The 114024-nt window shown below is 48.2% G+C and overlaps 19 protein-coding genes across 31 annotated transcripts in view; 10 read left to right on the top strand and 9 right to left on the bottom strand.

Annotated features, from left to right (window-relative positions):
• Positions 1–339: 339 nt before the first annotated feature.
• LOC112883538 (peptidyl-prolyl cis-trans isomerase CYP21-1) lies at positions 340–3175 on the bottom strand. The gene is made up of 7 exons (XM_025948846.1): positions 2927–3175; positions 2186–2261; positions 1987–2034; positions 1564–1587; positions 1299–1481; positions 834–909; positions 340–758 (listed from the first exon to the last, which is right to left on the bottom strand). The coding sequence occupies exons 1-7, from the start codon at positions 3002–3004 to the stop codon at positions 593–595; spliced, it is 651 nt and encodes a 216-aa protein (XP_025804631.1). The 5' UTR covers positions 3005–3175; the 3' UTR covers positions 340–592.
• A 6050-nt stretch (positions 3176–9225) lies between these two features.
• LOC112883176 (protein NUCLEAR FUSION DEFECTIVE 4-like) lies at positions 9226–12692 on the top strand. The gene is made up of 2 exons (XM_025948432.1): positions 9226–10664; positions 11772–12692. Exons 1-2 carry the CDS (start codon positions 9475–9477, stop codon positions 12247–12249), a joined length of 1668 nt encoding a protein of 555 aa, XP_025804217.1. The 5' UTR covers positions 9226–9474; the 3' UTR covers positions 12250–12692.
• Positions 12693–16412: 3720 nt separating this feature from the next.
• On the bottom strand, positions 16413–18888 carry LOC112882465 (thaumatin-like protein 1). Its single transcript, XM_025947531.1, has 3 exons — positions 18439–18888; positions 17640–18327; positions 16413–17012 (listed from the first exon to the last, which is right to left on the bottom strand). The coding sequence occupies exons 1-3, from the start codon at positions 18506–18508 to the stop codon at positions 16838–16840; spliced, it is 933 nt and encodes a 310-aa protein (XP_025803316.1). The 5' UTR covers positions 18509–18888; the 3' UTR covers positions 16413–16837.
• Positions 18889–24523: 5635 nt separating this feature from the next.
• LOC112882464 (thaumatin-like protein 1) lies at positions 24524–26931 on the bottom strand. The gene is made up of 3 exons (XM_025947530.1): positions 26535–26931; positions 25736–26432; positions 24524–25368 (listed from the first exon to the last, which is right to left on the bottom strand). Exons 1-3 carry the CDS (start codon positions 26584–26586, stop codon positions 25134–25136), a joined length of 984 nt encoding a protein of 327 aa, XP_025803315.1. The 5' UTR covers positions 26587–26931; the 3' UTR covers positions 24524–25133.
• A 7261-nt stretch (positions 26932–34192) lies between these two features.
• On the bottom strand, positions 34193–36795 carry LOC112883386. The gene has a single exon (XM_025948680.1). It carries the CDS (start codon positions 36433–36435, stop codon positions 34525–34527), a length of 1911 nt encoding a protein of 636 aa, XP_025804465.1. The 5' UTR covers positions 36436–36795; the 3' UTR covers positions 34193–34524.
• Positions 36796–39645: 2850 nt separating this feature from the next.
• On the top strand, positions 39646–45135 carry LOC112882762 (DNA-(apurinic or apyrimidinic site) lyase 2). 13 transcript variants are annotated; one of them, XM_025947904.1, is made up of 13 exons: positions 39647–39989; positions 40343–40451; positions 40614–40850; positions 40970–41055; positions 41332–41447; positions 41543–41623; positions 41953–42153; positions 42254–42405; positions 43096–43760; positions 43923–44019; positions 44116–44239; positions 44556–44589; positions 44688–45135. In XM_025947904.1, the coding sequence occupies exons 1-10, from the start codon at positions 39879–39881 to the stop codon at positions 43998–44000; spliced, it is 1836 nt and encodes a 611-aa protein (XP_025803689.1). In that variant the 5' UTR covers positions 39647–39878; the 3' UTR covers positions 44001–44019; positions 44116–44239; positions 44556–44589; positions 44688–45135. The 13 variants fall into 13 exon arrangements, with proteins under 13 accessions (XP_025803692.1, XP_025803689.1, XP_025803691.1 ...); XM_025947906.1 differs by lacking the exon at positions 44556–44589 and having other exon boundaries at positions 44123–44239; positions 44741–45135; XM_025947901.1 differs by lacking the exon at positions 44556–44589 and having other exon boundaries at positions 44123–44239.
• A 596-nt stretch (positions 45136–45731) lies between these two features.
• On the top strand, positions 45732–47462 carry LOC112882597. The gene has a single exon (XM_025947685.1). It carries the CDS (start codon positions 46068–46070, stop codon positions 47082–47084), a length of 1017 nt encoding a protein of 338 aa, XP_025803470.1. The 5' UTR covers positions 45732–46067; the 3' UTR covers positions 47085–47462.
• Positions 47463–49357: 1895 nt separating this feature from the next.
• Positions 49358–50380, top strand: LOC112882434 (RING-H2 finger protein ATL74-like). The gene has a single exon (XM_025947503.1). It carries the CDS (start codon positions 49590–49592, stop codon positions 50184–50186), a length of 597 nt encoding a protein of 198 aa, XP_025803288.1. The 5' UTR covers positions 49358–49589; the 3' UTR covers positions 50187–50380.
• A 2821-nt stretch (positions 50381–53201) lies between these two features.
• Positions 53202–55173, bottom strand: LOC112882432 (proline-rich receptor-like protein kinase PERK9). Its single transcript, XM_025947501.1, has one exon. It carries the CDS (start codon positions 54798–54800, stop codon positions 53448–53450), a length of 1353 nt encoding a protein of 450 aa, XP_025803286.1. The 5' UTR covers positions 54801–55173; the 3' UTR covers positions 53202–53447.
• A 312-nt stretch (positions 55174–55485) lies between these two features.
• LOC112882433 (protein XAP5 CIRCADIAN TIMEKEEPER) lies at positions 55486–59320 on the bottom strand. The gene is made up of 12 exons (XM_025947502.1): positions 58984–59320; positions 58408–58473; positions 58256–58320; positions 58036–58148; positions 57268–57343; positions 57089–57165; positions 56917–56978; positions 56684–56815; positions 56532–56585; positions 56081–56146; positions 55924–55998; positions 55486–55798 (listed from the first exon to the last, which is right to left on the bottom strand). The coding sequence occupies exons 1-12, from the start codon at positions 59146–59148 to the stop codon at positions 55748–55750; spliced, it is 1002 nt and encodes a 333-aa protein (XP_025803287.1). The 5' UTR covers positions 59149–59320; the 3' UTR covers positions 55486–55747.
• Positions 59321–64918: 5598 nt separating this feature from the next.
• Positions 64919–68992, bottom strand: LOC112882154 (E3 ubiquitin ligase BIG BROTHER-related-like). The gene is made up of 7 exons (XM_025947141.1): positions 68629–68992; positions 68165–68543; positions 68030–68079; positions 66960–67001; positions 66737–66858; positions 66542–66650; positions 64919–65312 (listed from the first exon to the last, which is right to left on the bottom strand). The coding sequence occupies exons 1-7, from the start codon at positions 68860–68862 to the stop codon at positions 65229–65231; spliced, it is 1020 nt and encodes a 339-aa protein (XP_025802926.1). The 5' UTR covers positions 68863–68992; the 3' UTR covers positions 64919–65228.
• Positions 68993–70294: 1302 nt separating this feature from the next.
• Positions 70295–72776, top strand: LOC112879608 (rRNA-processing protein UTP23 homolog). The gene is made up of 5 exons (XM_025943948.1): positions 70295–70722; positions 71354–71474; positions 71610–71885; positions 72036–72101; positions 72345–72776. The coding sequence occupies exons 1-5, from the start codon at positions 70445–70447 to the stop codon at positions 72435–72437; spliced, it is 834 nt and encodes a 277-aa protein (XP_025799733.1). The 5' UTR covers positions 70295–70444; the 3' UTR covers positions 72438–72776.
• Positions 72777–74029: 1253 nt separating this feature from the next.
• On the top strand, positions 74030–77855 carry LOC112881702 (triosephosphate isomerase, chloroplastic). The gene is made up of 9 exons (XM_025946521.1): positions 74030–74324; positions 74413–74439; positions 75159–75228; positions 75889–76012; positions 76224–76308; positions 76397–76529; positions 76644–76817; positions 77105–77187; positions 77525–77855. The coding sequence occupies exons 1-9, from the start codon at positions 74166–74168 to the stop codon at positions 77579–77581; spliced, it is 912 nt and encodes a 303-aa protein (XP_025802306.1). The 5' UTR covers positions 74030–74165; the 3' UTR covers positions 77582–77855.
• A 796-nt stretch (positions 77856–78651) lies between these two features.
• LOC112883044 (transcription initiation factor IIB) lies at positions 78652–82079 on the bottom strand. The gene is made up of 7 exons (XM_025948262.1): positions 81585–82079; positions 80811–80835; positions 80224–80353; positions 80003–80133; positions 79815–79903; positions 79135–79211; positions 78652–79062 (listed from the first exon to the last, which is right to left on the bottom strand). The coding sequence occupies exons 1-7, from the start codon at positions 81935–81937 to the stop codon at positions 78929–78931; spliced, it is 939 nt and encodes a 312-aa protein (XP_025804047.1). The 5' UTR covers positions 81938–82079; the 3' UTR covers positions 78652–78928.
• A 934-nt stretch (positions 82080–83013) lies between these two features.
• LOC112883236 (putative ER lumen protein-retaining receptor C28H8.4) lies at positions 83014–86588 on the bottom strand. The gene is made up of 6 exons (XM_025948507.1): positions 86252–86588; positions 85018–85217; positions 84144–84284; positions 83987–84067; positions 83469–83593; positions 83014–83390 (listed from the first exon to the last, which is right to left on the bottom strand). The coding sequence occupies exons 1-6, from the start codon at positions 86472–86474 to the stop codon at positions 83342–83344; spliced, it is 819 nt and encodes a 272-aa protein (XP_025804292.1). The 5' UTR covers positions 86475–86588; the 3' UTR covers positions 83014–83341.
• A 3688-nt stretch (positions 86589–90276) lies between these two features.
• On the top strand, positions 90277–93103 carry LOC112883489 (seipin-2-like). Its single transcript, XM_025948795.1, has 2 exons — positions 90277–91343; positions 92580–93103. The coding sequence occupies exons 1-2, from the start codon at positions 90387–90389 to the stop codon at positions 93024–93026; spliced, it is 1404 nt and encodes a 467-aa protein (XP_025804580.1). The 5' UTR covers positions 90277–90386; the 3' UTR covers positions 93027–93103.
• An 8554-nt stretch (positions 93104–101657) lies between these two features.
• On the top strand, positions 101658–105652 carry LOC112881897 (endoglucanase 24). The gene is made up of 6 exons (XM_025946814.1): positions 101658–102082; positions 102677–102960; positions 103735–104172; positions 104310–104457; positions 104634–104800; positions 104960–105652. Exons 1-6 carry the CDS (start codon positions 101863–101865, stop codon positions 105287–105289), a joined length of 1587 nt encoding a protein of 528 aa, XP_025802599.1. The 5' UTR covers positions 101658–101862; the 3' UTR covers positions 105290–105652.
• Positions 105653–106906: 1254 nt separating this feature from the next.
• On the top strand, positions 106907–107710 carry LOC112881180 (HVA22-like protein i). The gene is made up of 4 exons (XM_025945870.1): positions 106907–106938; positions 107028–107126; positions 107243–107363; positions 107480–107710. The coding sequence occupies exons 1-4, from the start codon at positions 106907–106909 to the stop codon at positions 107708–107710; spliced, it is 483 nt and encodes a 160-aa protein (XP_025801655.1).
• Positions 107711–110640: 2930 nt separating this feature from the next.
• LOC112881899 (probable serine/threonine-protein kinase PBL19) overlaps positions 110641–114024 on the top strand; it is a 4774-nt gene continuing 1390 nt past the window's right edge. The window contains exons 1-2 of the mRNA XM_025946819.1: positions 110641–111468; positions 113430–113690. Of these exons, the coding sequence (XP_025802604.1) occupies positions 111046–111468; positions 113430–113690 (684 nt within the window). The 5' untranslated portion in view covers positions 110641–111045. The remainder of the gene's footprint in view (positions 111469–113429; positions 113691–114024) is intronic.

Raw genomic sequence — 114024 nt, 5'->3', positions numbered from 1 at the left:
CATTTGTATCCCATTCCCATCAGGAAAACTTTACTACATAGTGAAGAACAGTTGTTCACAATGTCACTGGTTGTTCTGCACAGCTATTTATGTCACTACAGCAGCACCATAAGAAATGCAATACAACTTGGACCTCCATAACCAGAGAGCCCAGCATTTCCTCAAGACGGTGAACTGATGCGTGCTGACTGATGACGGTGGAGGAGCGCCGGAGCGACCTGCTGGCCGGCGACGGCCGACGTGTACAGTGCTGAGCTAGGATTTGCATCGTTGATGTCCATACATACAAACGCCTTAAACTGGGTGAAAACTCAATTCACCAAAAACGTAACTCCTGTGTAACAGCAGAACAGCCCATCAAGGCAACAGTTACAGCTGGCTAAAACAATTTTTTGGAAGACTTGTGCGTGTTCACGTTGCAACATCACAAACTAAGCCATATAAATATGGTCAGTGTTAATGGGAGTGGCTATAAACTGGCTACAATATACACCATTCTCGACGCCACGACTGGACTGTGGCACAAGACAGATCCAAATTCAAAAGGCAGCTTGTCATGGTTCAGTACATGGAACAGAGCAACAGAGAGAGTCTACGTCTCCTGATCACCCCATTTCTCCTTGGGTATCTCGCCCGAGTCAGTGATCACAGCCTTCTTCCTCGGCTTGCCATTGTAGGTGCCAGCACCCCCTTCAATGGCGTACACCGTATCCATTCCCTGGATCACCCTGCCGAAGACAACATGCTCCCCATCCAACCTACAAATTCACCATTTTATGAGTTATAGCTAATAGGTTATAATCACTGGTGAGATGTGGTGCAACGGAAATTACCAGCTTGTCTTGATTGTAGTTATGTAAAACTGGGACCCGTTGGAGTCAAGTCCAGAATTCGCCATAGCAACAACACCTGCAAGACCCAGAGGAGGGAGGGATACAGTTAGATTTGACCATTCAGAAGAGCTCTCAGACAGATGCTTGTCAGAAGCTCAAACAAATACTCAAGCTTTGGCCAAACTTAGTAATTGGCAGCTGTACAAGTGCCCAAATAGATCAGGTGAAAGAAATATAACAAGTAAAACAACAGGAAAAACACTGGAATATTAGCACTTGGTGATGACAAATAACTCCGTAGATTTTAGCTATATAGTCTTTTTGAGCTACTGTGTACCTACATGATGAACCAAACCACTACAGAAAATAGTGGTGGTTTTCCTTGAAAATAGAAGTGGAACTTAAACAGATAAATAAAAGCTTCGTGCAAACTGGACAATGCAAATATTAGACAAACAATCTGACCTGGATGAGTATGTTTTACAGTGAAGTTCTCATCTGGGAAGATGCCTCCATATATAGACTCACTTCCTTTCCCATCACCTCTAACTATGTCACCACCTTGAATCATGAAACCAGGGATGATACGATGGAATGGGGTTCCTTTATAATGAAGAGGTTTGCCATTGGACCCTACAGCCTTTTCACCTGAAACGATGAACAAATGGATATGAACAATCAGCTCAGGTGGGACTTTGATGGCAACAAGAGAGTCATGGAAAGAGAGTACCTGTGCAAAGCGCCCTAAAGTTTTCTGCAAAATGTAGAACAAAGAAAATTAGTTGCCAATCAAAAACTCATGAAGAATATTTTTCCCCTGATACATTACTAATAAGTTCACTTTGACAAGATAATTACAAGATGAAACGGTGATGTCATCCTTAGCACAAAAGAACCTTACTGGATCTTCCTTAACAACTATGCACAGCAGCTCACTGGTGGGCAGGGATATGCATCCCATAAACTTAAATTTTTGGAATGACGTACCATGATAACAAACATAAAGGACAACGTGAAATATGTGGGTATGCTATTTGTCAAAAGTCCACAACTGAAGCACAAGGACCCTCGATGTGCAACTAAGCATACATATGTTTAAAAATCGAGATCAATAAATGAGCGTGATGGAAAAGGAGAAAGGCCATAAGAATACCAACTGTTTTAGGAACAACCTCCCCATAAAGACCAATAACAATTCTGCCTGCAACGAAGGGCAAATCAAGCATTAGAGAAACAAGGCAATTTAAGTTAAGCTGAGTGACAAATGAAGCAACAACACAAGTAAACAGATTGTTGGTGACCAAAAGTTTCCGTTGACACACCCAAAGAACGGTGAATCAATTGAGACATACCTATGTGTTGGCCGTCGATTTCCACATCTAGGTAGACCCTGTGAGTAACAGCTGGTAACTGAACTTCTGCAATGCCCTGTGCAGTGGGAAAGGGAAGAAAGGATAAATCTTTTGCAATCCCTAAAAATCATCACAGCACTATCATTGTATTACCCACAATACATATACGTTTTGCATCATTCAAAATCTGACAAAACACGAACATTAGCTTCACTGACTAGGTACCAAAATATAAATAAATGATGGATCAATATACATTATTTTTCCAAATTCGAACCTTGGAACCTGCAAATTGTGTATGCAGTCACTAGCAGAGCTGAAGTTTCACAAGATTCAGCGATAGTGCTAATGAAATAAGAAAATAGAGCATGGACACCAGCACTACACATATTCTTTACTAACACTTCACAGCAACATTTGATGGGGAACCGTGCTGCATAACTCTACTCAGTAAGATGGTCCAGCCAGCACAAGATCACTAACAAGGCAACAAGCACACTAATTGCAGAAATGAATCTGCAAAATGCTAGTACTATGAGCTGCTAAAACTCGAATCCCTACAGAACAAATCCACCCTGTCGCAGAGATCCACTACTCAACCCCATTGCCATAATTCCACTAGAACTCAGCACAATAATCAATCCGAACCAACTTCGAAATCCAGGAATGTTCGCACAAGAGTTAGACTAATTAACGGCTCAACCCGACCAGACAGACAAGAATAAGAGCGGAAAGCCACACCTGGCGACGGTAGTAGGCGAAGAAGGAGAAATAGAGTGCGGCGCAGGCGAGGAAGGCGATAGCCACCTTCCGCAGCATCGCAAAGGCCTTAGCTGGCGTAGGCTTCTATCTCATCAAAATCGTCTCGAGCTCCGTGCAAATCCGGAAGAGGCTGCCCGCGATTTGGGGGATCCACGGCGGAGACGAGCAAGATCGGCGACGAAGACGACGCCCCTCCGCTAGAACGGGCCTCGACGATGCCGGGCTTGGGGCAGGGGACCGAATAGGAAACGTTTGGGCCCCCATACTTTATTTAGGACCAAAACGTAGAGACAGATGCATACGGGCCGAGAGCGCAAACCCGATTCGTTTCTCTCGCTCAGCCGCTCGTATCTCAGGCTCTCAGCAAATTATATTAGGCCTTATTATACGCGTCTACTCTCATAGTCCATACATAAGGTAAAGAGGCTAATTCTAATGAGTTATACCATAGTCTTTAATTAGCTATGATATAATTTTTACTTACACCCTCCATCCTGGAATATAAGATATTGAAGGGTTTAAAAATTTATACTCCAATACAAAAAATTCTAGTACTTTTGAACAAGTATTAAAATAAATTATTTAATTTTTCTTGACTCTCAGCTGCATACTTATATTTTTCTACTCCTTCCTCCGCTACTTAATCTTAGGAACAACTTTAATTAGGACGGTAAACAAAGAGTTCTCGGAAATTACATGCATTTTTTTCTCTTCCTTAATAATTTATTCTAGAATTGCTAGAATATCATATATTACAGGATGGGGAGTATATTTTAACAGTATTAGAAATTTTTGCTCAGAGTATTTAATAGGAGAGAGATTAAGGGATCGTTCAACACGGTGAAGCCAAAGCCGGTGAAAGCCAAAAAAAACTGGTTTTACCTGGCTTCTAGTTCATTTTAGCACAGACTTATAAAGCACTTCACGCTACATTATGTCCATTTGCGTGAAACGGGTGAAGCTGAAGTCAAAATAAACCATTCGATGTTCTGACACGAAAACCTAATGTCATGGGTCAACGTCAACTCTCATAGGCACAACATTTAATTGCCTTAGATATTGGAATATGATATTATGCATTGATGATGGTTGATGGTGGTTCTTTATATAACAGTGTCATATTTCCATGCAAACCTCCGGTTCTCGGGCGTACCGGCGCAGCGGCAGCAAGCTCTCATGTCTCAGTGTCCACCACTTGGTCGTCGTTCGACGACCGATGGATATATACATCCACCTGTTGGTCAACGATGCAGTACAAAATGCTCGTAGCAGTATACAATAGCATCCATGGACCACACGAGCTAGAGCTACGAGTGGAAGTTGCAGGCTGACAACTGCGACTACTACGTCCAAACGACCAGACTCAATGGTCTGGTGGAAAATCAAGGAGCGGACAAAGACGGCACGTAAAAATGCATCGTGCGAATGAGCACCACAAGGAACACGTTCGTCCAATCCAAGGAAAATCCATCGCAACGCCCGTCTCATGATGCAGTTATTCCTAAGGTCACGCAAAAACGTTTTTATTTTCTGAAGAACAATGTCCCAATTCCATGGACTACTGAAGATAAACGCCGAGACAACACGGCCACGGCCCACGAAGGGCACTCGCCACTCGGCAATGGCAGCAGCGTGCCTGTCAGCATAAGCTGAACGCCGTTTTCCCATCGGGCCGGCGCGTCGATTGAGGCCACGACGGAGACGCGCCTTAATTCCGAGCTCCAGCCGTGTCGGGATTGCCCTCGCCGCTGACAACACGTAGGAGCAGTACCACAGGAAGAAAACGAGCGGAGAAATGCACGGCGAGGACGAACGCAGGCGGCTTATCAGCAGCAGCAAATCACATGTCGTCAGTGTCTCTACCGATCTGATAAGAAGAGCAACAGGCCAGCTAGCTGCAGCTGAGCAGCCGCCGATGACGCCGATAGCCGATCGCGCACCGGCCGGGACCATGTGCACCGTACCTATCGGCATCTGCTCAGGTGCAGCTCCTGCTGGCCGTCAAACGCGGCGGCGCCCTGCGGCGATCACCGATCACGGATTCAGAAAAACCACTGGCAAGATGCAGACGTACAACGCACTCTGGTTTTTTCTTCCTGATCGAAATGCCTGCCGTAAGCAGCTTCCCTCGTCTGACGGTCGACAGCAAGTACGAAAGAATCTCACGGGTCTGACGAGCTGCGAACCGTTCACTGATTTGTTTACCTTACGACACGGAGAAGACTAGCTAGCGACGCATCGTCAGATGAAACTGCCTCACCGTACCTAACATACACCGCGCCCGGCTGGTTAGGTTTTTTCTTTTTTTTTTTGAGCAAGCCCGGCTGGTTAGTGCATAACAACAGATGCTTAGATGGCGATTAACCAGACGGTCGCGATGGCCGTTCGAACACCGAAAGGCCGGCCGGTCCGGCCCGGCCGGACCGGGAGAAGAGATTGTGAGATAGATATCGGGGGCGCTTTTGCCCCGACGCGAGACGCCGGTCTTTTACCACGAAGCGAGACGCCGGTCGCTGTCGTGTACGGTCGACGCGATCTTTGGAGTATCTATCCGGTCACGTCCGCTTCCGTCCAGACGGCCACCCGCCGGCTTCCTCAGGGCCGTCCCTGTCACTACCACTCTTGTCTGCCGTCAGTCATCGTGGAAACGGGGAACCTGAAACCTGACTGTGGGTGTGGTGTTCAAGATAACGCTCATTGCAGGCTGTGACTTTTGCGCGGATTGCATTATCTAAAAAACAAGACGGGACTGCGGGTCTGACTGGTTGGTTTGTAAAATGTGCCGCACTAAATTATGGTTAAAGGAGCATTCATTTTATAGGGTCTAAAGTTTAAATATGTCGCATCAAAAAGAATCTTATCATTTAGAAGTATTAAATAAAGTCTAATTACAAAACTAATTGCAGAACTCCAGAGCTAATTCCCGAGACGAATCTAATGAGGTATATTAGTCCATGATTAGCGGATTATTACTGTAGCATCACTATAGCAAATTATAGATTAATTAGGCTCATTAAATTTGTCTCGCGAATTAGCACCCATCTGTACAAAAAGTTTTATAAACAGATTTTATTTAATATTTCTAAATAGCAAGATTCTCTTTGATGTGACGGGTCTAAACTTTAGAGGGGAGGAAACGAACACACCCCAAGTCTATAAATTTCGGTTGAAAGGTGAAAATATAGCCAATCTAACCAAATACTATTCTAAACTTGCTAAATTTTGATAAAAAGTAGTATATTCATATTTTGATATATCCATATTTTGACGTGCCAACATTTTCATATACATCTTGATTTGACGCCCCAACAGCGATCTACGAGACGGCACATCGGAGGGTTACCTTTTCTTTGTCCGGACCTAGATGTGAGCTACTGCGGGCAAAAGATTCTTACTACATAACCCTCGGATCGGATCTACCAGCGCCACGCCCGGATCGATGCCACCGTTGACTACATCGTATTTCACCTGAGCTTATTAGCTGTGCGAAGGATCAAAGTGCATGTTCATCCCTCGTCTGAATGTCAGGCAGTGCAATTTCCAGTCGGACAAGCTGTCTGAAAACGACCGACCTGAAATCTGTTCTCTTTTCTTTTGTCACTACCTGGAATCTGTTCTTGAGAACCAGGGAAGGTTTTCTCCAGGCCATTGGCATGGGCGCGAACAGCCCATCGCTTCGGCAACGCAACCGCGGCCGCGGGCGGCCGCTCGGTCGGCCGGCCGGCCGGCGCGCCAAATTCCGACCGCGCTTTGCTTCCTCCGGAAACCGGGGCGGCGGCGGCCCGCGGCAAACGAAGGTCGCGGTCAGCACCAGCGTGTCACGCCACGCCGGCTGGACAGTCGAGAGACATGGACGGGTTTTGAACTTTAATTTGAACGAGCTGGCGAGCTCGACCCACACCGGAGCCGAAGGAGACAAAGCGGCGGTAGCGCTAGCGAAGTTGGCTTCCTCGGCCGGCGGCCGGGCCCTACGTGCATCGCGGCACGGCCAAGCGCAGCGCAGCACATGCGGAGCTGAAAACTTGGGCGGCATGCGTGATGCCTCGTGTCAGTTTCCTCTTACGCCTTCTCGCTGACTCGCCCCGGGTCGGCCGCTAGGGAAAAGAAAACCGGTGGGCACAGGGGACAGCGAGCCGCGCGCATGTGCGAAGGCTTCGAAGTTCCAAGTCCCAACCGGATCGGGTAGATCACGTTGCGTCCCGTGCCTTTTCCACGGTGGAACCATGGAAGCGTAGTGCTCCCCCGCTTTCTCACCGCCGGCACCCACCGAGCCCGCCCGCCCGCCCGTCCGTGGCAGCGACGGTCGCGGTGAAAAGTTCAAGCGGTGGGGCCCGGCCCCTCCTCTTTTCCGAGAGAGAAATTATAAAGACCTATCTTGTATGTTGAAGTTTGATCCGTATGAGAGTAAATATTATAGCATGCTTCAAACAGACTGAATGCTAAGATGGAGGAGAGAGAATAAGAGAAAGAGAACAAGCTGGCTATAAATTTACCGTCCGCTTCAACATAAGAATCAAGAAACTTTGTGAGAGAGACAAGTGGATCGTGTATTAGTGGTGAAAAGCTAACTATTGTACAAGTAGACTGAGAGATAGATTGCAAAGATCTCGCTCTTAGGCTATTTGCTATTCGTTTCCGTTGAAAAAAGATGACGTACACTAATTCAGACTCTTTTTATAAATTTGGGGTGGCTCATATTATCTTTGTCGAAGTCATATTATTTTGAAGTATAATCCTGACATTTTTATGGGGCTCAATAAAAAAAAGACATTGGTGAGAGGGAGCTTGAACATCACACACATGACTTCCACTATTTTTAAAAAACGAAAATAAATGCAAAATAATGAAAGGAGGTTTGAGAACTTAAGATCAAATATTATGGCATGCTGTAAGCAAACTGAATGCTGAGATGGAGGTGAGAGAAGAAGAGAAAAAGAAGAAGCTGGCTATAAGCTTACCGCCCGCTTCGACATAAGAATAAAAAACTTTATGTGAGAGACAAGTGAATCATGTATTAGTGGTGAAAAACTAACTATTGTACGAGTAGGCTGAGAGATAGACTACAAAGATCTCGCTCTTAGGCTATTTGCTACACTAATTCAGTCTCTTTTTATAAATTTGGGGTAGGTGGCTCATATTATCTTTGTCGGAGTCATATTATTTTGAAGTATAATCCTGACATTTTTATGGGACTCGATAAAAAAAAGATATTGGTGAGAGGGAGCTTGAACATCACACACAGGACTTCCACTATTTTTAAAAAATGAAAATAAATGCAAAATAATGAATACACCTAATCCAAACAGCCGAGCAAACTTGAAACGGCTAGCTTGGCCTGCCATGGATCTACATTACTACATTAGTAAAAATAGATAGAATATATCGGGTAGGAGCACATGTGACGTACGCACGGGTGATTTTACAAGTTTACCTTTCGTTTTTGAGCATCGAGGATGCACCCTCGCACGCCGTGCTCCGAAAGAGAACAAGACAAAAGGTGAAATGAAAGAAAAAGTGATAAAATAAAGAAGAATACTTTGGTTTGACACCTTTGGCGCCACGTCCGAAACATACTCGTCTTGCGGATGCTCTCGGGCTCCCGCTGCAGAAGAGAGCAACCATTTTCATGCTGCGATGCGTGGTTTCCATCATAAGATTTTATGCGCTGCCACAACAGCTCTGTGGACAGACAGGCGGCCCGCAGCCGTTTTTGCGTCTTGCTCATTGCGTGGATTGGTTGCGACGACGAACTTCGTTCCGAAGATTCATCCGGTTACGAGGACGCGGAGATGAGAGGAGGCGAGAGCTTCTATCCAGACAGCACGCTTCGCTTCCCGCAAGGGTTGGCAACGGCGTGCAAGCAAGAGGAAAGCCGGCGCAGTTCCTGGCGGTTGAAGCGAGGGTCCGTCCCTGCCGGTGCGGAACCAGGGGAGCACTGCGAGCTAGAGGCAGTGCCGGCGGCTGGAGTAATTTGCAAGAGACGAAACGAGACGAGCTGTGCGCCGTCATCGTTAGCTTGTCCAACGCGTGCTAACCAGCTAAACTAGTTTTCTTTTTGCATGGTCCAACGAGACGAGTTGTGTGCCGACCAGGACAATGTATCATACAGAACGCACGTGCAGTAATCTGAACCTAATCAATGGAAGCAAATTGTTCCCTTTCAAAACACAGTCATCACAAAACCATCTTCTCGCAGAAAATTAGGAAAACACGATCAAACCATCAAGCATCCCGCCGCACCTCTTCAGGCTCTATAAAAAGCGACCATGTCCCTGCTTTCCTAAACCCCGACGGCGCCCAGACGCACGCATCCCGACGCCCCACCCACCCGCGCAGGCACAGTCGCACAGACCCGGGTCTGTCTCACCTCTCACGCACGCAGCAGCAGGCGCGGAAAGCGACGCGTCTTCACCGCCCCTGCTTGCCGCCTCCCTCCCGTATCGCCGTCCTCCTGCCCCGCACGCGGCCAAGTAGCAAGCGCCCAAAGCCCCAAACCCCAAGCGTTTGAAGCGGCGGGAGGAGTGGCGATGGTGGCGGCGGCGCTGGACGCAATGGCGGGGACGCGGTGGGGGCGGTGGCTGGGGCTGGTGACGGCGGTGTGGGTGCAGTGCATCTCCGGCAACAACTACACCTTCTCCAACTACTCGGACGCGCTCAAGACGCTCATGAGCCTCACGCAGCTGCAGCTCAACGGCCTCTCCGTCGCCAAGGACGTCGGCAAGGCGTTCGGGCTCCTCGCCGGGCTCGCCTCCGACCGCGTCCCGACCTGGCTCCTCCTCGCCATCGGATCCCTCGAGGGCCTCCTCGGCTACGGCGCGCAGTGGATGGTCGTGTCCAGGACCGTCGCGCCGCTCCCCTACTGGCAGATGTGCGTCTTCCTCTGCCTCGGCGGCAACAGCACCACATGGATGAACACCGCCGTGCTCGTCACCTGCATCCGCAACTTCCGCCGCAGCAGGGGGCCCGTGTCCGGCCTGCTCAAGGGATACGTCGGCCTCAGCACCGCCATCTTCACCGACATCTGCTCCGCGCTGTTCGCCGACGACCCCGCCTCGTTCCTCGTCATGCTCGCCGTCGTGCCGGCCGCGGTCTGCGCGCTCGCCATGGTGTTCCTCCGCGAGGGCCCCGCCGGCGGCGCCGCGGGCGCGACCGCGGACGAGGCGGAGGACGGGCGCTGCTTCGCCGCGATCAACTCGCTCGCCGTGGCCATCGCGCTGTACCTCCTCGCCGCGGACCTCACGGGCATCGGCGGCGGCGGCGGGGTCGTCTCGGCCGTCTTCGTGGCCGTGCTCCTGGTCCTCCTCGCGTCCCCCGGCGCCGTGCCGGCGCTCCTGGCGTGGAAATCGTGGATGAAGGCTCGCAAGGCCGCGAAGGCCGACCTCGAGGAGGCGGAGTCCCTGGAGGCCGCGGCCGCGCCGCTCCTCGTCGCGGTGAAGGCGGTGGGGAGGAGCGAGGAGGACGAGGCTCGGGCGCCCGGCGAGCGGCCGCGGCTCGGGGAGGAGCACACGATCGCGCAGGCGCTGACCTCGCTGGACTTCTGGCTGATGTTCGCATCGTTCCTGATGGGCGTGGGCACGGGGCTGGCCGTGATGAACAACCTGGGGCAGATGGGCGTGGCCATGGGCTACGACGACGTCTCCCTCTTCGTCTCCATGACCAGCATCTGGGGATTCTTCGGCCGAATCGCATCCGGGACCATCTCAGAGCACTTCATCAAGTACGTTACCCTCCTCCCAGCCTCCCATGCATCTCCATATGCGCCGAAATCGACATGGAATCGGGAACCATTGGACTCGAAATCCTCCATGCCGAAATGAGACTAAGATCACGATCATAGAACTGGAAATGGAAATAGAAATTCCCCACGCCTCTGCTTCGTCATAGGACCGACCGTCCCTCTGTACGGAGTCGGTGGTGGATCGTGGGCCCCGCCAGGAAAAGTCAATGTCGTGTCTCGCCTTAGAAAAATCGACATGGTCAGTTCTTTTTTTTGAAAAATTACTTCATACTACTGCCAATACTGGAGTACATTCTATGACTGAGAGAACAAGGAAGAATTTAGGCACTTTGGTTAAGATTAGGCGGTGCACCATTTGTGGGCAACTATGCGTTTGTTGCTTTGTTTACCTCCAAGGTCGTGTGATTTATTTACATTTAGCCAGTTGCAACGACCATGATGCGGTGCGATTAGTATTATGTGCCGCGTTAAAAGCCAATTGGGAATATAGTAATTGTATACGTTAGGCGCATCACGGTAAAAACAAGGATGAGTAAAGCAGTTGACGGTTGCAGGGGGTGGCAAATGAATAAAGCAACTGACTACTGCATTAGTTTTAAGTGCATGTCCTTTTCCTGTGATAGTGGCGCAGTGCCTCATGTGTCGACTGTGCCCTTTTCTTTTGGCGGGATACTTCTTGGCAAGCCATTCCCTTCAAAGCCAGTTCCAGCTTTCTTTCTTCTTTTTTTTTTTGAAATAGACAGTTCCAGCTTTCTTTAAGCCTGGTAGCTCAGACGACTTGTTAGATTCAGTATTAGGTGATGTTTCACATAGATAATGCGCCATCACCTCTGTTTTGTTTCATGACGCGCCATTGTCATGATTATGACAAAACGAGACGATCAGATTCGCTTCTTTGAAGCTTTTGCAACTTGACGTTGCTATGGGACTGTCGATTTCTTTTGGGATCTATGGGGTTCTTTGTTGAATGGGACAGTTGATGCATGCTTGTTGCTTGCAACTGGCTTACTGGTTTGTTAATCGCGTTGCTCGCTTGATTCTGATATAATTCTGACCTCCTGAATGCTCAATGTCTGAATTGTTCAGGACAAGGGCGATCCCACGCCCGCTGTGGAACGCGGCCTCGCAGGTCCTGATGGCCGTGGGTTACATCGTGATGGCCCTGGCCATGCCGGGCTCCCTCTTCATCGGCTCGGTGGTCGTCGGCGCCTGCTACGGCGTCCGGCTGGCGGTCACGGTGCCGACGGCGTCCGAGCTGTTCGGGCTCAAGTACTACGGCCTCATCTACAACATCCTCATCCTCAACCTGCCCCTGGGCTCCTTCCTCTTCTCGGGCCTGCTGGCGGGCCTCCTCTACGACGCGGAGGCCACCCCGGTGCCGGGCGGCGGCAACACCTGCGTCGGGGCGCACTGCTACCGCCTCGTGTTCCTGATCATGGCCGTCGCCTGCGTCGTCGGGTTCGGCCTCGACGTCCTGCTCTGCCTCAGGACGAAGCGGGTGTACTCCAAGATCCACGAGAGCAAGAAGGCGAGCAGTTCGGCCGTGGCGCAGAGGGTGAGCTAGCCTCGCTGCTTCCGTGGAAAGCCCGAGGGAATGAATGGATCGCGCCATCAGCGTTCTGGGGCCGCAGGGCCTGTAAATTTTTGTGTGAATAAGGGCAGGGGATTCATGTCTTGATTCTTTGGACAAGATGGATGGATCGAATTCGATTGCGTGGCACCGCCATATGGAAGCGTTGGCTGGTTACAAGTGTTGCTTGCGAATTGTAGTATCACCGGAGTACTGTCTGAGGGCTAGCTGCAAGATTTTGTTGGTTCCCCTTCAGTTCGTAGTGGTATGTATACAGTGTACTGTATCCTGAACACAACCATATAAGTTGGTTTGATCGTAGCATGTACTGTGGTACACGTGTTCTCATATTTTCATAAAAATTTCGGTTTTATCTTCTGAGCCAGACTGCAGAGCAGTACAAATGTACAATGCACAAATCTCTCTGTTTTTTGCTACTTTCTTTCTCTTCCTCTTCCTCTGGTTGTCCTCTCCAATGAAATGAATGCCAGTAATTATAGTTCTGGTCCTCTAAAAAAATATAATTCTGTAATATGTTTGACGCTTAATCAATAAAGTTCAGGTAGCCCAAGGGCTGCCGTAGTTTTCCTCAAAATAATAAAATAAAATTGTTCGGAAAAAAACAAAGTGGGGGCGCGCATAAGGGTAAAGGTTGCTTTGCGTGTATTTTTCTGCACTTCTGTCTTGCACTCTTGGTCAACAATGACATGGGATCAGCTGGTGGTGACTCCCATCTTTCTTCTCATATTTTTAAGCTTGAAAGAGCCGTTCATGATTTATCGGACGTAGTAGTGACTTTTTTTTTGAGAAGCAAGTAGTGACATATTTACACCCACAACAGGCCACAACGGATCCACTCATCCACATCGTCATCGTGTGGCTCGTGGGCCTTGTGGGCGCAAAGAAGACGTGGAAGCCCAAGTCGGACGTCCGATGATGATGGAGCTCGCACCGAAGAAGCTCCGCCTCCACGCGCCAGGCCCAGGATGCGAGCTGTGTTGGACGTCACAAGCTGCCCCCGCGGCCTTGCGCGCACATGAGAGGACACTGGGCCCAAAACCCCAAGCCTATCCGCAAAACGGGCCATACGAGCATCGTCGTCATCGGACGACGGTGGCTCCGGCTAGGCCGTGGCAGCAGCCGCCGGCGGCGAAGTACGATGAGCCTTTGTATCTTCTTGCGCCAATTGTACTTATGCGGCAGTGGTCCAGCCGTGCGCTTCGCCCGTGGCATTGGGGCAAAACATGGCAGGGCTGCAGGTGGCATGGTGGTAGATTGGGAAGGCAAATAGGCTGACAGAGGTGGTTTACGCCTCGATAAGACTGGTAAATCTTGATGTTCTTGTCTCTTTGGCTGTACATATGTACATGCTCTCAGAGTTGAGTACAGAACTTGTTCCCTAAAAGAAACAGTTTACATTCATCTCGTTTGCTCTGACGAAAAGCAAGACCTTTTGGAGAGCGGATTGTCTTAATCAGAGATTTTTTTGGAGAGCAGGTTGTCTTAATCAGACATCATACAGTATCTATTCAGTCTTCCGTTCTTGTTCGTAGCACCAAGTCAATCTGAATTAAGTAACTTTCATCAATTTGTGGCTTTTTTAACTATTTGATTCATCATTCATCCAGTCTATACCGAGCTTGACGATGCTCTGAATATAAGCCTATGAGGTGGGTCAGTGGAGTTCATGCACTGCTTCCAAGTTATAAAACTACATGTTCATGCACCTAACAGCTGTCTGAGGTTGGTGGTGAGTTGCAAATGTTCCTGATGAACGGAAGCGAGTGATTCAGGAATATTTGATGCTTACAGAACCTTTTCTCCTTTCTTAACACTTTTTTATTAAAATCAGATCTAGTTACTACTTAAGTATTTACTATATCCGGTATAAAACTACCAGATTACATGATCCGCTGGACTGCATCTGATCGTAACTCGTAAGTACACAATTTTTTACATATTGACTATGCAGGTTGAAACTAACATGCATATTGCTCAGATTGTGTGGTGCTGATTATTTAGAAAATTTGTTTGAGTTGATGCTTATGCTAATATGGTGAAGATCATAACTTTTTAGGGTGGCCATGGTGGTCAATATCGTAAGTCCCTATCTAAATCAGGCACATTTTTTGACGGCTCACGATTGCTTAACCTACAATTCAGAAAAAATCTGTTCAGAATCACCTTTGGTTCACTTTATTCCAGAGAGGGCACATCAATGGCACCTCACCATAAAGCACATGTTGAAACAGCATACATCATTGAAATTTCCTTGGAGATACTTTCAACCGATTTAACACCAAGATTACAATCTGCTGAAAATAGACAGTGACAAGTCTGAATATATATGTGCTTAAGGGATGGATGCTGTTAATCTCATAGTCACAAAGTTCCCGGGTCGATGAGGTCAAGGTATGGGGTACGGTCCTCGCCAGCGGATTTTACAAGGCGGAACGAAAATGATCCCGTGATCCCGGGACGGGATCGGCGTTCCCGGGTCGAGGAATGGTATCTTCGAGCCCGTTTTCTGTGACTATGGTTGATCTTAGCTTCATGAGGAATCTGATGTGTAACGGTATAAGTGCACCTGTACAAATCTCAGGTCTTCTTTCTAAAAGGTGAGTGAACATTGAAAAAAAATCGTATCACATCACTGTTGTATAATTTGTACTTAGTTTTCAATTCGTTAATGCAAGTATAATTGTGACATTCTTGATTAATTCCTACACGGCTACACAGCTAGATATTTCTAACAGTAAGAAGCCAGGTGTCATCTACTGTAACATCACAGGACATATTCCTCCTAGTTTGATATTTTGGAGAAAATCCATTACTCGTTAACTGTAAAGATGTAAGCGGAATCGTACAGGTGGGTGTTTGCCTGACAGAACTGCAAAAGTGAGAAAAGTAAGGGATGCTCGCGAGCACATTGTAGCTGAAGATGCAATGTTGTTTGTAAGGAGATTCGATTCAGGCGCCAACATGCCGAGCTGAGGCTCCTTAAAAGAAAGTAGAAAAGGAAGGCTCAATTTTTTTTCAGGGGCCAACAATATTGTTCGTCTATGATTGCCTCCCTTTTTAACAGTGCTGAATGGACACTAGGAAAAAAAATGCAGGAGACAGCTAGGCTTGTTCTGTTGATACTTTTAGAACGGATGCCAGTATCACCTCTTCTGCTATGAATGTTGCTTTCGCCGAAGTTGTGAGATAGAATGGCATTCAGTAATTACCTGCACTGACTATGAAGGGACGTCTATCTGCATTGGACAATGTCCAAGACATGTGTGCCTTTTTGAACCCTACAGATATTTCAATACTCAGTTTGGTAATAGACTTAGCATATGATCCAGCATATACAAGTCTATTTTACCCAAAAGTACTCTTAAAAACGTACTAGGACATCTGCTCCGGAGATGGAAAAAGAACAGAAACTAATACTCTTACTAACACTGATTCTGCTGACATTCTAACTAACTGTTCTTTTTTTTTTCTTCTCGAGATTAATCGGAACTTGAAAATGAAGTTCGATAGGGCAAAGACTTTATCCAAAAGATTTTTCATGGTTAACACCATGTTCGTGAGTTTTCAAGATGACTCTGCCAGGTTCTCCTTTTGCCTACTTTGTTACATTTTCAGTAACTTTATCGTAGTGTTTTAATATATTCTTTTAGCTTATGCTCTCCTTCTTTCTTTGATCTTTCTGCGTTCCTGCAAAATACATCCTGTATGTTTTAGTATACTTATCTCGCAGGCTCGTAATCCTAATGAGGTCCAGGTCTATCTGTTCCGGCTGAATTTTACCATAAGCTTTATCAGTGTTCTGTCTAAACATGGTCACTACTGGCCTGGGGCATCTCTAGTTTCTTTGAGGTTTTATGAATATGTGATCATTCACCTTTTCCTTCTGATGACCATATCTCCGTGGGCCAACGAATCCTTTGAAATTAAGATCTGCACCCCCGTTTTCTTTTTAGCTGACTCACCATATCTAAATGAATTGTGGTGATCGATCACTCGAATAACAGTATATTGATCATATCGTGTTCTTTCCAGGAGATTCTCATCTGTGTTTAAACTTCATAAACATGAAATCCTTGGTTGCCATTCACATCTCAAACTTTCAGTGTTGGAAAGCGTAAGAAGTGAGCGAGAACAAATGTTCAAGGAGATGCTGTCATTCGTATCCCAAACTTTCAGAAGATGTGCTAAATCTTACTATATACTTATCTACTTAGAATGCTGCATGTGACAAGAAGAGATAGAAGAAGAATCAGGAAATAAAGAAACAATGTATACAAAAGAAAAAAAAGGAAACCGGAGTGACATGTGTGTTGCTGAAGAGATCGAAAATAAACTAATGCCGAGCGTGCTTGTTGACCGACACCGTCACAGTTGCACTAGAAGCCGTAGTTGCCACCTCGTCAACTCCTCTATCCACAAGACAAAAGGCTAAAAAGAATACGCTTCACGTCCTCATCCTATTTGCTCCAATCCTGTATTGAATTCCGAAAGCAACTCCGGCCACTCCCGCCGCCGATCGAGAGCCACCGCCTCGCCACGCGAGGGCTGCGAGCCCCTTCGGTCATACCAGCAAGGCAACGATGGCGGCCGCGGCTAACGCGGCCTGGAGCTGGAACGACGCCACCGCCGTCGACGTCGCGCCATCCATCTCGCCGGTCGCCAGGCTCGCCAGCCAGGAGTCGCCCTCGAGCTGCACGTCGTTGGGCCTTGGCGAGGGGTCCTTGGTCGCCTTCTGGCTGCAGAAATGTCACCACCATGGCTCTGATCAGAAGGATTCGACCATACAACATTGAACATTCTCATAAACAAAGATCGATCAATGAACGAGGTAAGATTCGAAGCTTTTCTTGGGCTATCCATGGCTTGCTCTGCCAACTAGGCACGGGCAGCTTTTAACTCAACCGCCACTAGCGAGGGGACTGGTGACCATACAAGGTGGGGAAGGAACAAAGGCGGTGGCGGCAAAAGGAGCGAGGCGAACAATTTAAAGCGCCTCCTTTCCCCATCCCAGTTCGATGCTTCTTTTGCCAAAAAATGTATTTTCTAAGCAATCCGGGAGATGCACATATCATATTCTCCGGCCATCACGTCCGTCAATGTCAACCATGGGCTTCTGCCACGCCATATCCCCAGTGTAAAAATCTGTTCCAAAAAAAAGAATCCCCAATGCAAAAGAAAACTCCCAAACTGCTGTTGCCTCAAGTGCAGAGAGGGCCTTGTTTGACCGTGTTTGATTTTTCAAGCAGAAGATGGCTAGGACTTGCTGGACCAAGAAACTAAAGGCATTTCGCTGGAAAGGTTTGGTTCGAAAGGATTGTTGGACACGGTGCGCACGCAAAGCAGGGTGGCGCGGCGTTTGTTACCTGTTGGGCGTGCCGGCGCGCGGCGGGCAGAAGGTGATGGAGTAGTCGGTGCCGGTGCAGGTGAAGGTGGAGGTGGCGTCGTCGTAGGCGTAGCTGTAGGACCGCGGGCACGCCGTCTTGAACATCTGCGAGTAGACCGAGGGGCGGCACGTGTCCGGGTTGCCGTAGTCGCCGCTGCAGCAGTACTCGGGGCGCCCGAACGCCTCGCACGCGCTGCGGCACGCCTGCGCCGGCCCCTGCCCGGCGCGCAGCTCCGCGGGGCACCGCTCGTTGAGGTCCACGAGGCACCCCGTCACGGGGCACCCGGGCGCCGCCGCCTCCACCACCATGGGCAGGTTGTACCCGTCCACCAGGCTCACGTCGTAGTAATCCTTGCCCCCGCTGCCGTCCAGCGTGAACTCCGCCAGCGTCGCCGGCGGCGCCGCGCCCCGGCCGTGGCACTCCACCTCGCCCGACCCGCAGTCCCCCGTCGCGCACGACCCCTTGCCGGACGCGTCGAAGGAGCACCCCGTGCGCGCCCAGAACCGGCCCGACCACCCCGCGGGCGCCGTCAGCGACCGCGCCTCGCCCGCGCCCAGAGCGAACCCCGTCGTCTGCAGCGGCGAGCTCCCCGAGTTCGCCAGCACACCCGGCCACACCGTGCCGCCGCACCGGTTCGTGAACGTGAACGTGATCCCGGTCACCGCCCCTGCACGCGCACAGATGACAGACCATCCGTAAGAAAACCATGGATCGATGCAACACACTTAAGAACCTCAAAACTCAACAAGAAAAACCAAAGATTCACCATTGCCAATACCTTGAAAGGTCGATAGGATCACGAACGACAGACTGAGAACTGAAGCCGACGAGCTGATCAAAGAAGCCATCGGACACCGGTCTTCTACGAAATCGAACTCCAACTATCCTCCGGGAATTTAAAATGTATGTGCCAAACAGGAACAGGAGGCTGATCAATTATGGCAAGGGCGACCGGGAAGTACTTGAAATGGCAGTTTGAGCTAGCTATATCGGGTAAGCGGCGGCGGTTAAGGGAGGCGGAGCTGGAGGAGGAAGAAAGTGGCGCCACTGCCCACCAGCAACGGGGTCGTGCAGTGCAGAGTGGGAGGACTGGGGAGAGGGGAGGGTTGGTGTAGGCTCACTCCATCGCACACCTGGCCATTTATAGATCACGATGACGTCAGCGGCCTCCGCCACTCCGAGCTCCTTTTCCCCGGTTCCTTTCCCTCCTCATGGCGAGCAATGATATGTGCACTGATATCAATCGGAGGGAGGGAGCTCCTTTTCAGAACGTTTTTGTTTCTTTTCTTTTTTCCCAAAGATAAACAAAACTGATGACTTGGTTAGGAGTGCCATGCATGTAACGTGATAAAACGAAGCCGCATGGCATGGCCCGGCCGTTGGCAGAGGAGACGACGAACGGGCAGGCAGACGTGGTTTGTTCTCGTGGAGGCTTTCGATTCGTTTGGCGGCGATCCGGGCTAGTTTTCTCGGCGCAACACGGATGAGCGAACCCTCTGTCCCTCCGTTTCCGTCCGTCCGGTGCTGGTGGACAGGCCGGTGGGTGAGCACTGAGCACGGCTGCGTTTAGATATCGCCGAAGACGATAAGATCTAAAATCAGAACGCCGCCCCGCTGGCCCACGAACCAAACGGCCCACAGCTACGATCATCTTCTTTGCCTCCGCACCCGCCACCGGAGCCACTGCCGCCACCCGCGCAAATGGAGTTCTATCCCCCGCGCCGCCGTCCTCCTCGGCTCCGGCAACTCGCGCCGCCGAATCTGCCACCACCGACCACCATCGTGTTTGTGCAGGCTCCGCCACCAGCTCCGTCGAGAAGCACCACTCCCCATCGCCTATCCTACCCACCGGATGTCCTCCGCCACCCGCGGCCAGCGGCGTCCCGCCGCCCCGCCCACAACCCGTCGCCACCGCCGGTCCACCGCCGCCCAAAGACCCTCCCTCTACAGTTGGAGAACACCACCGGCGACAACTCCGACCCCGAAGCTCCTAACCCTAACCGCGGTGAGGAAGCCGGCGAGCACCGCGAGCAGAGGAAGACGAAAACTGCTACTAGGCTGTTTGGGCCGAAATCGCGACGCTTCAGGCGATGGATCCGGGTTTTTTAGCCTAAGCGATGTATAGCTTCGGCGGGTGAGCACTCGCGATCAGCGGTGGTGACCTCAGCTCCCCGGGCCTCGCCTGGCGTCTGCTGCTCGGCTCCGTTCGGGCGTGGCGGTCGCCTGCCTTTCGCCGCGGCGCTGGCCTGTCTGCGTGCGGCGTCACACACCCGTCGTCGGTTTGGTGCGCTGGCAACGCCCATGGCGAATTCGGCCCGACACGACCCGTTCGCAGGGCCGGTGGGTGGTGTCGTCAGGCCGCCTCCGTTTCCGCCGCAGCGAATCGGTCACGTGTCAGGGCCGTCAGGCTCGTAGCTTCAGTTCACAATGCAAGAAGGCGTGTTTCGCGCTCCAGCTTGTTTGGAGCCCTGCACACTGCACTGCCCTAAACTTCCTTCCGAATTCCAATCGGTGCCTGAGCGTCGGCCGGTGCTGCTCCTTCAGGGCTGCCTGCAGCCTGAAAAACGCAACGGAACGACGGGTACACGTACGACACGGATGGCGGCGTGACTCTTGGGTGTGGAGTGTCGGCTGCAGGGGACACGGCACGGTAGCATCGTTTTCGGCAAGGACGTACTACGACGAGTCAGCACCGATCGCGCCGTGCAACGCCGGATCGTCGATGGGTGCTGCCTTTTCTTTTCTGGACCTTGGCATGCTAGTCGGATGCAGAAGACTCTCTAGAAGAATCATTCGGCAAGTCAAGCTGGAATCTAGGCTTTTGCCGAAATGTGAAAATTACGCCTGGGTGCTGGCCTAATAATGATGGAGGAACCCACCAACTGCCTGCCTAAATGCGTCAAAAGCACAGCAAGAACACTGCAATGCATGCAACACGGCAAGTGATCAGTTCCTCGTCGATGCATCGCAGTGCTAAGCTGAACAGTGCTCGTTACCTCAATTCTATCTGAACGTCCGTGTGCCCGGCAGCCTGACAAAACGAAGAATCGACCTGCCTGTACGCATTGTCGCCGGCTGCGAGCACAGTACTCGTTTCCCCTGCTGTCTGTCTGTGCTCCTCTTTCCCCTGGGGCTCGCTCTGCTCGACTCGCTTTGTCTTCGGGCGGAAGCAAAAGCAGCGACGGGCGCACCAACCTCGGCGCGCAATTTGCTGCCGTGTAAAGCGCCCCGGATGATCAGCATATCGGATAAGAGATTAGGCCCTAGGTGTATCTCCGATCCCTCCTCTTCTTTTCCGCCTCGCCGTTGGCCGGGCCTTTTCCGGCCTCGTTTGTCGTCTCTCCCCTGTCTCACAAAAGGAGCGAAAAGGGATGTCTCGTGTGTCAGTCTCCACTGTTCTCGAACTGCATTGGCATCGCCAAAGCCAAGTCAGGCGCGTCCACCATGGCCATTGGCCCAGCTTTGCAATCTCGCGTTACCCCCAACCCAATCTACCTCTGCATTTGGCCGGTTCGTGTCTCTTCGGAACCTGTCCGTCACCCCGGACTGAGCACAGGGAGGTGGATCGATCCTTTGCTTGTCGAGGAGGAGAAATGGACATTTCGGACAGATTCGTTTGACCTCCAAATAGCAGCCCCTGCTGGATGCTGCTAGCATTCCTGTGTTCTTGGACGCATGGCAGGGGGAAAGTATAAACGGACGGATCAGGTCATCAAAGCAAGGCGCTGGAAAGAGGATGCATCCCCTTACGAGCAGCAGATCCACAGCGTGGGCTTTTGCCCTGCTACTGTTTCTCCTGGCCCTTAACGCAGCTGGAAGACCTCAAGTCAATGCGGCAACGCCTCTCAGTGCTGCTGAGGTGGAGTCTACGCCGCGCCAGATCGGTCTCGACATGACCAGAGAGGAACAGGAAGAGGAAGGCAAATGCACTTCGAGCACAATGCGATTAGTGCCAAGAGAGCAGCGTAAAGCACTCGAGATCATCCAATTTCTTGATAAACTATTACAGGCTTTTTGGGTGTCATGTGGTGGAATAGAATGCGGCTTCTGGCGAGATAACGAGAGTGCAGGCGAGGAGACGACGCTAGAGGATAGAACAGATTCGTCATGTCAATGCCATGTCAGGCAAAGCGATGAAGCCCAGGGTCAAGTTGCATGCTAAAAGAAATCAAATCGTGCACACATGCATGGACCGGACGGGAAAAGCTGGCGAGAGATTTGGGAAGGCGCCTTTTTTATTTCTTCTTCGTCCTGCCGGGATATAAAGCCATTACGTCTGCCATGTCGGCATTGCACACCGGCGTCCTCAGTGCATCCTCTTTTTTTCCCAGTCCCGTCCGGCGATCTCTCGTTGGCCGCGGCCGTTTCTGGGTGCTGGTGGCGATGGTGGGGGCTACGGGGGTGTCAGCACGGTGTTGTTTTGGGCTACTCAGCCGCTCCCTTTCCTTGCTATTCCGATCCTTGCCTGCCTGCCATGGATAGGTGCTGGAGAGGTTGAGATAATCTAGTTTACCTGCTAGATGCTGCTGATCCACCCCTGGGACCCAATGCCTGCCTTTTGTTGCTGAGTGGGTGGCTCTTTTTATCTTTGCATTCCTGATGATCTGAGATTTGTCATGGAGCAGCTGTTTCGTTCAGGTTTCTTGGTAAAGACTGCATGTTTTGGTTTGCTAGAATTCCTTCTGGGAGCTTTGGAGGCCTTTTCCTGGAGAGTTGGTGTATGTGGAATTGTGGAGGAGGCCCAACAGTACTTGGGCCACTCGCATTTACCCGCGGGCTCAGCTGTTATATTTTGCCCTGTCTCGTTCTGCTGCTCGTGTCAGCCTCTTCGGCATTTTTCAGCTCCCACACAAAGTTTACTTGCGAATTGTGGACGTAAGTCGACATCGACACGTGCAAGTACAGTACGAAGGACTTGGTTGCTTGGCTACCAAAACGTGGGCATGTCAAATTATAGGTATGCCAATATTTTTTATTAGAGCGTTGGCAATTTTAGAAAGTGAGCTACTTTTTAAATTCCAATCAAGTTCCAAATTTTTTTGGCATACCCACATTTTTTTAAACGAAAGCATACCCACATTTTGGTCAGGCAAATTTTAGGGGGTGTTTGGTTCCACGGATTAAAGTTTAGTTCCTGTCACGTTGAATGTTTGTTACTAGTTAGAAGTGTTAAACATAGACTAATTATAGAACTAATTGCACAGATGGAGGCTAATTTACGAGAATAATCTATTAAGCATAATTATTTCATAATTTGATAATGTGGTGTTACAGTAAATATATGTTAATGATGGATTAATTAGGTTTAATAGATTCGTCTCGCGAATTACTGTCCATCTATGTAATTAGTTTTATAATTATTTTATATTCAATCTTTTTAGTTAGCATTCGAAGATTTGATGCAGCAAAGACTAAACTTAAACTTTAGTACCCGTAAGCAAAGCCAACCATTCAGACCACAAACATGAGTCAAAAAAAAGTTCACTGGTTGCTGGATTTTATTGGTGGTGAACACTATTTTCGCTCTAGCAGTGCAAGAGACAAAAGAATCAGCATCTGCACCTGCCATATGAATGCATGCATGCAGATGCAGTGCAGCGTGCTCTAATTAGGTGGACCCAGCCACACACACACGGTCCTATAGCTCCCCAGCTCTTTTTTTTCACCTTTGAGGCAGCCGGCTGATCTGATCTGCTGCCGACCTTGCAGTATTCCGAGTATGAGTGCGTATGAGTTCCAATTCAGAGGCTCTTTCTGCTCCTCCAGACCAGAGTGGATTTGGTCGGCTTATGCAGAACCGACACACAGGTTCTTCACATGGCTACTTGTGCAAAAAAAGATACTTATAGCGGACAAACTGCAAGACAGGAACTGGCCTTCAAATCCTCTGTGTTCCCTTTGTAAGCTAGCCCCTGAAACAGCAAAACACATCTGCCTGCAATGCCCGTTTGCATAGAAAATTTGGGAGCTCGTTCAAGTGTGGTCACATGGCCTAGCGCGGAAGCCGGATGGTGATATGTGCATTGACGAGTGGTGGACTCGGACGTTGCAAAATCTGCCAAAGGACCAGCGAAGAACGAAAGTTGCTGTCAGCATGTACACGTTTTGGAACCTATGGAAGGAGAGGAACAGAAGAACATTTGAAGGAAAGGAGGCTGAGCCGGCGACTGTACTGCAACTAGTCAAGGATGAGGCCAACCTATGCTTCCAAGCGTGTGGTACCCGGCGATCAATTAGTTTCTTACGTTACACTTTCTCGTTTCTAGAGCGCGTACTCTTAATATTTATGTAAGATCTGAACTCCTCCTCCTAATATGATTTGGCAGTGCTGCTGCTTTTTTTAAAAAAAAATCCGAGTACGAGTACGCTACATGCATAAAGTCGCGCAGGAATCAGTACCGCCAGTGAAACTGTGCCATCAGACTTCACACTGGCGGCTGGCGCTGAGCAAGACAAGATCTATCCCTACTCCCTGCACTTGCTTTAGGCCCAGTTTAGTTCACGGGCCGTAAACGTAAAAAAGCCGTAAACGCAGAATTTTCGAAGGAATGTTGCTAATTTGAAGTACTAAATAAAGTCTATTTACAAAAAATTTTGCATGGATGGGCTGTAAATCGCGAGACGAATCTAATGAACCTACTTAATCCATATTTTGCAACAGTAATACTACAGTAACCATCCGCTAATTATTGCTTAATCATGGATTAATTAGCATCATTAGATTCGTCTCGCGATTTACAACCCATCTGTGCAAAAAGTTTTATAAATAGACTTCATTTAGTACTTCAAATTGGTAAGATTCTTTTGCAAAAAGTTTTTTTTACGTTTACACGCAACGAACTAAACAGGCACTTAACCCCGTGCTCATGCCAAGAGCCCAGCACCTGGAGACCAAAAACTTTTTGTTTAAAGGAAAACGGAAATAGAAAAAAGATAACCATCCAATCGATCCATTCTTCAGGGTTCAGATTTCAGATGTCAGCCATGTGATCCACCGACCCATCGTCTGCACACGTCTCCCCAGGCCCCCAACCCACCTGGTTCTGCTCTGTTCTGTTCTGTTCTGTTCTGTCCTCCTGTATTCACCCATCTCAAAAAAGGAATCAGTTGATGCAAGTTGGTTGCTGCAATCTCAGTTCTCAATCTTGAGGATTTACTCCCTCCATCCTAATTAAAAATTAGAAATCAAGCTTCGTACCGAGATTTCCACCTTGCTTCCCATTGCAGAATCATACTACTACTCCCCGATCCACAATAATTTTAATCTATACAATTAGCCGCTACTGCCCGAGGTCAAAGCGCCCCGCACATGGCCGGCGCATGGGCGGCCACGCGGCTCCACGAGGCCCCCTGCCGTGCCTGCCTCCCTGGCTGGGAGAGAGGAACGGGCGGCGCGCGCACGCGGACGCGGGGGTCGGCAGCGAGTCAGCGCCCACGGTGGCGTGGCGCGTGGGGCGCGCTGGCTCGGGTGCTCTACAACCGCAGCCGGTGGCGTGGGGCGGAGACGAGCCACGTGAGCGCGGCGGCGGCCGCGAGCGCGAGGGGGCACGGGGCCGGCGCCGACGCGGACGCGTAGGGGTACGAGGACGAGGAGCCGCCGTCGCCCCGGCCGGCGAAGGAGACCGTGTCGTTGATCAGGGGCAGGCCCGGGCCGGACGGCGGGTTCATGCTGCTGGCGCCGTTGCTGCTGCTCACGGACGACTTGAGGCTGGTGCATGGCAGACAAGAGTTGGGTTAGCGGAAACGGACATGGACGTGACAGGATCTGTTAGCGAAAACGGACAACCATCTACATAACTACATTGCAAGGAGATCATTTGGCTGGCACAAAACGCTAAACCTACGGGTAATCATAGCATATGCCTACGAGATCATGCATTGATCAAGCCATCTGTTCAATCCATGGCGATTCACGTTCGTGCCAATGATTATTCGCGTCTGCCGGGGCTTTTCCTGAAGCAGTGGCGGGTACGCAAGACTACACCAAGGCTATCTCTAGCTAGGCTAACTGATGATGACGCGTAGTAGTAGCTTTGCATTAGCTAGGCTGGATCGATCGGGGGTGTTAGTGTTACCTGGAGATGCTAGGGCAGAACGTGATGAGGTAGCTGGCGGTGCCGGACGTGCAGGTAAAGGTGGAGGTAGCGTCGTCGTAGGCGTAGCTGTAGGCGCGCGGGCACGCGTTCTTGAAGAACTGCGAGCTGGCCGACGGCTGGCACGTCGCGGGGGTGCCGTAGTCGCCGCTGCAGCAGTCCTGAGGCCGCCCGTACGCCTCGCACGCGCTCTTGCACGCGATGCCGGCGCCGCCGGCGCCCACCACCTTCAGGTCGGCCGGGCACGGCCCGTTCAGGTCCACCAGGCACCCCGTCGCGCCGCACGTCGCGCCGGCGCCGCCCTGCGGAACCACCACCACCGGCAGGTTGGACCCGTCCACGAGGCTCACGTCGTAGAAGTCGTTCCCGCCGGCGCCGTCCAGCGTGAACTCCGCGAGCGTCGTGGGCGGCGCGGCGCCGCCGCCCGCGCACTCCACCGCCCCGGACCCGCACTCGCCCGTGGCGCAGGCGAAGCGGCCGGAGCCCGGGTCCGCGGCGCAGAGCGTGCGGCCCCAGATGCGGCCCGACCACGCCGCGGGCGCGTCCACGGAGCGCGACTCCCCCGGCGCCAGCGCGAAGCCCGTGGTGGAGAGCGGCGGCGAGCCCGCGCTTGACAGCAGCCCCGGCCACACCGTGTAGCCGCAGGAGTTGGTCAGCGTGAACGTCGTAGACACGGCCCCTGCACACACAGCAATCAAACACGACGCCGTAAGCAACATTGCCACGCATGCCAAAAGCTAGCTAGCGACTGGTCATCATTCATCAATGGCGGTCGCCGTACCGGAGAGTGAGCTCAGGAGGAGAGACACGGAGAGCAGCAGATGAGTCGCCATTGCAGAAAGGTAGAGACGGCTACAGCAAGATCAGAGGAGACAGGAGATGGCGCTCGTTCTCGATTTGATTGGACTTTGTAGGCGGGGGCGATGCAATCATGCGCCGGCTTATAAGAGGAGAGCTCGGACATGGGAGCTCGTGATGGACGGTGGTGCGTGTTGGGGGCGCAGTGTGCGGTCAACAGGTTGTCCTGTACTACACCTGTGCCCGCCAACCATCTTGATCTGAGGGGGGGCTCCGGGCTCCGGCAGCTGCAGCGCTGCATCGGACAGCGCTCTCTCGTGGCGCCTCTGGCGCACTGGTCATGAATCTTGATCCAGCTGGCTCAACGTTCGAGTGCGCAGCTCCCAATCGGGGGCGTCCACGTGGTTTGCGTCAGCTGTCAGCAAGAACCAATCAGCCACTCATGGGCACACCCATCTCCATCTCCATCTCCATCTGCAATGGAAGATGGAAAGATAAACCTGGTACCAAGCTTGCATAATTACCGATCTGCTGCGCCGTCTAATCCTAATGATGATCATTTGCAGTTTTTACCATGGTAACATGGTTGCTTTACGCTAGATCACCGATCGATGACCCGCTTCGTCTTTACAGTAGCTTGAGGCGAATGCTTTGAACCGGGGAGGAGCACGGCGTTGTGAACTAGAGGAGGAGATGCGCCATGCCATGTGTGGGCTGCAGAGACATTCGTCATCCCAGGGCCTGGGCGGGTGGCAAAGCGGGATTCGCGGTGGAGAATCTCACTGAGAGCTCCGAATTCGCCGCCAACTGCGCGCGCTTTGGCATCTGCATTTCAATTTTCAGCATTTCTTCAAAGTCGTACTCGTAGTTGATCCCATTCCCATCTCTTCCATCCGATCACTACTTAATTGCACTCCGCTTCCATCTTGCTACTCTGACAGATGCAAAATGCGCCTTTTGTAGTTCGAAACTCAGGCCCCGTTTAGATCGCTTCCAAATTCCAAATTTTTACACTCTCTCTCCATCACATCAATTTTGGGACACATGCATGGAGCAGTAAATGTATGTAAAAAAAATAACTAATTGCACAGTTTAATTGTACATCACGAGACGAATCTTTTAAGCCTAGTTAGTCCATAATTAGATAAAATTTGTCAAATACAAACGAAAGTGCTACAGTAGCAAAAAGTTCCAACTGTTATAAAAATTTGCGATCTAAACAAGGCCTCAATCATTTCCATGTGGTTCTTCTTTTGAGTTTTCAAAAAAAAAGTGGTTCTTTTTTTCTGCCCGAAACAGCTCGTATTTCTTATATTTTAGTTCAGTTCGTGTACTACAGGCAAAGCTACGCAAAGTGTTTCGTCTTTGGGCCAACTTGCTCCGTTTCATCGCAAGTTCATGTGAGTTTGGGAATTTGCATGCGTGTTCTCTTTTTCGTAAGAAAGGCATGTGTTGTTTCTGACAGTTGGACTTAGAGCTTACTCTTTTCGAGTAAAATGCATCACCGGTGCTTAAGGCTCCGTTTGGTTCCGATTCCGGCAGCAGATTCGCTTCCAAAAAATCAGCTTCGCAACCAAAGGGCTCGGAGGGCTATAGCGATTTTTTGGAATCGACCGATTCCCGTAGTGTAACGACGCAGCGGGTAGGAGGGCAGATTCTACCGATTCCCGCAGTGAAATTACCCGCGTTGCCACTGGTTAGTCGTACCGGTTCGCTTCTTTTCTTTCCGAGCGATCCTTTCCCATTCATCTCCCGTGCGCCTCCTCCCCTGCCCTCTCCCCTGCCCCCCGACGCGCCCCTGCCACCCCCCGCCGTCCCCCCCCCAGGCCGCCCCCCGACGCGGCCCCCGCCGCCGCCGCCGCCCCCGGGGCCGGCACTGCCGCGCCCCCTGACGCGCCTCCCCGCCGCGCCCCGACACGCCCCCGCCACCCGCCGCTCCCGGGCCGCCCCCCGACGCGCCCCTGCCGCCGCGCTCCCTGCCGCGCCGCCCGCCGCCCCCCGACGCGCCCCCGCCGCCCGCCCTCGTGCTGTCCCCGAAAACAGAGGAGAAAGAGAGAAGGAACGGGAAAAGGGAGAAGGGAAAAGGGAAAAAAAAGAAAGAAGAAAGGAAAAAATAGAAATAAAAAAGAGGAAAGAAATACAGAGAAAAAATGAAAGAAAAAAAGAAATTGTTCAATTATTTTTATAATGTGGATATATATTTTGTATAAATTATTATATATGTCAAATATTAACAAACATGAATATTTTCTTTCCAAATCGGTCATCTATGTATCCATGTGATTAATTAGCATATAAGAGCCTTATGGGATCCCAGGGGTATAACAGACATTTCTTAAAGAAATCCACAGCTGACAGTTGTTTCAGCCAAACAGCTTTCAGCTTTCCCATAGCTGTCAGCTCACAACAGCTTTCCCACAGCTGATTCCAGAAATCAGATTTTCAGGAATCCACAGCTGAACCAAACATACCCTAAATTTAGCACAGAGATGTTATCCTGGTTCCCAAATTTTCAAAATGCACATTCAAATTCTCAAAGTTACTAGTCGCATCATGTGAGGTCCAAATTATAATTGTTTAAGCTAAATCGAAAGTTATATAATTTAAAATTATATACGTATAATAATAATTTATACCAATTTACTTGTACAAATATATTTAAATACAAAAGATCTGTATAAGAAATTTGTAAAAAAACTCATATGACCAAATTTGTAAAAGAAAAATAGAAAATAAAAAAGGACAAGTTTGAGGAAATATTGGAAAAGAAAATATTCGGCATACAGTTTTGAAATAAAATATTGGAAAAAAATAGGAAATAATAAGAGTTGAGCAGAAAAATTAAAAATAAAATTTGGATCACATGTAAACTCCACATAAATTGAAACACTTTTACTTTATGACTTAAAAATGATGATTTGGACTTCACGTGATGCGATTACCAAGTTTGAGAATCCGAATATGCATTTTGAAAGTTTGAGAACCGGGACGACACCTTGAGCCAAGTTCGAGAACCAGCGGTGCATTTTACTCTTTCTTTTCCATAATTTTTTTTGCGGGGTGACCTTGGGCTCAGTTGCAATCCTCACGTGCCATCGTATTTTTTCTATTTTATGCATCGCTACCTTGGGGTGATTTTCTTGGGGGAATTGGGTTGGTGCCACTGCGTCAATTATGGTTTCCACATTTAGCATTGCTTTTGCAGTATCTAGTTTAAGGCCAGAACTGCATAGAACTTTTTCTGCTTATACCATTGCCATACTAATTTGAGTGGCGTGAAACAAACAAGTTTTGGCACTAGCAATGCTACTTACCTGCGAATCTCTTTGTTGTAAACAACCAGCAATGATTACTCTGACCAGTACTTGTTTAATGGTAAAAATGTTTGGTTGCCTCGAGTTCAGATGGACGCGGCTGCCCTGTTTACGAGGAATATATGTACGAACGGACGAAGATATAAATGAGAAATTTCAGTAGTTGGGTTTCAATTTGTACTCCTTTCATTATTTGACACCTAGTTTGTAAATCTTTCAAAAGATTTAACATCGAGGCATGCGGATTCTTCGTTTTAGGTGTATCTTCTCATTTTCTTTCTTCTCCATTTATTTTTCTTTACCAGCTCACATGAATGGACAACTTTACCCCTACCTTATCCTCTTCTTCCTCTTCTCCTTCCCATCAACTCCCGGCCAGCGGCGCCCGTCGCAGTTGCTGTGCTGGACGGTGGCGGCCTCGAGCAGCTCGTGCTCCACGTCCTAATACAGCGAACCGCCACATGCGATGCGACGCTGAGTACCTGCGAGCCGCGACAGATGCGGAGGTAGGGATATTGCGCTCGAGACAGCGGCCCGCGAGGCAGAGCTCGATGGAGTCCTTCTCATTGGCGACTACGGCGTCGCTCGGCTGCAGGCGCCGCACAGCCTCGATCTGCTTCGGCGAGAGAGCGCCGGTGCCGGCGGACTAGAAGAGGGGTCCATGTCCGATCCCTCGCCGAGGAGGACGCCGTGGAATGTGGATGGGCTCGAACGAGTCCAGCAGCATGTGAACGCCGGCCATGCGCGGCGCGCGTAGCACACGATGAGGTGCAGGAGATACTCACCTGAGGACACAAACCCCACGCACGCGCCATGCAAGCTCAATTACTACCGTCCAAAACTAATCAATTTATGAATTCTGGTAGCGAATGAATCGATCAGAGAAGGTTAAAACAAACTCATCAATGAAGTCGACTAACTTGTTACGGGCTTAGGCACGGCGGGAGACGATGAGCATGCGGGGAGGACACGGGAGACGGGGAGAGGTCGGGGAGCAAAACATGGCCGCCCCATAGCTTCAGTGTCAAAACAATGAAGATCATCTGGTTAGCTAGCCGCCTAGCCGTGCTCGAAGACGACGAGTACAAGGACAGGAGCCCCGACGTCGTCCTACTCACCGCCGGCCAGCCGCCAGCCAGGAGCTGACGGGTAGAGAAAGAGGAAGAAGCAGATAAGACAGGGGCAAGTTGTCCGTTCATGTGAGCTGGGAAAGAAGAATAAAAGAAGAGGAAATAAAATGAGAAGAAACACCTAAAATGAAGAATTCGTTTGTCTCGATGTTAAATTTTGAAAGGCTTAGGGTGTCAAATAATGAACTCGAGAAAAGCAGGGAAAAATAATGCCTGAGATGTTCCTGGATATATGTGTCAAATAATGCCTCGATGTCACATTTTCCGATCGGTGTTATGCTGCATTGGGAGATTCTCCTGCTATTCCGAGAATTTTCTTTACTGGGCTGCGTGTCCAACCCCTCTCGCCAGGGTCCACGGCCTGCCTAACAACACACCAACAACATTCGAAACGAACACCTCGAACGCGCTCAGCCCAGGCCCGTGTTGTTGCATTGGCCCAATGAAAGTTCGGCTCACTAGTACCGCCGCGTCGAACACACACACGACCCGGCCGGACATCCGGTTCCGGCGTGGCAGCAGCAGGATGCAAAATTGTGGACCAGGAACATCTCAGACCGAAGCCTCATCTCGCTGAAGTATTATCTCTGAATCGTGCTGAAGTATTATCTCTGAATCGTGCTATGATTTCAACAGGTGAGGACAGAAACATACGAGCGAGTCAAACAGCTAGCAGCCTGCAAGCTGTAAGAACGACTCATCTGGTTACAACTTTGGGGACCGACAGACAAGATGTATAGTACGACCGAAACCGCGTCGGTACCTCCAAGAACAAGAACCAAAGCTTACAGGTTGTGCAGCCATTTTAAAGCAGAACATTGGCACAAGCACATTGCACCAACACAAGAGTACAAGTAGGGATGACAATTTTACCCATAGGTGTGGGTACCCAACCCGATGGGCGAAGGTATGGGTATAAAATTTTACCGGGTATGGGTATAAAATTTTACCTAGGATAGAGCACGGGTAAGAATTCTTACTCGCGGATACCCGTTGGGTACCCGGTGGTACCCAAAATATAAAAATTATAACCCAGTGAACTTATATCATTCTCAAAGTTATCTTATTTTCTTGTGATTGTATGAACTACCTAGACTGATAATGGGATTGTGTGAAGTAACAGATGTGAAAAGTGACATTGATATTTTGCTTATTGTTTGTAGCGAAGTCTATGCATCATTGCTGCATCTTTTAGATGAAACACTTAGCTAATATTGCACGCATTTACTTACATACAACTATAAAATAGATGCTGAAGATAAGAAAAAAACGGTGCAGGATGAACCGTTCAGTTCTCTATTTTACTAATGCTTTGCATCACTTGTATCGACGATAAATTTAAAATGTGCTACTCTATATGATCAAATGATATGTTATTTACGTTATTATTAATAGACCCGATGGGTATCCGAAACCCAACCTGTACCCGGTGGGTACGGATACGGGTATAAAATTCTACACACTAGACTTCGCGGGTACATGTATATCTTAAAGTTTCGGATATTGTCACAGACGAATATTTATTTTACCCGCACCTTACCCGATCCGTTACCATCCCTACAAGAATACCATGACGAGCAGACGCGAACACGTATCTGATCTGCTATAGTAGTGGCACGCACGCTGGCCATTCAGCTGCCTGCCGACCTCCCACCATTTCCACTATATTTTCAACACACTGAACAATCAAATGACAGGTCGACATAAACAACCATCAGCGTCACCCGCCGAACAACCACGCCAACTAATCCATGGTTCGCAGGAGCATCATCTTACCTCCTACCGCAATAACCATTTGCCCTTTGCATATGACGATTCCCAAGGCATAAAAGATTCAGAGGCCCAGAATTTGGCAATCGACAGTCTTTGCTCAAAGAGATGAAACCGTCAAACTGCAAGCTTGCAATCAAAATGAAGAGAAAACATTCAACGACACAACCATGCCCATCAGGATGGGATGGACCAGCACCTCACCGATCGGAATAGTCGAGTCGGCGGTGACAGGTCCAGGAAAGTAGGAATCTACCAAATAATGAACAGGCCAGGCATTTTCACTGCAAAGAACGGAAGAGCTTCACATGGTGGTCACCTACCTTTACCTGCACTGATGCACGTCCGGTTCCTGCCGCAGGACCATCTGCAACTGTGGACAACAGAGGAGGACCTGGATTGCATGGCAAGGGAAAAGATGGAAAAGCGGGATTATGGAATGAGACTCAGATCCAAAATGGATGTATGCACCAAAAAGATATAGAAAAAGATAACACCTGAACATGGTTCATGCACCGAAAAAGCTGATGCTATCTTGGATCCATGGACCAATTATAGGGAAACTACAAAAAATCAGCTGGTCCTGCTGAGACATTTTTGGTCAGTAATAATCGATCACCAAGTCACATCACATAACAGGAAACTGGCCATCAAGTCTGGACCGAGCAAAGAGGCATCCTTAGAGTTAGCGAATGCTTGGCGGGCTACATCAACAGATTAGTCTCACATGAAAGTCCTGAAGAAGAATTACTGTTGTACTGTGTATAGAGCTAGCTGCATGACATGAAAAAAGGGGCACAGCTAGCCTTCAGAGAATCAGAGCCAGAGGCTACTATTTCAAAACATCCATCCAGCCGTAGCCTCCACAACATTAGAATTACCCCAATATAAACATACTCACATGTACATTCTCGAGCATAGTAATGCTAATAAAAATGTCATTTTCAGATGCTGAAGAAGTCAAACACATAAGTACATAGAAGCATGAGATTGGGAGTTGGAAAACTGAACATGTAGTAAACCATACTGCAGTTGACTAGTGACAATATGTCAATATTACATCCTCCAATTAAACCTTAAGCATAATAGAATGGAGCACATTGTCAAGAATTGAATGGCAAACATAACTGCAACCTTCTTTGTTCAGATGCTACTTACAAGAAAGTAAGAAGCAGTCAAGCAAACCATGAGGTCATCTGCAAGAAAAATGTTATACTCCCGGTTTTCAAGAATTTCTCTCATAGATGAGCCAACTAGTCAGAAGATCAGAATCTCCAATTGAACATTAAGCATAAAGGAATGGAGTGCATGATCACCAAGTGAACAGTAAAACAAAATTAGCAAACTCCTGAATTCAAATGCTACCTACAAGAAAAGGCTAAAGCAAACTGTGAGGTCACATGCAAGAAAATTATGAGGCTCTTGGATTTAAGAAACTTTTTTGAGATTAATGAGTGAAATGTAATATACACGATACATCATTAGGCCAAAGAGAGTACAAGATGCTAATCTCCCAAAACTATACCACCAACAAGAGGAACTGGAGTTCTGAACATCCAAGCCTACAAACAAAAATTACTTCCCTGTATCGAGAACCCAACCAAAGATGTAACTTCAACAGCTTTTGCCATGTTGGGAATCAAAAAGATTTAGCCAGAGTGTACATAGAAGCCGCTGGATGTATATACAGATAGTACTTGGCCAATCCAAAGAAGAAAGCCTTAAAATTCTTCTTTCATGCCTTTCCACAGCAGGTAATCTAATGGTAGCCTTTTGCGCCTCTGGATTGATACAGTTCCAATCTGATCTTTGCCTCTGGCAACAAGTTCTCGATGACCGGGTCTTGCATCATGTAAGCTTGCTTGGAGGCCCATTCGAGCACCGTGAGGATTTCTGCTTGCGCCAACTCCTCACTGTCTGGGACATTATGTGCAATGTAGCATACAAGGGTGAGTGCTGCAATCTGAACCACCTGCTCACTGAAATACACAAGCTGAACTAGGTGCTTCGCTCCGCCTGCATTGATGATCGCTTTAGAATGGTCAACATGCAGGTAGTTTTCTGTGCACGCAAACTTGGTCAGGGCAATTGCTGCTTCTCGGGATACATCTGCTTCCCTCTCATCAAGAAGCTTCACCAATGGCCCAATAATCCGAGTCTCTGTAGCACGGAAGGTTCTGGACAAGCAACCTAGCGACATAATGCAGGGAATTAGGAGATCATCATACTCAGCCTTCTCAACAACACGTAGGAGCTGGTCAACAACAGCCCGGGCTGCAGGAGAAGTTGGCTTAAATGCTGATCTTCGCAGGTCGGAATTCTGCTCGGCGACACAGCAGATCTCCATGAGAGCCATGGCAGAATTATATTGCACATCACCTTCACCTTTCTCGAGAAGAACGGCAAAGCAGAGCAGAGCCCTTGACTCTGTGATGTTCTTACAGATAGCTGCATTGCCCTTGGCGAGCTGCCACAATGCCTTTGCAGCATTGGCTTTCATGTATGCCTTTGTCTCAGGGTCCTCGAACTCCCTGCCCCTTGTACTCGTTCCTGACAATGACGCATTGTGCTGCTTCGTTGCCACAACACCACCACTAGTAACTACGTGTTTAGCACTGCCCCCATTAGACTTCGCAGCCATGGTGGACTGCACCAAACTGTGCATCTCATTCTTGTTCTGGGAAGGTTGTCCAGTCGGGTACCTCATGACACTGTGGTCCGCTGCATCAAATTCTGCCGAACCGGTGCTGTTCTTTTTGTCCATCACCACGGAATGTATGGACATCTTCGACGTGATGGCGTACTTGGAGTGCTCCTGCACCGTCTCGAAGGCGAGGTGGCCAACAAGCAGCCGGATCACGTTGTGCTGCGCGAAGGCGTCCTGGCACTTGGGGTGGTTGGCGGCGAGCTCCGAGACGGCCCAGGCCACCATGGCCTGCACCTTCATGGGGCCCTCCTTGAGCACCTTGGCAAAGGCCAGGCAGGCCCCGACTTGCACCATCTGCTCGACACACTCCGGGTCGCGGCCGAGGAGCCCGACGGCGAGCGCGGCGTTCTCCTGTCCCTCGAGGCGGCCCTCCTTGACGAGCTTGAGCAGCGGCGGCACACCGTCCTCCTCTATGATGAGCTTGGAATACCTGTCATTGTCGCGCGCGAGCGAGACGAGGCTGGCGGCGGCGTCGGCGCGGGCGTCGAGGTTGCCGGTGTAGAGCACGGCGATCTGCTCCCAGATGAGGAAGAGGATGGGCTCGTTCTGCGCAATGGGCGGGAGGCCGATGTGGGCGTCGAAGTCGTCGTCGTCGTTGGCGGAGGAGGAGACCCGGAGGAGCCAGGAGAGGTCGCCGATGGAGTTGTCGAGCTGGTTGGTCATCTTCTTGAAGGACCCCGCGGGGATGATGGTGAAGACGCGGCGGACGAGTCCGTGCGCGCGGCACTTGTCGACGAGGGCGAGCGCCTTGTCCAGCGCCTTCTCGGTGTCGTCGAAGATGCGGCGCGCGGGGCGCTCGTAGAGGTCGGCGCGCGCGGCCTGGCGGAGCAGGCCGGCGAGACGCTCGACCTTGGCCTTGAGCTCCATGCACTCCTGCCGGAACGTGTAGGCCTCGTCGGACCACTTTATTACCTGCTCGGCGAGCTGGATCGGCCGCGCCAGGATCTGCTTGAGGTCGTCCATCCTCGGTCGGCGGCGGCGCTTCCCCCCTCGCCGCGGTCAGGGCTCCCGAATGGCGGCCGGCCACGGGCCCGGTCCCAGTAACCCGCAGCGGTGCGGTGCGGTGGGCGGGCTGCTCGGTCCGGCCTTTTCCTCCCTGCCTCCTCCGCAGGGTTGGGAATTGGGGGGAATCGGAGGAGGAGGAGGAAGAAGAGGGGTGGGAGCCGCGGGGCGGTGATGGTGGGGAGTTAATTTGGCATTGGTTTTTTGGGGCACGGCCCGGGTTGGCCGCGCGCGCGTGCGTGAGCTGGCTGCAGGCCACGGGCCCGACGGACGGCAGCCACAGCCAGCAGCGGCCGTGTCTGGTCGCGTCCCGTCTCGGCGCGCCGCGCTGCCCCGCCCCGCCCCGTGGTTTCTGCGGGTGACCCCGCGCTATATTCGCGTCCGTTTTGCGGTGCCGCGGCGCCGGGGTCAATGCTGGAGCTGGATCGGCGCCGAGGAACGGAACGGGATGGAATCGGGGTGGTTGGCTGGCTGCTGCCTGGCTGGCTGGCTAGCGGGTAGTAGCGGCGGCGACGTGCCGGGCTGGTTGTTAGGTGCCCGCACCACGTGGATGGCGCCGTCCTGCCACTGCCCCGTTGGGATCCATTTGGGTTACTGCGTCGCACATTTGGTTAGGCAGGCCGCGGACCGGCTTCAGTTGTGATTCAGAATTTCAGATGCTGCGACCCATATTTGCACTAGATGCGCTGGACGGTGATGTGCTTGTTGTTAACGAGTTTGGTGTGCTTTTTCCCTTGCTGATTGAGACAATCACTCACCAATTACCATGCTTCAGATCGGCCAACATTCATGATACGATCGCTCAATTCGACTTACTTAATGTAGGTTACAACGTTTAGATGCTGTACTCACCAAATACGCCTAAAGTTTTTCTTTTTTTCGTGTTGCTTTATTTGACATCCAAATGGTATGTATCACTGAATACTAATGAATTGCCAGTATTATATATGGCGTTTAATATCCGCCATCAAGAGCGAAATTGCGCCTTCAATGAATCAAGTGGAGAAATCAATTTGGCACAAAAGACAAACTTTGTAACATGATGAGCTGTTGTCCATCGACAAATCAAAGGTAATGCATGGCTGTCAAAATCTCGTTGGTGATCCATGATAGCAATAGTCTCCTTTCTCAATTACGGTGGAAGCGTTTAGAAAATGACTAATAGTAGCCATATTAAAATTTTCTAATTCAGCGCAAAGAACTCATGGCAAACATTTTGTCAAACTACAGTATTATAATTTCATAAGTATAAATAAATCAAACAAGATGAATGGTGAAAGCGATACTACTTCTTAAGACAAGAAACCTCTCAAACCAAGTGGAGTTATGGTACTGCTTAATTGTTTTTCAATCAAATCTTACATGAAATTTCCAGAGCCTAACGCATTCAAAGGTACCCTCTCCGCCTTTTCCGTCCTAGAATATCGCTAGGTTTGTCTCGAATCAAATATTATTATTTTTGATCAATAATATCTCTAGGACCACGCCTCCGATCGATTAACAGTACACCTTCCTAAACCATTTCGTCGTACACAGGTAGTGGAGTGGAATGTAATGTGCACCTACACTAACGCAAGTGGAAACAGAGGAGCGCACGACAACCGTTCTATAACCCCCGAAGTTCGGACGGATGGACAGACACCACAGGACGCCACTTTCGCGGTTTGGCACGTACCAACGGCCGCGGGACGAGCAGCCTCGCCGGCCACCAGCCGCCGCAACCGTTTGTTTCATTCAGCCGCGAGATGGGAAGAAAACGATGCAGGTGTCGCATCAGCGGCGTAGCCCAGAGCACCAAACGAGCGGACCGCGCAGAGGAGGACGACGACGACGGCGACAGGAGGCCGAGAAAACAGAACGAGCTGTCGAGCTCGAACTCCAGCATTTAAACACGGAAAAGAAAGCCTCAAGTCTCCACCATGACGCTGTAGAAAAGGCTAAGCTTACCCGTGAATTGAAAATAAATTATTGCTGCCCTGTTTCAGATCCCATACGGCATTACGGCTACAATCCTGCTGCTGCTGCTTATCGCAGCATGTGCAGAAACAGTTGTTAAATGCTAGGTTTTCTTCGTGACGACCAGCGATCACTGCGTGGACAGCGGCGAGCAGATCCGCGATCGCTCACCGGCTGTTAAATAAGCCCCGGCGTTGCGCTGTCAGGCGCGTTTTCTTTCTTTCTTCTTTCTTTCTTTCTTCCTTTTTCCCAACGGGGAACGAACGAATGGGGAAGTGAAGCGCATGCCATTGCCATGCCGGCCTGGTCAATGCAAGCGAAGCAATGGATTCTTATCCGTGGCGCGGAGGACGACAGGACGGGAAGAGAGAGAGAGAGAGAGAGCGAGAGGGGTTGCTCCGTTCAAGGTCGCGCGTGGCAAGTTGCCATGCCAACGACCGAGCGCGCGAGCGACCGGCGCAGCAGTTGATCGGTTCTCCGGCTGCGGCTGCGAGCACGAGCGCCTCCTGCCGTGGTAGATGGCACACAGCCAGCCGGGTCGCTGGCGGTGACCGGCGACGGCGAGAGGTGGCGACGCCGGTGCGCGCTGCACTACTACCGGATGCAGTTTGGGGGCCGTCCCCATCCAATTTTCCCCCCTACTGCGCACCCGTCGTTTTCGGCTTTTCGCCTGCATGTACAGCAATGGCTCGTTGCTGGTTTGCTGGTGGTCGCTAGTTCTAACTGCAGGCTGGCAGGTGCCAAACCATGCAGATGCAGGGCAAAGAGATGATGATGATTTATAACAAAAAAAGAAGAGAAGATATGATGTTGTGGAGGGAGGGCCGGCACCGACAGATCAGCCAGGAGCAGAGGACAATCTTCTGCCGGGCAGGCACAGGAAGCGTTTCTGGAAGTCCGAATACGAGCGAGGAGAAAGTTCAGTACCGAACTTCCAGAATCCACTGTACCACTACAAGCTGGTTGCAGACGACGAGCAACCTCGCGAAGCCATGGACTACATGAGCTACAGATCTGTGCCATTGCTTGTGCGGAAGTGTTCAGCTCATCAGCTAGCCACAACCCACAAGCATCTCTGAACTCTGTTCGTTACAGTGTTGGAGTTGGGGCGCAAATTTCTATAGCGTTGGGGGGTGTTTTGTGCAACGACGTCACGTACGAGGGGGTGAAAGCGAAGTTTACTCCTCTTATAGATCCCAGCCTTACCACTCCCATCGGACGGCTGCCGTGAGCCCCGAGGCCCGAGCCGCACCGGATCGCCTGCCGCCGCCGCGTCGTGTCGGGACCGGACACTTCACCCGGCCAGCACACAGTCCCCCCGCCACCGGCGCCGCGGCGGCACCGGCCATCGGCTCTCTTCGTCCCGCCCCCGCTTCCGGAAAGAGCGAGGCGTTTCCCTCTCGAGCCTCCGCGTGGCCAGGTGCGACGCCTCGGAGTGGCGGCGGGAGATGGTGAAGATAGTGACGTACAACGTGAACGGGCTGCGGCCGCGGGTGGTGCAGCACGGCTCGCTCCGCCGCCTCCTCGACGCCCTCGACGCCGACATCATCTGCTTCCAGGTCCGACCAATTGCTGATTCCATACTCACCAAACTGTCCTGCGGAACCCTAGCTCTTGCCTGCCTGTGCTTATCACTCACTGTTCGACCCCAGTTTCGCCGCTGATATTGCGCTGTACTGTACTACATGCGACGGATGGAAATGGGCGGGGTTTGAAGTTTATTGCGACTACCACTTGATTTCAGGGGGAAATTTTTTTTATCTCGTTTAGTGTTGATTCTGCGTGGGATGCGGTGCATCGTTTGTTCAGTCAAATGCAATCCAAAAAAAAATGCAGAGAGTAAAACTGGGTGAGCTGTGGCTTGGTTTGCGGTTTATTAGAGCTAACTGTATTAATGCATTCTGTATTGTAGGAGACCAAATTGTCAAGACAGGACCTGTCAGCAGATGTCATAATGGCTGAAGGATACGAGGCTTTTGTTTCATGCAATCGCTCTGCTAAAGGGCGTGGAGCATACTCTGGTATGTTGTTATGGCGCCACAATTGTCATTTAGAAGTATCCAATTTGGTAGGTTTTGCACACTGCTGATGCATAGTTGATTGCCTAGTTGGTGTTGGTTCAATGTGGCTTTCATCACATCATTTCTGCAATCAGTTAATTACCATACTTGACTCCATTGTAGGTGTTGCAACATTTTGTCGAGTAACATCAGCATTTTCCAGCCAGGAGGTTGCTTTGCCAGTAGCAGCCGAAGAAGGATTTACTGGACTTCAGGACTATGCAAAAAACAGCGAAATTGTTGGGGATTTTGTTATTGCAACTCCTGTAGAGGAGGAGGGCCTTGGTGAAATCACAAGAGAGGACCTTATAAAGGTGGACAATGAGGGGCGGTGCATCATCACCGATCACGGACATTTTGGTACTAGATTGTCTTGGAAGGAACACAACTAACTACCATGCATTATTTCAATGTTTTTTTTTTGTTGCATAGTTGATTTCTTCTCTGTATGTAATGATAGTATTGTGACATTTGTGTAGTGCTTTTCAACATATATGGCCCAGCTGTTGAAGCAGATGATAAAGAGCGGGTTCGTTTTAAGCTACTATTTTATAAGATACTGCAGGTACTTTGTGTGCATCTTTGTTAATAAGTACTCCCTCCGTTCCAAATTATAGGTTGTTTTGGCTTTTGTAGATACATAAGATTTCCTATGTATCTAGACATAGCGTGTATCTAGGTGCATGGCAAATGCTATATATCTAGAAAAACCAAAACGACCTATAATTTGGAACGTAGGAAGTATGGAATCTTTCAACAATATACTTTTGTTTCGGATATGTTTATTGCTTCGCCTATGGAATGCTTCTTATACTTTCCTATGTTTATCAATGTCTCCTAGAAACGATGGGAACATCTATTGGCTCTTGGAAAGAGAGTCTTTGTTGTTGGTGATTTGAATATTGCTCCTGCTTCAATAGATAGGTGTGATGCGCCGCCTGGTTTTGAGAAACAAATGTAAGCCTTTTTGCTTAATTTTGGTGATTTCTGCTAGGTTCCATTTAAGAAGCATTTGGGAATAACAATATTATTTTATTATCCGTTTCCTTAAGGTTCCGAGAATGGCTGAGATCCATGCTGAGAGAACATGGAGGTCCCTTTTTTGATGCTTTTCGATCAAAACACCCTGAAAGGTATTGGAGTGGCCCCCATAAGTCATTCACGTTTACATAACGTGCTACTGAGAAACTCCAATCACTTGTGCTCTTGATTTGTTATTACTAGTTGCTCATATTCAGCATTTGGGAAATCGTTTTCGTAGATTTTTTATATATAATTCATTGACAAACTGACACTATCACAACAGATCTAAATTGGATTCCCCTTTGCAACAATGAGTTTTGAGTTTAGTCTATTTTTCTTCTCCATGGTTGACATATAAATCTATGATAGACTCCTCGTGCAAAATTAGTGTCTAACCTATACTTAGCTTTTCTAACTTTGCTGTATTTTGTTTATGCAGGGCAGGAGCATATACTTGCTTTAATCAAAAAATTGGTGCTGAAGAATATAATTATGGTTCTAGAATAGACCACATTCTCATTTCCGGTGCCTGTCTCCATCATTGCGATTCTGCGGAGGATCATAGCATTTTCTGTTGCCATGTAGAAGAATGTGAGATAATGAATCATTTCAAAAGAGGGAATTCTGAAAATTTGTCAAAGTAAAGAATAGTGGAAATCAATTCTTCTCTGTGACAAAAGTGGTGATGTACATAATTTGCGGTGTTAATTAGAATGATTTACTCTATCCATTGTTTACAGGTGGAAAGGGGGAAGAAGTATTAAGCTAGAAGGATCTGATCATATTCCAGTTTATATTTTGCTGAAAGAAATTCCTGAACTTCCAGTTCATAATATCCCACCATCAGCTGCAAGATATCTTCCAGAGGTCCGTGGACGGCAACAGAGTATTGGTGAGTGAATTTTAATGTTCTGCAAGATTTTTATTGTTACTAGCTTTTGCACCTTTCAGTTGATGTACTACAACCAGGTTTGTAGGTGGTGTCTGTCGGTAAATTAGCTGAAGTTGTTCATGGAACTGTTCTGTGTCACATAACTTATCTGTGAATATTCCTTTCATCTTGTTCTAATGTGCATACATATCAGGATATGCATATTTCTTTTCGTCGAACTTCTGGTTAAAGCAACTTCCCTTACTTCATCAGTTTCATTTAAAGGAAAACATAACTTGCTTGAGGACTTTGGCTTTCTAACACATACGTTAACTATGTTAATAGAAGACTGATATTTGCAGATTATCTTTCACATTTTCCTGATGTTCATTGTTGATCTCTGAACTCATGATATATGTTAAAGAGACCGGAACATTTCCTTTTTCTAAAAAGATGCTAACACTCTGCTTGTCTCAGTTAAGAAAAAGAACCCTGTAGCATGTTTTGCTCTGCAATACAATTGGTGTTGTAGGGCTGTTCTTTGAATATTCAGTTTGAGTTCATCATAGTTTGTAACTTGGTAAGGCAAGTGCTCTGGTCATATATACCACCTACTCCAAAATTATACTTGGGTGCACTTTTGCGTGAAGGAGTGCTAGTTAAAGTATGCTGTGCATAAATACTGACCACTTCTGTCGTCACAATCTGCAGTGTCATTCTTCAATAAAGGGAAAACTTATGAGCTGCAGGATGCTGGACGTTTGGTTCTGTCAGAGGATACATTAAATGATAGCTACTGTAGTGATGGCTTGGAAAATAAAACTATAGCTAAGGTGGGACTGGCAGATGCAAAAGGTGGTAACCTTCCTAGTTTGATATGTAAGGGGGGAGATCTTGATCAATGGAGAAATGAAGGTTTGAGTGGCATCTCCTATAACCGCCAGAAAAATTCACCATCTGGCACCAAGGGTGTGCCAAACAAGAAGATTAAACGCAACTTATCCTCTCAACCAACAATCAAGTCCTTTTTTCAACCACCAAGGTCAGAGACAGTAAATGTCAGTACCAGTACCTTAGTTACTCCAGTGGAAACAGTACATTGTATGAATCAAACATGTGTTCCAAATGATGATAGTCTGCCAGAAAGCATGCAGTGCACAACTTCAGGCGCCAAAGATCAGGATAACACAAATGTATCATCCTGTTCACTTTCAACAGACAAGTGTAATGCTGCAGCATTAGAGTGGCAAAGAATACAACAAAAGATGAAGATGACACTGCCACGTTGCAAAGGGCACCGTGAACCATGTATTCCAAGATCCGTGAAGAAGGGCCCTAATATTGGCCGATTATTCTATGTCTGTCCTCGTGCTCAGGTACATAACTACATATATATATATATTCACATTTAACTGCTCAGTAGACATGATTGCATCAGTTGAACAATCAAATAGGCTGTGAACAATATAAATTGTCTTTTCAGAGAGCATAAAGCATTATTATCTTCCCGTGACCCTCAAATGTTGTATTTTGTCAAGGGACCTGCATCAAATCCAGAAGCGAACTGCGGCCACTTTCAGTGGGCACCTGTAAAATCTAAAGAGAAACGTTCGTGACCGTTTCTCCTCCTTTCAGGTGAAAGAATTTATTCACGCTCAGTCTATGCTTTTGTCAGACTCAGACAATGTAACGTACATTTCTGCAAACCGCTAACTGTCAATTTTATCCAAGAGTCCAGGACATTCTGCTTCCTGTAAGTCTGGTACATCGCTTTGCCCCAACATACTGATGATGTGGTTATGTGCTTGTGGAGAGGAGCTGTTCTTTTAATCAGCACTAATTTCCCCCTTGGCAGGTACAGATTTTATTTTTTAACCCTTTATTTAGTTGGTTGTTGTAAACTTGTAACACTAACAAAATGTGACCTTCCATTGGTTGGCTAACAACCAAATGACATCTCAGCATTCTCTTCATATTTACCCTCCTGGTTTGTTAGCTTATCTTCACTACCAAATTATGCAAATTCTTAATAGGCTAATGACTATTAGTAGAGAATTCTGACGAAATCAAACAAAGTTTATCCTGCAAGCAATGTGTCGTATGGCAGCCAGTGTGGGCTTTATAAAACTAAATCGTGCTAGCATTTTATCATGTTACCCATCTCTCTCAAGAAATGAAGTGCCAGTTGCGCAATGATAGCGACTGGTACGTTCCCTTTCCAATATTTACTCATAAAAACAGAACTATTTATTTCCACCAGATGTCATGCCATGACTGGTTTTATTTATTTCCTTTTTTTTCAGAATGACGTGATAAGGCATATATTAGAAAAGAATTGACACCATCCTTGATACAGCCTATTCCAACAACCAATTGGAGCGAATTCAGCTCTACGTTTTTCAGTCGACAAGCATGTAATTAGGTGAATAATAACACAAAGAAAGTACGTCCAATGTGTATGTCGTGGGAGCAGTTGAACGCGGAGCACAGGCTGTGGTCTGTACCCGCGCAGGTCAAATGATTGGAAGCAGGAAGCTGAGCTCCGGCTGACTTGAAAGCCACTCCAGTACTTCACGCCGTGTTACGTTTGATCCTTTTTGTGTGTGTGTGTGTGTTGTGTGGTGTGGTGGGCTTAAACATTGTTTATGGGATGCAAGCATGATGAGCCCCGCTTGTCCTACCCCTCATCTCCCCAAAACTGAATCACCTAAGAAAGATGGGAAGGCCATCTTGCTCGCCCCGTGTCCCCTATATTAGCTTTGCAAATGGCTAGACTTTTGCCTTGAAACGCAGCACACCGTGTCACTCGTGGTCCATGCTGGACAAGGATAGTGCGAACGCCTGACGTGGTTTCGTTAGTGCCACATCGAAATGCCGGCGTCTAGCTCGCATTGAAAGGTTCCCGTCGCCTACAGGCTACAGGACCGTATCTGGCTGTGAGGCTGCCTGTGCCGTCTATGCGAAATTTGGAACGAATCGTGTGCTAAATCTGCATGCCAAGATACCCTTTTGGGTAACATATCATACGCGCGCGATGAGGCTCTCGCGTTACTGCTGGTGCAGTATCCACTATCCGAAGCATGTCTGCCGATAGATCACATGGCCCTCGTACCACCCCTGACCGGTGACCTTTCCATCCGCGTCAACAAAAGTCTCCGGCATTTGCCACACAAATTGTTCCAGCAACCTGGAACCTTCACCACCACATCGCCAATCACAGGGCGTGTCCTCCGTATATGATGCGCCAATCCTTTTCCCTGTGGCCCCGATTCCGTCACCATCTCGCCATTAAAAAACACCAGCACTCCATATGGTCCGAACCAAACCCTCTTTCTTGTAGCTTGCAAGCCAAAAAAAAAAAAAAAATCTCGGCCGGCCTCCCATCAGCACCATACCCGCACCTAACGCCAATCGGACCATCCAACGAAACCGAAATCTTTGAGGAAAAGCAGCGGAGCTCGCAAGAACACACGCACCGCTTCCCTCCCCGCTCCTCCGACTCGATCAGCCAAGCCAAGCACCCCCTACAAATAAGCCATCGCCACATGTTGTCTAATCCCGCCGCGTGCTGATATTTTCTTCCCTGTTTACCTTGCTAGCTGCTATCAATCGATCGATCTGCAGCTTACAGCGACGTCGTCGTCCAGGTCAGAGCTCGAGGCAGCGAGGATCCTATATTTATAATGGCCGCCTCCAATAGCAGCAGCTCTGGCAAGAACGGCACCAACCCGCTGGAGGCCATGGGCGCCTTCTTCTCGAAGCAGGTCGACCGGAGGAAGCTGGTGACCACCGAGAAGCAGGCACTGGCCACGCGGCTGTCGGCGTCCGGCGAGGCGTTCCCGGGGTCCGAGCACCGGCCGGCGGACCGGAAGCGGTGGATGGCGGAGCTGGGCGCGGACCGGGTGCGCGTGCATCAGGTGGTGTGGCCCGGCACGCACGACTCGGCCACCAACAAGATCGGCGTCCCGCTGGTGACCCGCCCCTTCGCGCAGTGCCAGTCCATGTCCGTGTACGAGCAGCTGTCCATGGGCACGCGCGTCATCGACGTGCGCATCCAGGAGGAGCGCCGAGTCTGCCACGGCGTCCTGGCCACGTACCCCGTCGACGTCGTGCTCGACGACGTGCGGCGCTTCCTGGGCGAGACCGAGTCGGAGGTGGTCATCCTGGAGGTGCGCACCGAGTTCGGGCACGAGGACCCGCCCGAGTTCGACAGGTTCCTGGTCGACAAGCTCGGCGAGGAGCACCTGATCCCGCAGGACGAGGCGGTGTTCCACAAGACCATCGCGGAGCTGCTCCCGCGGCGGGTGATCTGCGTGTGGAAGCCCCGCAAGTCGCCGGCGCCCAAGCCCGGGGGCCCGCTGTGGAGCGCGGGGTACCTCAAGGACAACTGGATCGACACGGACCTGCCGGAGACCAAGTTCGAGAGCAACCTCAAGTTCCTGGGGCAGCAGCCGCCGGTGGCGGAGCGGCGCTTCTTCTACCGGGTGGAGAACACGGTGACGCCCAAGGCCGACAACCCGGTGCTGTGCGTGTGGCCGGTCACCAAGCGCATCCACGGCTACGCGCGCCTCTTCATCGCCGAGGCCTTCGCCAAGGGCCTCGGCGACAAGCTGCAGGTCTTCGCCACCGACTTCATCGACGGCGACTTCGTCGACGCCTGCGCCGGCGTCACCAAGGCGCGCGTCGACGGCACCGCCTGACTACCGCGGGACGGAATCGCCAGGAGGCCGACGCGTCGGACCTGCGGGTGCGCCGTGCGCACGGGCTCCGTAGCAATTAGAGGAGCCGCCGCGATTACAGGCAGGGCAGGCAGGCAGGCAGGCTCAACCCGTTGGCCTCGCTGGACCAGTATCCGTAGCGTAGGGCTTCGTGTACGTGCGTTGCGTGTAGCGATTCGAACGCACGGCCATGGGCCATGGCAGTGTCTGTACAGTGTGGCGTGCATTGGTGTTGTGCGGTTTGCACAGGAACATGTGATTCGTGTATTTCTTCAAGTCTAGCGTGTATAGTGATGGATTGCTCGTGGGAGCTTGATGTGCAAAGGAATAAACAGAAAGGGTTCGCCCTGCTCTGATGAATGCTGCTTGCGATCTTACTATGTATGTATGGCCACTTCTCTTCGGTGATGGAACTTCCACTCTTTCAGTGGTTGTACCGGTTCGTTACGTTATTTCGGGTATTATTAGGAGACTTCAGTAGGCGACAGTTTCTGGTGGGCCGATCAGCATCCATTAACGCTTCTAAAACCCTTCTGCGTTACATAATTTAGCATTTGATGACACGCGAGGAATCTGGCGACAATTGGCAGAACACCAGCCACATGGACTCCCACTTGATTGAGGTCCCGATCAATCATCATCCAACCTCTTTGTATATCTTGTTGTTTTCAAAATTGTGGTGACCTTTTTTCCCCTGCCTTTTGAGTTTTGAGCAGCGGAAGCTGTGCGCGCCCTTATCCACACGGCGAGCGCGACATGGCAACCGAAACGGTAACCTCACGCACCGGCAAGCTCGCCGTCGCCGGTGGGCGGTGGCCACACATACATAGCTCCCGCTCGCGGCCGCAGCGGGCCTCCTCATCAGCGGGGAGTGGGATGCTCGGAAACAGTACGGGCTCGCACGGCCCAACTTTCTCAGCCAACCCAGTTGCTGCGGAAGGCTTGGGCCTGCACTACGTACAGCGCTCGACTCGACGAGCAGCTAGTTCGGTTTGGGCCTAGTCACACCTTTGTATGGGCTTTACACACGATCTCTGGAGCAGCCGAATCCGAATTTCCGATAATAAAACCGTCCGCCTAAAACTCTTTAAACTCGCCATACCGGACGAATGATCACCCTAGGTGGTTTCTCTGAGTGGGTTTTCTCTTTTTCTTTATGTTTATTTGGTTTATTTTAGTTGAATATTTGAAAAATTATAATAAATTTAAAAAATTACAAAATAAAAAATCCAATTTTATTAGACTCCATATGAGTAGACTATGAAGTGAACATATTATATTATATAATTTATTAAAAAAATTTATTGTACTTTTAGATATATATATATATTTAATTAATTCATAGATACAGTTTCCGTGGTCCAATTATAGTAAATTTTTTATGGTGGGCTATTCATTATATTCTTGAGCTGTAATAAAAATTTCATATTCATTGGATCATGTATATGTTCACTGTATAGATCTACTCATACGGAGTCCAACAAAATTAGATTTTTTATTTACTTTAATTTTTTAAAGATTCAGCCAAAATAAATATAAAAGAAAAGGAGAAAAACCGCTGAAAAACCATCCAAGGAGGTTATTTGTCCGATATTGCGAGTCTGAGGAGTCCAGACAAACGGTTTTATTATTCAGGGAAAAAACTCGGATTCGGTTCAAAGTTCAGAGAGATAAAAATCACTTTTTCCTTATATTATTATCTGGAACCGCGAATCCTTCTGGTGCACCGCTGTAGCCCGTAGGCCGTGCTAGCTGGAACCGACGCGGGACAACGGACGGACGGAGCACGATCGATTCGTTAGCCCCTTCGAATCTCATTTTGTCACGAGGCCAAATTCATTTCCAGCTCCAGCTCGACCGCCCTAATTTCAACCACGCGCTCTCGAGTCTCCACCGCACATTGCCGAATCCGTACGGCCACAAGCAAATCACGCAGCTCCCCTCGGGTCTCCACGTCTCCAGAGCAGCACCCACTGTAGCCACCTCACTGCCAACCAAGGCACGCGCTCCCACCATTACACCAGGAGGAGATCGATTCGAAATTTCAAACGCACGCGGTGCGCGCATACTACCAGGATCGATCGATACGCGCCGGCGCGTGCGTTACTCCCGGCCGTCACGCAGATTCGCGCGCGCGCCCCGTCCCGCGGCCCAGCCGGGTGGGCTGGCTCCAGCGCCCGGCGGACAGCGCGGCACACGGGCACGGCACGCGGCCATGCAACGCGACGGGACCTACCGGAGGGAGTGATGAATTTGAACGCGAGCACAGGTGGTGGGAGAAGCCAAAGTCGCGGCAGAAACCGAAGTCCCATGACGGCGGCGGCGGCGGCAGTGAGCCGAAGCTTCCGCCCGCCTTCCGCGCTCCGTGTCCCCCCAACCTGGCCATGCGCCGTACGCGCGCCCTCAAAACCCGCCTCCGTGTCACCCCGCATATATACAGCACGGCAGCTAGCGCCTAGCCGAGAGCGAGAAGTGTGATCGATCGCCATGCGCGCGTGCGGCGGCGGCGGCGCGTGGGAGCACTACTCCTCCTCCGGCCGCAGCCTCCTCGGCGCGGCGCTGGCGCCGCCAGTGGAGGCCCCGTCGTTCCAGGCGCAGCGCGCGCACCTGGAGCGGGCGCTCGGGGCGGCCACGACCGTGCTCTTCCTCGCCAGCGTGTCCTACGTCGCGCTCACCACCGTCTTCGGCTGCCTCTGCGCCGGCGGCGGGTCCCGGCGGCGCGACCGCGAGCAGCCCGCGGCCGCCGCGGAGGAGACCAAGCGCGCGCTCGAGAAGATCCCCGTGGTGGTGGTGGCGGTGCCGGCGCGGGACCCTGGACGCGGCGGCGGAGGCGACGACGGGGGCGATGAGCCAGAAAGGGAGGAGTGCGCGGTGTGCCTGGCGGAGTACGCGGGCGGGGAGGAGGTGCGCGTGCTGCCCGCCTGCCGCCACGGGTTCCACCGGGAGTGCGTGGACCGGTGGCTGCTCACGCGCGCGCCCACCTGCCCCGTGTGCCGCGCCACTGTCGCCGCCCGCGCCGAGGGGAACGACGCCAAGGCCTGCGCGAGGGCCGGCGGCGCCGCGCTTCCTGCCGCTGGACCCTAGAACATGGCAACGCCGTGCTTCCTATGGCGTGCTGTAGGAATCTGTAATGGTATTCGGCTCAGCGGCTCAGCCTTGCTGTCAAGAACGCCACGGCATTCGTTGTAGGCAAAAGGAGAGAACAACAGCGATTCGATCACTGAGATGGCATGTTAGATCAAAGTGTTTTTGTTGAGAAGTATCCGATCTTTCCCGTCGATGCCATCTTCCCTCATATTTGAATCAGGCCCAGCTTCTGATCCGTGTTCATACTGGTACGGGCGTGTCCATGCTGATCCGTGTCCGATCACGAAGAAAATGGCGGCACTGAGGAACGGCGGAGCACGTCACCATGGACCAGAGGGATCGTCCCCTCAGGCACCGATTGAAAGAAGCAGGAGCGTTTTGGCCTGATCCCGAGCCGCCCGGCAGGGCCACTCCGCCAGCAGGTGATCGGTGGTGTACATGAAGCAGTCGTGGTTCTGAGGACGGCGCCGGCGAGGCTTGGGCGTCGTCCTCTGAATCTTTCAACATGAGTGTCATCAGCGGATCGATGACTGTAAGCAAGGCATAAACACTGAACAATAATCAGCTGGTGTTTTAAGAAATTATTAATCCAAGCGACCTTGCGCTTCTTTACAAATATTAGATTTCCAATTCGCTCCGAAGGGTTCAGATATGCTGCAATTTCTTCACAGTTGACTCGTGCAGATACGAATCAACTTTTGTTATCACCACACCTGTACTTTAATTTCATGAATCATGCTAAATTTGACAGTTACTATGTAAAGGCCTGTGCGATGCTACGGGCACACAATTTTTGAACAAAATAAAATAATTTTAAAGAAATATGGTAAGATACAAACGACCAGGGCTAGCATAGGAGCACCGGCACATTCATATTTTCAGAGGATGAAAAGAAGGAAGGGGCTGCAGTTCAGCAGTGCTATGTGAAAGGTCACGCACTGAGCTAGCTATCTTGAGGTTGCAATGTACATTCATGCATGTAAAATTGCTTAGCTCTTTGGATCAACCGTCAGCGATCAAGAGGACGCAGGCTTCAGCTGGCATGCCAAATACAGGTCTCATGACACTGAGGGATGCATAGGAGGACAACTAGCAGCTGTGGTTCAGCTTCTTGCGTTTGATTGGCTTCCAACATCGGCGACAGGACCCCTGGGCTGTTTGTTGTTGTTCTCCGGAGCGAGATTGTCTGGGGCTGCTCTCTTTGGCCTCAGCTAGAGTTCAGGACAGGATTTAAGTATAGATGGTTAGATTCCATAGTCATGTGATCTATATAGCCTTGATGGAACAGCTCACCTTCTTCTTGGATTTCTGATAGAAGTGCCTCATCAGGATGTTCCTGGGCTCTGTTGTTATCACTGCAATCCAGTGGCACGATCTATCAATCAATGAATTCAGTAAGCAGTAAAAATCCAACACAGATGACTTCTATATAAAGCGCTTGTTGAGTCTGATCTAACATGAGTGTAGCATATCTATAGACGAATGCACTCACATAATGGAAAGAAAAAACTAACCAACAAATATATTGGTTAACAAAACACCAATGTTGATCATAAAATGTAATATATATGACTTGACAAAATCTACAGGTTGCACATGCCATAGTCAGTAGTATAAATGCTGTTAATATATATGCATGAGACGTTATCATATGTTTGTCATCCACAAGTTTTTTTTTTATATTTCTTCAATTACACCATACTCATATTTGATAGGCAGTAAAAGAAAAATGTTGATAGCGCGCGCAAAGCGCATGTTATGTTCTAGTAGAACGGAATGGCGTAGCACAATCCAAACCGTGCCGCGGCAAGCCACCACAGCAGACGCTCAGGCGCTGCAGGTGGAGCTCGCAGCGGAGTAGAGCAAGTTTGTACTGTTCGTAGTAGGCTAGTAGCTCTTCTGCTGCCCTTCTGCGGATAGCAAATGACGTCTGATACTAGCATCAGAAAAGATGAAGAGGAAATTCCCTATTTAACGCTCATATAATGAGTGGTTCCTTCTTTAACTCTTAAATTCTTTTCTCTATTTGACACTGAGTTAAACTTTTGTTCCTTTCTCGACACCATCAGTTAAGCGACGTGAACAGTAACCCGTGGATGCTTCTAATCTCTTTTTTGACCAAAACGACATATAAATCACCTCCAAAATCATGAAACATTTTGCGGGTATACAAGAGATGGAAATGCAACTATTTTCCATAAAAACATATATTGAGCATTTTAAATATTTAAACTAAAATTCACTAAATTAGACTACTTTTGAAGATTATCTGAATTTTTGTAGCATAATCATACTTCCAAAAAAATGTAAAAATACCTGATATTCGAAAGAGTTTTCTTTCGAACACCCCCTCCCCCACCGCAGCCCCAAACCCTACCTCCTCATCTCTCATCCCTCTCTCCCTTCTCCCGCCGCCGCCCCTCGTATTTGAATGAGGCCCAGCTTCTGATCCGTGTTCATACTGGCACGGGCGTGGGCATCCTGATCCGTATCCGATCATACGTATCCCAGTCCAGCTTGCCTCACAGCACGCCAACGAGACGAAGAAAATGGCGGCGCTGAGGAACGGCGCGGCACGTCACCACTCACCATGGGCCAGAGAGATCATCCCCCCAGGCACCGATCGAAAGAAGCAGGAGCGTTTTGGTCTGCTGATCCCGAGCTGCCCGGCAGGGCCATTCCGCCAGCAGGCTGCCGTAGCGTCGGCGTGCAGGTGACCCGTGATCGGTGAAGCAGTCCTGGCTCTGAGGACGGCGCCGGCGAGGCTTGGGCGGCGTCCTCTGAATCTTTAAACATGAGTGTCATCAGAGGATCGATGACAAGGCATAAAAACTGGACAATAATCATCTGGTTCTTTTAGAAAATTATTAATCCAAGCAAGCTACCTTGTGCTTCTGTACAAATATTAGATTTCCAATTCGTTCTCAAGGGTTCAGATATATATATGTTGCAATTTCTTCACAGTTGACTCGTGCAGGTATGAATCAACTTTTAGTACCACCACACCTGTAGTTTAGTTTCATGAATAATGCTAAATTTGACAGTTATACAAGAAAATACACAAAAGAAGCATCATACATACGGCCGGTGGATCATATACTATCCTAAATCAGGCAGCACACGGCAACATGTTTTACACAGAATTTACTACCCCAATCCACAAAACAAACCATAGCCTCAGATCAGACCATCGCCATCCGAGAGCAACACTACAGAAATGACCATCCAAGCCCCCAAAACGATGAAAGGGACAACAAACTAAAACCCAAAGCCCAACGCCGTCGCCGTCACAGCGAACAAGGCCATGATGCACGCGACCACTCCGCCACGCTCGTTTCCCGACCACCCGCCGGAGCTCTCCTCCAACGGCTGCCCCTCGCCGTTGAGCAGCTGCGGCTGCTGGCCGAACACGCCTGGCTGCGGCTGCTGCCCGTGACCGAAGGGGACCCCGGGCTGCTTCCCGGCTCCCTCACCGTGCGCGCCCGGCGCCAGCGCGTCCGGCAGCGGCGGCGAGGCTCCGAGGGGCAGCTGGTGCGGATGCGCCGGCCCGCGCGGGTGCGGCATGCCGGCAGGGGATGGTCCCGAGAAGGGCACGCTGCCTGGTGAGCCTGGTTCGCCAGGCGGCGTGGCGGTACCTGGGAGTGACGAGTCGTCGCCGGCCGAAGGGGTGGCGAGTGGCACGCCGAAAGGGGGCGCTACTGGCGCGTCGGGGCCAAAGGTAGCCGGAGCAGGAGGCGGCGACGGGTACAGCGGTTGGTCCGGCGACACGTCAGCTGTCGGGGGTGGCGGCAGCGGCTGGTCCGGCGAGTCGGGAGACGTGTAAGCCGGCGGCGGTGGCAGAGGCAGGTCCGGCAAGTCGGGTGACGCGTCTGCTGGCGGCGGTGCCAGTGGCTGCTCGGGCGCCGTGTCAACTGCTGGCGGCTGAACCGGCATGTCCGGCAACGTGTCGACGGGTGGCGGCGCTGGTTGGTCTCCGGAAGAAAAGTCCGTGCTCCCTGCACCGGCAAGAGTCTCTGACGGCGGCGTCACGAGTTTCGAGCCGGCGGTCGACGGCGGTGGGAGCACGCTGTCCGTCGAAGGTTCCGGCGACACCGGCATGGGTGCCCCGCACTGCTCCCCCGTCCAGGGCTCGCCGCTTGCCGTCCACACCGTCACACCTTCCTTGCTAATAATCTTGATGTCGCCGCCGTCGTCAAGGCTCAGCGTCCAAGGGTCGGCGTCGACCCCAGTGTCCCACAATGAGTGCCCGCCCGCGAAGAGCTCGAGCCCGACCGGTGAGAACGCCAGGTCGCACGCGTCGGCGCCGCCCACCGGCGTGCAGTCCGACTCCCACACGCTGCCGCCGACACCCGCCTGCTGGACTTGGACATAGCACGCGTCGCCGCCGAGGCCGCCGGCGCCGTCCACTGTGCGGCGGAGGTAGGCGGCGAACGACCCGGAGGGCGAGGTGAGGAACGGCTGCGCGCTCTGGCCGTCGACGTCAGGAACAACGGCCGGCGCGACGGTGGCGATGACCTGCTGCTCAGCGCTCCTCGAGATGTAGGAGTTGGAGGAGACGGCTATGGAGCTGGAGAAGCGCGCCAAGAGGAGGAGGATGGCGAGAGAAGCCATGGTGAATGTGTGGTGAGGCACTGAGGCTGGCAATGGGAGGGGTTGGGTTTTTGAAGCGAGTTAGAGGAGGGTTTGGTGTAGCTTTGTGGAGCAACTACAGTGTAGTGGTAGTAGGAGAGAGGTGAGCATTGCATGGAGCAGAGGGAATCTTAGTCCTAATCCTGTTTGGTCCTGTTTGGTCTAGGTTTCAGTCAGTTAAGATAGCTCATGCTAGTGTGGTTTAGTGCAACTGATTGGGATGGTCATGGCTCATGGCACTCTTAATTGTACAAAACCTGTTCCACCAGGTAGGGCATTAGGTGATAGGCTCGTGCAGTTGATATAGCAGAGTATCTACTAAGCTGCCACGATGCCACCTGCCAGAATTGAGAAAGGAAGCCTTTTCTATCAAGAATTCAGGATGACTTTGTACTTTTGCCGCCGTTAGTTTGATAGGCTAGCATAAACAAAGATGAAGCTCACATTATGCCACCAAGGAAGTCTAATATATTTGTCCTAAAGCATGAACCTATTCTGCAAATCAATGATGGACAACGATAAGCTGGAGTCGCTGATGCCGCCGGGCAGACACACGACAACCATCGCATATATGAGATGAATTTGTAACAGTGCATTTTATGTTCTTAAAAATTCAAAAAATTAAATGGGAAGCATGGTCGATAAAAAGGTACAGGTTTCACATGACTAGTAACAAGAATGCGAAATTTCTGCATTCACTGAATGTTATAACATTGAGTACAATCAAACAATGAAAATATTTGCAAACAAAAGTACAAATGTGGTAGTAATTCAAGGCATCAAAAGAAGTAAATCCCACAATCATACAACACTAATAACCTTTCCTATTCCACTCATGACACATCGATGTGTCATTCTCATACAATGTGCTAGTAATTCCAGGCATCCCAAGTACAAATAACTTAGCTCTGTATGTGACATTCTACACTCTAGTCCCCATGGATTGTGTAGCGCTCCCACTTTTTAGTTGGGTCATAGATCTGAAATATAATTTGAATCATCAGCAAACAAATGAAACTATTGTGAAATCAAAAGTGAATTCTGGTGAATAGAATAACATAATTTTAAGAAGCATGGAAGATATAAGATAGTAAAATTGTCGAACCTCCCATCTTGAGGCTGGAAATATATGCTTGTTTTTCTCATACCAATGCCTCTCTACAACCTTCCCCGCATGAGACTGCAGTCATCAAACATGGTTTTAGAATGCAACATATGAGAAAATGGGAACTGTAGATAAGACATTGCGAAACATCCATCACCTCATCCTTTTCTTTGGTTGCATCGGCAATGGTACGAACATCCTCATGAACATCGAAATGGAAAAGCTGCCAATAGAAATCAGTCAGTAAATGTTTAAACTCTTAGGCCATAAAGAGCTAGTCCATCTGGAAAACAGAACAATCAGTAAGCAACCAAATTATTCCATTCTACATTAAATTACAAAATATTTTGGTTTCAGCTCCAATATTCTTAAAATGACAAATTAATGAGGATAAGAAAAAAAGAAGAAACTGCTAATCTTCCTTGATGAAATAAAAACAGTGATCAATTTTAAGAAGGTACAGACTACACAAGTTGAAACACCGACGCAGAAAGAAACCACCAATGTTACATAAATATTTTTGTTCCGAAAATCTAGAAAAAAGCTTTAGAACAAACATTGATTTGAGCAGAAAAAATATCCACGTGCACAAAAAGAACAAGAATTACCGGTCCACTCTTGCCCCTTGCTTTGTTAATAATTAATTCATAGAAGCTGTGTTGCTGTCAAACAAAAAGAGGGAAACATGGAATAAGAGAAGGGTTCAATGAAACTAAACAAAACTATGTAACTTAAGAGAGAGGAAACTAGGTTTGCATACATGAGGAATGATAAGATCTTCCTTCACATAAAGCAGGTTCTCAACTGACGTTGTCCGTACTTCACGGAACTCAGGGGCAAGCTGCTGTTGAACAGCCCTTAGGAATTCTCCAATAGTGTCACCTTTACGAACCTGGCATTGTAGTAGGCTATGTTTTAATTGTACAGTCCAAATTCCAAAGACCGCAAGCCCAGACAAACAAGAAGCAAGTTCAGTTATGGTTAAAAATTAACCTGGATAACTCTTCTGTGCCCAGTCCCATCCCAGTAACTGTAGGTAATTGAGAGAGGTTCATCTGAAATGTGACATAAAATGGTTAATTGTATAGGAAGACAGAAAAATATCCAAAATGCAAGTTATAGTACATTGATTAAGATGAATAGTGCTATCAGAATGTGGTAATACTTTTGATCAATTCCTGCTCACACAACCACTGCTTCTTCAGTCGTTCGCGTTCTGCTTGTTCCTCTGCCTCCCTCTCTCTGAAGGATCATTCTTAGCAAATAGCTTGCAGGTCAAATAAAGCTTGGAAATGAAGAATCAATCAAAACTCCCAAGTGCTAGTCGTAAACTAACAGAAATACCTGTCTGGTAAAAAACTTGTCTCGACAGTTGGATCCTTTCCAAATTTGATAGGGCCATTTTTCTTTTGAGTTTCGTCTGTGCAGAACAGCAAGAATTATGTTCATATTAGCTACGAAGTAATTATATAATTCTTGGGTAATTTCAGGTAATAGTTTACAAGTCAAGACAGAAGACACAGAGACATGTCGCCAGGGTCAATAAAAGAGAACAAAGCTGTTCTAGATTAAGCCATGCACAAGACCCATTTAATTCGATTTGGTGTTTCTCTACAGGTCAGCTATACACAAAATATAGTAGTGTCAATCAAACTTCATCTCCTCACCAGTTCAACAACTGAAGCAAAGTTAAAAGCAAACGGCTCCCACAGATGTAAGCTTTCAAACTCAAGACTGTTATAGAAAGAAACAGTTCTCATTGGCCTAAAGCATCAAGACAATTCTTCACAAAAAAGCTTGTAGAATTTGAAAGCTACAGCGTAATAGGCAATTATTGGAAGACGGAAACAAGTACACAACCAAATTATATACACGTGTACATTTAATATTAATCATCAAATGATCTGGACTATGCCAGCAAACAAAATATGAAATGATAAGCAATAATCACCACACACAAAAAGGGAAATAGTGAAACAAAGCAAAAACCTTATTCAATGCAATAGACAGCAGATGGTAAAAAGGTGAAAAGATCTGATCGACAAATGTCCATAAATGAGGTATGGAAACAATAGAATAGTAAAGACCATGGATGAATTAGAAGGAGCGTACGATTCTCAAAATCATCTTCATCACTTCCGTTCTCAATGTCGTCACAGAATGATAATCGTGGATCACCCTTCACTCTCCTCTTTTTCCTTTTCTGCATTTGTAGTTCTTCTTCTCTGAGACAGGAAACACATCATGACATCATTGTTTGGTTAAGGGAAGGAATACATCAATATTTCATATCTAACAGAGTAACAGACTAGGATGCAAAGTTCAAACTCACTCTTGTTGCAACTTCTGAAGTTTCTCTTTCTCTTCCTCCTCGATCTTGGTTCGAATGTTAACCCTCTGCTCGATCATATGGCCGATAAATTAGATGAAAAATCAAAAAATGGTGCTGGCAAAAACTGATGTATGTAGAAATTCCCTAATTACCTTTTCGACATACTGCTCTCTCGTGACGAGACCAACAGTTTCCTTCTTAAATGCAGTCTCAAGAATCTGAATGCAACAGCTATTAACGTGAGCTCGTGAAACAAAATTCAAAGGTATATACAAAATGCTGTGACATCCTGCTTCCGAAAATTTAAATACTTTTCAAACGACTCTATAACATATATATATATATATATATATATATATATATATATATATATAGAGGTCGTAGAACTGAAAAGACACAACTTGGCCTGTGACGTAGCAAACACAGAAAATACTATCTCTTCATCAGTCCCGCACAAAAGTCATGCGTGGAAAAGCTACTCGAAATCGGATCGTACAGGCGTAAATTAAAAAGAGCAAAATCACGCACATATCGAGTATAGCCACATAGACTGCTTTTGCTAAATCAAGTAAAGCTAACTAGGTGAAATTACAGGCGATTACAAGGTTCAAATCCTGAACAACGCTCGTGTATTATTCGGAAAATGACGTGGGCATACTAAAAATGATAGATAGGATTTGGTAGCGAGGCAGATGGGAGGGCAGGAAAGCCGCCGTGACAGAAATTACCTCGGAGGTGCTGGAGCCGAACTGGAGGAGGCCGGGCTGCCCGTCGGCGGACTTGTTCTTGAGCTCCTCGATCTTGCGGCGCTCCGCCTCGCGCTGCTTCTCCAGCCTCCGGATCTTCACCGCGTCCTGCGCCGTCCCCACGTACCCATCGCCGAACCCCGACATCCTCCTCACCTCCCGTGAGGGAGCGTTACGCCCTTCGACCTTCTCCTCCTAGATCAGCGGATGGTTGCGGGCCTCGGCCGGGCAGAGGGCGGAGGCGGCCGCCGGAGCGGGGAGAGAGGAAGGAACAGGGATTTGGCGTCGGGAGCGACTCGCGGCTGCGGCCCCGGCGAGCCGATGGAGTGCTTAGGTAGGTTGTGGGCCTAACCGACTTACACCTGACCCCTAATTGAGTTGGGCCAGGTCATATCGAGGCCCACGACAGCCCAACAGTCTGCTTAGCTCGTCCTCGAATTAGCAGACTCATTTCTTTTTTTTCCTCGTAAAAAAGCACTAATTTCATTCAGAAGGTTACATATATTCACAGATGTCTTTGACAGAGCATACACTGATCGACATTCCAACCAAAAAAAGAAAAACATCTACAGGTGTGCTCCATATCGATGTTTGTTTTCCCTTTCTACGATTATTGACATATGCTAAAAGTAGGTAGTTTGGACACTAGAGTCATACACCCATGACTACACCGCCCACAATGGGAGACGCACCCGGTCCACATACTGTTGTTGCCCGCGGGGGGGGGGGGGGGGGGGGGTGTTGGGGGGGCGGAGACACTTGAGCAAAATGCAAAGATATGCATTGCTTGTCCGGGTATAGAAGTAAAAGGGTACAGCGATTTAACTAATACCGAGAGCGATCTAGATTCTAGTAAAAGTAAAGGAAAGTTTAAGAGCATCTCTAAAAATCTAGCCAAATCTCACTCTCTATATTTCTATTTATCTAAGATTTTCTCTTTATATTTGGCTACGCTCCAATAGACTCGAATCTTACTCTTCGTATCCAACTCTCCTCTCTCTCCTCTCCTCTCTCCAACTCACTGATGCGTGGCCCCATAACGTCATCCACTCCCCTCCTCCTTCTGCTCCCATCCATAGCGGCAGCAGCATCCAGCCCACGACAGGCGAGCGAGGAGGAGGAGGAGGAGGAGGATGTGGCGGTGGCGGCCGCGCTGGAGGAACGCGGTGAGGTTGTCGGCGCGGGAGGTGTAGTAGAAGTAGGCCGGAACGCTGATGGATGCGGCCGTGTCGAGCGCGTCGACGCAGAAGAGGTCGAGTACGAGCGCGGCGACAGAGGGGAGGGAGCAGAGGAAGGCGTGAGGGTGGGTGCCGTAAGGCAGAGCGCATCGAGCATGTGGAGGAATGGTTTGGGTCTGGGTTAGGTAGTCCGGGGACAGAGGAGGTGAAGAAGAGCGCGCGGGAGCGAGAGGCGACGGCGGAGCACACGGGAGGAGAAGATACCGAGCTTCTCGGCTCAGGATCTTTGCCGAGCGAGATAGCGGGGATGGCTAGCGCGATAGCAAGGCAGATCTTTGCGGAGTCTGTTGGATACAGTTTTAGGAGTTTCTCTTTTTTAGCTAGTCAAGCTAAAATAGCTAAGCTCTTGAAGATGCTTTAACACTCGCTCAAGAGCCATGCAGGTACAAGTTCAGTTGAGCCAGGCTTCCTAACTTACTGATGAAGAAGACACGAGAACAGAAAATATTCAGAATCTTGTTGCCAATAGACAACATGCGACGGCAGGCATAGCCGAGGAATTCAGCTTCCTGACGACTTCAGATCGCTCCTGGCCTCCATCTTGGCTTCCACGAGCAGCTGCAAAAACACCAAACCAGCAATGCCATATTCAGTCTTCAGACACCTGATGTCAGTTGGCAATGTAGCTCGACGAGGCGACGGCCGACGAGCGATCAAACAACAAACTGATCGAGGAAAAAAAAAGTCTGAAACGATGCAGAGTGATCGGCACCTGCTAGTTTCCGGGACGAGCTCTGGCAATGGCCTGCTTTCGCTTGGCCATCCTCCTTCCTCGCCGCGCCCTGGCCTCGGCCGCCGCTTCTGGGTCGCGGCCGCAGCCACCGACGGCGAAGCCGACCGGCTCCTCCTCCTCCTCCTCCCAGGCGCGCACCATGCGAGGGGCAAACTTGATCTCTGCTCCGACCAGAGGACGAACCCGCCGCCCCAGGAGGAGGAAGAGGCAGCCCGCCGCCGCCTCCGAGGCTCACCACCGGGCCGCCACGCACCGCCTCTGGGCCCAGCAGATCATCAATAAGATCATCAACGAGCATGTCGTCGACGATGCCGGCCTCCATGAGGAGCTCCTCGAAGGTCTTGCCTGTCACCGGTGCATGCGCCTGGGCTGAGCCGCTAGCCGGAGGTGCCTCTGGGACACCCGGGCGCTGCTCTTGAGGCGCCCAGCTCGGCTCTCCACCATGTTGCTGCTGCGCCGGAGCCGCCCAGCTCATCGTCTGTCCATCGGGTTGCTGCACTGGAGGCGCCCAGCTCGTGGGCCCAACAGGTTGCTGCACTGGCGGCACCCAGCTCGTCGGCCAAACAGGGTGCGGCATGGGAGGCGCCCAGCCCGTGGCGCCATAGCTGTTCGCCCCAACCGCTGGAGACGCACTACCGCTGCCGTTCGGCGCCATGTCCACCGTCGGCCACTGGTGGAAATGCGCGTCCTGCGGCGGCGGCAAAGGCACGCCCCAAACGGCGCCGTCCCCCGGCCCGACGGGCCGGAGAGCTGGGAAGCGAGGAGCTGGAGGAGCCTGCTGCGGCGGCGGCGGCGGCCAGCCGTGAGTGTAGTTGTTGGGCTGGAAAGGCTGGGACGCCAAGATGTTTATGTTTATGGCCGCCACGCGCGCCGCTAGCTCCTCGCCGTGTGGCAGCGGCTGCACCGCCGCGCCTCCGAAGTGTTGGAACGGGCTACCGTTCAGCACCCCAGCCTCCGGCATGGTCCAGCGGCGGTGGGGGTGGCTCTCGGGCTGGAAGGTCTGTGGCACGGCCGGCGGCACCAGCTCGTTGGCACCAGGATGGCCGGACCACGGAAACCTCGCGTCACTGAAAGGCTCGGACCCGTTGGCTTGGAAAGGGGCCTGAATTGCCTGAGCGCCGATGGTGGCCGGAGTCGGAAAAGACGCCGTGAAGTGGCCCAACGGGTTGCTTGGATGAGCCAGGTTTCCTCCAAAATCTCCTTGATGCACCATGTCTCCGGGTTTGAGAGCTGCTTTGTTCAGAGACTGCCAAGAAGACATGTTAAGGGTCACCGGAAGGAGGAGAATTTCTCCCTAAGATTTTCTTCTGCGTGCTGCCTAATGTTGTAGAATTTTATGGTACAGTTATCACAAAACTGATAACTAGGTAACTGTACCGGCTGAGTTTCGTGGGCTCTCTCATCCCATGAATTTCCCTCCTCCTCTCTCCTCGCTATCTCAGCAAAATTGATAATGTGGTATAAAATTTAATACTATGAAACTCGCCATAAAACCCACATTGAGACTGGTCTAACGGAGCTGCAACTTTTCCATCAACAACGACATTGAACATTATACGAGTATGTCGAACACGGGATACTTCGGCTCATTGAACTCATGATGATGCTATGTTTAAGAACTCCCAGCAAGAATTGCAACAAAACAAACACTTAACATTTTATCAAAGAATTCATGTTGACCCTCAATAAAAATCATGTTGGACCCATAAATCAAAGATTTGGTAGAAAATAATGTTGAGCATCTTTTTCTTCCTCAAACACGGAAGAGTCTATCGAGTGACTTTGACCTCTTTGCTTATGGATAAGGTGTGTTAATTCTTAATACAATAATTCTAGAGCTCTTTGCGGCATTTCAAAGTAGCAAACATGAAAAACGTTGAAGCAGTGGAAAAAAGCTATTTTTCGCGGTTTTTCAAATGATGAAGAGTTACCACTATTTTTATGCATACAACGCTAGACTTTACCGTGTTATTATTGTACAACTAATTCTGAACAAAAAAAAGTAGTAGCCTAGAGGGGATGCTGGTTTTCACGTAATTCATGGAAACTTTGGTGACCTCGTCACTACCATTTGACTCAAGACTTCTGCAAATTTTTAATATATGACTATTTCTAGCACAAAAATCGTACAACAATCTTTTTGGAAAATAAAGTTTTGCTTGCCGAAAGAGAATGCAAACAATCTTACCAAATTGTATTTTGATATATATGAAACACCTTGATCGTTCATGATAGGGGAAAACTTCAAAAAGCCAAAAGAATATCGCGTGCCCTCCCCCCTCGCATCATGTCAAGAAGTAGAAAGGCGAGGAGACTTGAACCTAGGTTGTTTGGATTGACAGTGTTGTGCCCGCAAATCTTTTTTAATAGATATTTTTTGTTGCCACTATAATTGTAAGGTTTCAGAAATTAAAATATCTCATGGAAACTTGAATAAGGAAGAGCGCGGTTGTGAGAACATACCCGGTTGTACAGACCAATCTTGCTTGCCCAAATTGATCGCCTTTCACTCGCGTTTTGTGCAAATCAAGTTGAAGAGAAGGGGGAAATGGGCAAGTGGAGATGCTCTCATTCTGCTTTTATAGGCTCTGCTCGCCCGCCTCTATGTTGCTCGGGTTGTTGCTATTTAATTCACTTTGTTCACATGCCAGTAATTGATCTGTAACTGAGCGCGAGAGTGAGGCTTTCGATCATAAGATAGCAATGGTCATGCCAATCTAACGGCAGGGATAACACGTCCACAGTCCACACAAGAGGACAACTCTCATTTTTTTTCTGTTACCGACTGATATTACCATCCAAAGACTGGAGAGCCACCCCAACAAGAGGTAAGCGTCAGATCTCCACAACAATTAAAGTGTGCTCAAGGCTGACATCATTAGTGCTTACATACAGAAATCTCTACAAAATATACTTAGCATAACTCTGTGGCATATCCTAAACATCTATCTCTAGCATTCAATTTTCATCTTAAATATCTATACCTAACAAGAACATTAATTTAATATTATCTATGCAATCTTAGTGCATTAGTTTGAGTTTATCTAAGCATATCTCGATGCATTAGTTGGATAGTTCAGTGTAGGATTTATTGGGAGTAGGCAATATCACTACTACAAAAACGGTTTCTACATGCACCTTAATTTTTTTAGCACAAATCATTGGATGGTCACCACTGCAAAAGCCAGGGGGCGGCAGTTTGAGGACCTCAAATTGTTTCACAAGAACGGCGACTTCTATAACCTCAAAAGCGAATCGACGGCAGAAAATCAATACTGATCTAGGCTTACCTAGGTGAAGCATGTGTAATGATGAATATATGTGAAAAAAATAAAATATTATTATCTTGTAATGTTCATCGAAACTGAAATATGTAATATTCATATGTAGGCAACCGATGTTATTACTTATGTAATAATGTGATGAAAATATGTAAAACATATGTATATATCCATGTTCTTTGAAAGTTATCTTTATAATATTCAATCATGTTATGTAATGTGGTAGGAAATAAGTATTTTGAATTTGACAGAAAATAATTATTTTGTAAATGGGCCAAAAATATTCGAAATTTCAAAAGATTTGCAGAGGAGGCTCTCTTAATCTTAGTTGCCTATGGAATAAGTTTCTAGATGCACTTAAGATGGCTATTGGGGCGCTACCTTTAGAAATCCATTCCCACTTGGGCAGGTAAAAGTACCACCTGTACAAACCCGTTCAACCTGCCTATATAAAGCCTTTTTATAGTGCGTATTTCCATCCACCAAAGTGACCCTCCGATTTCTAAAAGCACTCAACACTGTTCTGTTCCCTACATTACAAATTCATTCAAAATGCCAACTTGTTCGTGACCACTGAAAATGTCAACTTGTTCGCGATCTAAGCAAAAAATGTCATCAGCATTTAACAAGCAAATATACACGATGATCACGGGATCAGTAAAAAGAATGACTAAATAATATATTAATATAATCGGTGCATTTTATGGATCATACAACAGCCATAAGGCGTCCCAAGGGAACATAAAGCATTGCGGCAAGGCAGAGAAAGTTCAGTGAGCCGAGCCAGGAGAAAACTTAAGAGTGAAACGAGGATTAAATATTTCCTGATCTCCTTGCATGTTTTTTTTTGTTTGAAACACAATATCCTTTCATGTTTTAATGTGCTTTTTCTGCTTTTGCTTCAACAATACAGATGCTACACTGATGCCGCTAGTTATTCCCATCAAGTGCCCAAAATGGCCATATGCGAGTGGGTCACGCCTCCTTGTTGCTCGAGGCTGAAACTTCTGCCTCCTTGTTGCCTGAGGTTGAAACTTCTGCGCTGCACATAGGGCATACCTGCAATAATCAGAGATATTTTGTCAAAATTTGGGCCAAGATATACTGTCATGGTTAGAAGTGTCCACATCACATTTATTATAAAACATGTTAAAATTGCCACAGCCAAACAGTATGCATAATGGGAGTTTATTTTTACGGTAAGGACAACATGGCAGGATCTGCAGTTAGGAATGCTGACATGGCCCAACATAACAATCATGTATAAAGCTACAGCCACACTGCAACTTTGCAAGATAAGGATCGACATAGCATAATCTGCCAGTAGGATTGTAGGAATGCTGAAACAAACTAACAATATGTATACAGCTGTAGCCTACAGCTAGTCACTGTGCCAGACAGTGAGATATCTGTCAAGCAGACCATTTGACAGGAAAACTAACTTGACCTCACTACAGTTGCAGCAACTACATCGGTTCTGCCAGCTTCCATGGATAAATAAAACTTATAAATCTGTTGAAGGCACTAAGTTTTCTTGATCGATAGAGTATGACAACTCAATACTGACCAAATATTAGCTCGTGAATAAATAAACAAAAACACTAATAGAAAGATGTAAATGTTGACAGACTGGAGTGATTGAAGGAACAAAAGGTCCCTGGACCATTCTAATATTTGAAAAGAGTACGGATATTTATAACTTCCAAATCTACCCAAGATTAATGAATGTGGTTGACCATATAAAACTACAGAAGTATTTTATCTAAACAACATGCAAAACCTATACGTTATATCCCCAACGGTCCATTAATGCATTCAGCTTATCAGCTTCGAAGGTTTCGAATTTGCTGAACCTTTCAAATGTTACAGCGGTGCTCTATCAAGCAAATAACTGAATATTGTTCTTCCAAACTTATAAATGGCTGCCCTGTTACTGTGTTCCTCAATACCATTGACATTCTATATTTTATCTGCGACCATTTTTTTAAAATTTCCAACGGCAAACAATGGTGCAAGGGTACATCTAAAAACAGCTACACAATTAGAAGAAAAAAAACAACATCGGTACATAAACCATGAGCCTGCCTAATGGCCAAGAGAATTATCTTGAAGCTTTTGGTAAAAAGAAAGAATGACTAGAACTAATTATCAAACATAGTAATACTGTGCAACCTAATTGTGATGTAAACATTCCTCCTTCAGGTGCATGTGCGTGACATTCAAGGATGTGAGTACAAGTAAACTTTCTAGCCATTCAAATATGTGGAGCTTAAGAAGGTCCATCATACCTTATTTATTTGCAGCCATTGGTTTATGCATTCAGGGTGGTATGAGTGCTTGCAGGGAAGTGCAATCAAAGATTCACCCTCCTCAAATTCCACACGGCAAATTACACATCTATCAACAATAATTATGCATCAGGACTTCACATACAGAACAAAGGTTATTACAAAGCTATAAAACTTTCAATTATTTGAACATACTGCTCTGCGTTGCCATCCTGAACATTCTGTGTCTTGTACTTCACTGAAGGTAAAGAGGCAAGTGTATCAGCAGAGAGACCTCTGCTTTCTGTACCAACTACTTCGCCCAATGCGATTAGCTCCTGAAATCAATATGAGAACCATTACATGCCATATTGATGTTTAAAGCTTCAAATGAAGGGCTTGGGGAATTAAGGGTAAGACAACAAGAAATGCAACATGCCTCATAAGAGTATTCATCTGGATCAACCTCCTGCCATGCCTCCTGGGTTTATAAAAGCATATAGAAGTGTAAATTGTCAATCATTCATCATAGTTAATCAATTATAAAATGTATGAAAGAAAATAAGATCGATATGTGAACAAAGACATAAATCTCCTGTATGGGAATTGTAAGACTAGTTGGGAAATATGCCCCAATTCCTAGAGGACCCGAGATGTGAGGACAATAGTAAAGCCTGACCAGTTATCATAAAATTATATATACTACGTTGCTTCCTGATCGTATTGCTAGAAGGACAGATAATTCAGTCTAGGTAAGGAGAAACCAATATTAACTCTTTAACATCCAAACTAGATAAGGTTTCTTGTTTAGGTCCTGAACTCCAAAGCCAGCTGTAAGAAATTTATCCTTATCATTTAAAGATGACAAAAAGAAAAAGTTGCAATCTAACTGAATAGCAATGAATCCTTGCTAACTTTTGCTAGAACATGCAGATAGCACTTCCAATGGCTGAGATAAAAGACTTGCATGTCTCCATGACCACTTCCAGAAAGGTCTCAGTCTAGCGTGGCTTTATTTACCATCAACATTTAAGCCACCATTCACATAGCAACAACATTTAATTTTCAGTTAGAAATACATAACTAGAGTATGAGTGAGTAATTGAATATTCCCTCCAGTGAAAAAGAAAAGGCAGACCCCTAGAATATATGCAATCAAAGTGCATCAATTTTCAAAGAGAAAGAGTAGATGTGTTTCAGGTAGGAAAGAATGACAACAATTTAACAAAGCGAAGTATCATGGTATCAATAAAAAACAAAGTCAGAATTATTATAACCGCGCCAATAAAGTATGGCGCCAATCATGTCCACTTTTACGGAATAACTTTAGCCATCTTTGCATTAATCAACGAAGAAGCAATCACTATCACTAGTTTATATGCACAGAAATCAGCAAATAGAGGAGACAGTAATAACATTTTGTTTCTCAAGACCATTAATTGCAACTTCAAGTGACTCTCCCTTCCAACAAAGGTAAAGTTTATCAACTATTAAGAAATGAATCACAACCTGTGGATCATTTACATGATCCTCCTCATGCTCCACATCCACTGCTCGCCCTGCAAGGGAAAGCCAAAATTACAAACCAGCAACCAACTAAAATGTGAACTGAGCTGCGGGGAAAAAAGAACCGTTTGTACTTACAATCGCTGAGACCAGCGAGAGCCATAAGCCGCGCAGCGACCTCACGCTCCTCAGCATCCTGCAGCGCTCGCGCGTAAGCCTCATCATCCTCAAAGTCCGCGGGATCTACCTCCGGCTCCCCTTCCTCATCCTCCTCGAACTCCTCCTCGTAGTCGCTCCCCTCGGCACCCTCGGAACCCTCGGCGCCCTCGACATCGCCCTCGCCATCAGCATCGCCCGCGGGGTGCTCGTGGTGGTGGACGCGGAGGTGGTGCTCCAGCTCCTCCTCGTAGTCGTCCTCGCCCTCCTCGTCGTACTCGTAGCTCCCGGCCTCGGAGCTCCCGTAGTCGCTGCCCTCGCCGCCGCCACCGTTCATCCGTAGCAACATGTACGCCCGCTCCTGCACCGATCCGAAGGACGGGTTAATCGGGGGTCAAGGAACCCTAGGAATCGCCCCGAGGCCGCGAGATCTCGTCGCCGCTTACCTGCTCCTGCAGGACGCGGGCGAGGGCGAGGTCGGCCTCCTCCTGGCTGAGGGCCGTGAAAGGCCGCCTCGACGCGTCGGCCGCTGCCGCGGCCGCGGCCGCGGTGGCACCATCGTCCCCGACCCCGGCGGCCGCCGCGGCAGGTGGGGGCGGATTCGAACCAGGGTTGGGCTCGGCGCTGGGCTTATCGCCGCCGCCCCCGCCCCCGCCGCCGCTCCCCTTCGAATCTTCCATGGCGGCGAGCGAGGTTAGAAGACGGGGCGCGACGAGGAAAAGGATTAGCGACTCGAGTTTAAGCCCAGCCGGGGAGGCGACGGGGAAATAATCAAATAACGATGTCGCGTTTGCGTAAACCGATGACAGGTTAGCCGCGTGCTTCCGGGTTAAACCGGGGCTCTGGTTCAGCTATTGACACAGGGCATCGGAACGGACCCCGAGTTGTTCGCGTGTTAGTCTGTGGCACGTCGGGGCCCGTTTTGTCCGGGGGCCACCTCGCAGTTAGACGTGGGTATTTCTTTCGGTGCGGAGCGTGTTGCTGGCGGTGAGGAAACGGCGAGAGGTGCCGCGCCGTACAACATCGAACGGGTGGGGGTTCACCTGCTCGGCCTGAAAGCTCACCGACCTGTGGGGCATGTGTGCTTGGACCCACGTGCGCCGTCGATGTAGCTGACTATTGCTTTCGGAGTTTCTCGTTGGGGAAAGAATCTCGGACATTCCTGCTGCTCGTGCCAACTTCAGCTTGGGGATTCGTGCCGAGTTCGGCAACGTGTACTTTTCATGCTTCTGTGATTTGTAACGCAAACAGTTCAAAATTTGATTAGTGTTGCATCACGGGTCCATGACTTCAATCCGTTGCTGCCTGTCCGGTAAATGGTAATCGATTGTGGTCTTATCAGCCCGGAATCTTAGGGGTAGCAAAGCCACGCAAAAACTGGAATGTCCTTGGCTCTTGGGTTCACAAATGTCCTTTTTATATTTTCCTTTCCTTTGACAGTCAACACAAGTTCACCCGTTTTTATTGAAAGCGCACATACGATTCTTCGACTGCTCAGGACACCACCAGCTTACCATACAATACAACACTTCACCAGTAGTAACTTCTTACTCCTTCCATTTTCTAAACATATAGGATGTGCTCGCGGTAGCTGCTGCAGCTGGCGGCCGGCTGCTGTAGTGTAATGAGCACGCCCATAATGTTTAGAATAAGCTAAGACTCTATCAGTTTCATGTTGTAGGTTATTTTTAGTAGATATATAGTTTTGCGATGTATCTATACGTAGCGTGTATCTAGGTGTATAGTTAAAATTATATACATGGATTTGTTAAAATGATCTACAATTTAGAACGGAGTGAGTTGTTAAAATAAACTGATCCGTCAACATACCGAATGTTATTGCTAAAATAAACTGATCCCCTCTGCTGATTATATGCTAAGCACCATCATACTTCAGAAAACCAAATATGTCATTTCTGGCTAAAACAGACGAAACCTAAAAACATACCCCCCGCTTCATTTCTGGCTGACCTTTTTAGTCAAGCCCATCATATATGTCAGCCCATCACAAAAACGTGGCTGCAATTCGAGCCGAAAATGAAACTCGATGTGGGATCTAATGCCACTTATTCCCATGAGGCCCACTTTAGCCCAGTACGCAGAGGAGGCGCGAGATTGAAGCAAAGCCTGCCCTAACTCGCCGCTCTCCTGCCCCGTCGTTCACCACCGCCTCCACCGACCTGTTCCTGACGCCGCCCGCCGTTCCCCTCCCTTCTTCTCCGCTGCCGGCTGCCGCCACCTGCTCCCAACTGAGCGGCCAGGATGCGGGTTAAGAAGCGTTCGAAGAACCGCAAAGCGGTCAAGTTCTATTCCACCTGCTTCGGCTTCCGCGAGCCCTACAAGGTCCTCATCGACGGCACCTTCGTCCACCACCTCATCACCCAGCGCCTCCTCCCGGCCGATGAGGCACTCCGCGACCTCCTCTCGGCCTCCAGGACGCCAGCCCTCTTCACCTCCAAGTGCATCGTCGCAGAGCTCAGGCGACTCGGCAAGTCACATGCTGAATCCTTCGACTCCGCTCAGCTTCTCGCCACAACCAAGTGGGTTCCTATTCTTTCCACAGTATTGCCACCTTCGCAGATAGTACTATTCTTTCTTTCTTTTCTTATCAGTAACTTCCAATTGGTGCTCCGGCTTGAGTTAATCCCGTTGCACGTTGCTGCCTGGCTTGTAGTTCACCGCTTCATTGTAACTACATCGCTCTGAGACTCTGGTTATTTGATTTTGTCAAAGACAAAAAGAAAAAAAAACTAGAGCATCGTTCAGTTCACAAATGTCCTTGCATGAACATAATATCAACTTCATACTTCAGAAAACCAAATTACATTCTTCCTGCATGCTATGTGGAGCCTGAGTAGCCAATTTGTCTCAGTATCAGTTTTTGTTGTCTGGAACCTAACCTGCAATTGAAATTTAGATCACTTCAGAATGCATTTGGTAGCCTTTGTTTGGCTCAGGACCTTTTCAATAGTTTTAGGTGTCACGTAATTTAGTGGCATAACAACTACAATTGAGTAGCTGGTGCCTTTAGTTTTGTGCCATTCCTGGATATGATCTTTCGTTCCCAACTTGAGTATTGCATATGGGATCAGATGAGCATTCATTTTATCATATGAGCCTAATTATGATGCAATGACTTTCTGTTTCTCTGGATTTCTCGTGTGTTACCAGGTGTGAGCATGACAAGGTTGTCAGTGCAGTGAATTGTGTCCTATCACTGATAGGTGATAAAAATCCTGAGCATTTCTTTGTTGCCACCCAAGACGCTGATCTCCGGGAAAAGCTAAGAGAGGTATTTACAATCCTCATCTGCTTTGTGTATCTCTACTTCTTTTTTTCTTTTAGAAAATGAAATCAAGTGAACCCTACCTACGATCTTGTCTGAGTTGCATCAATTTGCTCATGTACTTTGTTTGCTTCCATGTAGATTCCTGGGGTTCCTGTAATATACGGACTGAAGAACTCCTTATTTATAGAGCAACCCTCTGTTCAGCAACGCAAGTTTGCTCAATTGGACGAGGAGAAGCGTCTCAATATGGATATATCTGAGTATAAGAAGTTAATGAAGGCTGCTTCAGAAGGAAAGACAACAGCTAGTGAAAATGGAAGTGACGGAGAACAACACGAGAGGCCTATCAGTTCTCTTGTAAAAAATGCACTTGGTGTTGCAGATAAAAGCAAGTTTAAAAGAAACAGAGCAAAGGTTTTATTTACAGTCATTGCCTTTTTGGTATCTTTTGTTGGATGGTTGACTATATCCAGTGTTTATTATCTAAGTAGGCATCAGCAGTGGCTGAGTTCGCTACTCTTGATCTATTTCTTGTACCAAATGTTAACAAGTATCCTTTTCCAGGGTCCAAACCCACTCTCCTGCAAGAAAAAGAAACCAAAGCCCCAGCCCTCAGCTATTCAAAATCAGGTCTGTTTTTGTTGTGTAGCATTATGTTTACCCCCTTGCCTCAGTAGTTTGGTTCTACACCGGAAGCATGTCCATCATAAACATTTGTATCATATTGTAAAATCAAGTTTGGTTCAGGGGCAGCAACTAAACACGTATAAATTATCTTGGTTTCAGTTGTTTCAGGATACCGTGACTACATAATAGATGATGCCTTAACTTCTTAATCACGACTCACAAGCACTGATGACATCTGTTCTGCAGGGGGCTACGGTTGATGGTGAGGCAAAGAGAAAGAGGGTTCGTAAGCGGAAGAGAAGCCAGAAAGATAACAAACAAGCAGAGACGACGAGCTAAATGGGCTTGCATACTAAGTTTCATTTCTCTTGCTGCGTCTCCATCTTGACCCCTGAGGCCTGAACCAGAACTTAAGTCAATTAGGGGAGACTTCATTTGGGGGGTGGGGGGACTTTGAAGACGTATCTCCCACAAGATTCAGGATGTTATGCAATGCCATGCCAAACTCCTATGCTGACGATGTTCCTTGCAATGTAGTACTTGATTGTTTGCAGTAATCATAATCTCTAGAGGCTGTAGCTGGAAATTTTTTGCAGCAATATACTACATATGCCAAACTGCCAACAGTTTTCCAAGCGCCTGTTTGCCTGGCTATGCAATCCCATTCGTTAACCGTAATACTATGTGCTTGTGGAGAGAGGTCCTTTTAAGTAACTGCGGCCAATTTTAATCCTGCCGGAACTGTTCGAAGCTGTTACCATTGGTCTCTCGTCAGTCTAAGAATGTGATAATGAGGCACGCATCAGCACACCGTATAGGTAGATTAGGCCGAGCAACATTAGAACTGCTACGTAGCTGCTAGCTAGCTCCAAGTGAAAGCTCTAGTAGTAGAACTCGAAGCAAGTCCATGGCTAGCTCACTGCTCACGCCCAAAAGTTGGCCTCGTTTCTGGTCAGGGCTGCAATAAACTTATGGCCTGTTTGTTTGAGCTTAAATAAGCTGTAGATTATACAAACCAACTTAAATAATCTGTAAAGGAAACAAACAGGCAGCTTATTTGCTCAAATTATATAATCTAGAGTCAAAAACACCATAATCTCATAAGCTAGTCAAGTGGAGCTTATTTCAACTTATTTCTACCAAAAGACCCACTACCCATGGTAAAGAGGAGCAAATTACCCGCAATTGCCATTGGATCCCACCAGCCCACTCCCTCCTCCCCTCCCCACGCGCCCCTCTCCCTGGCTAGCTCCCCACGCGCCCCTCTCTCTGGCTCGCTCCCTCCTCCCCTCCCCACGCGTGGTGGTGATTTAAAACTGCTAATATTGTGAAAATAGTAAGCAAATGAATAAGTCTAGTACCTAAGGGCATTGTTGTCTTTACACGTCTAGGAAAATAAGCTGGGCCCAAATAAGCTACGCAAACAAACAGCAAGACTCAGCTTATTTAATCCAGAAAAAATAAGCTAGATTATATAAGCTACCAAATAAGCTGGATAGTATAATCTATAAGCCCAAACAAACAGGCCCTTGGCATCGCACATCTGCATTCTTGGACTCCTGGGCGACGAGGACGACGCTCACTCGGAAAAATCTGAAAGCAAGCGCCAAAAAAACAGATACAGACACATTTCACGGCGTCCGTATCTCCGGGAATGCCTGTCCACCTAGCACGTGTACATCGACGCACTGGATCCAGCAGAACCGGCGCGCTGGCCTGTCGCCCTCCAGCTGGGCCGGCCCAGCGGCGCCCTGGTGTCTCCGCTCGGCTCGAAACGTCGTGGCCTTGGGTGCCCTATCCCGTGGGCCGATAAGGCGCGGGGGCGGCCATACAAAAAGCCGTGGCCGCAGACCCTTGCACGGGTCGCTGTCCCTCGCCTACCCCGCCCGCCCCCGGACGCTCTCCCTGTCCTGCGCTGCCGCTGCGCCCCCTCCGCCTCCCCCTCTGTCCGGTGGCTGCGGCTGCGCGCATCATCCGACCTCGCGAACCGGAACCCCCACCAGGACGGCTGCTAGACTCGAGCCTCGCCTCCCCCTCCTCCCACCAACCGCAGCAGCGAGACAGAGAATGGCTGCGGCGCCGTGGTCCCTCGCGTGCTCCTCCCACCTCTCCCGCCCCGCGGACCTCCGCCGCACGGCGGCGGCCCCTGCCGCCCCGCAGCGGGTCCGCCTCGGCTGCTCCCGCCGCCGCGCGCAGCGCACCGTCGCCATGGCTGGATCCGGCAAGGTGCGCCGCCGCCTTTGTTTTTAACTAGTCGTGTTTAATTAATCTGCCCATGTGGCTCACGCTCTCGCTCGCTTCTTCTCCGTTGCAGTTCTTCGTGGGGGGCAACTGGAAGTGCGTAAGTGCCTGTCCTGCCTCTGCAGCTTCACGCGCCTTGGGGTGTCCGAACTGATGACGATGGAGATGCTCTTGTAACTGTGTGATCTTATGGCTGCTGCATTGGGCATTCCAACGGGACCGGGATGGGAGTTTGTCGTCATCCATGCATCGTCATGTACATGGCCGTTTCTAGAAATAGGATCTGTTGTCTGCTGACCACCTTAGCTGGGCCTACCAAATCCTTTTTTTGTTCGGTGTATAGGAAATGTTTCTAGCATGTCGCATCTTTCGGTTTCGGGAGAAAAAGAAAAAATAGTTGAGAACCCAGGGAATGTTATCACTTCTTGTTTGCTGAGAAAGAGAAGCCTTGGCGCTTTCTTATCTTGTTTGCTAAGCCTGGAGAGGCCTGGGGGGGGGGGGGGTGCGAGGGAGAGTAGAAAAATGGCGGACGTTGCATCAACTATTGAGTTGTGATTGCTTATTAGTGATAGGGTCTACAAGTTCCATTGCAATCAAGCTTGAAATTTGTAGGTTCCTACTTTTTGGGGGCCGTCTTTAGATTAGCTAACCTGACTCAGTTGTCTTGAAGAAGCATCTTGTTTTGTATATGAAGCTTCTTCACTTTGGGAGCTTATCTTAGCAATACTAAGCTGTATCCCTAACTGTTTTTAGTAAAATATCTTATAATTTCTGGTGTTGATGTCTTTTTTTTACTCCCTTCTTTTTCCCTCACTTCAGAATGGAACAAAGGACTCCATTAGCAAGCTTGTCTCTGAATTGAATGCTGCTACACTCGAAACTGATGTAGGTAAGGTCATTTGTCTCGTCTTCACATATCTCAGTCTTCCTCTTTATATGATGTTCACATTCGATTGGTATTCTAATGTTGTCCAATTGCAGATAGGTTTCCATTAATCATAGTATGGATACCTTACTGAATATTTGCAATGTTTATTTTGTTAGTTTCACTTATTTGCTTCCGTGATGTACAGTGCTAACAACAGCTAACAACAGAAGTGTAAATCCGTCGCTAATTCCAACATGTTTACATCTTCTCTAGAAAACTAGGGAAAAATGTAGTAGGGAAGTTATTTCCTTAATATTCCTGATAAGGTTTGCTAGTGACTTTCAGAATCCTCTTTTTCTGCAAGAAACTTAAGATGCAGCTACCTGGATCCTGTATGAGTGCCTTATGGCATGGAAACACTTCTGCCATGTCTGTAGGCTCTTCTGTTGAAACAAAACATCTATCTCAGGTTCTGCATGTTCTGTAGGAGCAATTTAATTGTATGATAGTTTAGATGAACTTTTACTTATGGGCTTCAAATTATCACCAGGACCTAGTATCTCCTGGTGGAAGACACGTGTAATAGAGATGATTATTTAGAATATACTGTGCCTAATTTACTGCTTGTTTTTTATTAATGCAGCAAGGATACTAATGTGTGGAGTTTTTGAAATACTGCAGATGTTGTGGTGGCACCTCCATTCATTTATATTGACCAGGTCAAGAATTCCCTAACTGGTCGTATTGAGGTTTCTGCTCAGAATGTATGGATTGGAAAAGGAGGAGCCTACACTGGAGAGATCAGGTTGGGTACTGGTTCAGCGATACCTGAAACTTGTCCCTTTTCTTTCCTATACATGGAGATTGCAGCTACGTGTACAGTAATTGTAATAAAAACAGCATTTTGTTGTATTTGTGTCATTGGATGGACCTTGTATGATGGTTAATGAATGGCTAGGATTTTTTTTATCTCTGCTTCGCTGATAGAATTTTACCTTTCCCTAAAAAAACTACAGTGCAGAACAATTGGTGGACATTGGCTGTCAGTGGGTTATTCTTGGGCACTCTGAGCGTAGAAATATTATTGGTGAAACTGATGAGGTAACTATTACATTCATCATATGCTAATTGATCAGTACTTGCAGAAATGTAGATTCAGAGCATAGTATAACAAGCTATTTGGATGCAGTTTATTGGGAAGAAGGCTGCATATGCATTGAGCCAAAATGTTAAGGTTATTGCCTGCATAGGAGAGCTGTTGGAAGAGAGGGAAGCAGGGAAAACTTTTGATGTATGTTTTAAGCAGATGAAGGCTTATGCAGGTGAAATTTCTTGGTTTTTACAAAAAAAAAAAATTAGGGCTTCTTGAGAAGGAACAGTAGACCATTGATTTAGTTTGAGGTGTTGATATATATGCAATATGTATCTGCTTTCAGATAGTATTTCAAACTGGGCCGATGTTGTAATTGCATACGAGCCTGTTTGGGCAATTGGAACTGGAAAAGTTGCTACACCTGAACAAGCCCAGGAAGTTCATGCTGCCATACGCGATTGGTTGAAGACCAATGTATCACCTGATGTTGCCTCTAGCATTCGAATAATTTATGGAGGTTAGTTTTTCATATCATATCACCATATATGAATCAATGTGCTCTTATTTCTTTTCTTCTAAACTAATGGTTGGAATATTGAACTTAGGATTCATGATTTACTAATTTAGTGTGAAAGGTTAACTTCATGATTTACTAATTTAGTGTGAAAGATTAACTTCATGAATTTGGTGTGAAAGATTAACTCTTAAAGCTGCAGTTTCTCTACAGATACTATTGTGTTTCATTTCAGTTCTAACATGACTTACTGACTCTGATATGATCGTCTTCCTCTGCTTCTGTTGCAGGTTCTGTAAATGCTGGCAATTGTGCGGAGCTTGCAAAGAAAGAAGACATTGATGGTTTTCTTGTTGGTGGTGCCTCTTTGAAGGTATGAGAAATTAACATCGGATCTTGAAACATATCCTCTTTTGTTCTGTAGCCTCTATTGGCAGTGGCTAATGCTTGCAGCTCCTAAATTCATCATTAATATTTTATTCTGTATTTCCAAATATCAATTGCGTTTAACAAGACTATCTACATTGATCTCCCTTCAGTTGTAGTTTAAAAGTCATCTGCCTGCAAATTTTTTGTGTTCACTCTCAGTGGTGTCAAATAGGATTGTATATTCATCTCTCCGCTCCACATGCAGCGTATTAGTTGTAAAACCTTTACTGCTACATAACCTCTGATCAGCGAAGTGTTTAACTATTTTTTGGTGTTTGCAGGGCCCTGACTTCGCCACCATTATCAACTCAGTGACTTCCAAGAAAGTTGCAGCCTGATGCACTCGGTTAGAAATAAGTGATCGCAAGAGAGGCAGCTCGGCTGCCGTACCGGCCTTATGGGAGGTGCTCCATGTGATGGTGTGCAGTCACCTCCTCCGTGTGGTTTTGCTGATTTGTAGCACGAAAACAAAAAAATAATAATGCAAGATCCCACCATCTTTTTTGTTGTCGACTTGTCGTAGACCTTGTGTACGTGACGTGAGTTCAGTTGTACGTGAGTGGTCAGTAAAACACGTGAAATAATATATACTCACTGGAATTGCTGGGGATATTGTGCTGTGTTCCTTTTGAGAAAATAGATTTGCCAGTCAAGGCGAGATGATAAGCGCCGTGATTGGAAGCCGCTTGTATGATGCAAAGCTTTACAGAACCTTCACGTGATCGTGCACGATAGCAACTTGATGAAAGAAGAGCTGCTGGGCAGTCCAAGTGATGCAAAGAGGCAAAGTCTATGGTCAGCTGCCAATGCTGTTCTCTTTCCTAACAGCGATTTGCCTGGACGAGTAACCTGTAACCCCGAACGGAAGTTGCCGTCTGCCTGCTTGCGAATCGCCTGGTTTCTTCCACAGTTATCCTCCAGGCTACGCCACAAGTCGGAAGTAGAGCATGTTGCGCGGCTCCGCTAGTAGATGGACAAGCCAGGCAACCGGCTGGCCATGTTAAACGGGCGGACGCCCACGCCATGGACGGCTTCGTTTCGGCAACCCCCAGCGACCCGGAATGCGACTCCTGTGACCATGAGGCTGCCAAGCCACCCAACCCAACAACTACCCAAGGGCCGTCGGGCGTCGGCCAGCGGCTAGCACAAGCCGCGAGTGCGTCCCCCACTAGTGCGTCAAACAAACCTCTGTCGGATGGGTTCCGGGGGCCCGCCGAGCAAGCCATGACCCACACGACATGGTAGCCGCCTGTTGAACCTTCCCCACTGGCCAGTGGCCGCTGCTTACAAGCGACAAACGCTACACGTATCGTAGCTTTCTTCCAAGGTTCACTCTGACGGAGTTTGTGCAAAATCTGATTGGAGATGGGTATATCATGCGGTTTCTTCAGAAAGATGCAGATGAGAGTTCACTAAACAAAACTAGAATTTGGTTTGTATCTACATTTGCACCCCCGGGCGCATACGGAAATGACAACTTGGCCGTCCAACAATTCCTGAGGAGGTAGGTAATGTACGAAACTTGCTATAACTGGAAAGAAATTCGATCTGATGAGGACAACTTTTGTTCTCATGCCCACATAAAGTTAACCGGGGACCAGTACAGTCACCAGGGACAACATCACTCACTCTTCTTTGACAAATCTAATTCCGACTTATGTAACAATGAAAACGAAAAAAGTTTCCTAAGGTGTGCAGAGATTCTTTAGGTCTTCCTCCTTGGCGTAGGTGTTAGGGATAAGCCTTGAAGCATAGGGATACAGATCCTTGTATGAATTTCTGATGGTGCCTTCTGCCACACCAGTAGCCAAGGAAATATCTGCAACAAAGTCAGTGTTATCACCCATATATCAGTGAGAGGGAGAAGAGAGCACGGGGCACCAATCCAAACCTTTAAGTGGCTTTTTGTCCTCTGAGAGTTGGGTTATCATATAAATTACTGCTGCTGCGATTGAGATAGGGCTCCTCCTGCACAAAAGGTTGAAAAGAAGTGTCAACATATCTTTTTCCATCAAGAAATGTGCGCTACAAACCTGACCGAGTAGGAATTATCATGTCTAGAAATCATAGCATGTATATCATACACGATACAAACAAATTAATGAAACATTAAGTTCCATCTTGGCTTGTGATAGACTTATGTGTTGCAGCCTGGAGCATAAACTAAATATGAATGCAATTATATGAGCACTTACTCTGATCATAGGGTCATTTGCCTAAAATTGATCATAGGGTCATTTGCCTAAAATTCATCTAAGCTTGAATCTAAGCATCAGTGATTTGAAAGCCACAACCAGACTGAAGCAACAATCTTGAAGATAAACAAGAAAATTTCATGCCACAGAAGGCCCTAACCGCAATGGGCTAGGTAGGGGGTGCAAATTGGTGGCCCTTAGGGGCACCTCTAACCCTCTTTAGTTTAAATATTTGTACTACTTCTTCAAAATAGGATCTCATTTTAGAAAAGTAGCACAAATATCTGAACTAAAGAGAGTTGGAGGTGCCCCTAACGGTCACCAATTTGCACCCCTAGGGCTAGGGCTAGCATGTGTAGAGCCAGAAATGACAAACCTTATATCAAGCTCCTCTGAGCGCTGAACTGCCTCCTGGGCTGCTTTAACAGCTTGATTGTTCATCCCAAGAGTTGAACAGAAACGCCTCTACAATTTGTCAGTTTTATAAGCTGCCAGCTTAAGAATTAAGAAAATTACCAACTCCGACAACAATGCAAAGCTAATATATACTTGGGCTCAACATACCAGAAAATCTCCAGCATGAATGGTTCCCATCTCCATAGATTGCCCCATCTCAACTTCCAGCTGTTTCACTATAAATTCTTTTGCTCGGCCAATTTCTTTCTTCGTGGCTCCATTAGCAACTGAACATATTTCTGCAATAATACAACACAAAACAAGAAAATGGCATTGAATGCATGCATGGTTATGAATCCAAATCTAGAATTTCTCAGAACACTATGTACCTTTCACAGTTCTAGGCCTATCTTCTTGTCTACAAGCAATATACAGACAAGCAGCTAATATGGCATCTTGATTTCTTCCCCTGATAGACTTGAGATCTTCAACCTTCTTGTAGATTTCATTGGCTCGGTCCTTAAAAAAAATAGAAAAAAAACAAATAATCGCTACATAGCAGAAATTTATCTGAATTATGCTATTGTATCGAACACTGGAAGCAGCAATGAGTTCAATCACAATGGGTATTCACCAAAATGTCACATGTATCTATATCTTCAAGAAGATAGGATACAGAACATGGATCCCTATCCATCCCTACTCTTAGCATATACGCTAGCTCAAATTTTGTAAAAATACCTACATGTAATCTGATGAATCACAAATATTCATACCAAGGGAGCATACAAAACAGAGGTCAGAATAGGTTTCAATATTTTACAATAGGCCAATTATTAATTGGACACGCCATTTCATCAGCACATCTATAAATAGTAAATCACAGCTAGCACTTGCAGGTATAACTGAGTTGCTATCTAAAAAATGTAGGCAGCTAGATTAATACTATAATGACAATAAACATCAGATTCCTTACCTTAATAGTAGCCACAAGACCCAACCTGCAGAAGACAGATCATTCATGTCAGCATATTGTAGAAATCCAGATGTTACAAAGGTAAAGGTCCACACAACTTCAGTAGTAAATAAAATTACTGATGCACATAACTTTGAGCACTGTACATTTATTCACCCGAATCAGAAACATGTTGCGAGTTTTTTTTCTGTATAAATGCCCCACTCTAGAATGATCCTTCACTAGGCCACATCACATGCCTCAGGTATAGGTACTACATGCTATCATGATCAACTTGTCGATGCTTTACCGTGCATAATATGATGATGCAGAGGTGCGAGCAGGCCATCTATTTTACTAGAACCTATCGTGTGCCAGATAAAAACCAAACTTTTGGCATTCCCTGTTGAAACTAATGGTATTAGATCGATTCCCAGGTTAAGGAAGTATGAAATTTCCGTAGATCCAAGGGAAAATCATCCAGCACCTGACCCAGGCACAATATAGCAACGCACTAGACGTCTATAGATCAATCAGACGTTCCAAATCTAGACCCAGCAGGCATAACCAACCCTGAAAACCGACATCACACTCCTCTTGACATCTAAATCCATCGCCTAAAACCCAAATCAGGCAGCGTCACACGCGCGCACGATCAATCCCACGGTATATCCTAGAAATCGGCGCAACCCACCGGCGCCACCGCATAATTTGATCGAATCGAGTCGAGCTGGGGGCGTAAGAAAGGGGAGGATTTTGGGGGGGGGGGGGGGGGGGGGGGGGGCGAGGAGAAACCTGTCGGCCATGTTGGCGATGGTGCGGAAGGCGAGGATGAGGGATCGGTCGGGGTTGGAGCCGCGGTTCTGCCACCTTCCGAGCGACGAGGAGAGGAACTCGCCCTGCGCGCCGTTGGGCTTGGCGATGACGGTGGAGAGGCCGCCGTCGGTGAGGAGCGGGTTGGTGGGCCCGCCGACACGGACGGGGTCGTTGTCGTTGGACTCGTTGGCGAAGGTGCGCCACTCGGAGGTCTCGTCGACGGAGTGCGCCTCGAGGACGAGGCCGCACTCGGTGCACACGGTGTCCCCCGCCGAGTGGTCGAACGCCACCTCCGTCTGCTTCTTGCAGTCCGGGCAGAAGGAGTCGCTCATCTCGCCCGACCCGCCGCCTCCCTCTCCTCCCGCGCTGCCGGTGCGGTGCTTCGGGAAGGGGCGGGGCGATTTGGGGGCGGGGAAGGGGACTTCCGCCCACGGAGGGAGGGGAGAGGAGGGGCAGGGAGGGGGGGCGTCGAGGCGAGAGAGAGGCGGACGGGGCAGAGGGGAGTTTGGGTTGGGCTTTTATGAGCTCGGCGAGAGTTTCGTGCTCGGTCCGCGCCGGTTTCTGTTTGGGTCGTGCGTGCTGGCCTGCGGCTGCTCCAGCGGCTGCGACGTCGTGGCGTACGGCGTGCGGTTCAGCCCCGGGTGCTTCGGGAGTGGCAATGGATCCGGCCGCCGCTAGACGTGAGTGAGACGGGGGCGGGGATAGGGGACCGACCGACTTGCTTGCGTTGCCGCGTTGGCTTTCGTCGGATCCCTCGCTCCCTCTCTCCGGTTAGCCGGCGGAGGACAAGGCTTCGCCGCACCGCCGCTTCCGGTTCCAGCCCAAGGCCAGAAGAGCGCATGCTTCTGTCGTGACAGACAGAAAAGGCAAAAGTTTTACGCGTGACAGAGATGGCGAAGTTTTACGGCGACATTCCCGGCTTCGAGTCGTAAAGAGGAAGCGTCCGAGGAGCGATCCACCTGCCATACAGGAGGTTAAACTTCAACCGCAGACTCGCAGTAGCTCTTTTTCGCTTTTCGGACACGAAGGGCAACAGCCAACGCCGCCCCCCGCGGCGGGCCAGCCCAGCACGAGGAGGAGCACGGCTTCTGCTCATGGCTCATGCACACCTGACACCTTTGCATTGTTCTGTTTGGTCAACAAACAAAAGGAATTGCAAACGGAACCGGTGTGAGCTCTGCAAGACAGAAAGCATGAGGCAACGGCTATCCATCCTAAATCCAACTAGACCATTAGGAAGGAGACGGTTAGAACAAATGAAGGTGAGTACTGAGCAGTACTGAAAGTTAAGTGACGGGCGAGGAAGGAACCCCTCCCTGCTCCTGATAATCTCAATGCCAAGCGAATACGACATGATGCCCTTTCGTTCCACGATTTTCACATGGCGAGTTCTGCAAGCTCAAGCCAATTTATTTGCGGGCTGAAGCATAAGAAAGCATGCTGAGATTATAATCCAAGAGAGACCATTAACCACCTGGCTGTAAGACCACGACAGAGATACAGAAGCTAAGTACTCTGAGATTAGGTACGACTATAAACAGTCTCAATGACAGCCTATCTTTTAAGAGGACCCTCGCAGCAATTTTTGTCATAAATAGTCACAACCTGTAACATCAACTAAAAGAGGCTCCGGTCTCACATTAGATACTGAGACACAGGTTGGGGGCTCGAGCATAACTGTTTTTCAGGGTACATAAGAATGGGTGAACCACGAAGTTTGTATCCTGCTGCACTCCTTACACCACCCCTGAGGGAAGCCGTAGCACCAGTTGCCCACCAACCAGACTGTGCAATGACAATCACTTATTAGACGATCTCTCCAAACTAACAATACACTAAACCTAAAAGTGACACCGAACGTACCTCTTCACATAGTAGTAGCAGAAATCCGCAAGGATGAATGTCTGCACGATTTCTGACAGAAGCACCATAGATGGCCACAAACCATAGCCGAGAGCTGTCAACAGACGGCCACGCGTGTCCAAAACCTGTTACAGAATTTATTGCCCCCGATGATAAGGGTTCGATACCATCTGCCGTAAGTGCATTTAAGCAACGTGAACACATTAGAGAATTCAAATTCTTATGGTATTTCGTGGCTATGGGAAACTAGAATGGTCATAATACTGCAATCAGCGGATTTGACTTCATTTGCTTACTCCCACCACACAAAAACAAGAAATTTGATTCTTGAACAAAAATGGAATTAGATCACATCCATTGGTAAATGTAACAGAATCCTCGCACATCTACTAATGACAGGAGACATTGCCGAATATTTTCTGTTAGGTATAAGAACAATGGCAGAAAAAATGAATGCTGCTACAAAATCATATAGCCGTGTACATATTGGCTCAAGAGTTGTATCGAGAAATACAAACCTGTAGAACCCAGTGGGCACAGCTAAGAAACCTTGCAACCCCCAACGCGAACACATAATGAGCTGTAAATGGTTCAACAATCTGCAAAAGATGGTACACCCAAATCAACTTATTATCCTGCAATCAAGGGATCTGAATGGCAAGATAGTGAGACTACCTTAGTATTTTGCATCAAGCGTAATTGTGGCAGCACAGAAACAGCTTCCAAGTAAACACAGAATGCCCAGGAGACCCGGTTCACAAGGTTGTGTGATGTCGAAGGATGAATAAGTAGTGCCAGTGCAGCACAAGGTACCACCTTGAAAGGAAATAACAAAAGCCCAAGAACAATAAGATAGTGTTTATATACAACTAAGATGTGCAATGCTGTGGCAGAACAAATAAAACTAGGCAGTATAGGTCCAATGCCTTCTGTTAGCAGAAGCATCATCTGCCCACGGCCCCAAATATAAGTTCACAATGTCTATTTGATTGCTTTGCAACACTTTAGAAGATGCTACAACAAAAATTGGGAGATGTAATTCTCAATAAATAAAGATCCACACAAACAAAGTAGAGCTATTAATATCCAGGGAAGGGGAAAAAAGATACAGATCTCAGGTGGTAAAACAGTTCTAGATTTATGTGAGGTGCATGAAAAATTAATTGTAGAAAACACCACCATAGACTGTAATGATAACAGGAAAACATGACTTAGCTCAGTTTACTCAGATATGGTCCGCGGAAGCGTGTAAAAAAACCATAGGAGTACAGAAAGTAGAGGAAACCATTACTAACAAAACAGAGACATGAATTTTAAAACGAAAGATGGAAGGTGATCCTTGATGTGCACTCTAATCATAAAGCACAGCCTCGGCCTTAACCTAACTGACATCAGTACAAAGCAAATAAATTGAAATGCTAATGTGGCTCTCGTGCAGAAACTAGACAGCTCCAAATCAATATGATCGACAAGGGTATGAGGGATCGAAATCTAAGTACAGTTGCTTATCTAAATGCATAAATTGCCAAGACATAAGTTGATTTCTTACCACATAGTACAATGCAAAATTATCCTTGTCCACCATATAAGTTGATCTCAGTTTAAACCGTATCATGTAAATAACAAACAGTGTGGCTACAAGTGTGGCGGTGTCCAGAATTGTATGGATGTCATACTCCATGACAAAGCTGCAGTACAGTCTAACAGCTAGGAACAAAGCAGTTAAATCCTGAGACTTGAGGGATAGTCCTGCAAGATGAAAACGGAAGGACTTAAAATTTTAGACTCCTCATAAAGTAGATCATAATACCTAAAAAGAAATTCTTACAAACTAGTATCAGTATGATATCTTCTCACATACAGACAATACTGAAGAAAACATATATGTTGAATGGTGAATTTTAGGGTAATTTTTACAGCTTCAAGTGGGGAAAAAAAATGTAAGGTCGCAACAAACGACCAATATGAGACTAGATCCACCAAGTAACAGAATCACAAGCTAAACACTCAATACTCTGCACCTCAATAAGTTTATATTGCACACATGAATACTCTGTAGATCTCTGATATGATAATTCCAAATCCAAATTGTAAACCACGACACGTAGCTACACAACTGATCCGTATAAAATCTATGAAAAAACTCAAATGCCTGCAGTATACAAGATAAAATCTGTGCAACTGGATTCAGGGGTCCTTCATTTGGAGATCAAATACTAACAGAATGCACAAGTCATTAGAAGGAATTCTAATAAACAAGTAGACATTGAAAGTGCCAGTAAGACCAAAAACTGGAAACTACATTCCATAATACTGCTTCAAGAGTTGGTTTCTCCGAATTTTAGAAACATTTAATCCCATCACACTATACCATCCTCAAAATGGAGCCCTAATAAGCCTATAAAAATTCCCCTAGGTCGAATCAAAGCATATAATGTAGTCAAGCGAGACTTACAGCTCCTCCAAAATATACCAGATCAGTAATTTATCCCCAAACCCCGTATTATTAGAACCATGAAACATAACAGCTACACATAAGGGTTATTCAGAAACCCGAATAGATCGAATAAATATTCCAACCTGTCGCCTCCTAGATGTACACCATAGTAAACCGCCTCTTCTCCGTAAAACAAAATCGCAAATCATGTCGGAAATTCCCTCTTCTAAGACCGCTGAACAGACTGGCCAAATCCTACAAAATCCTAGACCCTAGCGACGCTGGCACGGACCGGGCGATCTCGACGGATCGGGACCAGGTGTCAAAGAGACGGAAGGGAACGAACCGGCGCAGGTCTTCTCCTTGGTGAGCTTGTAGATAAGGACGCCGATGCCGAGCGCGTGCGCGGCCTCGGCGGCGACGAAGAGGTTGTCGTGGTCGTGGACGATGAAGCGGATGAAGACGAGCGCGGCCATGCCGGTGACCACGGCCAGGAAGGCCTTCACCTTGGGCGGCTGCCGCCGCACCCACGACGTCACCGCGCCGAGCGGCCGCTTCGTCCCCCTCATCGCGTCTGCCCTCGGTCGCCTCGCGCTCGCACCACCACCACCTCCGGTCGAGGAACACGGGAGTGTTTTCTTATTATTATTTTCTCCCTTATTTTTTTTCTCTAGCTTCCTGCGCGAGTATATTTGGTGGGGGCGTCGGATAGATCGGGGCGGAGTTATGTCTGCGTTGGTAATTTGGCCTTTTTGCCGTTTGGAGTGAGAGGCACGCGGGGTTAACGTGAGGCCTGTGCCATGGGAGATTTTGGCCCTCCAGTCTATGTTTTGCCTCACATTTTACACTCCATGGCAATTTATCTCCAGATTATTATTCTCTTTTCTTCACATATCTAGTTTAGTATCGATGAATTGTTCCCTTCCGGATAAAATGGTGTGACAAGAAAAGGAGGATATTTACTGTTTTTGTCACGTGTTTAACCATCTGTGGCAAATTATGAATAAATTATTATCTCTTTTTTTTTGGCATAGCTAATTCTTGTAGCCATTTGTTGTCCCCTCCCAAATAAAATGATAGTGCGAGTAGGTGTGAATACCCACAAAACCGTTTAAGATTTTGGATTGTGCCTACCATCTTCTATCTGATAAAAATACGTGCTTAATTATATGTGGTAAAGTGTTTGATACGGAATGAGATACCATGGTTAACATAGAACATACATGTTAAAGAGATGTCATGTTGAACGATCACTTTGGTCAGCAAATCAAAACATGATACCATATCGAGTAGTGGCGTTGTGATAGTAGGTTGGACAGATGAGAAGCTAGCGTACAAAGGATCATGGCAATATATCGGTGTGGTGGCGACTTTGATTTGTCGGATGATCAATCAATTTATTGATTCTTGCATCCTCTTTTTTTATATGACTTTGTTTTGTTATTTGTACTATAACAAATGCTCACGGAGGCGTCAGCGCAAATGTACTCCCAAATCTTCTCTTCTTGTTGGGCTAGTTGTTTTTCTTTACGCTGTCACAAATGCTCACGGACAAGTAGCATAGTACATGTCGCTCAAACAACACCTAATAAAAGGCACATGCAACTCAGCCCAACAACTTGTTGTTCGTAAGCACTTGTGTGAAACGGGCTTTTGCCTTAAAGCAACTCCAGCAGATCCTCTAAATAAAATTCCTACTCTAAATTTGAAGGCCAAAGTTAAAAAACAAACTCCAACATATCCTCTACCAGCGTCCCTATTTTAGAGAGGCATCTAAATTCTCCCCCACATCCCCTAGGCCTTGGGGTCTCTCTCCAACCTCCATCCACAGTTTTTTTTCATGGGACTGAAATATCCGATCATCTTCTCGCGATATGTTTTTCCCCGAAGACAAGGGGCGACACCTCCTCGTCGGCCGCCACCAGTCGTCCCCGGCTCCCCGCCACGGGCTACGTGGCACCACGTTCCATCCTCTGCACCAATCGTGCCAATTTTCTGTCCTCGACGCCACGTACTGGGTCCTTTTCAGCCGCTCATCCTCGAAATCCAAAGTTGCAATCCACAAGGTAACAAGAAAGTCCACTTCACAAAAGCTCAAGAAGCAGCAAGGAAGGATGTGGAGAGAGCATTTGGTGTTCTTCAAGCTCAATTATAGGGTCCTGCTAGATTTTGGGACAAGGATATCCTATGGTACATAATGAGAGATGATGTTATCATGCATAATATGATAATAGAGAATGAGCGGGATGAAAAAGAGGATTACAACTATGATCAAGATGGTGGCGAGGTACTCAAACCAGAGGAGTACCAACAACGTGATCCACTTATACTTGAGGAGTGTCTGAAAATACATCATTAGATTGAGGATAGGCAGGTGCATGAGAGACTTCGTGATGATCTTGTGGAGCATTTGTGGGTGCGTCATGACGCTAGCTAGTACGATCCATTCTAGTTTGATCATAATTTCTTGTGCAATAAACTATGTGGTGTACTGGTTGATTTTGATATGCCTGTGTTTTATATTTTAAAAAATAAATTTTCATATTTGAAATTGTGAATTTGAATATGGTTCATTCTATGTGTTAAAAATATTTATATTTGAATTGTAGTGGTATGATGAAGGATATATATGGCGAGTATGTTGAAATAGAAGAGAAAAAGAGATAGAGGCTAAGATTTAGAGATCCTTATTGAAGTTGAGCACAAAAAATAAACCCTTAAAAATAGAGGGAGGCTTACTCAACCAAGTAGAAATCCTGATTTAGGGATCGTTGCTAGAGTTGCTTTCAGAGATTTTTTTCATTTTTGAAACGGGATCCTCGTCTCCTCAACCCGATGCCGAAAGCCGCGCAGGACACGATCTTGGCGCTCGCAGTGCCCGTGGTGCTCGCCAGCCCGCGCGTTCCCGCAGGCCGCCGACCCGCCGTGTGCACACGAAGTACGGCGACGTAGAACCATGGAAGATTGGAAGACACGTTACTGTGGTGGTCAAGAACCTTGTGCATCATCCGGCCATCCGGGTAATGTTGCCGTGTGCTTTGGCAGGCTGCTGCAAAACCGCAGCAGGTGACTTGGTCTGTACGAGCTGAATTGGCACAAACCTGGTTTCTGAATGCTTCGATCATCCGTTAATTTGCGGTTACACATTCAGAGAGACCGCTCACTATCAATGGGACTAGAATTACTCTGCTGATCGAACTGACCATTTCAACCACAGAACATGCTTCAAGTGACGACGACTCTGCATGGCCGGAGCAACAAAACCAGATCAGCGTTGCGACGCATTTTTCAGGGTCTGCTAGCGGCAAGGTTTCAGGGTCTCGTCGCTTCATCGGACGGGCCAAATCCATCGACCGTGAACTCGAGACCTCTCTCAGCCACAGTGTAGTCTTTCTCAGCCACTTCAGGTTCAGGGAATCAGGGTGGAGTGCTGCTGGGCTAGTTTCGCAGTTGTTCGGAGTTCAAAGAGGCACGAGTACTCGCGGCGGGGCTAGGCGGCGAGAGGACCGAGGTGGCGTACCAGCAGTGAGGTAGCCCAACACGTGGAAGGATTCTTGATCGAATCGCACGTGATCCTCTACGCCTTCTTGCATGCACTTCTTGCGTCAGTAGTTTGGTGGCATTGCATATAGGGAATTTTGGAAGGAGGATAGGGACAGGTCTTTCTTCTTTGGAAATGCTGGTACGAAATCTTATCTATCTCGGGGTCCTATGTGGCTAGAAGCAAACCATTGGCTGCCGTCAGGCGATTTTTCTCGAAATTTGGATGAACTCTTGTTTTGCTTTGGTTCCAATTACTGCCTTATGACTATGTAGCGGAAATATCTACATTCTCTACCTCTAAGATTTAAAAGTTATATAGATTTTAAAAAGTTTTATGCGATCTTAACAACTTAGACTGTAGCGTTAAATTAATAAGATTGAGAGAGAGAGACGACAAGCATTAAATTAATTTGTAAAAAATGCAACATCAGATCGTGTGAGTTGAAAAGTGCATCTTTAATCTCCTATAAGATCCTCTTGAGAAAAAAATAGCATTGGAAAACAACTTAACACATTTTTTTCAGTTTACATTATATAATATTTGTTGTGAAACACCATGACGTATGACGTTTTGTCGTCAAACATAGTTTCACATGAGTTATATGACACAATCTAAACATAGTAATTTAATTTTCAGTGAAATAAATGAACTCCCTCATTCTCTTGTCCATTGTATTACCTGCATTTACCATCTCTACCAATTTACATTTTGAAGGCTGGATATCTGATTTTCATTTTGAGAAAGCAGATACTATTTGAGAGAGAAAAAAGGAAAGGAAATAAATAACTCCAAACTGCGAGGTGGTAACCGAAAATGCCCGCCCGTCTTCTCCCACCGGCCACGATTCCTCCCCTTCCAGTTCCAGCCTCCACGAATCTCTCTCTCCCATCCCAAATGCTTCTACACCGCCACCGCCTCGTCCCAATCCCATACCACCATGACAACCCATCCCACCGATCGCCCGCCCATGGACGACGACGACCCGTCCGCCGCCACCGCCTCTTCCTCCCCCACCTACGACGACACCTTCTTCGATGTCCTTGATTCGCTTCCCTCCCCCTTCCCTTCCCCTTCCCCTTCCCCTTCCCCTCCCCACGCTCCCTCCTCCTCCACCCTCCGCCGCCGCCGCCGCCGTGCAAAAATTCAAAAGCAACCCGACCCCGTCCCCTCCGCTTCTCCCTCGGTCTCCGAAGCCACCTCCACCGTCACAGCCGTCGAAGACGAACCTCTCAAGCCTGACTCATCCGAGGCCACCAGCGCCGCCCCCCGCACTGATCCGCCCCCCGTGGAGGAGGAAGGGGAGGAGGATGAGGAGGCGCTTGAGAAGGCCAAGGATGCTGATGTTGAGGCGCCTGTTCCTGCGCCGACACCATCGCCGGCCCCGAGCATTCTCGAGTACCTCGCCGTGCTCGTCGTTAAGGCGGTGGTCTTCCAGGTCAGCGCGCTCATCAGCTGCCTAACGTTCCCGGTCCGGCTGCTGCAATGGTGGTTCCTCTTCGTGACCGACCCGCTCGGTCTGGCCCGGCGAGCGAGGGCGTGGGCGCTCGGTTTGGCTGGGGACGCCGCGGGCGCTCTGACCGCGCGGCTTGGAGGTGGGGATGGCGTGGGGAAGGTGGCGCAGAGGCTGTTGTGGGGGTCGCTCTGGGCTGTGTACGTCTGTGTGGTTCTGTGTGCGCTGCTGGTTATGGCGTTCCTGGGAGGGGGGCTCTTGGTGGGAAGAATTGTGGAGAAGCCTGTTCAGGTGACTGAGACCCTGAACTTCGATTACACCAAGCCTAGCCCAATGGCGTTTGTATCGGTGCCGCGGTTGGTGCCGCCAAATCAGCGAATGCAGCTTGAGGTATCCCTGACACTGCCGGAGTCTGATTACAACCGGAGGCTCGGTGTTTTCCAGGTATTTTGTTATGGGTTTTTGTGAAAGCAGCTTTGCATGTTAGTTCCCTTTGACGAAAGTAATCATTCACTGCCGAGAAAAGGAATGACATCTGAATGAAACTTTGCAAATGAATTGGTGTTAACAGTGCAGACAAGCATGTTTTCGCATTTTATCTTGTAGTTGCATAATATGCTTGATTAATGAGAAGATACATTTCTGTACTCTATTATTCATTGAGGAGTAAGCATCACCTTCAGAAGGGTCTGTGACATGCATTTTCAACTGTAGTTCTGGGGATTGCATTATATGCACTCATTTATAAATTTAACCCCTATAGTTACGCTATGTTCATTGGCTATCGAGAAAAAGAATTGCATCTGATTGGAGCTTTGTGGATGAACTCATGGTAACAATGTTGGGTGAAGCATGCTTCTGCATTTCATCTCATAGCTGCATACTTAACTAATGAGAAGATAACAATAGTGAACTCTGTTGTGATTTGAGGGATCCTGCATAAACATTTGAAAAGATGCCTAACATTAGAAGGATCTCTCTGTTCAGCTCTGTACTTTTGTGACTTGCGCAGTTCGACAGGTCACGCTAAGTTGGAGTCTGCATTCCGCATACTCGTCTCTTTGAAGACATTCATTAGCTGTTAATAAAAGAATTATATTCAATTGAAGCTTTTTTAGATGAATCGATGTTAGTAACGTAGGCTGAGTTATGCTTCTGAATTGCATCTCATATGTGCATAGTGTAACAATTTAACCTTCTGCATTGAGAGGTTCTATTTAAATTTCTGATTAAAATATTCCAGGAGTGGAATCATTTAAATTTGCTTTTGTGTGGTTCCTTGGCCTGCATTGTGAACTGGGCACATCATGTAGGGGTTTGCATTATGTCAGGTCGCCTGGAGTTGTGGTTTGCATTCTACATACTCATCTCTTTGGAGACATTCATTAACTGTTAGGAAAAGAGCGATATCCAGTTGAAGTAGTGTAGATGAATTGATGCTAAAAATGTAGGCATCATATTTGTGTAGTGTACTTGATGATAAGATAATAATTGTGACCTTTGTTCTGCATTGAGACAGTCTATTGAAATGCTGATTAAAAGATACCGGGAGTGGAATAGCTTTGTGTTCAGTCATGTGGTTCCTTGGCCTGCACTTTGAACTTGACACATGATGTTTGGGTTTGCATTCTATAAACTGACTATGATTTCAATCTCATGTGCATCCTCCATTGTGCTCAGGTAAAGGCAGAGTTCCTATCTGCAGATGGCAAAGTGATCTCAACATCGAGTCAACCATGCATGCTAAAGTTCAAGAGCGCTCACATGCACTTCATAGAGACATTTCTCCGAAGTGTTTCCCTCTTGTCTGGCTACTCCTCAGAATCCCAGGTTATTAGACTAAAAATGAGGGGTATCACTGAGGGTCTGGAACCAACAACTGGTGTGAGGATAGTCCTGGGACAAAGAGCAGAGTTTGGTCCTGGTGCGGGCATCCCGGAGATCTATGCTGCATCACTCAAGCTTGAGGCTGAACTCCCTCTTTTCAAGAGGTTACTCTGGAACTGGAGGTGGACCCTTTTTGTTTGGAGCAGTATGGGGCTCTTTCTTTTCGAATTGCTGTTTACACTTGTGTGCTGTAGACCTTGTATATTTCCCAGGAGCGGACACAATGTTGCTGCTCCGTAGTCTTTAACTCATGTAATGTACAACTCCAAAATAAATGAAAAAGATCGTGTTGATGTGGTGTCATGGACCACTGGCCACTGATGCAGCAGGCATATGGAGCTATGTTTCAAGTTTTACCACCAGATAGTAGCATTGACAGGGCTAGCAACCAAACCACGCAATGGTTGAGTTCATTCAAACCCAGCAGATGCCAACCATCCAGAGATACCCTGGGTGTCAGGGGGCAGAGACGACCGTCGCACATAAACGTGGCTGATGTGCAGTGCAGAGAGCGATTCCCCACCCTTTTTAACTTCGCTATTGGACATGTTCGAGAGGAGAGTGGCCAATGCTAAAAGAGAATGGTCAATAATGATGTGTGAGTAAGCCATGGATGTGGATGATAGGAGGGAACGGGAGGCGTGGGGCGCAACTTGGATTCCCGGAAGGCGAGCTAAAGGCCTCCGAAGCAGCCCTTGCCTGAAGCTATTCTGGTGCGCCGAAGCAGCCCTTGCCTGACTGGTGCGTTAGTTCACCTGGCGTTCACCAGAGCTACAGCGGGGGCGGGGTTGGTTGGTTGCTGCCAGTGCAAAAATGAGAGCCCCGACTCCGCTATAGCGTCCCTGAAATCCTTGTACGCTGTCTGTGTCAGTGCGAAAGGTGTTCGGTTCAGGCGCATGGAAACGGATGCTGGATGCTGATCTGGCTGCAGCCGCTTGGTGGGGCTGGTTGCTTTTGATCGATCGTGAATTTAAACGCCAATGGAGTTTTAAATATGTGTAGCTGCTCTTTGCTGCAGCACAAGCTTAGGTTAAATTTCATGTCCCTCTTGAACTTTTAAATTTTGCTTCTGCGCAAACTATCTTGGACAGTAGCAGGATGGATGCATATAGCAGGGCTGGTCCTGGCTCGGGCATCCTGGGAGACCTTGCTCCATCTCGTTTTCAAGAGATTGCTCTGGGACCGGAGATGGACCCCTTTTTGTTTGGAGAAGTATGGGGCTCTTTCTTTTCGAATTGCTGTTTACACTTGTGTGCTGTAGACCTTGTATATTTCCCAGGAGCGGACACAATGTTGCTACTCCGTATTCCAACTCACGTAATGTACAACTCCAAAATAAATGAAAAGATCGTGTTGATGTGGTGCAATGGACCTCTAGCCACTGATGCAGCAGGTATGCAGCTATGTTTCATGTTTTGCCACCAGATAGTAGCATTGGCAGAGCTAGCAAGTAAACCTCATGGTGGTTGAGTTCATTCAAACCCAGTCGGTGCCAGCCATCAAGAGATACATGATATGCGGGCAACAATCCTCCACCCTCTTTTAACTTGCCATTTTACAAGCTTGAGAAGGGAGTGGCGAATTGCTGAGACTAAAGGAAAAAAAGAAAGATTTGGGAGTGTGGTGAGAAGTAGCCATGGATGGTGGAAGAAATGGGAGGCGTTGGGGAACATACGGCCGCAAGATGGTTCTCTTTCCTGGAAGTCAAGCTGTTTTTCTTCATTCCTTCAAGTGGAAGAAAAAGATAATTAGATGTGAACAACTACTTAATAACAGTGCAGACAATTGACTTTGATCAACTGAAACCGTTAGTGTGCTCATCGGTTCCTCTTCAGAAAGAAATGACAATAGGAATTGTCACACAGCCTAAAGGGTAACTTGATGAACAGTAGAGTTAGTAGCTGTAAATCTGTATCCTAATCACTCCGTTTTTGAAATGGGCGTACTTTATTTGATTAAACAAGAGTGTTCATGCACAAAGTTATCAGTGGCAGTAAGAATTACACCATGCCCAGCTAACTTTGATAATCAATACCGACAGGTCATAGAGATCGTGTTGATGTGGTGCAATAGACCTCTAGCCACTGATGCAGCAGGCAATGCAGCTATGTTTCATGTTTTGCCACCAGATAGTAGCGTCGACACGGCTAGCAAGTAAACCTCGCAGTTGTTGAGTTCATTCAAACCCAGCCGGTGCCAACCATCAAGAGATACATGATATGCAGTACAATTCCCCACCCCCTTTAACTTGCCATTTTACACGCTTGACAAGGGAGTGGCAACGAATGCTGAGACTAAAGGAAAAGGGTTGATTTGGAGGTGGGGTGAGAAGGAGCCATGGATGGTGGAGGGAACGGGAGGCGTAATATACGGCCACAACTTTGCTTTATGGAAGTTGAGGTCGAGAGAGAGGCCACGGAAGTAGCCCTTGCCTGAAACTGTGTGGCGTGTTTGCTATTCTAGCGTTCACCAGAGCTACAAGAGGAGCAGAGCTGTTCGGTTGCAGCCGAGGGAGAAATTTCAAACGAGCCTCGCCTGTAGCGCCCCTTCAAGCTTCAACCTCTGTATTTTGCCTGTATCACTACGTTCACTAATCTCTCGCGTAGTTGTATCATTTACGTCCATGGCCTCCTAGTTCTTGGCCATTTTGCCTTTGAAATTTTATGAGCCGTGAAGTGGGTGAAGTAGGGGAGTCTGGCAAGCGTTGTTTTTGATCGAACTATGAGCAGACTGCAATGAGGACCTCCTTGGCGTAGAAGCATTTGGTGAGCAGGTGATGAGCGGTTTCTGGGGTGGTGTAGCACAGCTGACAGAAAGTTATAGTTGCTTCAGCCTTTTTTTCTGGTTGACCGCCGTCAATTATTTGTTCTTGGCTACCACCCATGTGAAGAACCACAAGACTTCGATGCATATCTAATTGATTGGACGCACCTGAGTGATGTCATTGGTACACACATTTCAGGATGAATTCCGACCTGTTTTTATTTCTAAACTATGTGTAACTGTATGGTTTCCACTTTCCATTCATCTTTGTGATGCTTAGAACTATGCTTAACAACGCGTCAATGAAATTCATGCTACCTTTTATTATTGTGGAACGGTAGCTGCCCCTGATTTTTGTTTTTCTTTGATCTTATCACAAAACTCACACGGCATCTTAATTATAACCCTACATCATCAGGCAGATACAAATCTTTGTCTGGCGCTGCACTGTTATGTTGGAAAATCCTCCTCTTGATAGGGGCAAATGAGGAGAGTAAATGCTCACCGTAAGGGAAATATAGCCTAAGGTGTGGGCCAACCTTGGGTGCATTTAGCACCCAGTGTGCTACCTTACGAAAGAAAGAAGAAGCCTCTGGAAACACAGAGAGAGTGAGCTACGAGATTTCAGAACAGAACCTCCAAAAGGAGAAGAGAAGAGAGGGAAGGAGAAGGTGATTGGAGAAGAGATCTTGCAAGGGAGTAAGAGTAATTCGTCCTCAAGGTTGTGAAGGTTTAGATCCACATTGTTAGTGCGATGGGAGGTAGGGTAGCCATGGAGAGATGGAGGAGGGAACTAGAGGCGTCGGGGAACAAACGACCCCTGCTATCTAAGGTGCAGAGTCCGAGCAGGCGCACTCTTTCTCACTGCTAATGCAGACTAAGGCCTTGTTTAGATCATTTCCAACTTCCAACTTTTTACACTCTCTCTCCATCACATCAATTTTGGGACACATGCATGGATCAGTAAATGTATGTAAAAAAAATAACTAATTGTACAGTTTAATTGTACATCACGAGACGAATCTTTTAAGCCTAGTTAGTCCATGATTAGATAAAATTTGTCAAATACAAACGAAAACGCTACAGTAGCAAAAAGTTCCAAAAGTTATAAAAATTTGCGATCTAAACGGGGCCTAATGCATTGCCACCGCATTCAGTGACACGCATGCCACTATCATCGGCAGAGGGACCAGTAGCAGACTTTATGGATGTCAGTCAGAGAAGCTAATAGGGGGGAGCCGTCATCATACTAAACGCCTAGTGGGACATGGTGGAGCAGCTGAGCTCTCTGGAGAACAGATGGATGGTGTACATGTGGCTTGCACGGCGAAAGAGAACATTGGCATGGGTAGTGAGCTCCGGAGGACGCAGGAGGAGGACCCTGTGACAACGGGGATGTGAAGACTTTGCTGCACAGGGAGCATGGAGATCATCTTGCTACTAAGTTTTTTCATAAATTTTATTAGAAGAGAGAAAAATCACAAAAGAGTGCATGGGAATTACAATGAATAAAATACTAACCAGAAGAGAGGAAAACTAAAAAAACAACTGACGACTATTTTAGGAACTTTAAATGTGTTGTTGGCCTAATTTTAACCATCGACTCTAATACCATCTAAATTTAGCGCTCCAACTATCAATGGCGTCTAATTTTGATATTTTTGGGTTTCCTAGGGCTCCTCCAAGTTGGTATTTTTTTACTAAGCCAGTAGAAAAGAGTGAATGATTAGCTTATATACGTTTTTTGTCTCTATGCGATACATTTCATGCTGAATTTTGATCTTTTTTTTTATTTTTAGAACATGTGCAGCGTGATGCTTAAAACTATGTTATGGAAGCATGGGGGCAATTTACTTAAACTCTAATCCTCTTATTTCTATACATGCTACCTTATCATTAAGGGACAGTTTGCCGCACCTCAATCCTCATCCTTCTCCTTTGCCTAACACACTAAACTGAGTAAGCAGCTGACAATGTACCTGATCCTAGCAAGCTAAAAATCTTATCTCATGCTGCACGGAACACACTATACCAGGGGTGGATCTACAGGGGGGCTAGGGGTATCAAGCCCCTGCCTCCCCAAAATCAATGGATATCCCCTTTAGCCCCCCTCTATTTTTAGGAATAAAGAATGAAGAAGAAGAGGGGGGAAAAAGATGAGAACGGAGGTGAGCCCCTCTTCACTTGGCTGCTGCGTGCTGGATTCGCTACTGCACTATGTATATGGGCAATGCATTTCTCTATCGGTAGCAGCGGTTGCGTTTATTGTTGCCAACTATCTAAGAAGCGATCAAACTTATTTGATGCGAGATATACAAGGCTGGGGAGGATCTCCTATTCTGTGCATCACCAGCTCAACATATAACCACACCTTAAATAACCGTGTTGTTTCACCGCAGCACTGCAGCTGCATGCACATCAGTCGCATCTACTGATAGCAACGGGCAAGAGTACACTTGAAAGAAGAGCGCAGGAGAGGCGGGCGCCGAAAGAGAAGAGTGGTCTGGGAGTGTTGAAAGGAAGAAGTATCCATGGATGGAGATGGCGGAGGGAACGGGAGGCGTTGGGGAAGAAACTGCCACTTCTCCCCAACCTCGGAATTTGTCATAAGCAGGGAATTGATCTCAGAATTTGTTGGATTTCATTACCAGAGCTGTAATTGGGAAGTAGCATCACTACGAATCGAGATTTTGGATCTTCATGCTGCTGTTGATCCTTTAAGAGGATGATGAGTAACCAAGTAACAATGTTGTTTTCGCAACAATGTCCAAGGCAAAGTAAATGTTCTTTTGTGTTGAAACAATTACATCTCTTGATGAATATAGGTAGAGTACTCATTTTGGCATGTCCTCATTTTTTTCTAAAAAATGTGAGATGTGCTGCGATTACTTCTATGAACAGACTTAGGAATAAGTACGGTGAGGCCAGTTACCTTTCTTTCTTTTCTTTTTACACTTTACAATAATGACAATATATCGTGCCATTAAGTCTCCAGAAATGAATCATCTACACACAATGCAAGAGAAATGTATGTGGGACCATACGACCATAAAGAACTCGTGTGGGTTTTTTCCATGAAAGAAAAAATAAATATTTCTGGCCTCTATGACATGTGTGGGGGATTGAAGCGATCATTTCCAAATTAATTGAGAAACTACGGTATTGCCAGCTTGATAACTGCTTATGAATGTTGAGAGTTGAGACCTCCGATCCTCTGCAAGATGCAAATGCATGAACTCACCAAATACAAATACCCACCGCCACAGTGTCTACGTAGACAACTACCGGTTTGGTAGGAGCAGATAAGAAGACGGATGAGAAAAAGCATAGAGAGTAGCAGGGGGGAGGAGGTGGTGAGATCCATTAAGAGTGGAAAGCGTCAGGAAACAAGAGAACACGATCAGTTCGAGTTCGAGTTCCCGTTGAAGCCCAATCTCTCTGGGTCGTGTTGTCATGCGACTCATGCGATCAAGTCCCTAGCATACAAAGAGCTGATGGCTAATTGTCCAGCTAGCATTTCCTCCCGTTGTCTCTAATTAAGATTCCTTTAGCTAATCCCCGACCAATGGCGCTAGGTCCTGGACTATCTGAGTGCATCGGTCGGAACTATAATTTCGTTTCAAATTGTAAATTATTTTAATAAATCTAGATATATAGATTTTGCTATGCACCTAGATACGATATATATATATAATAAAAATTATATTGCCAAAACAAACTATAATTTAGAACGGAGATAGTACTAATTCTCGATCTGAGCATGAAAATACCGGATTTGGAGCAGCCGAGCAGGGTACATGGCCTGCAGGCTGTAGCGCACATTCGTTGCAGAAACTTCGACGGGAGAGTCAGCTCTATTGATGAACATCTGTTGTGATCAATATTTTGAAACTTACAAGACAAACTATAAAATCACTTATACGTAGCAATATATTTACTCTTAATTTGCCCTTAATTTCTATCAAAGATGCTTCGTCTTGCGCTAAGAGTAGGTGCCGTGCGGAGTTCTCTGTTAACACTCGAGTCTTAACAGAGGTACCAACCAGTGTACCACATGGCTAAGTAGAGAGAGAGAGAGTATGTCACGTGTCAGCCGTCACGCGAATCGATCGGCTCCCATCTGCATCTGGATTCCTGCAAGGTCACAGCGTGGACTTTTTCGCCTAGATGCTGGCTTAGCCCACACGCAAGTCAGCTGCAAAACAGTAGCACTCTGCTAGTCTGCTCTGCTGCCCTGTTAACGGAGCACTGCTGAAATGTTTTCATACCGCTGAACAAGCATATTTTATGGGCCGGTTGAATGTTCAAATTAAATTTTATCCCCGTTACATCGGATATTTAAAAAAATTAGAAATATTAAATATAGATTAATTATAAAACTGAAGGTTAATTCACAAGATAAATATACTAAGACTAACAAATCTATAATTTGATAATGTTGTGATACAGTAAATATATGCTAATGATGGATTAATTAGGCTTAATAAATTCATCTCGTGAATTAGTCTCCATTTATGTAATTAAATTTATAGTTAGTTCATGTTTAGTCCGCATCCAAACATTCGATGTGATCTGGATTAAAAATTAGTTTCTGGATTCAAACAGTCCCTCGGAAGAATTTCGAATTGGAATTATGCATAAAGATATTCCACCTGGGGATGCATCCCCAAATTTCTTGTTGCCTTCTCGGACAAGAAGGATTTATTTTGAGATCGATCCCTCCGATGCAACGCCGCATGCATCCCGTTGGGAAGGCAGGTTCGGCCGCAAATACTTACAGTCGCGCGCGACTGCAAGTCAGCGCATCGTAGAAGGAGAGGGCGAGTCACTACAGGTGGACTTTTAGCAATGTTCATTATCTTTCTCCCGCAGCGGCGGCCGGAATTTAGGGAGGGAGCCTACCAGGGCTTTCCGTGGCCGGCAGCAGTGGCAGGCTGAGGGACGGCGCGGCTGGCAGTTGGGAAGATAACCAGTGGACCATGCACCATACGAAGGAGCGTGAGTACGTGTCAATTTAGCGCGGTGGTCGGGGGTAGATTCAGCGGTGGGAGCTGCTGCAGACGGAGGCGGCGGCGGCGGCGGGGCGAGCTGCAGATGGCCGCGGTGGGCCTTCCGCAACGCTTCGGCTCGCAGTCACATAGCCCGGCACGTCCACCTCCTTCGAGGTGGGGGAAAAAATCCTCTGGCCCGTCGCAGGAGTCGCCGTCGCCAGTTCAGCTCAGCGGATGGATTGGACCGCGGACGAGCGTTACAGCCCATCGATCCCTGCGATCACACGCCATGACCCACCTCACCTGGCACAATTATGCTCCAGCAATTATCTTCGGTAGAATGACGATCTGGGATCCCGTTGATCGTCTAGGTGCCGTCAGGATAATCACACTGCCACACCTGGCGATGATATTATTCTAGCGTCCCAGATAATTCAAACATGCGACGATGCAAAAGCTTCTGGATGACGGTACGATCCTACGAACATGTGGCAGGCCGCCATTAGCCTCTCTACTTTTCTAGTGCCGGCCATATTTCCGTTATTACTAGCACCCTTGATAGGACTCTGAATCTCTGATGAAGTTCAGACAACACGATCAGGTCAGGTCAGGCCATTTCGCGCTCGACTGATGCAGCCGTGGCAGCTCGCAGTACGGCTACGCTCGAGATAACCTGTCACCGCTCGCTGCGCGTGAAAGGCTACGGCAAAACAGGACAGGCCAGCGCGCGCCTGCCAGCCAGCTGCCCAGCTCCAGGACGCTCCTGCTCCTCGCCGTGCAACGCCACGCACGGATCCATCGGCCCTCGCGGTGGTGCACGGTGCGCGCGCGCCAAAAGGCCAACACGACCGCGCTCGCGGTCGGTCGCTCTCAGCACAGTGCACAGAGGATCCCTCCTCCCGGGCCGACGCGGCCGCTCTCCTGTCGGTGCCCGACGCCTCACCGCTCGCCACACCCACCTCACCCCCACCCGCTCCGCTCACTGCCTACACGGGCCCACCGCGCCAATCATGCCCGAGCGGGCCCACGGACAGGGACCCCAAGGCTTCCTCCTCACTCCTCCGCGACAGTGCACCAAACAATTCCTTATTTCTCCGGCCTCCCCATCACCCCCCGTGTCTGCACACCGCGGCCACCAACCAACCCGGCCAGCCCACGAGCGAAGCCGCGAGCCCATCCGCCGAAACGCCCGGCTGCCGAGCTACGACCAAGCTGCCGAGGCAAGGCGGCGGCGGCGGCGGCGGCGGCGGCGGGAGGTCTCGACCTACCCCCGGCACTCGCGGAGGCGGCCGGCCCGGCGAATGCGATAGGAGGCGGCGAGGATGGGGTCCAAGTACACGCGCGGGTGCTGCGGGTGGCTGATCGTGGCGCTGATTGCGGCGCTGGTGGCCACGGCGGCGATGTTCGCCATCATGAAGCGCAAGCCCGGGGGGAGGGGGCGCCACATGAAGCCGCTCCCCGTGCCGGGGCCGCCGGGGGCCATCGACTCCAAGTACGGCGACGCGCTCGGGGTCGCGCTCCAGTTCTTCCAGGTCCAGAAGTGTAAGTAGCTAGCCCAACTGCTTAACTAGCCAATGCAATGCTTTCGCGATTCGGTGGCTTCCGCTTTCAAAGGCCGCGACGCCTTTCTGGCGCCGGAGGCCTTACCGCCTCTGAGGAAGCTACTTTTGCGTGTGTAGATGTGGCTTCTCCACGTTTGGTGGTGGCAAGATTGGCCATTGACTGATTTTGGTGTTTTGTAGACTCCATTTCTGGAATTCTACCAATGAATTCCCAGTAGGGAAGTCTTTATTAGTCGTGGTAGAATTTTTACCAATTCCGGTTACTTTTTCATAGTGGTTTTGACTCTTTGAATTGGAATTGCTTCACCAAATGCCGCGGCCGTAGAATTTGCTCCTTCCTTGAGCTGTCTTGGAGTTGTTGGACAGTGTGGCCTCCCAAATCTCACTCGAATTTTCTCCTCCGGCTGCCAAATTGGCCGCTTTGATGCATGTGTTGCTGATTTTGCTATCGAATTGGTGCCTTGGTGGCCTCAGTTTCTAATTATGTCCCTCGAATGTTGAACGAGCAAAATTTTGGGGTAACACATTGCTACTGATTTAACTGAACCTGGCCCTTTCTATTGTTTTTGTGCAGCGGGGAAGCTGGAGAACAACCAGATCCCGTGGCGGGGGGACTCAGCACTGACTGATGGGAAGGAAGCGGGGCTGGATCTTTCCAAAGGAATGTATGATGCTGGGGATCATATGAAGTTCACCTTTCCGATGGCGTTCACAGCGACTGTGCTTGCCTGGTCGGTTCTGGAGTACGGGGATCAGATGAGCGCGGCGAAGCAACTGGACCCTGCACTCGATGCGCTCAAGTGGATTACAGATTTCCTTATCGCTGCACATCCGTCTGACAATGTGTTATATATTCAGGTTAGAGTTGCTTATTATTTGTTTAGATCACTTGGATGTCCTTTAAGCATATGCATTACGAATTACGAGCTATATTTAATTAAAAATTGATCCCATCCTGTCCTGCATCCCAATGGTTATTGAATAGTATGGGTATGCGGTTTGCTTGAAGTATGGGTGGGTATATTGGAGCCTGATGGCATTTCAGATTTTCAGTTGAGGCAAAAGTTTGGTCGCCTAGGAAGCAAGAACCCAGGTCAGATGTCATGATCCAGACACCTAATAGTTGGTAGGTACTTCGTTGTCTGCTTGGTATACTTAAACTGACACATTTGTTCTGATCCTTGGCTATTGATTGGGACAGGGGCAAGTCCATTGTCCCATTTCCTTCTATTTTGTCTGATAGCCTAAGGTAAATCAATGATTTGTACATGGGTTGGCAGTCCTGTGGCCCTATATCAGGAGTTGGGATGAAGTTGGAGCATGTAAGTTGTAGACCCTTAAGGGAAGGGCACAACGGGTGCATGCATTTACAATGTGTGTTCGGATGTAACATCTAAGGTGTGAATGTGTGGTACCTGAATAATAATATATAATAATCTATCTCATTCCCCCTATAAAATTGTCATGTATGCACTGGTGTATATAACTATATATCCAATTTATTTGTTTTAGTATTCCGAGAAACTATGATTTGGGCGGGCAAGGTCAGGTTTAGCAATATTGCAAAGCAACAGACACACCATTTTCATTTTGTTTAACAATGTTAACTAACCTTTTGAGGATTGTTATTAGGTTGGCGATCCTGATCTGGACCACAATTGCTGGGAAAGGCCGGAAACAATGACTGAGAAAAGACCACTCACACAGATTAGCAAGAAGTCTCCTGGATCAGATGTTGCTGCCGAGGCAGCAGCTGCTATGGCAGCAGCTTCAATGGTCTTCAAATCCAGTGATACTACGTATTCTGACGTGCTTCTTCAACATGCCCAGAAGCTATTTACTTTTGCTGATACTTATAGAGGCCTCTCAAGTGAAAGTTATCCAAAGCTCCAAGACTTCTATAATTCCACTGGTTATGTTGATGAACTTCTATGGGCAGCAAGTTGGCTCTATCATGCCACAGGAGACCAGACGTATCTCAGTTATGTAACTGTACAGAATGGAAAAACTTATGCTGATTGGGGAAGGCCAACATGGTTCAGTTGGGATGACAAAAATCCAGGCACACAGGTTTATGTGGACTAAACTGAATGAATTTACATTTCAGGATACAAGTTGCTTATCTGATCTTTTGCCTTTAATATCTTTATAATCCTCTCTTCCTTCAAGTACAAGAACTTAAAGTGCACTTTGTCTATTCTGTGCAGGTCCTTCTGTCTAGACTAAATTTCTTTGGCTCCAAACAGATATCTAATGCTGAAAATGAGGGGTTAAAATCGTATAGAGATACCGCAGAAGCTGTCATTTGTGGTCTGATTCCAGATTCCCCGCAAGCCACTGCTAGCAGAACTGGAGGTACATTGTAGTGCCTCTGCTCTTTAATATTACCAGGCAATACAAAGAGGACACTCGCCTTGCTGTGATCTCAAAGTTCCCCTTTTACAGACACCGGAGGATTCTATGATTTTTGTCAAAAACAGAACCTGTAGAGTATGCGTGCAGTTTCATCATATCAGTGTAATCTTTTGCAGGAGGGTTGATCTGGATAAGCGGGTGGAATTCTCTCCAGCATGCCACGAATGCTGCATTTCTAGCTCTTGTTTACAGCGACTACATGCTCTCAACACGGACAGCGGAAGTGCAGTGCAGTGGAAAGTACTACAGCCCTACTGATATACGCAATTTTGCTGCATCACAGGTGTGCTATGCAAAACCTTAACAGATACTAAGATTCTACTATTCTAGATGGGCATGTTGTTTCATATGACATTTGTTGGTTCTTATGTTTTACAAACTACATGGTAAATCAAAAGGTACCGTATAAGTTTCTAATTTATGTTGTCTTGTTGTATGCCAGGCTAATTACATCTTGGGAGACAATCCTATGAAGCTTAGCTACCTTGTTGGATATGGGAGCAGCTATCCACAGCAAGTACACCACAGAGGAGCGTCAATCCCTGCAGATGCAAAAACAGGCTGCAAAGGATTTGAGTATCTCCATTCACCCAATCCAAACCCAAATGTGGCAACGGGTGCCCTGGTGGGTGGTCCATTCCAGAATGACACTTTTGTCGACTCTCGGGATAATGCTGTACAGACGGAGTCCAGCACTTACAACAGTGGCACTCTTGTCGGTCTGCTTTCCGGTCTGGTCACCACTTCCTCTGTGGCACAGTCATTCACCTAGACTCTAGAGGCCTCGCATATATATGTTTTGGCAATGGCTTTGATTGACATGGAGTTATGCATGTAAAATCGCAGTTTTTTGGCGAGGCCGATGGTAATTCACGATTAGTGACAGAAGCTTGGTCTGCCATCGTCTAGATGGATGGTTAGCACTTAGCAGTAGTAGCTAGTGCCACATTTCTTCTGTTTGTATAATTGATTGTACTGCTCCCGCAGATTTTTTCCGGTGTGTGTTCCTATCTGGTTTGCTGGTGTACCTCTAAGGCTGTTACTACAAGTAATGTATTTCTAGGACAGATTTCATTTGTTGATTCTGTGGTGAGGTGGTTCTTCAAGGCTTGTACGATGGATGGTTGTGAACTCCTCTGCCCTCTCAACTGAAATGTGCGTTGAGCATGTGAATTCACAGTTGTAGATGAAGGGCACCTGTTTGTGCTGTTTTTACAGCCTGTTCACTTAATTCTAATAAACTCTTGTACACAAAATAGGGAAACGAAGCATGTCTGGCAATGACCTGCCAATGTATGATTGCTAGCATATGTTTTTATGGTTGCTGGTGGAAAAAATAGTACGATCCATGGTGAGGCGTAATGAGAAGTTCTTCCCTTTTGTCCCAGAGAAAGAAGAAGAAATGGATCAGGGAAGCTGGTGGACATGATTACTGTTATTCATGCTCAAATGTTTCGTGCAGATGCTGTAGCAAAATAAGATTAGGACCCAACTTTGGAAAAGTTTAGCGCGGTGTTTGGAATTCAACTAGAATTTTTGAATGTAGCACAATTTTTCTTCAAAAGATGCAATGAAATTCCTAAATTTGAAAAAAGTTTGGGACTGTTCGAGTGCTGTTTGTGCTTTATGAAGTAGTACAGCCCCTTCGAAATCCCATTCGTCCATTATTACTACCTCAAATTCTCCCTTGGCATTTTTCTCTTGCAGGTTTTTCTTTATAAGGTAAACTCTCACACAGAAATGCGCATGTGACAACTAGCAAAATTCTTAGCCGAGTTTTTCTAAGACGAAGAGCCACGATTACCAAACAAGCACTAAGCCATGCGTTGGTGGGCTCTCTTCCACGCCGCGTTCCGCTTCCGCTGAAGCCGTTTTCCGGGAGCCTAATCCCCGATGGCGCGAACGGACGCGGCGGTTCGGCTTGCTGCTCCTTGGCATCCCGCGCCGCTTCAACCGCTTCCCTGCATGTGTTTAACTGCATGCGCCTCCTTTCGGTTTCAGTTAATGTTTTATCCCAGTTCCAGGAATCCAATCAGACTTCCAAAAAAGCGACTGCAAGAATCCTTCTTCCAGAACCTAATCATCGGGAAAAATCTTCTGGCTCCACGGTTTGAATTGCATCCTCTCCTTGATTCCCTTTCAGTAGTTCTGCACGGTAATTGATTGCGCTAACAAAAATCGTGGAAGTTTTTAGCAACTTCTTGAAGTGTTCTGCGCAAGGTTTGATCGTTTCCATTCGCCCTCGCCGCGAATCTGGCTTGTTTCTACTTTCTGGGCATCCCTCATTGATTGCCAGTCGTTGCCTCGTTCGCGTATGCTAATCTTCAGCGTCTGAACGCTAAATCTTTGAGCAGTCTGTTGCAGAGTCTCGTGCTTCCAATTACTGAAGATGGCGGTATCATTCATCACCAGACTCCTAACGTATAAGCAGTCTTGCAAGTCCCTTTTCGGAGTCGCCTTGGACCCCGATCCAATCTCCTAGTTCTTGACTTCTTTGCTTTGGAATGCAGGTTGGTCCTATGCTACGCCTACCCGGCGTACGACTGCTACAAGACGCTAGAACTGAGCACGCCGCAGATGGAACAGCTGCGATTCTGGTGCCAGTACTGGTACCTAAACCTATCAAGCATTCAGATTTATCTGCAAACTCACGTAGTGCTCCATGTTAATTTTTCTGCAGAATCTGAATTTGAATTCTGAACTGTCCATTACCGGTGCCGTACAGGATTCTGCTTGCGTTCCTGACGGCTCTCGAGAGGTTCGCCGATTGCGCGCTCTCGTGGCTGCCCATGTACGGCGAGGCGAAGCTCGCGCTCGTCGTGTACCTCTGGCACCCAAACACAATGGCAAGTCAAGTCGCCGGTCGATACCACTCTGAACACAAGTCAATTTTCTTCTCTCACTGCATCTGCAGCCGTTCCTTGCTGCGTGCAAGTCTGAAACCATTTCTGCGTGGCTTCAGGGCGCGGGGCGTGTCTACGACGACTTCCTCCGGCCGTTCCTGGCGGCGCACGAGGGGGGCATCGACCGCGGCCTCCTGGAGCTGAGGGCCCGCGCCGCGGACGCGACGGCGTCGCACCTCCAGGCGGCCGTGGCGCTCGGGCGGGCGGGCCTGCTCGACGCCGTCCGCCGCGTTTCGTCGCGGCTGCAGCTGCCGGCGACTGGAAGCCCCGACGGGCAGCAGGTGCAGTGACCCTGCCGCGGCGTCCCCTGTCACATGTCATCAGTGTACATACGATTCAGACCAGACGGTTACGATTGCATCCAATGAACTCGGAATCTTGTGGGGTCATGGTTGAATTTGAACCAGTGCCACTGGTTGTAGGCTTGTAGCCCAGGCCCTCTGCATTGACTGCCTACTGTTACTACCGTGGTGCTCGCCCAGTCTTCACGTGCGCCGAGCGAACGAACGCGCATCCGGTCGATCGCGGTCGCTGTTGACGTTTACCTGCAACCTGGCAATTAAGGAACAGCTCGGGCTCCGGTGGTTTTGTCCATGAGGGCGTGGGAACCTGGCTGCGCGACACTGACGCGTTGTCACGGTGGCGCCTGCCGTGCGCTCCCAGAGAATCCGACGGCTCCGTCAACGATCGAAAGCGACCTGGAACTGAACGAAACGCGCACTGTATAACAGCAGCAGCCCCCAGCCATGTTACCATCACTGATCAGTGAAAATGAAATGTCTCTAGTTTTGTACCCATCATCGTCCTTTGGAGCATCACGCCAATTCAATGAGTCTGTAGAATTGACTTCACGTTTTCAGAAAATACATAAATCGAGTCTGGTCAAGGCTGTGTCCCGTCAGCATCTGACATGAAGAGAGGCAGAACTGGGGAGCAGAAAGCTTACTACACCAAAGTCATGTTGACAAGATCAAAAGCCACTAGTCGCCGAGAAAAAGGATGAAAAAAAAAACAACCGGACAAGAACCAGTCACAGGACTGACACTGGCCTCTGCCACAATGAATGAATACAATGAAGCAAGTCAACCAACGTCCTTCGCCGTCACCTCCCGATCGGGTTGACGTCTCTGTCCAACACATTCAGTGCATTCAGATGGCGTCCATGGGGCCGCAGATCTGGAAACCCACCCGAGCACGAGCGCGCATCGTCCTCGCACAGTAGTGCCACGCAGCAGTGGCATGTGTCAAGTCTCCTGGATCATGTTCTCGGCTTGCTTGGGCCCACCCCTGATCGATCTTGCATGGCGGCGTGCGAGGGCGGGGAGGAAGACCAGGAGTCCAGGACGCGAGTCGCCGGCAGGCAGCAGAGGTGCGAACGGCGGCGAGGAAAGGTCAGCCGGGACGCCGACATCGCCGTCGCCTCGCGCTGATGGACCGATCGATCGCAGATTCGCAGCGTGTAAAACTGAAGATCTGCTGGAGCCGTGGCCGGTCTCGTGCCACAGCAGCGGCGTGCGGCGTGGGCGGCGAGTGTGTCCCCCCTCCCTCTACGCGCACGCCACGCTTCCGCGGCAGGCGGCGACACCTGCCGGTGCGTCCGGCGACAGGCCGGGCGGCTTAGGGTGTCCGGTCGGCGATCGTTGCAAGCTAACCATTTCTCTCTTATTTTTCTTGTCAAATTATGTAATAGTTTCGTATGCGGAGTTACGGAGTATGAACACATGAGCAACATTATTGGGGCAATGTGACCGTATTATTGCGACACCATGACCTCAAAACCTACGAAAGCTACCAACCACGGCAGTGTCATGGGACCAACACCCTCTGCCATGCAGTTCACGCCGGCGATTGCTTCGACGCTGATCCCTGGCTAATGGTTACCACGACTTGCCGTGGCTGGCACGACCGGAGGAGTCTTCCACGCCGCAATTGCCGTGAACCCGTGGCGGCGAGCCGGCGACCCTGCTGCATCCAAGACTTCAGTCGCCTTTGCCCTTTCCTTTCCTCGGCTCGTGCGGAGAAACGCTCGAACGGGAACGCGTTCAGAAACCCCCCAAAAAAACTGCCGGGGTCCAGAAAGGCAGAAAGCAACAGGAGGGTGAGTGAGCCAGCAAACCACCAAAAACGGCACCTAACTAGGCCAGTCCCGTCCCGGTCAAGAAGTGGACCGGCGCAGACCGACAGCCGTGCCCCACCGCCCGCGCGCGACGCGACGCAGACGCAGCCTTCAATTGAACGGGCGTCCCGCACGATTCCAAACCAGCCAGCCCGCGTGCCTCCGTGCTTTGACCGTCCGGAAGAACCTGTTCAGATGCGTCAATGTCGTCTTCCTCTCTCCGAGGAAGAGGAGAAAGTAGCACAGCACCGCATCGGCTGTCTGTCCGCGTTTGCCTTTTGTTTTTCTCTGCTGCTCTTTTGAGTTCACTGGAAAAAGCGCAGGAGAAAACGGTTCTGGTGTGTGCTTTAGTTGAGCAATTTTGCACGGTCTAAACTGAACTTTTCGTGGTGAGCAATTGTGGCATCAAAAGTACCTTTGGAACATGTCGATCATGGATCTCATGGACCACGAAATCGTAGGGAAGTCCAAGATATGCCGTCAGGGCACGCCAGCTGTTGTCAAACAAAGGCCTGCTCGGTCTTTATCCTTCTTCAGTTTTCCTTTTTGTTCAAACGTGCACCCTCTGACTAGTTGGAGATTCAAAGTTGATTGAGCTAACTAATCGTGTCCCCTTTTCTTTACCATCCTCCACTGACGTCTCATGATTCGTCAGAGATCTCCACTTGCAAACCAATTCTAGGATCCTACGGAGACAAAACAACACGGAAAACAATTCAGAGTTCCCAATCCAACCTGGCAAAACACCCAAAAAACTGGCGGATCAGCAGAACGAATCCAGCTACTGACCGTAGCATAGGTGGCTCGGTCAGAGGAGTCAGAACGAACCCAATGAGCAACGGATCTGTAATAACGCAAGAATTCAGCAGAACCCGGAAGCACAGCTGGACCCCATCTGTAACGCAAGATTTTTCTTTCCGGTCCCTGAACGGGGCCTCCCCAACTCCCAGCTCGTCGCGTCCGGCCGGATGTCCCCTCTCCCCAGAGCCGTCGCCATCCATGCACAGGTATGACCCGTCCACACGACCACACCGCGTCGCCCCGCAACCGCAACCGGACGTGACGAGCCACCAGAAAACCCCCGCCCCCGCGCGGCCGGACGGACGCGCAGCACAAAAGGGGGACGAGGACGCGCGCCCGCTCGCTCTCCCGCACGGCACCGCCACCACCGCTGCTCCACACTAGCTGCGCCCACGCACGTACGCGCCGCGCCCGTGCCGGGCTTTCTCATCCTTTCCACGCTGTCCCCGCGCGCTCTCCCCTTCTCTGCTCCGTCCCCCCTTCCGGCGTTCACACCGCCTGCTCAGCCTCGCGTCTTACAAAGAGGCGTAGGCTCGCAGCCTACGATCCCCAGAGAGGCGGCACGGCACGGCACGCGTGCGCTGTTCGCTCCGATCCCCGGAGAGAGCGGCGGCGGCAGGAGGAGCTGCTTGTGCCGGCGACTCGACTCGAAAGCCGCCGGCTTTGGCGGAGCTTTCTGCCGCTGCTGCTACAGCCTGTGCCGCGGACATGAGCTGCCTGGGCTGGTTCAAGCGGAGGTCGAGGAGCGGCGGGTCGTCGTCGGGGCAGCGGGGGGCGTCGGCGCCGCCGTCGTCGGGCCCGGCGACCACGACGACGACCACGGTGTCGGGGGTGAGCACGAGCCGGTCGGACGACTCCGGCGCGGTGCGGCCGGTGAGCAAGTCGGCGGGGTCGGCCGCCTCGTCGCAGTCGCAGCGGAGCATCTCGTCGCTGTACGAGGAGCGGGGCCACGGCCAGCTGCGGGTGTTCGACTACGAGGAGCTCCAGGCCGCCACCGCCGACTTCGGCCGCGCGCAGAAGCTCGGCGAGGGCGGCTTCGGCAGCGTCTACAAGGGCTTCGTCCGCGCGGCCGACGGCAAGGGGGACCGCATCCCCGTCGCCGTCAAGAAGCTCAACCAGCGCAGCCTGCAGGTGCGTACGTGCTCTGCTTGCTTGATTGTTCTCTCTCCTCTTGTTGCCATCTCTCTTGCCTTATCTCCCAGGGCGTGCGCATGCCATCTGCGACTCTGTAGTCAGTTCTCCGTACCACTCTGGTCTATTTCCCGTGATAACTTGTGTCGCTAGATAACAAAATTCAGAAGTGGACGCCGCATTTACGGTGTTGTTGTAGGCAGGTTTTCCGTTTACGTTTTGTCGGAGAAGAGGTGGGATCAGAGAAATAATTCGCGGGAATTAGAATGGGGGAGATCTCTTGCATCTTTCAGAAAAAAAAGGGGTACCAACTGACTTTCATGTTTTTCTTGATACTCTTCAATGGCTGGCTAGTCCAACAATTGCTGAGAGCATTCGGAAGATGATCAATATGTGGGCAGAAAGCAAATCTGCTCTTAAGCAGTTTAGCTTCCATGGTTTTTGCCAATTATTTTTTTTTTCTTTCTTTCAACCTGTTTATCTGCAGGATCAGTGCATATTTCTGCCAGATTCAGCAAAAATCTTTAGAAAATTTTAAATAGCTGAATGAAAAAGATGCATAAGTACATAGAGTTTGATTTATGCATTTGCCAATATGGTGTTTGTTGATACTGGTATGCATTGTTAGGATACTTGGACTTCTCTAGATACAGACAATTTAGGAGGAAAGAAAAAGAAGTGTAAAGAAGAACTTTCCAGGATCACTTAGAGTCGTATTGACTAAACCACACTTGGTTGCTTTTGCAGTTGGACAATGTGTACACGTTAAGACGAACTTATGAAACAATATTTTGTAGTATTGATTGATACTGGTTGAAAACATATTTAGAGTTCATGAGCCCCTTCAATGGGTGTTACTAGATCCCATAAGAACTTCAGTCCACTTCAGATGGCATTTGTAATTGTCAATTTGCAAATAATTAATTGTTAAGTAGCTGGGAGAACACCTCATAGCCTTTTGTTTGGAGAACTAAATGGAGGGGAAATAAATAGATAACTATTTAGTTACTGTGATTTCCAGCTGTGGAGAAAAATAAATGTACTTTGACAAGTCTGGATGTTGAATATACACGCTCATACAAAAAAGAGCTGGCAGTAACCATATAAACCATGGATGTACCTTTTCATATTTCAGAGGAGAAGTATGATGCCCAGAAAATGATGTCAACCAACCATCTAGTCATATTCAAAATTGCAGTATTGAATTTACTCAATCAAAGGAGACCAATGGATAGAATGGAGCTCTTTGCTGGGCAACCTATACATTCATGATGCTAATCTTAGTTGACTACTACTTACTAAGAGACCAAATCTCGATACACCAATCTGCAAAGAAACGTCAGTTATCATTGTGCATAATGCCTCTTTATTCATTGTTTAACATTGCAAATGATGAGCACCTGATTTTGTGAATGTTGACTGATCAATAATAAAATATATCATTGCTAGGGAGTATAAGCTATTGATTTGGTAAAATTAATGTATCTGTTTTGTTCCTTCCTTAGTCTGCATGTTTGGATGTTTTTCATCAACACAAAGTGGTGAAATGCAATTTCTTATTCCTGCAAATTAAGTAATATAGCCATTTAGGTGTTAAAGATATACTTTTCAGAAAGGAAGCTGATTCCTCCTGGGTAGTTGCAAATGAACCTGCTGTCAATGGGAATCGATCAAAGGATTGCCTTTAGAATACAAGACTGTTTCAAGCTATATAGTTTATCTTCTTGAACAAGGAAAGCCACCATGTATCATATATAAATTAAAAATTATTCTCTGGAAAGAAGCACTATTTTGAGTGTTTAGTGCCCTAGTGTCTACCTAATGTTCTTAGGCTATTAGAAAATATTTGTACACTGCTGCTTCCTTACTTCTTCGTTGGATGTTTATATGGTTATACTACCTATTTGCGCATCCTTGTTTTTTCTAATAGTTTTCAGTTTCTCTGAATTTTGTTGTACCAGGGACATAAGCAGTGGCTGGCAGAAGTACAGTTTCTTGGTGTTCTGGAGCACCCAAATCTTGTAAAGTTACTTGGATATTGCGCTGTTGACTCCGAAAGAGGGGCACAAAGATTGTTAGTCTACGAATTTATGCCGAACAAGAGCTTGGAAGACCACTTGTTCAGGCGAGCTAATCCTCCTCTATCGTGGAACAAAAGGCTTCAGGTTATCTTGGGTGCTGCAGAAGGATTGGCCTACCTGCACGAGGGGGTAGAAGTCCAGGTATCCTTCAAACCTGCACCATTGCTTGCAAAGAATAGTCTATCCTCATTCTTCCATGGTTTTTGAAATGGAAAAGCGTCCTAGATAACGAAAGCCATCCTGTCTACGTGCCTCAAAGATTCCAGGCAGCCAACTTCGTTGGCATTTTCTGAAAGCACAGTTCAATGTTCAGGACTCCTCCATGCAGCCAACGTATCCAATTTCTCTTCTAGCTGTGCTATTGTACCAAAAGTTCCAGCCTTGTCTAGCATCAAGTGCCTTAGTAAAGAGAGTTCTCCAGCTGATTATTGTCAACCATAAAGCAAGTTCAAAATATCGCCCTTTTTTTCAGGCT

This window comes from Panicum hallii, chromosome 2 (genome assembly GCF_002211085.1).
Source record: "Panicum hallii strain FIL2 chromosome 2, PHallii_v3.1, whole genome shotgun sequence".
NCBI lineage: Eukaryota > Viridiplantae > Streptophyta > Magnoliopsida > Poales > Poaceae > Panicum > Panicum hallii.
This window is presented reverse-complemented; position numbering and strand designations above follow the sequence as displayed.

Bases quoted from the DNA above. Each gene is read 5' to 3' on its own strand.
- LOC112883538 (XM_025948846.1), bottom strand. From the start codon at position 3,004: ATGCTGCGGAAGGTGGCTATCGCCTTCCTCGCCTGCGCCGCACTCTAT. The intron at 2,262-2,926 runs GTGTGGCTTTCC...CCCACTGCACAG, and splicing joins TCGCCTACTACCGTCGCCAG to GGCATTGCAGAAGTTCAGTT. The intron at 2,035-2,185 runs GTATGTCTCAAT...CCTTCGTTGCAG, and splicing joins AATCGACGGCCAACACATAG to GCAGAATTGTTATTGGTCTT.
- LOC112879608 (XM_025943948.1), top strand. From the start codon at position 70,445: ATGCGGGTTAAGAAGCGTTCGAAGAACCGCAAAGCGGTCAAGTTCTAT. The intron at 71,886-72,035 runs GTTTTATTTACA...ATCCTTTTCCAG, and splicing joins TTAAAAGAAACAGAGCAAAG to GGTCCAAACCCACTCTCCTG. The intron at 72,102-72,344 runs GTCTGTTTTTGT...TCTGTTCTGCAG, and splicing joins CCTCAGCTATTCAAAATCAG to GGGGCTACGGTTGATGGTGA.
- LOC112883489 (XM_025948795.1), top strand. From the start codon at position 90,387: ATGACAACCCATCCCACCGATCGCCCGCCCATGGACGACGACGACCCG. The intron at 91,344-92,579 runs GTATTTTGTTAT...CATTGTGCTCAG, and splicing joins GGAGGCTCGGTGTTTTCCAG to GTAAAGGCAGAGTTCCTATC.
- LOC112882597 (XM_025947685.1), top strand. From the start codon at position 46,068: ATGGCCGCCTCCAATAGCAGCAGCTCTGGCAAGAACGGCACCAACCCG.
- LOC112881702 (XM_025946521.1), top strand. From the start codon at position 74,166: ATGGCTGCGGCGCCGTGGTCCCTCGCGTGCTCCTCCCACCTCTCCCGC. The intron at 75,229-75,888 runs GTAAGGTCATTT...GAAATACTGCAG, and splicing joins TACACTCGAAACTGATGTAG to ATGTTGTGGTGGCACCTCCA. The intron at 76,818-77,104 runs GTTAGTTTTTCA...CTTCTGTTGCAG, and splicing joins CATTCGAATAATTTATGGAG to GTTCTGTAAATGCTGGCAAT.
- LOC112882464 (XM_025947530.1), bottom strand. From the start codon at position 26,586: ATGGCGACTCATCTGCTGCTCTCCGTGTCTCTCCTCCTGAGCTCACTC. The intron at 26,433-26,534 runs GTACGGCGACCG...CTGTGTGTGCAG, and splicing joins CCTCCTGAGCTCACTCTCCG to GGGCCGTGTCTACGACGTTC. The intron at 25,369-25,735 runs GTAACACTAACA...GCCATGCACCAG, and splicing joins TTCTGCCCTAGCATCTCCAG to CCTCAAGTCGTCCGTGAGCA.
- LOC112882434 (XM_025947503.1), top strand. From the start codon at position 49,590: ATGCGCGCGTGCGGCGGCGGCGGCGCGTGGGAGCACTACTCCTCCTCC.
- LOC112882154 (XM_025947141.1), bottom strand. From the start codon at position 68,862: ATGGAAGATTCGAAGGGGAGCGGCGGCGGGGGCGGGGGCGGCGGCGAT. The intron at 66,859-66,959 runs GCATGTTGCATT...TATTGATTTCAG, and splicing joins CAGATGAATACTCTTATGAG to GAGCTAATCGCATTGGGCGA. The intron at 65,313-66,541 runs GTATGATGGACC...TGATTATTGCAG, and splicing joins AATGGCTGCAAATAAATAAG to GTATGCCCTATGTGCAGCGC.
- LOC112883386 (XM_025948680.1), bottom strand. From the start codon at position 36,435: ATGGACGACCTCAAGCAGATCCTGGCGCGGCCGATCCAGCTCGCCGAG.
- LOC112881897 (XM_025946814.1), top strand. From the start codon at position 101,863: ATGGGGTCCAAGTACACGCGCGGGTGCTGCGGGTGGCTGATCGTGGCG. The intron at 102,961-103,734 runs GTTAGAGTTGCT...GATTGTTATTAG, and splicing joins ACAATGTGTTATATATTCAG to GTTGGCGATCCTGATCTGGA. The intron at 104,173-104,309 runs GTTTATGTGGAC...TATTCTGTGCAG, and splicing joins ACAAAAATCCAGGCACACAG to GTCCTTCTGTCTAGACTAAA.
- LOC112883044 (XM_025948262.1), bottom strand. From the start codon at position 81,937: ATGAGCGACTCCTTCTGCCCGGACTGCAAGAAGCAGACGGAGGTGGCG. The intron at 79,212-79,814 runs GTTTGTCATTTC...CCTTTTGTGCAG, and splicing joins TCAGAGGAGCTTGATATAAG to GAGGAGCCCTATCTCAATCG. The intron at 79,063-79,134 runs GTTTGGATTGGT...ACTTTGTTGCAG, and splicing joins GGACAAAAAGCCACTTAAAG to ATATTTCCTTGGCTACTGGT.
- LOC112883236 (XM_025948507.1), bottom strand. From the start codon at position 86,474: ATGAGGGGGACGAAGCGGCCGCTCGGCGCGGTGACGTCGTGGGTGCGG. The intron at 84,285-85,017 runs GTAAGAAATCAA...TTTCCTTTCAAG, and splicing joins ATTTTGCATTGTACTATGTG to GTGGTACCTTGTGCTGCACT. The intron at 84,068-84,143 runs GTAGTCTCACTA...CATCTTTTGCAG, and splicing joins GCTTGATGCAAAATACTAAG to ATTGTTGAACCATTTACAGC.
- LOC112882762 (XM_025947906.1), top strand. From the start codon at position 39,879: ATGGTGAAGATAGTGACGTACAACGTGAACGGGCTGCGGCCGCGGGTG. The intron at 41,056-41,331 runs GTACTTTGTGTG...AATGTCTCCTAG, and splicing joins TATTTTATAAGATACTGCAG to AAACGATGGGAACATCTATT. The intron at 42,406-43,095 runs GTGAGTGAATTT...CACAATCTGCAG, and splicing joins TGGACGGCAACAGAGTATTG to TGTCATTCTTCAATAAAGGG.
- LOC112883176 (XM_025948432.1), top strand. From the start codon at position 9,475: ATGGTGGCGGCGGCGCTGGACGCAATGGCGGGGACGCGGTGGGGGCGG. The intron at 10,665-11,771 runs GTACGTTACCCT...TGAATTGTTCAG, and splicing joins ATCTCAGAGCACTTCATCAA to GACAAGGGCGATCCCACGCC.
- LOC112882465 (XM_025947531.1), bottom strand. From the start codon at position 18,508: ATGGCTTCTTTGATCAGCTCGTCGGCTTCAGTTCTCAGTCTGTCGTTC. The intron at 18,328-18,438 runs GTATTGGCAATG...GTGCGCGTGCAG, and splicing joins GATCCTATCGACCTTTCAAG to GGGCGGTGACCGGGATCACG. The intron at 17,013-17,639 runs GTAACAAACGCC...ACATTTCTGCAG, and splicing joins CGCGCCGGCACGCCCAACAG to CCAGAAGGCGACCAAGGACC.
- LOC112881180 (XM_025945870.1), top strand. From the start codon at position 106,907: ATGGCGGTATCATTCATCACCAGACTCCTAAC. The intron at 106,939-107,027 runs GTATAAGCAGTC...TTTGGAATGCAG, and splicing joins TTCATCACCAGACTCCTAAC to GTTGGTCCTATGCTACGCCT. The intron at 107,364-107,479 runs GCAAGTCAAGTC...GCGTGGCTTCAG, and splicing joins TCTGGCACCCAAACACAATG to GGCGCGGGGCGTGTCTACGA.
- LOC112882432 (XM_025947501.1), bottom strand. From the start codon at position 54,800: ATGGCTTCTCTCGCCATCCTCCTCCTCTTGGCGCGCTTCTCCAGCTCC.
- LOC112882433 (XM_025947502.1), bottom strand. From the start codon at position 59,148: ATGTCGGGGTTCGGCGATGGGTACGTGGGGACGGCGCAGGACGCGGTG. The intron at 56,816-56,916 runs GTTAATTTTTAA...CTACAATGCCAG, and splicing joins GGCACAGAAGAGTTATCCAG to GTTCGTAAAGGTGACACTAT. The intron at 56,147-56,531 runs GTAATTCTTGTT...TTCTATTGGCAG, and splicing joins CAAGGGGCAAGAGTGGACCG to CTTTTCCATTTCGATGTTCA.